This window comes from Miniopterus natalensis, chromosome 14 (genome assembly GCF_054644295.1).
Source record: "Miniopterus natalensis isolate mMinNat1 chromosome 14, mMinNat1.hap1, whole genome shotgun sequence".
Lineage (NCBI taxonomy): Eukaryota > Metazoa > Chordata > Mammalia > Chiroptera > Miniopteridae > Miniopterus > Miniopterus natalensis.
Genome location: NC_142094.1, coordinates 2,337,238 through 2,477,992, shown reverse-complemented (window position 1 = coordinate 2,477,992; position 140,755 = coordinate 2,337,238).

Here is a 140,755-nt window from a genome sequence, read left to right as displayed (position 1 = left end):
TAGGGTGAGAGATCCGGTTAGCGTTACTATTGCACCTAGGGTTAGGGTTATGTTGAGGGGTAGGGTTAGAGATACTTTTAGGGTTACGATTGGACCTAGGGTTAGGGTTATGTTGACGGCTAGGTTTAGAGATCCGGTTAGGGTTACGATTGGTCCTAGGGTTAGGGTTATGTTGAGGGCTAGGGTTAGAGATCCGTTTAGGGTTCCGATTGGACATAGGGGTAGGGTTATGTTGAGGGCTAGGATTAGAGATCCGTTTAGGGTTCCGATTGGACATAGGGGTAGGGTTATGTTGAGGGCTAGGGTTAGAGATCCGGTTAGGGTTCCGATTGGACATAGGGTTAGGATTATGTTGATGGCTAGGGTTAGAGATCCGGTTAGCGTTACTATTGCACCTAGAGTTAGGGTTATGTTGAGGGATATGGTTAGAGATACTTTTAGGGTTACGATTGGACCTAGGGTTAGGGTTAAGTTGACGGCTAGGGATAGAGATCCGGATAGGGTTCCAATTGGACCTAGGGTTAGTCTTATGTGTAGGGCTAGGGTTAGAGGTCCAGGTAGGGTTCCATTTGGACCTAGGGTTAGGGATATGTTGAGGGCTAGTGTTAGAGATCCGGTTAGGGTTCCGATTGGACCTAGGGTTAGGGTTATGTTGACGGCTAGGTTTAGAGATCCGGTTAGGGTTCCGATTGGACCTAGTCTTAGGGTTATGTTGAGGGATAGGGTTAGAGTTCCGGTTAGGTTTCCGATTGGACCTAGGGTTAGGGTAATGTTGAGGGCTAGGTTTAGAGATCCGGTTATGGTTACGATTGGACCTAGGGTTAGGGTTATGTTGAGGGCTAAGGTTAGAGATCCGGTTAGGGATCCGATTGGACCTAGGGTTAGGGTTATGTTGAGGGCTAGGGTTAGAGATCCGGTTAGGGATACGATTGGACCTAGGTTTAGGGTTATGTTGAGGGCTAGGGTTAGAGATCCGGTTTGGGTTACGATTGGAGCTAGGGTTAGGGTTATGTTGAGGGCTAGGGTTAGAGATCCGGTTAGGGATACGATTGGACCTAGGGTTAGGGTTATGTTGAGGGCTAGGGTTAGAGATCCGGTTAGAGTTCCCATTGGACCTAGGGTTAGGGTTATGTTGAGGGCTAGGGTTAGAGATCCGGTTAGGGTTCCGATTGGACGTAGGATTAGGGTTATGTTGAGGGCTAGGGTTAGAGATCCGGTTAGGGTTCCGATTGGACCTAAGGTTAGGGTAATGTTGAGGGCTAGGGTTAGAGATCCGGTTATGGTTACGATTGGACCTAGCGTTAGGGTTATTTTGAGGGCTAGGGTTAGAGATCCGGTTAGGGTTCCGATTGGACCTAGGGTTAGGGTTATGTTGAGGGCTAGGGTTAGAGATCCGGTTAGGGTTCCGATTGGACCTAGGGTTAGGGTTATGTTGAGGGCTAGGGTTCGAGATCCGGTTAGGGTTACGATTTGACCTAGGGTTACAGTTATGTTGAGGGCTAGGGTTAGAGATCCGGTTAGGGTTCCGATTGGACCTAGGGTTAGGGTTATGTTGAGGGCTAGGGTTAGAGATCCGGTTATGGTTACGATTGGACCTAGGGTTAGGGTTATGTTGAGGGCTAGGGTTAGAGATCCGGTTAGGGTTCCGATTGGACCTAGGGTTAGGGTTATGTTGAGGGCTAGGGTGAGAGATCCGGTTAGGGTTCCCATTGGACCTAGGGTTAGGGTTATGTTGAGGGCTAGGGTTAGAGATCCGGTTAGGGTTCCAATTGGACCTAGGGTTAGGCTTATGTCTAAGGCTAGGGTTAGAAATCCGGGTAGGGTTCCGATTGGACCTAGGGTTAGGGTTATGTTGACGGCTAGGTTTAGAGATCCGGTTAGGGTTACGATTGGTCCTAGGGTTAGGGTTATGTTGAGGGCTAGGGTTAGAGATCCGTTTAGGGTTCCGATTGGACATAGGGGTAGGGTTATGTTGAGGGCTAGGATTAGAGATCCGTTTAGGGTTCCGATTGGACATAGGGGTAGGGTTATGTTGAGGGCTAGGGTTAGAGATCCGGTTAGGGTTCCGATTGGACATAGGGTTAGGATTATGTTGATGGCTAGGGTTAGAGATCCGGTTAGCGTTACTATTGCACCTAGAGTTAGGGTTATGTTGAGGGATATGGTTAGAGATACTTTTAGGGTTACGATTGGACCTAGGGTTAGTCTTATGTGTAGGGCTAGGGTTAGAGGTCCAGGTAGGGTTCCATTTGGACCTAGGGTTAGGGATATGTTGAGGGCTAGTGTTAGAGATCCTGTTAGGGTTACGATTGGACCTAGGGTTAGGGATATGTTGAGGCATAGGGATACAGATCCGTTTAGGGTTACGATTGGACCTAGGGTTAGGGTTATGTTGAGGGCTAGGGTTAGAGATCCGGTTAGGGTTCCAATTGGACATAGGGGTAGGGTTATGTTGAGGGCTAGGGTAGAGATCCTGTTAGGGTTCCGATTGGACATAGGGGTAGGGTTATGTTGAGGGCTAGGGTTAGAGATCCGGTTAGGGTTCCGATTGGACCTAGGGTTAGGGTTATGTTGACGGCTAGGTTTAGAGATCCGGTTAGGGTTCCGATTGGACCTAGTCTTAGGGTTATGTTGAGGGATAGGGTTAGAGATACTTTTAGGGTTACGACTGGACCTAGGGTTAGGATTACGTTGAGGACTAGGGTTAGAGATCCTGTTAGGGTTCCGAGTGGACCTAGGGTTAGGGTTATGTTGAGAGCGAGGGTTAGAGTTCCGGTTAGGGTTCCGATTGGACCTAGGGTTAGGGTTATGTTAAGGGCTAGGGTTAGAGTTCCGGTTAGGTTTCCGATTGGACCTAGGGTTAGGGTAATGTTGAGGGCTAGGTTTAGAGATCCGGTTATGGTTACGATTGGACCTAGGGTTAGGGTTATGTTGAGGGCTAAGGTTAGAGATCCGGTTAGGGATCCGATTGGACCTAGGGTTAGGGTTATGTTGAGGGCTAGGGTTAGAGATCCGGTTAGGGATACGATTGGACCTAGGGTTAGGGTTATGTTGAGGGCGAGGGGTAGAGATCCCGTTAGGGTTCCTATTGGACCTAGGGTTAGGGTTATGTTGAGGGCTAGGTATACAGATCCGGTTAGGGTTCCGATTGGACCTAGGGTTAGGGTTATGTTAAGGGCTAGGGTTAGAGATCCGGTTAGGTTTCCGATTGGACCTAGGGTTAGGGTTATGTTGAGGGCTAGGTATACAGATCCGGTTAGGGTTCCGATTGGACCTAGGGTTATGGTTATGTTGAGGACTAGGGTTAGAGATCCTGTTAGGGTTCCGATTCGACCTAGGGTTAGGGTTATGTTGAGGGCTAGGGTTAGAGATCCGGTTAGGGTTCCGATTCGACCTAGGGTTAGGGTTATGTTGAGGGCTAGGGTTAGAGATCCGGTTAGGGTTCCGATTGGACCTAGGCTTAGGGTTATGTTGAGGGCGAGGGGTAGAGATCCCGTTAGGGTTCCGATTGGACCTAGGGTTACGGTTATGTTGAGGGCTAGGGTTAGATATCCGGTTAGGGTTCCGATTGCACCTAGGGTTAATGGTTACGTTGAGGGCTAGGGTTAGATATCCATTTAGGGTTCCGATTGGACCTAGGGTTAGGGTTATGTTGAGGGCTAGGGTTAGAGATCCTGTTAGGGTTCCGATTGGACCTAGGGTTAGGGTTATGTTGAGGGCTAGGGATAGATATCCGGTTAGGGTTCGGATTGGACCTAGGGTTAGGGTTATGTTGAGGGCTAGGGTTAGAGTTCCGGTTAGGGTTCCGATTGGACCTAGGGTTAGGGTTATTTTGAGGGCTAGGGTTAGAGTTCCGGTTAGGGTTCCGATTGGACCTAGGGTTAGGGTTATGTTGAGGGCTAGGGTTAGAGATCCGGTTAGGGTTCCGATTGGACCTAGGGTTAGGGTTATGTTGAGGGCGAGGGTTAGAGATCCGGTTAGGGTTCCGAGTGGACCTAGGGTTAGGGTTATGTTGAGGGCTAGGGTTAGAGATCCGGTTAGGGTTCCGATTGGACCTAGGGTTAGGGTTATGTTGAGGGCTAGGGTTAGAGATCCTGTTAGGGTTCCGATTGGACCTAGGGTTAGGGTTATGTTGAGGGCTAGGTATACAGATCGGGTTAGGGTTCCGATTGGACCTAGGGTTAGGGTTATGTTGAGGGCTACGTATACAGATCCGGTTAGGGTTCCGATTGGACCTAGGGTTAGGGTTATGTTGAGGGCTAGGGTTAGAGGTCCGGTTAGGGTTCCGATTGGACCTAGGGTTAGGGTTATGTTGAGGGCTAGGTTTAGAGATCCGGTTATGTTTCGGATTGGACCTAGGGTTAGGGTTATGTTGAGGGCTAGGGTTAGAGATCCGGTTAGGGTTCCGATTGGACCTAGTGTTAGGGTTATGTTGAGGGCTAGGGTTAGAGATCCGGTTAGGGTTCCGATTGGACCTAGGGTTAGGGTTATGTTGAGGGCTAGGGTTAGAGATCCGGTTAGGGTTCCGATTGCACCTAGGGTTAATGGTTACGTTGAGGGCTAGTTTTAGATATCCATTTAGGGTTCCGATTGGACCTAGGGTTAGGGTTATGTTGAGGGCTAGGGTTAGAGATCCGGTTAGGGTTCCGATTGGACTTAGGGTTAGGGTTATGTTGAGGGCTAGGGATAGATATCCGGTTAGGTTTCGGATTGGACCTAGGGTTAGGGTTATGTTGAGGGCTAGGGTTAGAGATCCGGTTAGGGTTCCGATTCGACCTAGGGTTAGGGTTATGTTGAGGGCTAGGGTTAGAGATCCGGTTAGGGTTCCGATTGGACCTAGGGTTAGGGTTATGTTGAGGGCGATGGGTAGAGATCCCATTAGGGTTCCGATTGGACCTAGGGTTAGGGTTATGTTGAGGGCTAGGGTTAGATATCCGGTTAGGGTTCCGATTGCACCTAGGGTTAGGGTTATGTTGAGGGCTAGGGATAGATATCCGGTTAGGGTTCGGATTGGACCTAGGGTTAGGGTTATGTTGAGGGCTAGGGTTAGAATTCCGGTTAGGGTTCCGATTGGACCTAGGGTTAGGGTTATTTTGAGGGCTAGGGTTAGAGTTCCGGTTAGGGTTCCGATTGGACCTAGGGTTAGGGTTATGTTGAGGGCTAGGGTTAGAGATCCGGTTAGGGTTCCGATTGGACCTAGGGTTAGGGTTATGTTGAGGGCGAGGGTTAGAGATCCGGTTAGGGTTCCGAGTGGACCTAGGGTTAGGGTTATGTTGAGGCCTAGGGTTAGAGATCCGGTTAGGGTTCCGATTGGACCTAGGGTTAGGGTTATGTTGAGGGCTAGGGTTAGAGATCCTGTTAAGGTTCCGATTGGACCTAGGGTTAGGGTTATGTTGAGGGCTAGGTATACAGATCGGGTTAGGGTTCCGATTGGACCTAGGGTTAGGGTTAAGTTGAGGGCTACGTATACAGATCCGGTTAGGGTTCCGATTGGACCTAGGTTTAGGGTTATGTTGAGGGCTAGGGTTAGAGGTCCGGTTAGGGTTCCGATTGGACCTAGGGTTAGGGTTATGTTGAGGGCTAGGTTTAGAGATCCGGTTATGTTTCGGATTGGACCTAGGGTTAGGGTTATGTTGAGGGCTAGGGTTAGATATCCGGTTAGGGTTCCGATTGGACCTAGTGTTAGGGTTATGTTGAGGGCTAGGGTTAGAGATCCGGTTAGGGTTCCGATTGGACCTAGGGTTAGGGTTATGTTGAGGGCTAGGGTTAGAGATCCGGTTAGGGTTCCGATTGGACCTACGGTTAGGGTTATGTTGAGGGCTAGGGTTAGAGATCCGGTTAGGGTTCAGATTGGACCTAGGGTTAGGGTTATGTTGAGGGCTAGGGTTAGAGATCCGGTTAGGATTCCGATTGGACCTACGGTTAGGGTTATGTTGAGGGCTAGGGTTAGAGATCCGGTTAGCGTTACTATTGCAAATAGGTTTAGGGTTATGTTGAGGGATAGGGTTAGAGATACTTTTAGGGTTACGATTGGACCTAGGGTTAGCGTTATGTTGACGGCTAGGGATAGAGATCCGGATAGGGTACTAATTGGACCTAGGGTTAGGCTTATGTGTAGAGCTAGGGTTAGAGATCCGGGTAGGGTTCCGATTGGACCTAGTGTTAGGGTTATGTTGAGGGCGAGGGGTAGAGTTCCTGTTAGGGTTCCGAGTGGACCTAGGGATAGGGTTATGTTGAGGGCTAGGTTTAGAGATCCGGTTAGGGTTCCGATTGGACCTAGGGTTAGGGTTATGTTGAGGGCTATGGTTAGAGATCCGGTTAGGGTTCCGATTGGACCTAGGGTTAGGGTTATGTTGAGGGCTAGTGTTAGAGATCCGGTTAGGTTTCCTATTGGACCTAGGGTTAGGGTTATGTTGAGGCCTAGGTATACAGATCCGGATAGGGTTCCGATTGGACCTAGGGTTAGGGTTATGTTGAGGGCTAGGGTTAGAGTTCCGTTTACGGTTCCGATTGGACCTAGGGTTAGGGTTATGTTGAGGGCTAGTGTTAGAGATCAGGTTAGGGTTCCGATTGGACCTAGGGTTAGGGTTATGTTGAGGGTTAGGGTTAGAGATCCGGTTAGGGTTCCGATTGGACCTAGGGTTAGGGTTATGTTGAGGGCGATGGGTAGAGATCCCGTTAGGGTTCCTATTGGACCTAGGGTTAGGGTTATGTTGAGGGCTAGGTATACAGATCCGGTTAGGGTTCCGATTGGACCTAGGGTTAGGGTTATGTTAAGGGCTAGGGTTAGAGATCCGGTTAGGTTTCCGATTGGACCTAGGGTTAGGGTTATGTTGAGGGCTAGGTATACAGATCCGGTTAGGGTTCCGATTGGACCTAGGGTTAGGGTTATGTTGAGGACTAGGGTTAGAGATCCTGTTAGGGTTCCGATTCGACCTAGGGTTAGGGTTATGTTGAGGGCTAGGGTTAGAGATCCGGTTAGGGTTCCGATTCGACCTAGGGTTAGGGTTATGTTGAGGGCTAGGGTTAGAGATCCGGTTAGGGTTCCGATTGGACCTAGGCTTAGGGTTATGTTGAGGGCGAGGGGTAGAGATCCCGTTAGGGTTCCGATTGGACCTAGGGTTACGGTTATGTTGAGGGCTAGGGTTAGATATCCGGTTAGGGTTCCGATTGCACCTAGGGTTAATGGTTACGTTGAGGGCTAGGGTTAGATATCCATTTAGGGTTCCGATTGGACCTAGGGTTAGGGTTATGTTGAGGGCTAGGGTTAGAGATCCTGTTAGGGTTCCGATTGGACCTAGGGTTAGGGTTATGTTGAGGGCTAGGGATAGATATCCGGTTAGGGTTCGGATTGGACCTAGGGTTAGGGTTATGTTGAGGGCTAGGGTTAGAGTTCCGGTTAGGGTTCCGATTGGACCTAGGGTTAGGGTTATTTTGAGGGCTAGGGTTAGAGTTCCGGTTAGGGTTCCGATTGGACCTAGGGTTAGGGTTATGTTGAGGGCTAGGGTTAGAGATCCGGTTAGGGTTCCGATTGGACCTAGGGTTAGGGTTATGTTGAGGGCGAGGGTTAGAGATCCGGTTAGGTTTCCGAGTGGACCTAGGGTTAGGGTTATGTTGAGGGCTAGGGTTAGAGATCCGGTTAGGGTTCCGATTGGACCTAGGGTTAGGGTTATGTTGAGGGCTAGGGTTAGAGATCCTGTTAGGGTTCCGATTGGACCTAGGGTTAGGGTTATGTTGAGGGCTAGGTATACAGATCGGGTTAGGGTTCCGATTGGACCTAGGGTTAGGGTTATGTTGAGGGCTACGTATACAGATCCGGTTAGGGTTCCGATTGGACCTAGGGTTAGGGTTATGTTGAGGGCTAGGGTTAGAGGTCCGGTTAGGGTTCCGATTGGACCTAGGGTTAGGGTTATGTTGAGGGCTAGGTTTAGAGATCCGGTTATGTTTCGGATTGGACCTAGGGTTAGGGTTATGTTGAGGGCTAGGGTTAGAGATCCGGTTAGGGTTCCGATTGGACCTAGTGTTAGGGTTATGTTGAGGGCTAGGGTTGGAGATCCGGTTAGGGTTCCGATTGGACCTAGGGTTAGGGTTATGTTGAGGGCTAGGGTTAGAGATCCGGTTAGGGTTCCGATTGCACCTAGGGTTAATGGTTACGTTGAGGACTAGTTTTAGATATCCATTTAGGGTTCCGATTGGACCTAGGGTTAGGGTTATGTTGAGGGCTAGGGTTAGAGATCCGGTTAGGGTTCCGATTGGACTTAGGGTTAGGGTTATGTTGAGGGCTAGGGATAGATATCCGGTTAGGTTTCGGATTGGACCTAGGGTTAGGGTTATGTTGAGGGCTAGGGTTAGAGATCCGGTTAGGGTTCCGATTCGACCTAGGGTTAGGGTTATGTTGAGGGCTAGGGTTAGAGATCCGGTTAGGGTTCCGATTGGACCTAGGGTTAGGGTTATGTTGAGGGCGATGGGTAGAGATCCCATTAGGGTTCCGATTGGACCTAGGGTTAGGGTTATGTTGAGGGCTAGGGTTAGATATCCGGTTAGGGTTCCGATTGCACCTAGGGTTAATGGTTACGTTGAGGGCTAGTTTTAGATATCCATTTAGGGTTCCGATTGGACCTAGGGTTAGGGTTATGTTGAGGGCTAGGGTTAGAGATCCGGTTAGGGTTCCGATTGGACTTAGGGTTAGGGTTATGTTGAGGGCTAGGGATAGATATCCGGTTAGGGTTCGGATTGGACCTAGGGTTAGGGTTATGTTGAGGGCTAGGGTTAGAGATCCGGTAGGGTTCCGATTCGACCTAGGGTTAGGGTTATGTTGAGGGCTAGGGTTAGAGATCCGGTTAGGTTTCCGATTGGACCTAGGGTTAGGGTTATGTTCGGTCGATGGGTAGAGATCCATTAGGGTTCCGATTGGACCTAGGGTTAGGGTTATGTTGAGGGCTAGGATTAGATATCCGGTTAGGGTTCCGATTGCACCTAGGGTTAATGGTTACGTTGAGGGCTAGTTTTAGATATCCATTTAGGGTTCCGATTGGACCTAGGGTTAGGGTTATGTTGAGGGCTAGGGTTAGAGATCCGGTTAGGGTTCCGATTGGACTTAGGGTTAGGGTTATGTTGAGGGCTAGGGATAGATATCCGGTTAGGGTTCGGATTGGACCTAGGGTTAGGGTTATGTTGAGGGCTAGGGTTAGAGATCCGGTTAGGGTTCCGATTCGACCTAGGGTTAGGGTTATGTTGAGGGCTAGGGTTAGAGATCCGGTTAGGGTTCCGATTGGACCTAGGGTTAGGGTTATGTTGAGGGCGATGGGTAGAGATCCCATTAGGGTTCCGATTGGACCTAGGGTTAGGGTTATGTTGAGGGCTAGGGTTAGATATCCGGTTACGGTTCCGATTGCACCTAGGGTTAATGGTTACGTTGAGGGCTAGTTTTAGATATCCATTTAGGGTTCCGATTGGACCTAGGGTTAGGGTTATGTTGAGGGCTAGGGTTAGAGATCCTGTTAGGGTTCCGATTGGACTTAGGGTTAGGGTTATGTTGAGGGCTAGGGATAGATATCCGGTTAGGGTTCGGATTGGACCTAGGGTTAGGGTTATGTTGAGGGCTAGGGTTAGAGTTCCGGTTAGGGTTCCGATTGGACCTACGGTTAGGGTTATTTTGAGGGCTAGGTTTAGAGTTCCGGTTAGGGTTCCGATTGGACCTAGGGTTAGGGTTATGTTGAGGGCTAGGGTTAGAGATCCGGTTAGGGTTCCGATTGGACCTAGGGTTAGGGTTATGTTGAGGGCGAGGGTTAGAGATCCGGTTAGGGTTCCGAGTGGACCTAGGGTTAGGGTTATGTTGAGGGCTAGGGTTAGAGATCCGGTTAGGGTTCCGATTGGACCTAGGGTTAGGGTTATGTTGAGGGCTTGGGATAGAGATCCGGTTAGGGTTCCGATTGGACCTAGGGTTAGGGTTACGTTGAGGGGAAGGGTTAGATATCCATTTAGGGTTCCGATTGGTCCTAGGGTTATGGTTATGTTGAGGGCTAGGGTTAGAGATCCGGTTAGGGTTCCGATTGGACCTAGGGTTAGGGTTATGTTGAGGGCTAGGGTTAGAGATCCGGTTAGGGTTCCGATTGGACCTAGGGTTAGGGTTATGTTGAGGGCTAGGGTTAGAGATCCGGTTAGGGTTCCGATTGGACCTAGGGTTAGGGTTACGTTGAGGGGAAGCGTTAGATATCCATTTAGGGTTCCGATTGGTCCTAGGGTTAGGGTTATGTTGAGGGCTAGGGTTAGAGATCCGGTTAGGGTTCCGATTGGACCTAGGGTTAGGGTTATTTTGAGGGCTAGGGTTAGAGTTCCGGTTAGGGTTCCGATTGGACCTAGGGTTAGGGTTATGTTGAGTGCGAGGGGTAGAGATCCGGTTAGGGTTCGGATTGGTCCTAGGGTTAGGGTTATGTTGAGGGCTAGGGATAGGGATCCGGTTAGGGTTCCGATTGGACCTAGGGTTAGGGTTATGTTGAGGGCTAGGGTTAGAGATCTGGTTAGTGTTCCGATTGGACCTAGGGTTAGGGTTATGTTGAGGGCGAGGGTTAGAGTTCCGGTTAGGGTTCCGATTGGACCTAGGGTTAGGGTTATGTTGAGGGCTAGGTATACAGATCCGGTTAGGGTTCCGATTGGACCTAGGGTTAGGGTTATGTTGAGGGCTAGGGTTAGAGATCCGGTTAGGGTTCCGATTGTACCTAGGGTTAGGGTTATGTTGAGGGATAGGGTTAGAGATACTTTTAGGGTTACGACTGGACCTAGGGTTAGGATTACGTTGAGGACTAGGGTTAGAGATCCTGTTAGGGTTCCGATTGGACCTAGGGTTAGGGTTATGTTGAGAGCGAGGGTTAGAGTTCCGGTTAGGGTTCCGATTGGACCTAGGGTTAGGGTTATGTTAAGGGCTAGGGTTAGAGATCCGGTTAGGGTTCCGATTGGACCTAGGGTTAGGGTTATGTTGACGGCTAGGTTTAGAGATCCGGTTAGGGTTCCGATTGGACCTAGTCTTAGGGTTATGTTGAGGGATAGGGTTAGAGATACTTTTAGGGTTACGACTGGACCTAGGGTTAGGATTACGTTGAGGAATAGGGTTAGAGATCCTGTTAGGGTTCCGATTGGACCTAGGGTTAGGGTTATGTGTAGGGCTAGGGTTAGATATCCGGGTAGGGTTCCGATTGGACCTAGGGTTAGGGTTATGTTGAGGGCTAGTGTTAGAGATCCCGGCAGGGTTACGATTGGACCTAGGGTGAGGGATATGTTGAGGGCTAGGATTAGAGATCCGTTTAATGTTCCGATTGGACATAGGGTTAGGATTATGTTGAGGGCTAGGGTTAGAGATCCGGTTAGGGTTCCGATTGGACCTAGGGTTAGGGTTATGGTGAGGGCTAGGGTTAGAGATCCGGTTAGGGTTCTGATTGGACCTAGGGTTAGGGTTATGTTGAGGGATAGGGTTAGAGATACTTTTAGGGTTACATTTGGACCTAGTGTTAGGGTTATGTTGATGGCTAGGGATAGAGTTCCGGATATGGTTCCAATTGGACCTAGGGTTAGGCTTATGTGTAGGGCTAGGGTTAGAGATCCGGGTAGGCTTCCGATTGGACCCAGGGTTAGGATAATGTTCTGGGCTAGGGTTAGATATCCGGTTAGGGTTCCGATTGGACCTAGGTTTAGGGTTATGTTGAGAGCGAGGGTTAGAGTTCCGGTTAGGGTTCCGATTGGACCTAGGGTTACGGTTATGTTAAGGGCTAGGTTTAGAGATCCGGTTAGGGTTACGATTGGACCTAGGGTTAGGGTTATGTTGAGGGCTAGGGTTAGAGATCCGGTTAGGGTTCCGATTGGACCTACGGTTAGGGTTATGTTGAGGGCTAGGGTTAGAGATCCGGTTAGCGTTACTATTGCAAATAGGTTTAGGGTTATGTTGAGGGATAGGGTTAAGAGATACTTTTAGGGTTACGATTGGACCTAGGGTTAGCGTTATGTTGACGGCTAGGGATAGAGATCCGGATAGGGTACCAATTGGACCTAGGGTTAGGCTTATGTGTAGAGCTAGGGTTAGAGATCCGGGTAGGGTTCCGATTGGACCTAGTGTTAGGGTTATGTTGAGGGCGAGGGGTAGAGTTCCTGTTAGGGTTCCGAGTGGACCTAGGGATAGGGTTATGTTGAGGGCTAGGTTTAGAGATCCGGTTAGGGTTCCGATTGGACCTAGGGTTAGGGTTATGTTGAGGGCTATGGTTAGAGATCCGGTTAGGGTTCCGATTGGACCTAGGGTTAGGGTTATGTTGAGGGCTAGTGTTAGAGATCCGGTTAGGTTTCCGATTGGACCTAGGGTTAGGGTTATGTTGAGGCCTAGGTATACAGATCCGGATAGGGTTCCGATTGGACCTAGGGTTAGGGTTATGTTGAGGGCTAGGGTTAGAGTTCCGTTTACGGTTCCGATTGGACCTAGGGTTAGGGTTATGTTGAGGGCTAGTGTTAGAGATCAGGTTAGGGTTCCGATTGGACCTAGGGTTAGGGTTATGTTGAGGGTTAGGGTTAGAGATCCGGTTAGGGTTCCGATTGGACCTAGGGTTAGGGTTATGTTGAGGGCGAGGGGTAGAGATCCCGTTAGGGTTCCTATTGGACCTAGGGTTAGGGTTATGTTGAGGGCTAGGTATACAGATCCGGTTAGGGTTCCGATTGGACCTAGGGTTAGGGTTATGTTAAGGGCTAGGGTTAGAGATCCGGTTAGGTTTCCGATTGGACCTAGGGTTAGGGTTATGTTGAGGGCTAGGTATACAGATCCGGTTAGGGTTCCGATTGGACCTAGGGTTAGGGTTATGTTGAGGACTAGGGTTAGAGATCCTGTTAGGGTTCCGATTCGACCTAGGGTTAGGGTTATGTTGAGGGCTAGGGTTAGAGAACCGGTTAGGGTTCCGATTCGACCTAGGTTTAAGGTTATGTTGAGGGCTAGGGTTAGAGATCCGGTTAGGGTTCCGATTGGACCTAGGCTTAGGGTTATGTTGAGGGCGAGGGGTAGAGATCCCTTTAGGGTTCCGATTGGACCTAGGGTTACGGTTATGTTGAGGGCTAGGGTTAGATATCCGGTTAGGGTTCCGATTGCACCTAGGGTTAATGGTTACGTTGAGGGCTAGGGTTAGATATCCATTTAGGGTTCCGATTGGACCTAGGGTTAGGGTTATGTTGAGGGCTAGGGTTAGAGATCCTGTTAGGGTTCCGAATGGACCTAGGGTTAGGGTTATGTTGAGGGCTAGGGATAGATATCCGGTTAGGGTTCGGATTGGACCTAGGGTTAGGGTTATGTTGAGGGCTAGGGTTAGAGTTCCGGTTAGGGTTCCGATTGGACCTAGGGTTAGGGTTATGTTGAGGGCTACGTATACAGATCCGGTTAGGGTTCCGATTGGACCTAGGGTTAGGGTTATGTTGAGGGCTAGGGTTAGAGGTCCGGTTAGGGTTCCGATTGGACCTAGGGTTAGGGTTATGTTGAGGGCTAGGTTTAGAGATCCGGTTATGTTTCGGATTGGACCTAGGGTTAGGGTTATGTTGAGGGCTAGGGTTAGAGATCCGGTTATGGTTCCGATTGGACCTAGTGTTAGGGTTATGTTGAGGGCTAGGGTTAGAGATCCGGTTAGGGTTCCGATTGGACCTAGGGTTAGGGTTATGTTGAGGGCTAGGGTTAGAGATCCGGTTAGGGTTCCGATTGCACCTAGGGTTAATGGTTACGTTGAGGGCTAGTTTTAGATATCCATTTAGGGTTCCGATTGGACCTAGGGTTAGGGTTATGTTGAGGGCTAGGGTTAGAGATCCGGTTAGGGTTCCGATTGGACTTAGGGTTAGGGTTATGTTGAGGGCTAGGGATAGATATCCGGTTAGGTTTCGGATTGGACCTAGGGTTAGGGTTATGTTGAGGGCTAGGGTTAGAGATCCGGTTAGGGTTCCGATTCGACCTAGGGTTAGGGTTATGTTGAGGGCTAGGGTTAGAGATCCGGTTAGGGTTCCGATTGGACCTAGGGTTAGGGTTATGTTGAGGGCGATGGGTAGAGATCCCATTAGGGTTCCTATTGGACCTAGGGTTAGGGTTATGTTGAGGGCTAGGGTTAGATATCCGGTTAGGGTTCCGATTGCACCTAGGGTTAATGGTTACGTTGAGGGCTAGTTTTAGATATCCATTTAGGGTTCCGATTGGACCTAGGGTTAGGGTTATGTTGAGGGCTAGGGTTAGAGATCCGGTTAGGGTTCCGATTGTACTTAGGGTTAGGGTTATGTTGAGGGCTAGGGATAGATATCCGGTTAGGGTTCGGATTGGACCTAGGGTTAGGGTTATGTTGAGGGCTAGGGTTAGAGATCCGGTTAGGGTTCCGATTCGACCTAGGGTTAGGGTTATGTTGAGGGCTAGGGTTAGAGATCCGGTTAGGGTTCCGATTGGACCTAGGGTTAGGGTTATGTTCGGGCGATGGGTAGAGATCCCATTAGGGTTCCGATTGGACCTAGGGTTAGGGTTATGTTGAGGGCTAGGGTTAGATATCCGGTTAGGGTTCCGATTGCACCTAGGGTTAATGGTTACGTTGAGGGCTAGTTTTAGATATCCATTTAGGGTTCCGATTGGACCTAGGGTTAGGGTTATGTTGAGGGCTAGGGTTAGAGATCCGGTTAGGGTTCCGATTGGACTTAGGGTTAGGGTTATGTTGAGGGCTAGGGATAGATATCCGGTTAGGGTTCGGATTGGACCTAGGGTTAGGGTTATGTTGAGGGCTAGGGTTAGAGATCCGGTTAGGGTTCCGATTCGACCTAGGGTTAGGGTTATGTTGAGGGCTAGGGTTAGAGATCCGGTTAGGGTTCCGATTGGACCTAGGGTTAGGGTTATGTTGAGGGCTAGGGTTAGAGATCCGGTTAGGGTTCCGATTGGACTTAGGGTTAGGGTTATGTTGAGGGCTAGGGATAGATATCCGGTTAGGGTTCGGATTGGACCTAGGGTTAGGGTTATGTTGAGGGCTAGGGTTAGAGATCCAGTTAGGGTTCCGATTCGACCTAGGGTTAGGGTTATGTTGAGGGCTAGGGTTAGAGATCCGGTTAGGGTTCCGATTGGACTTAGGGTTAGGGTTATGTTGAGGGCTAGGGATAGATATCCGGTTAGGGTTTGGATTGGACCTAGGGTTAGGGTTATGTTGAGGGCTAGGGTTAGAGATCCGGTTAGGGTTCCGATTCGACCTAGGGTTAGGGTTATGTTGAGGGCTAGGGTTAGAGATCCGGTTAGGGTTCCGATTGGACCTAGGGTTAGGGTTATGTTCGGGCGATGGGTAGAGATCCCATTAGGGTTCCGATTGGACCTAGGGTTAGGGTTATGTTGAGGGCTAGGGTTAGATATCTGGTTAGGGTTCCGATTGCACCTAGGGTTAATGGTTACGTTGAGGGCTAGTTTTAGATATCCATTTAGGGTTCCGATTGGACCTAGGGTTAGGGTTATGTTGAGGGCTAGGGTTAGAGATCCGGTTAGGGTTCCGATTGGACTTAGGGTTAGGGTTATGTTGAGGGCTAGGGATAGATATCCGGTTAGGGTTCGGATTGGACCTAGGGTTAGGGTTATGTTGAGGGCTAGGGTTAGAGATCCGGTTAGGGTTCCGATTCGACCTAGGGTTAGGGTTATGTTGAGGGCTAGGGTTAGAGATCCGGTTAGGGTTCCGATTGGACCTAGGGTTAGGGTTATGTTGAGGGCGATGGGTAGAGATCCCATTAGGGTTCCGATTGGACCTAGGGTTAGGGTTATGTTGAGGGCTAGGGTTAGATATCCGGTTAGGGTTCCGATTGCACTTAGGGTTAATGGTTACGTTGAGGGCTAGTTTTAGATATCCATTTAGGGTTCCGATTGGACCTAGGGTTAGGGTTATGTTGAGGGCTAGGGTTAGAGATCCTGTTAGGGTTCCGATTGGACTTAGGGTTAGGGTTATGTTGAGGGCTAGGGATAGATATCCGGTTAGGGTTCGGATTGGACCTAGGGTTAGGGTTATGTTGAGGGCTAGGGTTAGAGTTCCGGTTAGGGTTCCGATTGGACCTAGGGTTAGGGTTATTTTGAGGGCTAGGGTTAGAGTTCCGGTTAGGGTTCCGATTGGACCTAGGGTTAGGGTTATGTTGAGGGCTAGGGTTAGAGATCCGGTTAGGGTTCCGATTGGACCTAGGGTTAGGGTTATGTTGAGGGCGAGGGTTAGAGATCCGGTTAGGGTTCCGAGTGGACCTAGGGTTAGGGTTATGTTGAGGGCTAGGGTTAGAGATCCGGTTAGAGTTCCGATTGGACCTAGGGTTAGGGTTACGTTGAGGGGAAGGGTTAGATATCCATTTAGGTTTCCGATTGGTCCTAGGGTTATGGTTATGTTGAGGGCTAGGGTTAGAGATCCGGTTAGGGTTCCGATTGGACCTAGGGTTAGGGTTATGTTGAGGGCTAGGGTTAGAGATCCGGTTAGGGTTCCGATTGGACCTAGGGTTAGGGTTATGTTGAGGGCTAGGGTTAGAGATCCGGTTAGGGTTCGGATTGGACCTAGGGTTAGGGTTACGTTGAGGGGAAGGGTTAGATATCCATTTAGGGTTCCGATTGGTCCTAGGGTTAGGGTTATGTTGAGGGCTAGGGTTAGAGATCCGGTTAGGGTTCCGATTGGACCTAGGGTTAGGGTTATTTTGAGGGCTAGGGTTAGAGTTCCGGTTAGGGTTCCGATTGGACCTAGGGTTAGGGTTATGTTGAATGCGAGGGGTAGAGATCCGGTTAGGGTTCGGATTGGTCCTAGGGTTAGGGTTATGTTGAGGGCTAGGGATAGGGATCCGGTTAGGGTTCCGATTGGACCTAGGGTTAGGGTTATGTTGAGGGCTAGGGTTAGAGATCTGGTTAGTGTTCCGATTGGACCTAGGGTTAGGGTAATGTTGAGGGCGAGGGTTAGAGTTCCGGTTAGGGTTCCGATTGGACCTAGGGTTAGGGTTATGTTGAAGGCTAGGTATACAGATCCGGTTAGGGTTCCGATTGGACCTAGGGTTAGGGTTATGTTGAGGGCTAGGGTTAGAGATCCGGTTAGGGTTCCGATTGTACCTAGGGTTAGGGTTATGTTGAGGGATAGGGTTAGAGATACTTTTAGGGTTACGACTGGACCTAGGGTTAGGATTACGTTGAGGACTAGGGTTAGAGATCCTGTTAGGGTTCCGATTGGACCTAGGGTTAGGGTTATGTTGAGAGCGAGGGTTAGAGTTCCGGTTAGGGTTCCGATTGGACCTAGGGTTAGGGTTATGTTAAGGGCTAGGGTTAGAGATCCGGTTAGGGTTCCGATTGGACCTAGGGTTAGGGTTATGTTGACGGCTAGGTTTAGAGATCCGGTTAGGGTTCCGATTGGACCTAGCCTTAGGGTTATGTTGAGGGATAGGGTTAGAGATACTTTTAGGGTTACGACTGGACCTAGGGTTAGGATTACGTTGAGGAATAGGGTTAGAGATCCTGTTAGGGTTCCGATTGGACCTAGGGTTAGGGTTATGTGTAGGGCTAGGGTTAGATATCCGGGTAGGGTTCCGATTGGACCTAGGGTTAGGGTTATGTTGAGGGCTAGTGTTAGAGATCCCGGCAGGGTTACGATTGGACCTAGGGTGAGGGATATGTTGAGGGCTAGGATTAGAGATCCGTTTAGTGTTCCGATTGGACATAGGGTTAGGATTATGTTGAGGGCTAGGGTTAGATATCCGGTTAGGGTTCCGATTGGACCTAGGGTTAGGGTTATGTTGAGGGCTAGGGTTAGAGATCCGGTTAGGGTTCTGATTGGACCTAGGGTTAGGGTTATGTTGAGGGATAGGGTTAGAGATACTTTTAGGGTTACATTTGGACCTAGTGTTAGCGTTATGTTGATGGCTAGGGATAGAGTTCCGGATATGGTTCCAATTGGACCTAGGGTTAGGCTTATGTGTAGGGCTAGGGTTAGAGATCCGGGTAGGCTTCCGATTGGACCCAGGGTTAGGATAATGTTCTGGGCTAGGGTTAGATATCCGGTTAGGGTTCCGATTGGACCTAGGTTTAGGGTTATGTTGAGAACGAGGGTTAGAGTTCCGGTTAGGGTTCCGATTGGACCTAGGGTTAGGGTTATGTTAAGGGCTAGGTTTAGAGATCCGGTTAGGGTTACGATTGGACCTAGGGTTAGGGTTTTTTGAGGGCTAGGGTTAGAGATCCGGTTAGGGTTCCGATTGGACCTACGGTTAGGGTTATGTTGAGGGCTAGGGTTAGAGATCCGGTTAGCGTTACTATTGCAAATAGGTTTAGGGTTATGTTGAGGGATAGGGTTAGAGATACTTTTAGGGTTCCGATTGGACCTAGGGTTAGCGTTATGTTGACGGCTAGGGATAGAGATCCGGATAGGGTACCAATTGGACCTAGGGTTAGGCTTATGTGTAGAGCTAGGGTTAGAGATCCGGGTAGGGTTCCGATTGGACCTAGTGTTAGGGTTATGTTGAGGGCGAGGGGTAGAGTTCCTGTTAGGGTTCCGAGTCGACCTAGGGATAGGGTTATGTTGAGGGCTAGGTTTAGAGATCCGGTTAGGGTTCCGATTGGACCTAGGGTTAGGGTTATGTTGAGGGCTATGGTTAGAGATCCGGTTAGGGTTCCGATTGGACCTAGGGTTAGGGTTATGTTGAGGGCTAGTGTTAGAGATCCGGTTAGGTTTCCGATTGGACCTAGGGTTAGGGTTATGTTGAGGCCTAGGTATACAGATCCGGATAGGGTTTCGATTGGACCTAGGGTTAGGGTTATGTTGAGGGCTAGGGTTAGAGTTCCGTTTACGGTTCCGATTGGACCTAGGGTTAGGGTTATGTTGATGGCTAGTGTTAGAGATCAGGTTAGGGTTCCGATTGGACCTAGGGTTAGGGTTATGTTGAGGGTTAGGGTTAGAGATCCGGTTAGGGTTCCGATTGGACCTAGGGTTAGGGTTATGTTGAGGGCGAGGGGTAGAGATCCCGTTAGGGTTCCTATTGGACCTAGGGTTAGGGTTATGTTGAGGGCTAGGTATACAGATCCGGTTAGGGTTCCGATTGGACCTAGGGTTAGGGTTATGTTAAGGGCTAGGGTTAGAGATCCGGTTAGGTTTCCGATTGGACCTAGGGTTAGGGTTATGTTGAGGGCTAGGTATACAGATCCGGTTAGGGTTCCGATTCGACCTAGGGTTAGGGTTATGTTGAGGGCTAGGTATACAGATCCGGTTAGGGTTCCGATTCGACCTAGGGTTAGGGTTATGTTGAGGGCTAGGGTTAGAGAACCGGTTAGGGTTCCGATTCGACCTAGGGTTAGGGTTATGTTGAGGGCTAGGGTTAGATATCCGGTTAGGATTCCGATTGGACCTAGGCTTAGGGTTATGTTGAGGGCGAGGGGTAGAGATCCCGTTAGGGTTCCGATTGGACCTAGGGTTACGGTTATGTTGAGGGCTAGGGTTAGATATCCGGTTAGGGTTCCGATTGCACCTAGGGTTAATGGTTACGTTGAGGGCTAGGGTTAGATATCCATTTAGGGTTCCGATTGGACCTAGGGTTAGGGTTATGTTGAGGGCTAGGGTTAGATATCCATTTAGGGTTCCGATTGGACCTAGGGTTAGGGTTATGTTGAGGGCTAGGGTGAGAGATCCTGTTAGGGTTCCGATTGGACCTAGGGTTAGGGTTATGTTGAGGGCTAGGGATAGATATCCGGTTAGGGTTCGGATTGGACCTAGGGTTAGGGTTATGTTGAGGGCTAGGGTTAGAGTTCCGGTTAGGGTTCCGATTGGACCTAGGGTTAGGGTTATTTTGAGGGCTAGGGTTAGAGTTCCGGTTAGGGTTCCGATTGGACCCAGGGTTAGGGTTATGTTGAGGGCTAGGGTTAGAGATCCGGTTAGGGTTCCAATTGGACCTAGGGTTAGGGTTATGTTGAGGGCGAGGGTTAGAGATCCGGTTAGGGTTCCGAGTGGACCTAGGGTTAGGGTTATGTTGAGGGCTAGGGTTAGAGATCCGGTTAGGGTTCCGATTGGACCTAGGGTTAGGGTTATGTTGAGGGCTAGGGTTAGAGATCCTGTTAGGGTTCCGATTGGACCTAGGGTTAGGGTTATGTTGAGGGCTAGGTATACAGATCGGGTTAGGGTTCCGATTGGATCTAGGGTTAGGGTTATGTTGAGGGCTACGTATACAGATCCGGTTAGGGTTCCGATTGGACCTAGGGTTAGGGTTATGTTGAGGGCTAGGGTTAGAGGTCCGGTTAGGGTTCCGATTGGACCTAGGGTTAGGGTTATGTTGAGGGCTAGGTTTAGAGATCCGGTTATGTTTCGGATTGGACCTAGGGTTAGGGTTATGTTGAGGGCTAGGGTTAGAGGTCCGGTTAGGGTTCCGATTGGACCTAGTGTTAGGGTTATGTTGAGGGCTAGGGTTAGAGATCCGGTTAGGGTTCCGATTGGACCTAGGGTTAGGGTTATGTTGAGGGCTAGGGTTAGAGATCCGGTTAGGGTTCCGATTGCACCTAGGGTTAATGGTTACGTTGAGGGCTAGTTTTAGATATCCATTTAGGGTTCCGATTGGACCTAGGGTTAGGGTTATGTTGAGGGCTATGGTTAGAGATCCGGTTAGGGTTCCGATTGGACTTAGGGTTAGGGTTATGTTGAGGGCTAGGGATAGATATCCGGTTAGGTTTCGGATTGGACCTAGGGTTAGGGTTATGTTGAGGGCTAGGGTTAGAGATCCGGTTAGGGTTCCGATTCGACCTAGGGTTAGGGTTATGTTGAGGGCTAGGGTTAGAGATCCGGTTAGGGTTCCGATTGGACCTAGGGTTAGGGTTATGTTGAGGGCGATGGGTAGAGATCCCATTAGGGTTCCGATTGGACCTAGGGTTAGGGTTATGTTGAGGGCTAGGGTTAGATATCCGGTTAGGGTTCCGATTGCACCTAGGGTTAATGGTTACGTTGAGGGCTAGTTTTAGATATCCATTTAGGGTTCCGATTGGACCTAGGGTTAGGGTTATGTTGAGGGCTAGGGTTAGAGATCCGGTTAGGGTTCCGATTGGACTTAGGGTTAGGGTTATGTTGAAGGCTAGGGATAGATATCCGGTTAGGGTTCCGATTGGACCTAGGGTTAGGGTTATGTTGAGGGCTAGGGTTAGAGATCCGGTTAGGGTTCCGATTCGACCTCGGGTTAGGGTTATGTTGAGGGCTAGGGTTAGAGATCCGGTTAGGGTTCCGATTGGACCTAGGGTTAGGGTTATGTTCGGGCGATGGGTAGAGATCCCATTAGGGTTCCGATTGGACCTAGGGTTAGGGTTATGTTGAGGGCTAGGGTTAGATATCCGGTTAGGGTTCCGATTGCACCTAGGGTTAATGGTTACGTTGAGGGCTAGTTTTAGATATCCATTTAGGGTTCCGATTGGACCTAGGGTTAGGGTTATGTTGAGGGCTAGGGTTAGAGATCCGGTTAGGGTTCCGATTGGACTTAGGGTTAGGGTTATGTTGAGGTCTAGGGATAGATATCCGGTTAGGGTTCGGATTGGACCTAGGGTTAGGGTTATGTTGAGGGCTAGGGTTAGAGATCCGGTTAGGGTTCCGATTCGACCTAGGTTTAGGGTTATGTTGAGGGCTAGGGTTAGAGATCCGGTTAGGGTTCCGATTGGACCTAGGGTTAGGGTTATGTTGAGGGCGATGGGTAGAGATCCCATTAGGGTTCCGATTGGACCTAGGGTTAGGGTTATGTTGAGGGCTAGGGTTAGATATCCGGTTAGGGTTCCGATTGCACCTAGGGTTAATGGTTCCGTTGAGGGCTAGTTTTAGATATCCATTTAGGGTTCCGATTGGACCTAGGGTTAGGGTTATGTTGAGGGCTAGGGTTAGAGATCCTGTTAGGGTTCCGATTGGACTTAGGGTTAGGGTTATGTTGAGGGCTAGGGATAGATATCCGGTTAGGGTTCGGATTGGACCTAGGGTTAGGGTTATGTTGAGGGCTAGGGTTAGAGTTCCGGTTAGGGTTCCGATTGGACCTAGGGTTAGGGTTATTTTGAGGGCTAGGGTTAGAGTTCCGGTTAGGGTTCCGATTGGACCTAGGGTTAGGGTTATGTTGAGGGCTAGGGTTAGAGATCCGGTTAGGGTTCCGATTGGACCTAGGGTTAGGGTTATGTTGAGGGCGAGGGTTAGAGATCCGGTTAGGGTTCCGAGTGGACCTAGGGTTAGGGTTATGTTGAGGGCTAGGGTTAGAGATCCGGTTAGGGTTCCGATTGGACCTAGGGTTAGGATTATGTTGAGGGCTTGGGATAGAGATCCGGTTAGGGTTCCGATTGGACCTAGGGTTAGGGTTACGTTGAGGGGAAGGGTTAGATATCCATTTAGGGTTCCGATTGGTCCTAGGGTTATGGTTATGTTGAGGGCTAGGGTTAGAGATCCGGTTAGGGTTCCGATTGGACCTAGGGTTAGGGTTATGTTGAGGGCTAGGGTTAGAGATCCGGTTAGGGTTCCGATTGGACCTAGGGTTAGGGTTATGTTGAGGTCTAGGTTAGAGATCCGGTTAGGGTTACGATTGGACCTAGGGTTAGGGTTATGTTAGGGCTAGGGTTAGAGATCCGGTTAGGGTTCCGATTGGATCTAGGGTTAGGGTTATGTTGAGGGCTAGGGTTAGACATCCGGTTAGGGTTCCGATTGGACCTAGGGTTAGGGTAATGTTGAGGGCCAGGTTTAGAGATCCGGTTATGGTTACGATTGGACCTACGGTTAGGGTTATGTTGAGGGCTAAGGTTAGAGATCCGGTTAGGGATCCGATTGGACCTAGGGTTAGGGTTATGTTGAGGGCTAGGGTTAGAGATCCTGTTAGGGTTCCGATTGGACCTAGGGTTAGGGTTATGTTGAGGGCTAGGGTTAGAGATCCGGTTAGGGTTACGATTGGACCTAGGGTTAGGGTTATGTTGAGGGCTAGGGTTAGAGATCCGGTTAGGGTTCCCATTGGACCTAGGGTTAGGGTTATGTTGAGGGCCAGGGTTAGAGATCCTGTTAGGGTTCCGATTGGACATAGGGGTAGGGTTATGTTGAGGGCTAGGGTTAGAGATCCGGTTAGGGTTCCGATTGGACCTAGTGTTAGGGTTATGTTGAGGGATAGGGTTAGAGATACTTTTAGGGTTACGACTGGACCTAGGGTTAGGATTACGTTGAGGACTAGGGTTAGAGATCCTGTTAGGGTTCCGATTGGACCTAGGGTTAGGGTTATGTTGAGAGCGAGGGTTAGAGTTCCGGTTAGGGTTCCGATTGGTCCTAGGGTTAGGGTTATGTTAAGGGCTAGGGTTAGAGATCCGGTTAGGTTTCCGATTGGACCTAGGGTTAGGGTAATGTTGAGGGCTAGGGTTAGAGATCCGGTTATGGTTACGATTGGACCTAGGGTTAGGGTTATGTTGAGGGCTAAGGTTAGAGATCCGGTTAGGGATCCGATTGGACCTAGGGTTAGGGTTATGTTCAGGGCTAGGGTTAGAGATCTGGTTAGGGATACGATTGGACCTAGGTTTAGGGTTATGTTGAGGGCTAGGGTTAGAGATCCGGTTTGGGTTACGATTGGAGCTAGGGTTAGGGTTATGTTGAGGGCTAGGGTTAGAGATCCGGTTAGGGATACGATTGGAGCTAGGGTTAGGGTTATGTTGAGGGCTAGGGTTAGAGATCCGGTTAGAGTTCCCATTGGACCTAGGGTTAGGGTTATGTTGAGGGCTAGGGTTAGAGATCCGGTTAGGGTTCCGATTGGACCTAAGGTTAGGGTAATGTTGAGGGCTAGGGTTAGAGATCCGGTTATGGTTACGATTGGACCTAGCGTTAGGGTTATTTTGAGGGCTAGGGTTAGAGATCCGGTTAGGGTTCCGATTGGACCTAGGGTTAGGGTTATGTTGAGGGCTAGGGTTAGAGATCCGGTTAGGGTTCCGATTGGACCTAGGGTTAGGGTTATGTTGAGGGCTAGGGTTCGAGATCCGGTTAGGGTTACGATTGGACCTAGGGTTACAGTTATGTTGAGGGCTAGGGTTAGAGATCCGGTTAGGGTTCCGATTGGACCTAGGGTTAGGGTTATGTTGAGGGCTAGGGTTAGAGATCCGGTTAGGGTTCCAATTGGACCTAAGGGTAGGGTTATGTTGAGGGCTAGGGTTAGAGATCCGGTTAGGGTTCCGATTGGACCTAGGGTTAGGGTTATGTTGAGGACTAGGGTTAGAGATCCGGTTAGGGTTCCGATTGGACCTAGGGTTAGGGTTATGTTGAGCGATAGGGTTAGAGATACTTTTAGGGTTACGATTGGACCTAGGGTTAGGGTTACGTTGAGGACTTGGGTTAGAGATCCGGTTAGGTTTCCGATTGGACCTAGGGTTAGGGTTATGTTGAGGGCTAGGGTTAGAGATCCGGTCATGGTTACGATTGGACCTAGGGTTAGGGTTATGTTGAGCGCTAGGGTTAGAGATCCGGTTAGGGTTCTGATTGGACCTAGGGTTAGGGTTATGTTGAGGGCTAGGGTTAGAGATCCGGTTAGGGTTCCGATTGTACCTAGGGTTAGGGATATGTTGAGGGATAGGGTTAGAGATACTTTTAGGGTTACGACTGGACCTAGGGTTAGGATTACGTTGAGGACTAGGGTTAGAGATCCTGTTAGGGTTCCGATTGGACCTAGGGTTAGGGTTATGTTGAGAGCGAGGGTTAGAGTTCCGGTTAGGGTTCCGATTCGACCTAGGGTTAGGGTTATGTTAAGGGCTAGGGTTAGAGATCCGATTAGGTTTCCGATTGGACCTAGGATTAGGGTAATGTTGAGGTCTAGGGTTAGAGATCCGGTTATGGTTACGATTGGACCTAGGGTTAGGGTTATGTTGAGGGCTAAGGTTAGAGATCCGGTTAGGGATCCGATTGGACCTAGGGTTAGGGTTATGTTGAGGGCTAGGGTTAGAGATCCGGTTAGGGTTCCGATTGGACCTAGGGTTAGGGTTATGTTGAGGGCTAGGGTGAGAGATCCGGTTAGCGTTACTATTGCACCTAGGGTTAGTGTTATGTTGAGGGATAGGGTTAGAGATACTTTTAGGGTTACGATTGGACCTAGGGTTAGGGTTATGTTGACGGCTAGGGATAGAGATCCGGATAGGGTTCCAATTGGACCTAGGGTTAGGCTTATGTCTAAGGCTAGGGTTAGAAATCCGGGTAGGGTTCCAATTGGACCTAGGGTTAGGGTTATGTTGAGGGCTAGGTTTAGAGATCCGGTTAGGGTTCCGATTGGTCCTAGGGTTAGGGTTATGTTGAGGGCTAGGGTTAGAGATCCGTTTAGGGTTCCGATTGGACATAGGGGTAGGGTTATGTTGAGGGTTAGGGTTAGAGATCCGGTTAGGGTTCCGATTGGACATAGGGTTAGGATTATGTTGATGGCTAGGGTTAGAGATCCGGTTAGCGTTACTATTGCACCTAGAGTTAGGGTTATGTTGAGGGATAGGGTTAGAGATACTTTTAGGGTTACGATTGGACATAGGGTTAGGGTTAAGTTGACGGCTAGGGATAGAGATCCGGATAGGGTTCCAATTGGACCTAGGGTTAGTCTTATGTGTAGGGCTAGGTTTAGAGGTCCAGGTAGGGTTCCATTTGGACCTAGGGTTAGGGATATGTTGAGGGCTAGTGTTAGAGATCCGGTTAAGGTTACGATTGGACCTAGGGTTAGGGATATGTTGAGGCATAGGGTTACAGATCCGTTTAGGGTTACGATTGGACCTAGGGTTAGGGTTATGTTGAGGGCTAGGGTTAGAGATCCGGATAGGGTTCCGATTGGACCTAGGGTTAGTGGTATGTTAAGGGCTAGTGTTAGAGATCCGTTTAGGGTTACTATTGGACCTAGGGTTAGGATAATGTTCAGGGCTAGGCTTAGATATCCGGTTAGGGTTCCAATTGGACCTAGGTTTAGGGTTATGTTGAGAGCGAGGGTTAGAGTTCCGGTTAGGGTTCCGATTGGACCTAGGGTTAGGGTTATGTTGAGGGCTAGGATTAGAGATCCGTTTAGGGTTCCGATTGGACCTAGGGTTAGGGTTATTTTGAGGGTTAGGGTTAGAGAACCGGTTAGGGTTCCGATTGGACCTAGGTTTAGGGTTATGTTGAGAGCGAGGGTTAGAGTTCCGGTTAGGGTTCCGATTGGACCTAGGGTTAGGGTTATGTTGAGGGCTAGGATTAGAGATCCGTTTAGGGTTCCGATTGGACCTAGGGTTAGGGTTATGTTGAGGGCTAGGGTTAGAGATCCGGTTAGGGTTCCAATTGGACGTAGGGTTAGGGTTATGTTGAGGGCTAGGGTTAGAGATCCTGTTAGGGTTCCGATTGGACATAGGGGTAGGGTTATGTTGAGGGCTAGGGTTAGAGATCCGGTTAGGGTTCAGATTGGACCTAGGGTTAGGGTTATGTTGACGGCTAGGTTTAGAGATCCGGTTAGGGTTCCGATTGGACCTAGTGTTAGGGTTATGTTGAGGGATAGGGTTAGAGATACTTTTAGGGTTACGACTGGACCTAGGGTTAGCATTACGTTGAGGACTAGGGTTAGAGATCCTGTTAGGGTTCCGATTGGACCTAGGGTTAGGGTTATGTTGAGAGCGAGGGTTAGAGTTCCGGTTAGGGTTCCGATTGGACCTAGGGTTAGGGTTATGTTAAGGGCTAGAGTTAGAGATCCGGTTAGGTTTCCGATTGGACCTAGGGTTAGGGTAATGTTGAGGGCTAGGGTTAGAGATCCGGTTATGGTTACGATTGGACCTAGGGTTAGGGTTATGTTGAGGGCTAAGGTTAGAGATCCGGTTAGGGATCCGATTGGACCTAGGGTTAGGGTTATGTTGAGGGCTAGGGTTAGAGATCCGGTTAGGGATACGATTGGACCTAGGTTTAGGGTTATATTGAGGGCTAGGGTTAGAGATCCGGTTTGGGTTACGATTGGAGCTAGGGTTAGGGTTATGTTGAGGGCTAGGGTTAGAGATCCGGTTTGGGTTACGATTGGAGCTAGGGTTAGGGTTATATTGAGGGCTAGGGTTAGAGATCCGGTTTGGGTTACGATTGGAGCTAGGGTTAGGGTTATGTTGAGGGCTAGGGTTAGAGATCCGGTTAGGGATACGATTGGACCTAGGGTTAGGGTTATGTTGAGGGCTAGGGTTAGAGATCCGGTTAGAGTTCCCATTGGACCTAGGGTTAGGGTTATGTTGAGGGCTAGGGTTAGAGATCCGGTTAGGGTTCCGATTGGACCTAGGATTAGGGTTATGAGGAGGGCTAGGGTTAGAGATCCGGCTAGGGTTCCGATTGGACCTAAGGTTAGGGTAATGTTGAGGGCTAGGGTTAGAGATCCGGTTATGTTTACGATTGGACCTAGCGTTAGGGTTATTTTGAGGGCTAGGGTTAGAGATCCGGTTAGGGTTCCGATTGGACCTAGGGTTAGGGTTATGTTGAGGGCTAGGGTTAGAGATCCGGTTAGGGATACGATTGGACCTAGGGTTAGGGTTATGTTGAGGGCTAGGGTTAGAGATCCGGTTAGGGTTCCGATTGGACCTAGGTTTAGGGTTATGTTGAGAGCGAGGGTTAGAGTTCCGGTTAGGGTTCCGATTGGACCTAGGGTTAGGGTTATGTTGAGGGCTAGGATTAGAGATCCGTTTAGGGTTCCGATTGGTCCTAGGTTTAGGGTTATGTTGAGGGCTAGGGTTAGAGATCCGGTTAGGGTTCCGATTGTTCCTAGGGTTAGGGTTATGTTGAGGGCTAGGGTTAGAGATCCGGTTAGGGTTCCGATTGGACCTAGGGTTAGGGTTATGTTGAGGTCTCTGTTAGAGATCCGGTTAGGGTTACGATTGGACCTAGGGTTAGGGTTATGTTGAGGGCTAGGGTTAGAGATCCGGTTAGGGTTACGATTGGACCTAGGGTTAGGGTTATGTTGAGGTCTCGGTTAGAGATCCGGTTAGGGTTACGATTGGACCTAGGGTTAGGGTTATGTTGAGGGCTAGGGTTAGAGATCCGGTTAGGGTTCCGATTGGACCTAGGGTTAGGGTTATGTTGAGGTCTAGGTTAGAGATCCGGTTAGGGTTACGATTGGACCTAGGGTTAGGGTTATGTTGAGGGCTAGGGTTAGAGATCCGGTTAGGGTTCCGATTGGATCTAGGGTTAGGGTTATGTTGAGGGCTAGGGTTAGACATCCGGTTAGGGTTCCGATTGGACCTAGGGTTAGGGTAATGTTGAGGGCCAGGTTTAGAGATCCGGTTATGGTTACGATTGGACCTAGGGTTAGGGTTATGTTGAGGGCTAAGGTTAGAGATCCGGTTAGGGATCCGATTGGACCTAGGGTTAGGGTTATGTTGAGGGCTAGGGTTAGAGATCCGGTTAGGGTTCCGATTGGACCTAGGGTTAGGGTTATGTTGAGGGCTAGGGTTAGAGATCCGGTTAGGGTTACGATTGGACCTAGGGTTAGGGTTATGTTGAGGGCTAGGGTTAGAGATCCGGTTAGGGTTCCCATTGGACCTAGGGTTAGGGTTATGTTGAGGGCCAGGGTTAGAGATCCTGTTAGGGTTCCGATTGGACATAGGGGTAGGGTTATGTTGAGGGCTAGGGTTAGAGATCCGGTTAGGGTTCCGATTGGACCTAGGGTTAGGGTTATGTTGACGGCTAGGTTTAGAGATCCGGTTAGGGTTCCGATTGGACCTAGTGTTAGGGTTATGTTGAGGGATAGGGTTAGAGATACTTTTAGGGTTACGACTGGACCTAGGGTTAGGATTACGTTGAGGACTAGGGTTAGAGATCCTGGTAGGGTTCCGATTGGACCTAGGGTTAGGGTTATGTTGAGAGCGAGGGTTAGAGTTCCGGTTAGGGTTCCGATTGGACCTAGGGTTAGGGTTATGTTAAGGGCTAGGGTTAGAGATCCGGTTAGGTTTCCGATTAGACCTAGGATTAGGGTAATGTTGAGGGCTAGGGTTAGAGATCCGGTTATGGTTACGATTGGACCTAGGGTTAGGGTTATGTTGACGGCTAAGGTTAGAGATCCGGTTAGGGATCCGATTGGACCTAGGGTTAGGGTTATGTTGAGGGCTAGGGTTAGAGATCTGGTTAGGGATACGATTGGACCTAGGTTTAGGGTTATGTTGAGGGCTAGGGTTAGAGATCCGGTTTGGGTTACGATTGGAGCTAGGGTTAGGGTTATGTTGAGGGCTACGGTTAGAGATCCGGTTAGGGATACGATTGGACCTAGGGTTACGGTTATGTTGAGGGCTAGGGTTAGAGATCCGGTTAGAGTTCCCATTGGACCTAGGGTTAGGGTTATGTTGAGGGCTAGGGTTCGAGATCCGGTTAGGGTTCCGATTGGACCTAAGGTTAGGGTAATGTTGAGGGCTAGGGTTAGAGATCCGGTTATGGTTACGATTGGACCTAGCGTTAGGGTTATTTTGAGGGCTAGGGTTAGAGATCCGGTTAGGGTTCCGATTGGTCCTAGGGTTAGGGTTATGTTGAGGGCTAGGGTTAGAGATCCGGTTAGGGTTCCGATTGGACCTAGGGTTAGGGTTATGTTGAGGGCTAGGGTTCGAGATCCGGTTAGGGTTACGATTGGACCTAGGGTTACAGTTATGTTGAGGGCTAGGGTTAGAGATCCGGTTAGGGTTCCGATTGGACCTAGGGTTAGGGTTATGTTGAGGGCTAGGGTTAGAGATCCGGTTAGGGTTCCAATTGGACCTAAGGGTAGGGTTATGTTGAGGGCTAGGGTTAGAGATCCGGTTAGGGTTCCGATTGGACCTAGGGTTAGGGTTATGTTGAGGGATAGGGTTAGAGATACTTTTAGGGTTACGATTGGACCTAGGGTTAGGGTTACGTTGAGGACTTGGGTTAGAGATCCGGTTAGGGTTCCGATTGGACCTAGGGTTAGGGTTATGTTGAGGGCTAGGGTTAGAGATCCGGTCATGGTTACGATTGGACCTAGGGTTAGGGTTATGTTGAGCGCTAGGGTTAGAGATCCGGTTAGGGTTCCGATTGGACCTAGGGTTAGGGTTATGTTGAGGGCTAGGGTTAGAGATCCGGTTAGGGTTCCGATTGTACCTAGGGTTAGGGTTATGTTGAGGGATAGGGTTAGAGATACTTTTAGGGTTACGACTGGACCTAGGGTTAGGATTACGTTGAGGAATAGGGTTAGAGATCCGGTTAGGGTTCCGATTGGACCTAGGTTTAGGGTTATGTTGAGAGCGAGGGTTAGAGTTCCGGTTAGGGTTCCGATTGGACCTAGGGTTAGGGTTATGTTGAGGGCTAGGATTAGAGATCCGTTTAGGGTTCCGATTGGACCTAGGTTTAGGGTTATGTTGAGGGCTAGGGTTAGAGATCCGGTTAGGGTTCCGATTGTTCCTAGGGTTAGGGTTATGTTGAGGGCTACGGTTAGAGATCCGGTTAGGGTTCCGATTGGACCTAGGGTTAGGGTTATGTTGAGGTCTCTGTTAGAGATCCGGTTAGGGTTACGATTGGACCTAGGGTTAGGGTTATGTTGAGGGCTAGGGTTAGAGATCCGGTTAGGGTTACGATTGGACCTAGGGTTAGGGTTATGTTGAGGTCTCGGTTAGAGATCCGGTTAGGGTTACGATTGGACCTAGGGTTAGGGTTATGTTGAGGGCTAGGGTTAGAGATCCGGTTAGGGTTCCGATTGGACCTAGGGTTAGGGTTATGTTGAGGTCTAGGTTAGAGATCCGGTTAGGGTTACGATTGGACCTAGGGTTAGGGTTATGTTGAGGGCTAGGGTTAGAGATCCGGTTAGGGTTCCGATTGGATCTAGGGTTAGGGTTATGTTGAGGGCTAGGGTTAGACATCCGGTTAGGGTTCCGATTGGACCTAGGGTTAGGGTAATGTTGAGGGCCAGGTTTAGAGATCCGGTTATGGTTACGATTGGACCTAGGGTTAGGGTTATGTTGAGGGCTAAGGTTAGAGATCCGGTTAGGGATCCGATTGGACCTAGGGTTAGGGTTATGTTGAGGGCTAGGGTTAGAGATCCGGTTAGGGTTCCGATTGGACCTAGGGTTAGGGTTATGTTGAGGGCTAGGGTTAGAGATCCGGTTAGGGTTACGATTGGACCTAGGGTTAGGGTTATGTTGAGGGCTAGGGTTAGAGATCCGGTTAGGGTTCCCATTGGACCTAGGGTTAGGGTTATGTTGAGGGCCAGGGTTAGAGATCCTGTTAGGGTTCCGATTGGACATAGGGGTAGGGTTATGTTGAGGGCTAGGGTTAGAGATCCGGTTAGGGTTCCGATTGGACCTAGGGTTAGGGTTATGTTGACGGCTAGGTTTAGAGATCCGGTTAGGGTTCCGATTGGACCTAGTGTTAGGGTTATGTTGAGGGATAGGGTTAGAGATACTTTTAGGGTTACGACTGGACCTAGGGTTAGGATTACGTTGAGGACTAGGGTTAGAGATCCTGGTAGGGTTCCGATTGGACCTAGGGTTAGGGTTATGTTGAGAGCGAGGGTTAGAGTTCCGGTTAGGGTTCCGATTGGACCTAGGGTTAGGGTTATGTTAAGGGCTAGGGTTAGAGATCCGGTTAGGTTTCCGATTAGACCTAGGATTAGGGTAATGTTGAGGGCTAGGGTTAGAGATCCGGTTATGGTTACGATTGGACCTAGGGTTAGGGTTATGTTGACGGCTAAGGTTAGAGATCCGGTTAGGGATCCGATTGGACCTAGGGTTAGGGTTATGTTGAGGGCTAGGGTTAGAGATCTGGTTAGGGATACGATTGGACCTAGGTTTAGGGTTATGTTGAGGGCTAGGGTTAGAGATCCGGTTTGGGTTACGATTGGAGCTAGGGTTAGGGTTATGTTGAGGGCTACGGTTAGAGATCCGGTTAGGGATACGATTGGACCTAGGGTTAGGGTTATGTTGAGGGCTAGGGTTAGAGATCCGGTTAGAGTTCCCATTGGACCTAGGGTTAGGGTTATGTTGAGGGCTAGGGTTCGAGATCCGGTTAGGGTTCCGATTGGACCTAAGGTTAGGGTAATGTTGAGGGCTAGGGTTAGAGATCCGGTTATGGTTACGATTGGACCTAGCGTTAGGGTTATTTTGAGGGCTAGGGTTAGAGATCCGGTTAGGGTTCCGATTGGTCCTAGGGTTAGGGTTATGTTGAGGGCTAGGGTTAGAGATCCGGTTAGGGTTCCGATTGGACCTAGGGTTAGGGTTATGTTGAGGGCTAGGGTTCGAGATCCGGTTAGGGTTACGATTGGACCTAGGGTTACAGTTATGTTGAGGGCTAGGGTTAGAGATCCGGTTAGGGTTCCGATTGGACCTAGGGTTAGGGTTATGTTGAGGGCTAGGGTTAGAGATCCGGTTAGGGTTCCAATTGGACCTAAGGGTAGGGTTATGTTGAGGGCTAGGGTTAGAGATCCGGTTAGGGTTCCGATTGGACCTAGGGTTAGGGTTATGTTGAGGACTAGGGTTAGAGATCCGGTTAGGGTTCCGATTGGACCTAGGGTTAGGGTTATGTTGAGGGATAGGGTTAGAGATACTTTTAGGGTTACGATTGGACCTAGGGTTAGGGTTACGTTGAGGACTTGGGTTAGAGATCCGGTTAGGGTTCCGATTGGACCTAGGGTTAGGGTTATGTTGAGGGCTAGGGTTAGAGATCCGGTCATGGTTACGATTGGACCTAGGGTTAGGGTTATGTTGAGCGCTAGGGTTAGAGATCCGGTTAGGGTTCCGATTGGACCTAGGGTTAGGGTTATGTTGAGGGCTAGGGTTAGAGATCCGGTTAGGGTTCCGATTGTACCTAGGGTTAGGGTTATGTTGAGGGATAGGGTTAGAGATACTTTTAGGGTTACGACTGGACCTAGGGTTAGGATTACGTTGAGGAATAGGGTTAGAGATCCTGTTAGGGTTCCGATTGGACCTAGGGTTAGGGTTATGTTGAGGGCTAGGGTGAGAGATCCGGTTAGCGTTACTATTGCACCTAGGGTTAGTGTTATGTTGAGGGATAGGGTTAGAGATACTTTTAGGGTTACGATTGGACCTAGGGTTAGGGTTATGTTGACGGCTAGGGATAGAGATCCGGATAGGGTTCCAATTGGACCTAGGGTTAGGCTTATGTCTAAGGCTAGGGTTAGAAATCCGGGTAGGGTTCCAATTGGACCTAGGGTTAGGGTTATGTTGAGGGCTAGGTTTAGAGATCCGGTTAGGGTTCCGATTGGTCCTAGGGTTAGGGTTATGTTGAGGGCTAGGGTTAGAGATCCGTTTAGGGTTCCGATTGGACATAGGGGTAGGGTTATGTTGAGGGTTAGGGTTAGAGATCCGGTTAGGGTTCCGATTGGACATAGGGTTAGGATTATGTTGATGGCTAGGGTTAGAGATCCGGTTAGCGTTACTATTGCACCTAGAGTTAGGGTTATGTTGAGGGATAGGGTTAGAGATACTTTTAGGGTTACGATTGGACCTAGGGTTAGGGTTAAGTTGACGGCTAGGGATAGAGATCCGGATAGGGTTCCAATTGGACCTAGGGTTAGTCTTATGTGTAGGGCTAGGTTTAGAGGTCCAGGTAGGGTTCCATTTGGACCTAGGGTTAGGGATATGTTGAGGGCTAGTGTTAGAGATCCGGTTAGGGTTACGATTGGACCTAGGGTTAGGGATATGTTGAGGCATAGGGTTACAGATCCGTTTAGGGTTACGATTGGACCTAGGGTTAGGGTTATGTTGAGGGCTAGGGTTAGAGATCCGGATAGGGTTCCGATTGGACCTAGGGTTAGTGGTATGTTAAGGGCTAGTGTTAGAGATCCGGTTAGAGTTATTATTGGACCTAGGGTTAGGATAATGTTCAGGGCTAGGGTTAGATATCCGGTTAGGGTTCCAATTGGACCTAGGTTTAAGGTTATGTTGAGAGCGAGGGTTAGAGTTCCGGTTAGGGTTCCGATTGGACCTAGGGTTAGGGTTATGTTGAGGGCTAGGATTAGAGATCCGGTTAGGGTTCCGATTGGACCTAGGGTTAGGGTTATGTTAAGGGCTAGAGTTAGAGATCCGGTTAGGTTTCCGATTGGACCTAGGGTTAGGGTAATGTTGAGGGCTAGGGTTAGAGATCCGGTTATGGTTACGATTGGACCTAGGGTTAGGGTTATGTTGAGGGCTAAGGTTAGAGATCCGGTTAGGGATCCGATTGGACCTAGGGTTAGGGTTATGTTGAGGGCTAGGGTTAGAGATCCGGTTAGGGATACGATTGGACCTAGGTTTAGGGTTATATTGAGGGCTAGGGTTAGAGATCCGGTTTGGGTTACGATTGGAGCTAGGGTTAGGGTTATGTTGAGGGCTAGGGTTAGAGATCCGGTTAGGGATACGATTGGACCTAGGCTTAGGGTTATGTTGAGGGCTAGGGTTAGAGATCCGGTTAGAGTTCCCATTGGACCTAGGGTTAGGGTTATGTTGAGGGCTAGGGTTAGAGATCCGGTTAGGGTTCCGATTGGACCTAGGATTAGGGTTATGAGGAGGGCTAGGGTTAGAGATCCGGCTAGGGTTCCGATTGGACCTAAGGTTAGGGTAATGTTGAGGGCTAGGGTTAGAGATCCGGTTATGTTTACGATTGGACCTAGCGTTAGGGTTATTTTGAGGGCTAGGGTTAGAGATCCGGTTAGGGTTCCGATTGGACCTAGGGTTAGGGTTATGTTGAGGGCTAGGGTTAGAGATCCGGTTAGGGATACGATTGGACCTAGGGTTAGGGTTATGTTGAGGGCTAGGGTTAGAGATCCGGTTAGGGTTCCGATTGGACCTAGGTTTAGGGTTATGTTGAGAGCGAGGGTTAGAGTTCCGGTTAGGGTTCCGATTGGACCTAGGGTTAGGGTTATGTTGAGGGCTAGGATTAGAGATCCGTTTAGGGTTCCGATTGGTCCTAGGTTTAGGGTAATGTTGAGGTCTAGGGTTAGAGATCCGGTTAGGGTTCCGATTGTTCCTAGGGTTAGGGTTATGTTGAGGGCTAGGGTTAGAGATCCGGTTAGGGTTCCGATTGGACCTAGGGTTAGGGTTATGTTGAGGTCTCTGTTAGAGATCCGGTTAGGGTTACGATTGGACCTAGGGTTAGGGTTATGTTGAGGGCTAGGGTTAGAGATCCGGTTAGGGTTACGATTGGACCTAGGGTTAGGGTTATGTTGAGGTCTCGGTTAGAGATCCGGTTAGGGTTACGATTGGACCTAGGGTTAGGGTTATGTTGAGGGCTAGGGTTAGAGATCCGGTTAGGGTTCCGATTGGACCTAGGGTTAGGGTTATGTTGAGGTCTAGGTTAGAGATCCGGTTAGGGTTACGATTGGACCTAGGGTTAGGGTTATGTTGAGGGCTAGGGTTAGAGATCCGGTTAGGGTTCCGATTGGATCTAGGGTTAGGGTTATGTTGAGGGCTAGGGTTAGACATCCGGTTAGGGTTCCGATTGGACCTAGGGTTAGGGTAATGTTGAGGGCCAGGTTTAGAGATCCGGTTATGGTTACGATTGGACCTAGGGTTAGGGTTATGTTGAGGGCTAAGGTTAGAGATCCGGTTAGGGATCCGATTGGACCTAGGGTTAGGGTTATGTTGAGGGCTAGGGTTAGAGATCCGGTTAGGGTTCCGATTGGACCTAGGGTTAGGGTTATGTTGAGGGCTAGGGTTAGAGATCCGGTTAGGGTTACGATTGGACCTAGGGTTAGGGTTATGTTGAGGGCTAGGGTTAGAGATCCGGTTAGGGTTCCCATTGGACCTAGGGTTAGGGTTATGTTGAGGGCCAGGGTTAGAGATCCTGTTAGGGTTCCGATTGGACATAGGGGTAGGGTTATGTTGAGGGCTAGGGTTAGAGATCCGGTTAGGGTTCCGATTGGACCTAGGGTTAGGGTTATGTTGACGGCTAGGTTTAGAGATCCGGTTAGGGTTCCGATTGGACCTAGTGTTAGGGTTATGTTGAGGGATAGGGTTAGAGATACTTTTAGGGTTACGACTGGACCTAGGGTTAGGATTACGTTGAGGACTAGGGTTAGAGATCCTGGTAGGGTTCCGATTGGACCTAGGGTTAGGGTTATGTTGAGAGCGAGGGTTAGAGTTCCGGTTAGGGTTCCGATTGGACCTAGGGTTAGGGTTATGTTAAGGGCTAGGGTTAGAGATCCGGTTAGGTTTCCGATTAGACCTAGGATTAGGGTAATGTTGAGGGCTAGGGTTAGAGATCCGGTTATGGTTACGATTGGACCTAGGGTTAGGGTTATGTTGACGGCTAAGGTTAGAGATCCGGTTAGGGATCCGATTGGACCTAGGGTTAGGGTTATGTTGAGGGCTAGGGTTAGAGATCTGGTTAGGGATACGATTGGACCTAGGTTTAGGGTTATGTTGAGGGCTAGGGTTAGAGATCCGGTTTGGGTTACGATTGGAGCTAGGGTTAGGGTTATGTTGAGGGCTACGGTTAGAGATCCGGTTAGGGATACGATTGGACCTAGGGTTAGGGTTATGTTGAGGGCTAGGGTTAGAGATCCGGTTAGAGTTCCCATTGGACCTAGGGTTAGGGTTATGTTGAGGGCTAGGGTTCGAGATCCGGTTAGGGTTCCGATTGGACCTAAGGTTAGGGTAATGTTGAGGGCTAGGGTTAGAGATCCGGTTATGGTTACGATTGGACCTAGCGTTAGGGTTATTTTGAGGGCTAGGGTTAGAGATCCGGTTAGGGTTCCGATTGGTCCTAGGGTTAGGGTTATGTTGAGGGCTAGGGTTAGAGATCCGGTTAGGGTTCCGATTGGACCTAGGGTTAGGGTTATGTTGAGGGCTAGGGTTCGAGATCCGGTTAGGGTTACGATTGGACCTAGGGTTACAGTTATGTTGAGGGCTAGGGTTAGAGATCCGGTTAGGGTTCCGATTGGACCTAGGGTTAGGGTTATGTTGAGGGCTAGGGTTAGAGATCCGGTTAGGGTTCCAATTGGACCTAAGGGTAGGGTTATGTTGAGGGCTAGGGTTAGAGATCCGGTTAGGGTTCCGATTGGACCTAGGGTTAGGGTTATGTTGAGGACTAGGGTTAGAGATCCGGTTAGGGTTCCGATTGGACCTAGGGTTAGGGTTATGTTGAGGGATAGGGTTAGAGATACTTTTAGGGTTACGATTGGACCTAGGGTTAGGGTTACGTTGAGGACTTGGGTTAGAGATCCGGTTAGGGTTCCGATTGGACCTAGGGTTAGGGTTATGTTGAGGGCTAGGGTTAGAGATCCGGTCATGGTTACGATTGGACCTAGGGTTAGGGTTATGTTGAGCGCTAGGGTTAGAGATCCGGTTAGGGTTCCGATTGGACCTAGGGTTAGGGTTATGTTGAGGGCTAGGGTTAGAGATCCGGTTAGGGTTCCGATTGTACCTAGGGTTAGGGTTATGTTGAGGGATAGGGTTAGAGATACTTTTAGGGTTACGACTGGACCTAGGGTTAGGATTACGTTGAGGAATAGGGTTAGAGATCCTGTTAGGGTTCCGATTGGACCTAGGGTTAGGGTTATGTTGAGAGCGAGGGTTAGAGTTCCGGTTAGGGTTCCGATTGGACCTAGGGTTAGGGTTATGTTAAGGGCTAGGGTTAGAGATCCGATTAGGTTTTCGATTGGACCTAGGATTAGGGTAATGTTGAGGTCTAGGGTTAGAGATCCGGTTATGGTTACGATTGGACCTAGGGTTAGGGTTATGTTGAGGGCTAAGGTTAGAGATCCGGTTAGGGATCCGATTGGACCTAGGGTTAGGGTTATGTTGAGGGCTAGGGTTAGAGATCCGGTTAGGGTTCCGATTGGACCTAGGGTTAGGGTTATGTTGAGGGCTAGGGTGAGAGATCCGGTTAGCGTTACTATTGCACCTAGGGTTAGTGTTATGTTGAGGGATAGGGTTAGAGATACTTTTAGGGTTACGATTGGACCTAGGGTTAGGGTTATGTTGACGGCTAGGGATAGAGATCCGGATAGGGTTCCAATTGGACCTAGGGTTAGGCTTATGTCTAAGGCTAGGGTTAGAAATCCGGGTAGGGTTCCAATTGGACCTAGGGTTAGGGTTATGTTGAGGGCTAGGTTTAGAGATCCGGTTAGGGTTCCAATTGGTCCTAGGGTTAGGGTTATGTTGAGGGCTAGGGTTAGAGATCCGTTTAGGGTTCCGATTGGACAAAGGGGTAGGGTTATGTTGAGGGTTAGGGTTAGAGATCCGGTTAGGGTTCCGATTGGACATAGGGTTAGGATTATGTTGATGGCTAGGGTTAGAGATCCGGTTAGCGTTACTATTGCACCTAGAGTTAGGGTTATGTTGAGGGATAGGGTTAGAGATACTTTTAGGGTTACGATTGGACCTAGGGTTAGGGTTAAGTTGACGGCTAGGGATAGAGATCCGGATAGGGTTCCAATTGGACCTAGGGTTAGTCTTATGTGTAGGGCTAGGTTTAGAGGTCCAGGTAGGGTTCCATTTGGACCTAGGGTTAGGGATATGTTGAGGGCTAGTGTTAGAGATCCGGTTAGGGTTACGATTGGACCTAGGGTTAGGGATATGTTGAGGCATAGGGTTACAGATCCGTTTAGGGTTACGATTGGACCTAGGGTTAGGGTTATGTTGAGGGCTAGGGTTAGAGATCCGGATAGGGTTCCGATTGGACCTAGGGTTAGTGGTATGTTAAGGGCTAGTGTTAGAGATCCGGTTAGAGTTATTATTGGACCTAGGGTTAGGATAATGTTCAGGGCTAGGGTTAGATATCCGGTTAGGGTTCCAATTGGACCTAGGTTTAAGGTTATGTTGAGAGCGAGGGTTAGAGTTCCGGTTAGGGTTCCGATTGGACCTAGGGTTAGGGTTATGTTGAGGGCTAGGATTAGAGATCCGGTTAGGGTTCCGATTGGACCTAGGGTTAGGGTTATGTTAAGGGCTAGAGTTAGAGATCCGGTTAGGTTTCCGATTGGACCTAGGGTTAGGGTAATGTTGAGGGCTAGGGTTAGAGATCCGGTTATGGTTACGATTGGACCTAGGGTTAGGGTTATGTTGAGGGCTAAGGTTAGAGATCCGGTTAGGGATCCGATTGGACCTAGGGTTAGGGTTATGTTGAGGGCTAGGGTTAGAGATCCGGTTAGGGATACGATTGGACCTAGGTTTAGGGTTATATTGAGGGCTAGGGTTAGAGATCCGGTTTGGGTTACGATTGGAGCTAGGGTTAGGGTTATGTTGAGGGCTAGGGTTAGAGATCCGGTTAGGGATACGATTGGACCTAGGGTTAGGGTTATGTTGAGGGCTAGGGTTAGAGATCCGGTTAGAGTTCCCATTGGACCTAGGGTTAGGGTTATGTTGAGGGCTAGGGTTAGAGATCCGGTTAGGGTTCCGATTGGACCTAGGATTAGGGTTATGAGGAGGGCTAGGGTTAGAGATCCGGCTAGGGTTCCGATTGGACCTAAGGTTAGGGTAATGTTGAGGGCTAGGGTTAGAGATCCGGTTATGTTTACGATTGGACCTAGCGTTAGGGTTATTTTGAGGGCTAGGGTTAGAGATCCGGTTAGGGTTCCGATTGGACCTAGGGTTAGGGTTATGTTGAGGGCTAGGGTTAGAGATCCGGTTAGGGATACGATTGGACCTAGGGTTAGGGTTATGTTGAGGGCTAGGGTTAGAGATCCGGTTAGGGTTCCGATTGGACCTAGGTTTAGGGTTATGTTGAGAGCGAGGGTTAGAGTTCCGGTTAGGGTTCCGATTGGACCTAGGGTTAGGGTTATGTTGAGGGCTAGGATTAGAGATCCGTTTAGGGTTCCGATTGGTCCTAGGTTTAGGGTTATGTTGAGGGCTAGGGTTAGAGATCCGGTTAGGGTTCCGATTGTTCCTAGGGTTAGGGTTATGTTGAGGGCTAGGGTTAGAGATCCGGTTAGGGTTCCGATTGGACCTAGGGTTAGGGTTATGTTGAGGTCTCTGTTAGAGATCCGGTTAGGGTTACGATTGGACCTAGGGTTAGGGTTATGTTGAGGGCTAGGGTTAGAGATCCGGTTAGGGTTACGATTGGACCTAGGGTTAGGGTTATGTTGAGGTCTCGGTTAGAGATCCGGTTAGGGTTACGATTGGACCTAGGGTTAGGGTTATGTTGAGGGCTAGGGTTAGAGATCCGGTTAGGGTTCCGATTGGACCTAGGGTTAGGGTTATGTTGAGGTCTAGGTTAGAGATCCGGTTAGGGTTACGATTGGACCTAGGGTTAGGGTTATGTTGAGGGCTAGGGTTAGAGATCCGGTTAGGGTTCCGATTGGATCTAGGGTTAGGGTTATGTTGAGGGCTAGGGTTAGACATCCGGTTAGGGTTCCGATTGGACCTAGGGTTAGGGTAATGTTGAGGGCCAGGTTTAGAGATCCGGTTATGGTTACGATTGGACCTAGGGTTAGGGTTATGTTGAGGGCTAAGGTTAGAGATCCGGTTAGGGATCCGATTGGACCTAGGGTTAGGGTTATGTTGAGGGCTAGGGTTAGAGATCCGGTTAGGGTTCCGATTGGACCTAGGGTTAGGGTTATGTTGAGGGCTAGGGTTAGAGATCCGGTTAGGGTTACGATTGGACCTAGGGTTAGGGTTATGTTGAGGGCTAGGGTTAGAGATCCGGTTAGGGTTCCCATTGGACCTAGGGTTAGGGTTATGTTGAGGGCCAGGGTTAGAGATCCTGTTAGGGTTCCGATTGGACATAGGGGTAGGGTTATGTTGAGGGCTAGGGTTAGAGATCCGGTTAGGGTTCCGATTGGACCTAGGGTTAGGGTTATGTTGACGGCTAGGTTTAGAGATCCGGTTAGGGTTCCGATTGGACCTAGTGTTAGGGTTATGTTGAGGGATAGGGTTAGAGATACTTTTAGGGTTACGACTGGACCTAGGGTTAGGATTACGTTGAGGACTAGGGTTAGAGATCCTGGTAGGGTTCCGATTGGACCTTGGGTTAGGGTTATGTTGAGAGCGAGGGTTAGAGTTCCGGTTAGGGTTCCGATTGGACCTAGGGTTAGGGTTATGTTAAGGGCTAGGGTTAGAGATCCGGTTAGGTTTCCGATTAGACCTAGGATTAGGGTAATGTTGAGGGCTAGGGTTAGAGATCCGGTTATGGTTACGATTGGACCTAGGGTTAGGGTTATGTTGACGGCTAAGGTTAGAGATCCGGTTAGGGATCCGATTGGACCTAGGGTTAGGGTTATGTTGAGGGCTAGGGTTAGAGATCTGGTTAGGGATACGATTGGACCTAGGTTTAGGGTTATGTTGAGGGCTAGGGTTAGAGATCCGGTTTGGGTTACGATTGGAGCTAGGGTTAGGGTTATGTTGAGGGCTACGGTTAGAGATCCGGTTAGGGATACGATTGGACCTAGGGTTAGGGTTATGTTGAGGGCTAGGGTTAGAGATCCGGTTAGAGTTCCCATTGGACCTAGGGTTAGGGTTATGTTGAGGGCTAGGGTTCGAGATCCGGTTAGGGTTCCGATTGGACCTAAGGTTAGGGTAATGTTGAGGGCTAGGGTTAGAGATCCGGTTATGGTTACGATTGGACCTAGCGTTAGGGTTATTTTGAGGGCTAGGGTTAGAGATCCGGTTAGGGTTCCGATTGGTCCTAGGGTTAGGGTTATGTTGAGGGCTAGGGTTAGAGATCCGGTTAGGGTTCCGATTGGACCTAGGGTTAGGGTTATGTTGAGGGCTAGGGTTCGAGATCCGGTTAGGGTTCCGATTGGACCTAGGGTTAGGGTTATGTTGAGGGCTAGGGTTAGAGATCCGGTTAGGGTTCCGATTGTACCTAGGGTTAGGGTTATGTTGAGGGATAGGGTTAGAGATACTTTTAGGGTTACGACTGGACCTAGGGTTAGGATTACGTTGAGGAATAGGGTTAGAGATCCGGTTAGGGTTCCGATTGGACCTAGGTTTAGGGTTATGTTGAGAGCGAGGGTTAGAGTTCCGGTTAGGGTTCCGATTGGACCTAGGGTTAGGGTTATGTTGAGGGCTAGGATTAGAGATCCGTTTAGGGTTCCGATTGGACCTAGGTTTAGGGTTATGTTGAGGGCTAGGGTTAGAGATCCGGTTAGGGTTCCGATTGTTCCTAGGGTTAGGGTTATGTTGAGGGCTAGGGTTAGAGATCCGGTTAGGGTTCCGATTGGACCTAGGGTTAGGGTTATGTTGAGGTCTCTGTTAGAGATCCGGTTAGGGTTACGATTGGACCTAGGGTTAGGGTTATGTTGAGGGCTAGGGTTAGAGATCCGGTTAGGGTTACGATTGGACCTAGGGTTAGGGTTATGTTGAGGTCTCGGTTAGAGATCCGGTTAGGGTTACGATTGGACCTAGGGTTAGGGTTATGTTGAGGGCTAGGGTTAGAGATCCGGTTAGGGTTCCGATTGGACCTAGGGTTAGGGTTATGTTGAGGTCTAGGTTAGAGATCCGGTTAGGGTTACGATTGGACCTAGGGTTAGGGTTATGTTGAGGGCTAGGGTTAGAGATCCGGTTAGGGTTCCGATTGGATCTAGGGTTAGGGTTATGTTGAGGGCTAGGGTTAGACATCCGGTTAGGGTTCCGATTGGACCTAGGGTTAGGGTAATGTTGAGGGCCAGGTTTAGAGATCCGGTTATGGTTACGATTGGACCTAGGGTTAGGGTTATGTTGAGGGCTAAGGTTAGAGATCCGGTTAGGGATCCGATTGGACCTAGGGTTAGGGTTATGTTGAGGGCTAGGGTTAGAGATCCGGTTAGGGTTCCGATTGGACCTAGGGTTAGGGTTATGTTGAGGGCTAGGGTTAGAGATCCGGTTAGGGTTACGATTGGACCTAGGGTTAGGGTTATGTTGAGGGCTAGGGTTAGAGATCCGGTTAGGGTTCCCATTGGACCTAGGGTTAGGGTTATGTTGAGGGCCAGGGTTAGAGATCCTGTTAGGGTTCCGATTGGACATAGGGGTAGGGTTATGTTGAGGGCTAGGGTTAGAGATCCGGTTAGGGTTCCGATTGGACCTAGGGTTAGGGTTATGTTGACGGCTAGGTTTAGAGATCCGGTTAGGGTTCCGATTGGACCTAGTGTTAGGGTTATGTTGAGGGATAGGGTTAGAGATACTTTTAGGGTTACGACTGGACCTAGGGTTAGGATTACGTTGAGGACTAGGGTTAGAGATCCTGGTAGGGTTCCGATTGGACCTAGGGTTAGGGTTATGTTGAGAGCGAGGGTTAGAGTTCCGGTTAGGGTTCCGATTGGACCTAGGGTTAGGGTTATGTTAAGGGCTAGGGTTAGAGATCCGGTTAGGTTTCCGATTAGACCTAGGATTAGGGTAATGTTGAGGGCTAGGGTTAGAGATCCGGTTATGGTTACGATTGGACCTAGGGTTAGGGTTATGTTGACGGCTAAGGTTAGAGATCCGGTTAGGGATCCGATTGGACCTAGGGTTAGGGTTATGTTGAGGGCTAGGGTTAGAGATCTGGTTAGGGATACGATTGGACCTAGGTTTAGGGTTATGTTGAGGGCTAGGGTTAGAGATCCGGTTTGGGTTACGATTGGAGCTAGGGTTAGGGTTATGTTGAGGGCTACGGTTAGAGATCCGGTTAGGGATACGATTGGACTTAGGGTTAGGGTTATGTTGAGGGCTAGGGTTAGAGATCCGGTTAGAGTTCCCATTGGACCTAGGGTTAGGGTTATGTTGAGGGCTAGGGTTCGAGATCCGGTTAGGGTTCCGATTGGACCTAAGGTTAGGGTAATGTTGAGGGCTAGGGTTAGAGATCCGGTTATGGTTACGATTGGACCTAGCGTTAGGGTTATTTTGAGGGCTAGGGTTAGAGATCCGGTTAGGGTTCCGATTGGTCCTAGGGTTAGGGTTATGTTGAGGGCTAGGGTTAGAGATCCGGTTAGGGTTCCGATTGGACCTAGGGTTAGGGTTATGTTGAGGGCTAGGGTTCGAGATCCGGTTAGGGTTACGATTGAACCTAGGGTTACAGTTATGTTGAGGGCTAGGGTTAGAGATCCGGTTAGGGTTCCGATTGGACCTAGGGTTAGGGTTATGTTGAGGGCTAGGGTTAGAGATCCGGTTAGGGTTCCAATTGGACCTAAGGGTAGGGTTATGTTGAGGGCTAGGGTTAGAGATCCGGTTAGGGTTCCGATTGGACCTAGGGTTAGGGTTATGTTGAGGACTAGGGTTAGAGATCCGGTTAGGGTTCCGATTGGACCTAGGGTTAGGGTTATGTTGAGGGATAGGGTTAGAGATACTTTTAGGGTTACGATTGGACCTAGGGTTAGGGTTACGTTGAGGACTTGGGTTAGAGATCCGGTTAGGGTTCCGATTGGACCTAGGGTTAGGGTTATGTTGAGGGCTAGGGTTAGAGATCCGGTCATGGTTACGATTGGACCTAGGGTTAGGGTTATGTTGAGCGCTAGGGTTAGAGATCCGGTTAGGGTTCCGATTGGACCTAGGGTTAGGGTTATGTTGAGGGCTAGGGTTAGAGATCCGGTTAGGGTTCCGATTGTACCTAGGGTTAGGGTTATGTTGAGGGATAGGGTTAGAGATACTTTTAGGGTTACGACTGGACCTAGGGTTAGGATTACGTTGAGGAATAGGGTTAGAGATCCTGTTAGGGTTCCGATTGGACCTAGGGTTAGGGTTATGTTGAGAGCGAGGGTTAGAGTTCCGGTTAGGGTTCCGATTGGACCTAGGGTTAGGGTTATGTTAAGGGCTAGGGTTAGAGATCCGATTAGGTTTTCGATTGGACCTAGGATTAGGGTAATGTTGAGGTCTAGGGTTAGAGATCCGGTTATGGTTACGATTGGACCTAGGGTTAGGGTTATGTTGAGGGCTAAGGTTAGAGATCCGGTTAGGGATCCGATTGGACCTAGGGTTAGGGTTATGTTGAGGGCTAGGGTTAGAGATCCGGTTAGGGTTCCGATTGGACCTAGGGTTAGGGTTATGTTGAGGGCTAGGGTGAGAGATCCGGTTAGCGTTACTATTGCACCTAGGGTTAGTGTTATGTTGAGGGATAGGGTTAGAGATACTTTTAGGGTTACGATTGGACCTAGGGTTAGGGTTATGTTGACGGCTAGGGATAGAGATCCGGATAGGGTTCCAATTGGACCTAGGGTTAGGCTTATGTCTAAGGCTAGGGTTAGAAATCCGGGTAGGGTTCCAATTGGACCTAGGGTTAGGGTTATGTTGAGGGCTAGGTTTAGAGATCCGGTTAGGGTTCCGATTGGTCCTAGGGTTAGGGTTATGTTGAGGGCTAGGGTTAGAGATCCGTTTAGGGTTCCGATTGGACATAGGGGTAGGGTTATGTTGAGGGTTAGGGTTAGAGATCCGGTTAGGGTTCCGATTGGACATAGGGTTAGGATTATGTTGATGGCTAGGGTTAGAGATCCGGTTAGCGTTACTATTGCACCTAGAGTTAGGGTTATGTTGAGGGATAGGGTTAGAGATACTTTTAGGGTTACGATTGGACCTAGGGTTAGGGTTAAGTTGACGGCTAGGGATAGAGATCCGGATAGGGTTCCAATTGGACCTAGGGTTAGTCTTATGTGTAGGGCTAGGTTTAGAGGTCCAGGTAGGGTTCCATTTGGACCTAGGGTTAGGGATATGTTGAGGGCTAGTGTTAGAGATCCGGTTAGGGTTACGATTGGACCTAGGGTTAGGGATATGTTGAGGCATAGGGTTACAGATCCGTTTAGGGTTACGATTGGACCTAGGGTTAGGGTTATGTTGAGGGCTAGGGTTAGAGATCCGGATAGGGTTCCGATTGGACCTAGGGTTAGTGGTATGTTAAGGGCTAGTGTTAGAGATCCGGTTAGAGTTATTATTGGACCTAGGGTTAGGATAATGTTCAGGGCTAGGGTTAGATATCCGGTTAGGGTTCCAATTGGACCTAGGTTTAAGGTTATGTTGAGAGCGAGGGTTAGAGTTCCGGTTAGGGTTCCGATTGGACCTAGGGTTAGGGTTATGTTGAGGGCTAGGATTAGAGATCCGGTTAGGGTTCCGATTGGACCTAGGTTTAGGGTTATGTTGAGAGCGAGGGTTAGAGTTCCGGTTAGGGTTCCGATTGGACCTAGGGTTAGGGTTATGTTGAGGGCTAGGATTAGAGATCCGTTTAGGGTTCCGATTGGACCTAGGTTTAGGGTTATGTTGAGGGCTAGGGTTAGAGATCCGGTTAGGGTTCTGATTGGACCTAGGGTTAGGGTTATGTTGAGGGCGAGGGTTAGAGATCCGGTTAGGGTTCCGATTGGACCTAGGGTTAGGGTTATGTTGAGGTCTCGGTTAGAGATCCGGTTAGGGTTACGATTGGACCTAGGGTTAGGGTTATGTTGAGGGCTAGGGTTAGAGATCCGGTTAGGGTTACGATTGGACCTAGGGTTAGGGTTATGTTGAGGTCTCGGTTAGAGATCAGGTTAGGGTTACGATTGGACCTAGGGTTAGGGTTATGTTGAGGGCTAGGGTTAGAGATCCGGTTAGGGTTCCGATTGGACCTAGGGTTAGGGTTATGTTGAGGTCTCGGTTAGAGATCCGGTTAGGGTTCCGATTGGACCTAGGGTTAGGGTTATGTTGAGGGCTAGGATTAGAGATCCGTTTAGGGTTCCGATTGGACCTAGGTTTAGGGTTATGTTGAGGGCTAGGGTTAGAGATCCGGTTAGGGTTCCGATTGTTCCTAGGGTTAGGGTTATGTTGAGGGCTAGGGTTAGAGATCCGGTTAGGGTTCCGATTGGACCTAGGGTTAGGGTTATGTTGAGGTCTCGGTTAGAGATCCGATTAGGGTTACGATTGGACCTAGGGTTAGGGTTATGTTGAGGGCTAGGGTTAGAGATCCGGTTAGGGTTACGATTGGACCTAGGGTTAGGGTTATGTTGAGGTCTCGGTTAGAGATCCGGTTAGGGTTACGATTGGACCTAGGGTTAGGGTTATGTTGAGGGCTAGGGTTAGAGATCCGGTTAGGGTTCCGATTGGACCTAGGGTTAGGGTTATGTTGAGGTCTAGGTTAGAGTTCCGGTTAGGGTTACGATTGGACCTAGGGTTAGGGTTATGTTGAGGGCTAGGGTTAGAGATCCGGTTAGGGTTCCGATTGGATCTAGGGTTAGGGTTATGTTGAGGGCTAGGGTTAGACATCCGGTTAGGGTTCCGATTGGACCTAGGGTTAGGGTAATGTTGAGGGCCAGGTTTAGAGATCCGGTTATGGTTACGATTGGACCTAGGGTTAGGGTAATGTTGAGGGCTAAGGTTAGAGATCCGGTTAGGGATCCGATTGGACCTAGGGTTAGGGTTATGTTGAGGGCTAGGGTTAGAGATCCGGTTAGGGTTCCGATTGGACCTAGGGTTAGGGTTATGTTGAGGGCTAGGGTTAGAGATCCGGTTAGGGTTACGATTGGACCTAGGGTTAGGGTTATGTTGAGGGCTAGGGTTAGAGATCCGGTTAGGGTTCCCATTGGACCTAGGGTTAGGGTTATGTTGAGGGCCAGGGTTAGAGATCCTGTTAGGGTTCCGATTGGACATAGGGGTAGGGTTATGTTGAGGGCTAGGGTTAGAGATCCGGTTAGGGTTCCGATTGGACCTAGGGTTAGGGTTATGTTGACGGCTAGGTTTAGAGATCCGGTTAGGGTTCCGATTGGACATAGTGTTAGGGTTATGTTGAGGGATAGGGTTAGAGATACTTTTAGGGTTACGACTGGACCTAGGGTTAGGATTACGTTGAGGACTAGGGTTAGAGATCCTGTTAGGGTTCCGATTGGACCTAGGGTTAGGGTTATGTTGAGAGCGAGGGTTAGAGTTCCGGTTAGGGTTCCGATTGGACCTAGGGTTAGGGTTATGTTAAGGGCTAGGGTTAGAGATCCGGTTAGGTTTCCGATTGGACCTAGGATTAGGGTAATGTTGAGGGCTAGGGTTAGAGATCCGGTTATGGTTACGATTGGACCTAGGGTTAGGGTTATGTTGAGGGCTAAGGTTAGAGATCCGGTTAGGGATCCGATTGGACCTAGGGTTAGGGTTATGTTGAGGGCTAGGGTTAGAGATCTGGTTAGGGATACGATTGGACCTAGGTTTAGGGTTATGTTGAGGGCTAGGGTTAGAGATCCGGTTTGGGTTACGATTGGAGCTAGGGTTAGGGTTATGTTGAGGGCTACGGTTAGAGATCCGGTTAGGGATACGATTCGACCTAGGGTTAGGGTTATGTTGAGGGCTAGGGTTAGAGATCCGGTTAGAGTTCCCATTGGACCTAGGGTTAGGGTTATGTTGAGGGCTAGGGTTCGAGATCCGGTTAGGGTTCCGATTGGACCTAAGGTTAGGGTAATGTTGAGGGCTAGGGTTAGAGATCCGGTTATGGTTACGATTGGACCTAGCGTTAGGGTTATTTTGAGGGCTAGGGTTAGAGATCCGGTTAGGGTTCCGATTGGACCTAGGGTTAGGGTTATGTTGAGGGCTAGGGTTAGAGATCCGGTTAGGGTTCCGATTGGACCTAGGGTTAGGGTTATGTTGAGGGCTAGGGTTCGAGATCCGGTTAGGGTTACGATTGGACCTAGGGTTACAGTTATGTTGAGGGCTAGGGTTAGAGATCCGGTTAGGGTTCCGATTGGACCTAGGGTTAGGGTTATGTTGAGGGCTAGGGTTAGAGATCCGGTTAGGGTTCCAATTGGACCTAAGGGTAGGGTTATGTTGAGGGCTAGGGTTAGAGATCCGGTTAGGGTTCCGATTGGACCTAGGGTTAGGGTTATGTTGAGGACTAGGGTTAGAGATCCGGTTAGGGTTCCGATTGGACCTAGGGTTAGGGTTATGTTGAGGGATAGGGTTAGAGATACTTTTAGGGTTACGATTGGACCTAGGGTTAGGGTTACGTTGAGGACTTGGGTTAGAGATCCGGTTAGGGTTCCGATTGGACCTAGGGTTAGGGTTATGTTGAGGGCTAGGGTTAGAGATCCGGTCATGGTTACGATTGGACCTAGGGTTAGGGTTATGTTGAGCGCTAGGGTTAGAGATCCGGTTAGGGTTCCGATTGGACCTAGGGTTAGGGTTATGTTGAGGGCTAGGGTTAGAGATCCGGTTAGGGTTCCGATTGTACCTAGGGTTAGGGTTATGTTGAGGGATAGGGTTAGAGATACTTTTAGGGTTACGACTGGACCTAGGGTTAGGATTACGTTGAGGAATAGGGTTAGAGATCCTGTTAGGGTTCCGATTGGACCTAGGGTTAGGGTTATGTTGAGAGCGAGGGTTAGAGTTCCGGTTAGGGTTCCGATTGGACCTAGGGTTAGGGTTATGTTAAGGGCTAGGGTTAGAGATCCGATTAGGTTTCCGATTGGACCTAGGATTAGGGTAATGTTGAGGTCTAGGGTTAGAGATCCGGTTATGGTTACGATTGGACCTAGGGTTAGGGTTATGTTGAGGGCTAAGGTTAGAGATCCGGTTAGGGATCCGATTGGACCTAGGGTTAGGGTTATGTTGAGGGCTAGGGTTAGAGATCCGGTTAGGGTTCCGATTGGACCTAGGGTTAGGGTTATGTTGAGGGCTAGGGTGAGAGATCCGGTTAGCGTTACTATTGCACCTAGGGTTAGTGTTATGTTGAGGGATAGGGTTAGAGATACTTTTAGGGTTACGATTGGACCTAGGCTTAGGGTTATGTTGACGGCTAGGGATAGAGATCCGGATAGGGTTCCAATTGGACCTAGGGTTAGGCTTATGTCTAAGGCTAGGGTTAGAAATCCGGGTAGGGTTCCAATTGGACCTAGGGTTAGGGTTATGTTGAGGGCTAGGTTTAGAGATCCGGTTAGGGTTCCGATTGATCCTAGGGTTAGGGTTATTTTGAGGGCTAGGGTTAGAGATCCGTTTAGGGTTCCGATTGGACATAGGGGTAGGGTTATGTTGAGGGTTAGGGTTAGAGATCCGGTTAGGGTTCCGATTGGACATAGGGTTAGGATTATGTTGATGGCTAGGGTTAGAGATCCGGTTAGCGTTACTATTGCACCTAGAGTTAGGGTTATGTTGAGGGATAGGGTTAGAGATACTTTTAGGGTTACGATTGGACCTAGGGTTAGGGTTAAGTTGACGGCTAGGGATAGAGATCCGGATAGGGTTCCAATTGGACCTAGGGTTAGTCTTATGTGTAGGGCTAGGTTTAGAGGTCCAGGTAGGGTTCCATTTCGACCTAGGGTTAGGGATATGTTGAGGGCTAGTGTTAGAGATCCGGTTAGGGTTACGATTGGACCTAGGGTTAGGGATATGTTGAGGCATAGGGTTACAGATCCGTTTAGGGTTACGATTGGACCTAGGGTTAGGGTTATGTTGAGGGCTAGGGTTAGAGATCCGGATAGGATTCCGATTGGACCTAGGGTTAGTGGTATGTTAAGGGCTAGTGTTAGAGATCCGGTTAGGGTTACTATTGGACCTAGGGTTAGGATAATGTTCAGGGCTAGGGTTAGATATCCGGTTAGGGTTCCAATTGGACCTAGGTTTAGGGTTATGTTGAGAGCGAGGGTTAGAGTTCCGGTTAGGGTTCCGATTGGACCTAGGGTTAGGGTTATGTTGAGGGCTAGGATTAGAGATCCGTTTAGGGTTCCGATTGGACCTAGGGTTAGGGTTATGTTGAGGGCTAGGGTTAGAGATCCGGTTAGGGATACGATTGGACCTAGGGTTAGGGTTATGTTGAGGGCTAGGGTTAGAGATCCGGTTAGGGTTCCGATTGGACCTAGGTTTAGGGTTATGTTGAGAGCGAGGGTTAGAGTTCCGGTTAGGGTTCCGATTGGACCTAGGGTTAGGGTTATGTTGAGGGCTAGGATTAGAGATCCGTTTAGGGTTCCGATTGGACCTAGGTTTAGGGTTATGTTGAGGGCTAGGGTTAGAGATCCGGTTAGGGTTCTGATTGGACCTAGGGTTAGGGTTATGTTGAGGGCGAGGGTTAGAGATCCGGTTAGGGTTCCGATTGGACCTAGGGTTAGGGTTATGTTGAGGTCTCGGTTAGAGATCCGGTTAGGGTTACGATTGGACCTAGGGTTAGGGTTATGTTGAGGGCTAGGGTTAGAGATCCGGTTAGGGTTACGATTGGACCTAGGGTTAGGGTTATGTTGAGGTCTCGGTTAGAGATCAGGTTAGGGTTACGATTGGACCTAGGGTTAGGGTTATGTTGAGGGCTAGGGTTAGAGATCCGGTTAGGGTTCCGATTGGACCTAGGGTTAGGGTTATGTTGAGGTCTCGGTTAGAGATCCGGTTAGGGTTACGATTGGACCTAGGGTTAGGGTTATGTTGAGGGCTAGGGTTAGAGATCCGGTTAGGGTTCCGATTGGACCTAGGGTTAGGTTTATGTTGAGGGCTATGGTTAGACATCCGGTTAGGGTTCCGATTGGACCTAGGGTTAGGGTAATGTTGAGGGCCAGGGTTAGAGATCCGGTTATGGTTACGATTGGACCTAGGGTTAGGGTTATGTTGAGGGCTAAGGTTAGAGATCCGGTTAGGGATCCGATTGGACCTAGGGTTAGGGTTATGTTGAGGGCTAGGGTTAGTGATCCGGTTAGAGTTCCGATTGGACCTAGGGTTAGGGTTATGTTGAGGGCTAGGGTTAGAGATCCGGTTAGGGTTACGATTGGACCTAGGGTTAGGGTTATGTTGAGGGCTAGGGTTAGAGATCAGGTTAGGGTTCCAATTGGACCTAGGGTTAGGGTTATGTTGAGGGCTAGGGTTAGAGATCCTGTTAGGGTTCCGATTGGACATAGGGGTAGGGTTATGTTGAGGGCTAGGGTTAGAGATCCGGTTAGGGTTCAGATTGGACCTAGGGTTAGGGTTATGTTGACGGCTAGGTTTAGAGATCCGGTTAGGGTTCCGATTGGACCTAGTGTTAGGGTTATGTTGAGGGATAGGGTTAGAGATACTTTTAGGGTTACGACTGGACCTAGGGTTAGCATTACGTTGAGGACTAGGGTTAGAGATCCTGTTAGGGTTCCGATTGGACCTAGGGTTAGGGTTATGTTGAGAGGGAGGGATAGAGTTCCGGTTAGGGTTCCGATTCGACCTAGGGTTAGGGTTATGTTAAGGGCTAGGGTTAGAGATCCGGTTAGGTTTCCGATTGGACCTAGGGTTAGGGTAATGTTGAGGGCTAGGGTTAGAGATCCGGTTATGGTTACGATTGGACCTAGGGTTAGGGTTATGTTGAGGGCTAGGATTAGAGATCCGTTTAGGGTTCCGATTGGACCTAGGGTTAGGGTAATGTTGAGGGCTAGGGTTAGAGATCCGGTTATGGTTACGATTGGACCTAGGGTTAGGGTTATGTTGAGGGCTAGGATTAGAGATCCGTTTAGGGTTCCTATTGTTCCTAGGGTTAGGGTTATGTTGAGGGCTAGGGTTAGAGATCCGGTTAGGGTTCCGATTGGACCTAGGGTTAGGGTTATGTTGAGGTCTCGGTTAGAGATCCGGTTAGGGTTACGATTGGACCTAGGGTTAGGGTTATGTTGAGGGCTAGGGTTAGAGATCCGGTTAGGGTTACGATTGGACCTAGGGTTAGGGTTATGTTGAGGTCTCGGTTAGAGATCCGGTTAGGGTTACGATTGGACCTAGGGTTAGGGTTATGTTGAGGGCTAGGGTTAGAGATCCGGTTAGGGTTCCGATTGGACCTAGGGTTAGGGTTATGTTGAGGTCTAGGTTAGAGTTCCGGTTAGGGTTACGATTGGACCTAGGGTTAGGGTTATGTTGAGGGCTAGGGTTAGAGATCCGGTTAGGGTTCCGATTGGATCTAGGGTTAGGGTTATGTTGAGGGCTAGGGTTAGACATCCGGTTAGGGTTCCGATTGGACCTAGGGTTAGGGTAATGTTGAGGGCCAGGTTTAGAGATCCGGTTATGGTTACGATTGGACCTAGGGTTAGGGTTATGTTGAGGGCTAAGGTTAGAGATCCGGTTAGGGATCCGATTGGACCTAGGGTTAGGGTTATGTTGAGGGCTAGGGTTAGAGATCCGGTTAGGGTTCCGATTGGACCTAGCGTTAGGGTTATGTTGAGGGCTAGGGTTAGAGATCCGGTTAGGGTTACGATTGGACCTAGGGTTAGGGTTATGTTGAGGGCTAGGGTTAGAGATCCGGTTAGGGTTCCCATTGGACCTAGGGTTAGGGTTATGTTGAGGGCCAGGGTTAGAGATCCTGTTAGGGTTCCGATTGGACATAGGGGTAGGGTTATGTTGAGGGCTAGGGTTAGAGATCCGGTTAGGGTTCCGATTGGACCTAGGGTTAGGGTTATGTTGACGGCTAGGTTTAGAGATCCGGTTAGGGTTCCGATTGGACCTAGTGTTAGGGTTATGTTGAGGGATAGGGTTAGAGATACTTTTAGGGTTACGACTGGACCTAGGGTTAGGATTACGTTGAGGACTAGGGTTAGAGATCCTGTTAGGGTTCCGATTGGACCTAGGGTTAGGGTTATGTTGAGAGCGAGGGTTAGAGTTCCGGTTAGGGTTCCGATTGGACCTAGGGTTAGGGTTATGTTAAGGGCTAGGGTTAGAGATCCGGTTAGGTTTCCGATTGGACCTAGGATTAGGGTAATGTTGAGGGCTAGGGTTAGAGATCCGGTTATGGTTACGATTGGACCTAGGGTTAGGGTTATGTTGAGGGCTAAGGTTAGAGATCCGGTTAGGGATCCGATTGGACCTAGGGTTAGGGTTATGTTGAGGGCTAGGGTTAGAGATCTGGTTAGGGATACGATTGGACCTAGGTTTAGGGTTATGTTGAGGGCTAGGGTTAGAGATCCGGTTTGGGTTACGATTGGAGCTAGGGTTAGGGTTATGTTGAGGGCTACGGTTAGAGATCCGGTTAGGGATACGATTGGACCTAGGGTTAGGGTTATGTTGAGGGCTAGGGTTAGAGATCCGGTTAGAGTTCCCATTGGACCTAGGGTTAGGGTTATGTTGAGGGCTAGGGTTCGAGATCCGCTTAGGGTTCCGATTGGACCTAAGGTTAGGGTAATGTTGAGGGCTAGGGTTAGAGATCCGGTTATGGTTACGATTGGACCTAGCGTTAGGGTTATTTTGAGGGCTAGGGTTAGAGATCCGGTTATGGTTCCGATTGGACCTAGGGTTAGGGTTATGTTGAGGGCTAGGGTTAGAGATCCGGTTAGGGTTACGATTGGACCTAGGGTTACAGTTATGTTGAGGGCTAGGGTTAGAGATCCGGTTAGGGTTCCGATTGGACCTAGGGTTAGGGTTATGTTGAGGGCTAGGGTTAGAGATCCGGTTAGGGTTACGATTGGACCTAGGGTTACAGTTATGTTGAGGGCTAGGATTAGAGATCCGGTTAGGGTTCCGATTGGACCTAGGGTTAGGGTTATGTTGAGGGCTAGGGTTCGAGATCCGGTTAGGGTTACGATTGGACCTAGGGTTACAGTTATGTTGAGGGCTAGGGTTAGAGATCCGGTTAGGGTTCCGATTGGACCTAGGGTTAGGGTTATGTTGAGGGCTAGGGTTAGAGATCCGGTTAGGGTTCCAATTGGACCTAAGGGTAGGGTTATGTTGAGGGCTAGGGTTAGAGATCCGGTTAGGGTTCCGATTGGACCTAGGGTTAGGGTTATGTTGAGGACTAGGGTTAGAGATCCGGTTAGGGTTCCGATTGGACCTAGGGTTAGGGTTATGTTGAGGGATAGGGTTAGAGATACTTTTAGGGTTACGATTGGACCTAGGGTTAGGGTTACGTTGAGGACTTGGGTTAGAGATCCGGTTAGGGTTCCGATTGGACCTAGGGTTAGGGTTATGTTGAGGGCTAGGGTTAGAGATCCGGTCATGGTTACGATTGGACCTAGGGTTAGGGTTATGTTGAGCGCTAGGGTTAGAGATCCGGTTAGGGTTCCGATTGGACCTAGGGTTAGGGTTATGTTGAGGGCTAGGGTTAGAGATCCGGTTAGGGTTCCGATTGTACCTAGGGTTAGGGTTATGTTGAGGGATAGGGTTAGAGATACTTTTAGGGTTACGACTGGACCTAGGGTTAGGATTACGTTGAGGAATAGGGTTAGAGATCCTGTTAGGGTTCCGATTGGACCTAGGGTTAGGGTTATGTTGAGAGCGAGGGTTAGAGTTCCGGTTAGGGTTCCGATTGGACCTAGGGTTAGGGTTATGTTAAGGGCTAGGGTTAGAGATCCGATTAGGTTTCCGATTGGACCTAGGATTAGGGTAATGTTGAGGTCTAGGGTTAGAGATCCGGTTATGGTTACGATTGGACCTAGGGTTAGGGTTATGTTGAGGGCTAAGGTTAGAGATCCGGTTAGGGATCCGATTGGACCTAGGGTTAGGGTTATGTTGAGGGCTAGGGTTAGAGATCCGGTTAGGGTTCCGATTGGACCTAGGGTTAGGGTTATGTTGAGGGCTAGGGTGAGAGATCCGGTTAGCGTTACTATTGCACCTAGGGTTAGTGTTATGTTGAGGGATAGGGTTAGAGATACTTTTAGGGTTACGATTGGACCTAGGGTTAGGGTTATGTTGACGGCTAGGGATAGAGATCCGGATAGGGTTCCAATTGGACCTAGGGTTAGGCTTATGTCTAAGGCTAGGGTTAGAAATCCGGGTAGGGTTCCAATTGGACCTAGGGTTAGGGTTATGTTGAGGGCTAGGTTTAGAGATCCGGTTAGGGTTCCGATTGGTCCTAGGGTTAGGGTTATTTTGAGGGCTAGGGTTAGAGATCCGTTTAGGGTTCCGATTGGACATAGGGGTAGGGTTATGTTGAGGGTTAGGGTTAGAGATCCGGTTAGGGTTCCGATTGGACATAGGGTTAGGATTATGTTGATGGCTAGGGTTAGAGATCCGGTTAGCGTTACTATTGCACCTAGAGTTAGGGTTATGTTGAGGGATAGGGTTAGAGATACTTTTAGGGTTACGATTGGACCTAGGGTTAGGGTTAAGTTGACGGCTAGGGATAGAGATCCGGATAGGGTTCCAATTGGACCTAGGGTTAGTCTTATGTGTAGGGCTAGGTTTAGAGGTCCAGGTAGGGTTCCATTTCAACCTAGGGTTAGGGATATGTTGAGGGCTAGTGTTAGAGATCCGGTTAGGGTTACGATTGGACCTAGGGTTAGGGATATGTTGAGGCATAGGGTTACAGATCCGTTTAGGGTTACGATTGGACCTAGGGTTAGGGTTATGTTGAGGGCTAGGGTTAGAGATCCGGATAGGATTCCGATTGGACCTAGGGTTAGTGGTATGTTAAGGGCTAGTGTTAGAGATCCGGTTAGGGTTACTATTGGACCTAGGGTTAGGATAATGTTCAGGGCTAGGGTTAGATATCCGGTTAGGGTTCCAATTGGACCTAGGTTTAGGGTTATGTTGAGAGCGAGGGTTAGAGTTCCGGTTAGGGTTCCGATTGGACCTAGGGTTAGGGTTATGTTGAGGGCTAGGATTAGAGATCCGTTTAGGGTTCCGATTGGACCTAGGGTTAGGGTTATGTTGAGGGCTAGGGTTAGAGATCCGGTTAGGGATACGATTGGACCTAGGGTTAGGGTTATGTTGAGGGCTAGGGTTAGAGATCCGGTTAGGGTTCCGATTGGACCTAGGTTTAGGGTTATGTTGAGAGCGAGGGTTAGAGTTCCGGTTAGGGTTCCGATTGGACCTAGGGTTAGGGTTATGTTGAGGGCTAGGATTAGAGATCCGTTTAGGGTTCCGATTGGACCTAGGTTTAGGGTTATGTTGAGGGCTAGGGTTAGAGATCCGGTTAGGGTTCTGATTGGACCTAGGGTTAGGGTTATGTTGAGGGCGAGGGTTAGAGATCCGGTTAGGGTTCCGATTGGACCTAGGGTTAGGGTTATGTTGAGGTCTCGGTTAGAGATCCGGTTAGGGTTACGATTGGACCTAGGGTTAGGGTTATGTTGAGGGCTAGGGTTAGAGATCCGGTTAGGGTTACGATTGGACCTAGGGTTAGGGTTATGTTGAGGTCTCGGTTAGAGATCAGGTTAGGGTTACGATTGGACCTAGGGTTAGGGTTATGTTGAGGGCTAGGGTTAGAGATCCGGTTAGGGATACGATTGGACCTAGGGTTAGGGTTATGTTGAGGGCTAGGGTTAGAGATCCGGTTAGAGTTCCCATTGGACCTAGGGTTAGGGTTATGTTGAGGGCTAGGGTTAGAGATCCGGTTAGGGTTCCGATTGGACCTAGGATTAGGGTTATGAGGAGGGCTAGGGTTAGAGATCCGGCTAGGGTTCCGATTGGACCTAAGGTTAGGGTAATGTTGAGGGCTAGGGTTAGAGATCCGGTTATGTTTACGATTGGACCTAGCGTTAGGGTTATTTTGAGGGCTAGGGTTAGAGATCCGGTTAGGGTTCCGATTGGACCTAGGGTTAGGGTTATGTTGAGGGCTAGGGTTAGACATCCGGTTAGGGTTCCGATTGGACCTAGGGTTAGGGTTATGTTGAGGGCTAGGGTTGAGATCCGGTTAGGGTAAGGATTGGACCTAGGGTTACAGTTATGTTGAGGGCTAGGGTTAGAGATCCGGTTAGGGTTCCGATTGGACCTAGGGTTAGGGTTATGTTGAGGGCTAGGGTTAGAGATCCGGTTAGGGTTCCAATTGGACCTAAGGGTAGGGTTATGTTGAGGGCTAGGGTTAGAGATCCGGTTAGGGTTCCGATTGGACCTAGGGTTAGGGTTATGTTGAGGGCTAGGGATAGAGATCCGGTTAGGGTTCCGATTGGACCTAGGGTTAGGGTTATGTTGAGGGATAGGGTTAGAGATACTTTTAGGGTTACGATTGGACCTAGGGTTAGGGTTACGTTGAGGACTTCGGTTAGAGATCCGGTTAGGGTTCCGATTGTACCTAGGGTAGTGGTATGTTAAGTGTTAGTGTTAGAGATCCGGATAGGGTTACGATTGGACCTAGGGTTAGGATCATGTTCAGGGCTAGGGTTAGATATCCGGTTAGGATTCCGATTGGACCTAGGGTTAGGGTTATGTTGAGGGATACGGTTAGAGATACTTTTAGGGTTACGACTGGACCTAGGGTTAGGATTACGTTGAGGACTAGGGTTAGAGATCCTGTTAGGGTTCCGATTGGACCTAGGGTTAGGGTTATGTTAAGGGCTAGGGTTAGAGATCCGATTAGGTTTCCGATTGGACCTAGGATTAGGGTAATGTTGAGGTCTAGGGTTAGAGATCCGGTTATGGTTACGATTGGACCTAGGGTTAGGGTTATGTTGAGGGCTAAGGTTAGAGATCCGGTTTTGGATCCGATTGGACCTAGGGTTAGGGTTATGTTGAGGGCTAGGGTTAGAGATCCGGTTAGGGTTCCGATTGGACATAGGGTTAGGGTTATGTTGAGGGCTAGGGTGAGAGATCCGGTTAGCGTTATTATTGCACCTAGGGTTAGTGTTATGTTGAGGGATAGGGTTAGAGATAATTTTAGGGTTACGATTGGACCTAGGGTTAGGGTTATGTTGACGGCTAGGGATAGAGATCCGGATAGGGTTCCAATTGGACCTAGGGTTAGGCTTATGTCTAAGGCTAGGGTTAGAAATCCGGGTAGGGTTCCAATTGGACCTAGGGTTAGGGTTATGTTGAGGGCTAGGTTTAGAGATCCGGTTAGGGTTCCGATTGGTCCTAGGGTTAGGGTTATGTTGAGGGCTAGGGTTAGAGATCCGTTTCGGGTTCCGATTGGACATAGGGGTAGGGTTATGTTGAGGGCTAGGGTTAGAGATCCGGTTAGGGTTCCGATTGGACATAGGGTTAGGATTATGTTGATGGCTAGGGTTAGAGATCCGGTTAGCGTTACTATTGCACCTAGAGTTAGGGTTATGTTGAGGGACAGGGTTAGAGATACTTTTAGGGTGTACGATTGGACCTAGGGTTAGGGTTAAGTTGACGGCTAGGGATAGAGATCCGGATAGGGTTCCAATTGGACCTAGGGTTAGTCTTATGTGTAGGGCTAGGTTTAGAGGTCCAGGTAGGGTTCCATTTGGACCTAGGGTTAGGGATATGTTGAGGGCTAGTGTCAGAGATCCGGTTAGGGTTACGATTGGACCTAGGGTTAGGGATATGTTGAGGCATAGGGTTACAGATCCGTTTAGGGTTACGATTGGACCTAGGGTTAGGGTTATGTTGAGGGCTAGGGTTAGAGATCCGGATAGGGTTCCGATTGGACCTAGGGTTAGTGGTATGTTAAGGGCTAGTGTTAGAGATCCGGTTAGGGTTACTATTGGACCTAGGGTTAGGATAATGTTCAGGGCTAGGGTTAGATATCCGGTTAGGGTTCCAATTGGACCTAGGTTTAGGGTTATGTTGAGAGCGAGGTTTAGAGTTCCGGTTAGGGTTCCGATTGGACCTAGGGTTAGGGTTATGTTGAGGGCTAGGATTAGAGATCCGTTTACGGTTCCGATTGGACCTAGGGTTAGGGTTATGTTGAGGGCTAGGGTTAGAGATCCGGTTAGGGATACGATTGGACCTAGGGTTAGGGTTATGTTGAGGGCTAGGGTTAGAGATCCGGTTAGGGTTCCGATTGCACCTAGGTTTAGGGTTATGTTGAGAGCGAGGGTTAGAGTTCCGGTTAGGGTTCCGATTGGACCTAGGGTTAGGGTTATGTTGAGGGCTAGGATTAGAGATCCGTTTAGGGTTCCGTTTGGACCTAGGTTTAGGGTTATGTTGAGGGCTAGGGTTAGAGATCCGGTTAGGGTTCTGATTAGACCTAGGGTTAGGGTTATGTTGAGGGCGAGGGTTAGAGATCCGGTTAGGGTTCCGATTGGACCTAGGGTTAGGGTTATGTTGAGGTCTCGGTTAGAGATCCGGTTAGGGTTACGATTGGACCTAGGGTTAGGGTTATGTTGAGGGCTAGGGTTAGAGATCCGGTTAGGGTTCCGATTGGACCTAGGGTTAGGGTTATGTTGAGGTCTCGGTTAGAGATCCGGTTAGGGTTACGATTGGACCTAGGGTTAGGGTTATGTTGAGGGCTAGGGTTAGAGATCCGGTTAGGGTTCCGATTAGACCTAGGGTTAGGGTTATGTTGAGGGCTGGGGTTAGACATCCGGTTAGGGTTCCGATTGGACCTAGGGTTAGGGTAATGTTGAGGGCCAGGGTTAGAGATCCGGTTATGGTTACGATTGGACCTAGGGTTAGGGTTATGTTGAGGGCTAAGGTTAGAGATCCGGTTAGGGATCCGATTGGACCTAGGGTTAGTGTTATGTTGAGGGCTAGGGTTAGTGATCCGGTTAGAGTTCCGATTGGACCTAGGGTTAGGGTTATGTTGAGGGCTAGGGTTAGAGATCCGGTTAGGGTTACGATTGGACCTAGGGTTAGGGTTATGTTGAGGGCTAGGGTTAGAGATCCGGTTAGGGTTCCAATTGGACCTAGGGTTAGGGTTATGTTGAGGGCTAGGGTTAGAGATCCTGTTAGGGTTCCGATTGGACATAGGGGTAGGGTTATGTTGAGGGCTAGGGTTAGAGATCCGGTTAGGGTTCAGATTGGACCTAGGGTTAGGGTTATGTTGACGGCTAGGTTTAGAGATCCGGTTAGGGTTCCGATTGGACCTAGTGTTAGGGTTTTGTTGAGGGATAGGGTTAGAGATACTTTTAGGGTTACGACTGGACCTAGGGTTAGCATTACGTTGAGGACTAGGGTTAGAGATCCTGTTAGGGTTCCGATTGGACCTAGGGTTAGGGTTATGTTGAGAGCGAGGGTTAGAGTTCCGGTTAGGGTTCCGATTGGACCTAGGGTTAGGGTTATGTTAAGGGCTAGGGTTAGAGATCCGGTTAGGTTTCCGATTGGACCTAGGGTTAGGGTAATGTTGAGGGCTAGGGTTAGAGATCCGGTTATGGTTACGATTGGACCTAGGGTTAGGGTTATGTTGAGGGCTAAGGTTAGAGATCCGGTTAGGGATGCGATTGGACCTAGGGTTAGGGTTATGTTGAGGGCTAGGGTTAGAGATCCGGTTAGGGATACGATTGGACCTAGGTTTAGGGTTATGTTGAGGGCTAGGGTTAGAGATCCGGTTTGGGTTACGATTGGAGCTAGGGTTAGGGTTATGTTTAGGGCTAGGGTTAGAGATCCGGTTAGGGATACGATTGGACCTAGGGTTAGGGTTATGTTGAGGGCTAGGGTTAGAGATCCGGTTAGAGTTCCCATTGGACCTAGGGTTAGGGTTATGTTGAGGGCTAGGGTTATAGATCCGGTTAGGGTACCGATTGGACCTAGGATTAGGGTTATGAGGAGGGCTAGGGTTAGAGATCCGGTTAGGGTTCCGATTGGACCTAACGTTAGGGTAATGTTGAGGGCTAGGGTTAGAGATCCGGTTATGGTTACGATTGGACCTAGCGTTAGGGTTATTTTGAGGGCTAGGGTTAGAGATCCGGTTAGGGTTCCGATTGGACCTAGGGTTAGGGTTATGTTGAGGGCTAGGGTTAGAGATTCGGTTAGGGTTCCGATTGGACCTAGGGTTAGGGTTATGTTGAGGGCTAGGGTTGAGATCCGGTTAGGGTTACGATTGGACCTAGGGTTACAGTTATGTTGAGGGCTAGGGTTAGAGATCCGGTTAGGGTTCCGATTGGACCTAGGGTTAGGGTTATGTTGAGGGCTAGGTTTAGAGATCCGGTTAGCGTTCCAATTGGACCTAAGGGTAGGGTTATGTTGAGGGCTAGGGTTAGAGATCCGGTTAGGGTTCCGATTGGACCTAGGGTTAGGGTTATGTTGAGGGCTAGGGTTAGAGATCCGGTTAGGGTTCCGATTGGACCTAGGGTTAGGGTTATGTTGAGGGATAGGGTTAGAGATACTTTTAGGTTTACGATTGGACCTAGGGTTAGGGTTACGTTGAGGACTTGGGTTAGAGATCCGGTTAGGGTTCCGATTGTACCTAGGGTAGTGGTATGTTAAGGGTTAGTGTTAGAGATCCGGATAGGGTTACGATTGGACCTAGGGTTAGGATCATGTTCAGGGCTAGGGTTAGATATCCGGTTAGGATTCCGATTGGACCTAGGTTTAGGGTTATGCTGAAAGCGAGGGTTAGAGTTCCGGTTAGGGTTTTGATTGGACCTATGGTTAGGGTTATGTTGAGGGCTAGGGTTAGAGATCCGGTTAGAGTTCCCATTGGACCTAGGGTTAGGGTTATGTTGAGGGCTAGGGTTCGAGATCCGGTTAGGGTTCCGATTGGACCTAAGGTTAGGGTAATGTTGAGGGCTAGGGTTAGAGATCCGGTTATGGTTACGATTGGACCTAGCGTTAGGGTTATTTTGAGGGCTAGGGTTAGAGATCCGGTTAGGGTTCCGATTGGACCTAGGGTTAGGGTTATGTTGAGGGCTAGGGTTAGAGATCCGGTTAGGGTTCCGATTGGACCTAGGTTTAGGGTTATGTTGAGGGCTAGGGTTCGAGATCCGGTTAGGGTTACGATTGGACCTAGGGTTACAGTTATGTTGAGGGCTAGGGTTAGAGATCCGGTTAGGGTTCCGATTGGACCTAGGGTTAGGGTTATGTTGAGGGCTAGGGTTAGAGATCCGGTTAGGGTTCCAATTGGACCTAAGGGTAGGGTTATGTTGAGGGCTAGGGTTAGAGATCCGGTTAGGGTTCCGATTGGACCTAGGGTTAGGGTTATGTTGAGGACTAGGGTTAGAGATCCGGTTAGGGTTCCGATTGGACCTAGTGTTAGGGTTATGTTGAGGGATAGGGTTAGAGATACTTTTAGGGTTACGATTGGACCTAGGGTTAGGGTTACGTTGAGGACTTGGGTTAGAGATCCGGTTAGGGTTCCGATTGGACCTAGGGTTAGGGTTATGTTGAGGGCTAGGGTTAGAGATCCGGTCATGGTTACGATTGGACCTAGGGTTAGGGTTATGTTGAGCGCTAGGGTTAGAGATCCGGTTAGGGTTCCGATTGGACCTAGGGTTAGTGTTATGTTGAGGGCTAGGGTTAGAGATCCGGTTAGGGTTCCGATTGTACCTAGGGTTAGGGTTATATTGAGGGATAGGGTTAGAGATACTTTTAGGGTTACGACTGGACCTAGGGTTAGGATTACGTTGAGGAATAGGGTTAGAGATCCTGTTAGGGTTCCGATTGGACCTAGGGTTAGGGTTATGTTGAGAGCGAGGGTTAGAGTTCCGGTTAGGGTTCCGATTGGACCTAGGGTTAGGGTTATGTTAAGGGCTAGGGTTAGAGATCCGATTAGGTTTCCGATTGGACCTAGGATTAGGGTAATGTTGAGGTCTAGGGTTAGAGATCCGGTTATGGTTACGATTGGACCTAGGGTTAGGGTTATGTTGAGGGCTAAGGTTAGAGATCCGGTTAGGGATCCGATTGGACCTAGGGTTAGGGTTATGTTGAGGGCTAGGGTTAGAGATCCGGTTAGGGTTCCGATTGGACCTAGGGTTAGGGTTATGTTGAGGGCTAGGGTGAGAGATCCGGTTAGCGTTACTATTGCACCTAGGGTTAGTGTTATGTTGAGGGATAGGGTTAGAGATACTTTTAGGGTTACGATTGGACCTAGGGTTAGGGTTATGTTGACGGCTAGGGATAGAGATCCGGATAGGGTTCCAATTGGACCTAGGGTTAGGCTTATGTCTAAGGCTAGGGTTAGAAATCCGGGTAGGGTTCCAATTGGACCTAGGGTTAGGGTTATGTTGAGGGCTAGGTTTAGAGATCCGGTTAGGGTTCCGATTGGTCCTAGGGTTAGGGTTATGTTGAGGGCTAGGGTTAGAGATCCGTTTAGGGTTCCGATTGGACATAGGGGTAGGGTTATGTTGAGGGTTAGGGTTAGAGATCCGGTTAGGGTTCCGATTGGACATAGGGTTAGGATTATGTTGATGGCTAGGGTTAGAGATCCGGTTAGCGTTACTATTGCACCTAAAGTTAGGGTTATGTTGAGGGATAGGGTTAGAGATACTTTTAGGGTTACGATTGGACCTAGGGTTAGGGTTAAGTTGACGGCTAGGGATAGAGATACGGATAGGGTTCCAATTGGACCTAGGGTTAGTCTTATGTGTAGGGCTAGGTTTAGAGGTCCAGGTAGGGTTCCATTTGGACCTAGGGTTAGGGATATGTTGAGGGCTAGTGTCAGAGATCCGGTTAGGGTTACTATTGGACCTAGGGTTAGGATAATGTTCAGGGCTAGGGTTAGATATCCGGTTAGGGTTCCAATTGGACCTAGGGTTAGTGGTATGTTAAGGGCTAGTGTTAGAGATCCGGTTAGGGTTACTATTGGACCTAGGGTTAGGATAATGTTCAGGGCTAGGGTTAGATATCCGGTTAGGGTTCCAATTGGACCTAGGTTTAGGGTTATGTTGAGAGCGAGGGTTAGAGTTCCGGTTAGGGTTCCGATTGGACCTAGGGTTAGGGTTATGTTGAGGGCTAGGATTAGAGATCCGTTTAGGGTTCCGATTGGACCTAGGGTTAGGGTTATGTTGAGGGCTAGGGTTAGAGATCCGGTTAGGGATACGATTGGACCTAGGGTTAGGGTTATGTTGAGGGCTAGGGTTAGAGATCCGGTTAGGGTTCCGATTGGACCTAGGTTTAGGGTTATGTTGAGAGCGAGGGTTAGAGTTCCGGTTAGGGTTCCGATTGGACCTAGGGTTAGGGTTATGTTGAGGGCTAGGATTAGAGATCCGTTTAGGGTTCCGATTGGACCTAGGTTTAGGGTTATGTTGAGGGCTAGGGTTAGAGATCCGGTTAGGGTTCTGATTGGACCTAGGGTTAGGGTTATGTTGAGGGCGAGGGTTAGAGATCCGGTTAGGGTTCCGATTGGACCTAGGGTTAGGGTTATGTTGAGGTCTCGGTTAGAGATCCGGTTAGGGTTACGATTGGACCTAGGGTTAGGGTTATGTTGAGGGCTAGGGTTAGAGATCCGGTTAGGGTTACGATTGGACCTAGGGTTAGGGTTATGTTGAGGTCTCGGTTAGAGATCAGGTTAGGGTTACGATTGGACCTAGGGTTAGGGTTATGTTGAGGGCTAGGGTTAGAGATCCGGTTAGGGTTCCGATTGGACCTAGGGTTAGGGTTATGTTGAGGTCTCGGTTAGAGATCCGGTTAGGGTTCCGATTGGACCTAGGGTTAGGGTTATGTTGAGGGCTAGGATTAGAGATCCGTTTAGGGTTCCGATTGGACCTAGGTTTAGGGTTATGTTGAGGGCTAGGGTTAGAGATCCGGTTAGGGTTCCGATTGTTCCTAGGGTTAGGGTTATGTTGAGGGCTAGGGTTAGAGATCCGGTTAGGGTTCCGATTGGACCTAGGGTTAGGGTTATGTTGAGGTCTCGGTTAGAGATCCGGTTAGGGTTACGATTGGACCTAGGGTTAGGGTTATGTTGAGGGCTAGGGTTAGAGATCCGGTTAGGGTTACGATTGGACCTAGGGTTAGGGTTATGTTGAGGTCTCGGTTAGAGATCCGGTTAGGGTTACGATTGGACCTAGGGTTAGGGTTATGTTGAGGGCTAGGGTTAGAGATCCGGTTAGGGTTCCGATTGGACCTAGGGTTAGGGTTATGTTGAGGGATAGGGTTAGAGATACTTTTAGGGTTACGATTGGACCTAGGGTTAGGGTTACGTTGAGGACTTGGGTTAGAGATCGGGTTAGGGTTCCGATTGTACCTAGGGTAGTGGTATGTTAAGTGTTAGTGTTAGAGATCCGGATAGGGTTACGATTGGACCTAGGGTTAGGATCATGTTCAGGGCTAGGGTTAGATATCCGGTTAGGATTCCGATTGGACCTTGGGTTAGGGTTATGTTGAGGGATAGGGTTAGAGATACTTTTAGGGTTACGACTGGACCTAGGGTTAGGATTACGTTGAGGACTAGGGTTAGAGATCCTGTTAGGGTTCCGATTGGACCTAGGGTTAGGGTTACGTTGAGGACTAGGGTTAGAGATCCTGTTAGGGTTCCGATTGGACCTAGGGTTAGGGTTATGTTGAGAGCGAGGGTTAGAGTTCCGGTTAGGGTTCCGATTGGACCTAGGGTTAGGGTTATGTTAAGGGCTAGGGTTAGAGATCCGGTTAGGTTTCCGATTGGACCTAGGGTTAGGGTAATGTTCAGGGCTAGGGTTAGAGATCCGGTTATGGTTACGATTGGACCTAGGGTTAGGGTTATGTTGAGGGCTAAGGTTAGAGATGCGGTTAGGGATGCGATTGGACCTAGGGTTAGGGTTATGTTGAGGGCTAGGGTTAGAGATCCGGTTAGGGATACGATTGGACCTAGGTTTAGGGTTATGTTGAGGGCTAGGGTTAGAGATCCGGTTTGGGTTACGATTGGAGCTAGGGTTAGGGTTATGTTTAGGGCTAGGGTTAGAGATCCGGTTAGGGATACGATTGGACCTAGGGTTAGGGTTATGTTGAGGGCTAGGGTTAGAGATCTGGTTAGAGTTCCCATTGGACCTAGGGTTAGGGTTATGTTGAGGGCTAGGGTTAGAGATTCGGTTAGGGTTCCGATTGGACCTAGGATTAGGGTTATGAGGAGGGCTAGGGTTAGAGATCCGGTTAGGGTTCCGATTGGACCTAACGTTAGGGTAATGTTGAGGGCTAGGGTTAGAGATCCGGTTATGGTTACGATTGGACCTAGCGTTAGGGTTATTTTGAGGGCTAGGGTTAGAGATCCGGTTAGGGTTCCGATTGGACCTAGGGTTAGGGTTATGTTGAGGGCTAGGGTTAGAGATTCGGTTAGGGTTCCGATTGGACCTAGGGTTAGGGTTATGTTGAGGGCTAGGGTTGAGATCCGGTTAGGGTTACGATTGGACCTAGGGTTACAGTTATGTTGAGGGCTAGGGTTAGAGATCCGGTTAGGGTTCCGATTGGACCTAGGGTTAGGGTTATGTTGAGGGCTAGGTTTAGAGATCCGGTTAGCGTTCCAATTGGACCTAAGGGTAGGGTTATGTTGAGGGCTAGGGTTAGAGATCCGGTTAGGGTTCCGATTGGACCTAGGGTTAGGGTTATGTTGAGGGCTAGAGTTAGAGATCCGGTTAGGGTTCCGATTGGACCTAGGGTTAGGGTTATGTTGAGGGATAGGGTTAGAGATACTTTTAGGGTTACGATTGGACCTAGGGTTAGGGTTACGTTGAGGACTTGGGTTAGAGATCCGGTTAGGGTTCCGATTGGACCTAGGGTTAGGGTTATGTTGAGGGCTAGAGTTAGAGATCCGGTTAGGGTTCCGATTGGACCTAGGGTTAGGGTTATGTTGAGGGATAGGGTTAGAGATACTTTTAGGGTTACGATTGGACCTAGGGTTAGGGTTACGTTGAGGACTTGGGTTAGAGATCCGGTTAGGGTTCCGATTGTACCTAGGGTAGTGGTATGTTAAGGGTTAGTGTTAGAGATCCGGATAGGGTTACGATTGGACCTAGGGTTAGGATCATGTTCAGGGCTAGGGTTAGATATCCGGTTAGGATTCCGATTGGACCTAGGTTTAGGGTTATGCTGAGAGCGAGGGTTAGAGTTCCGGTTAGGGTTTTGATTGGACCTATGGTTAGGGTTATGTTGAGGGCTAGGGTTAGAGATCCGGTTAGGGATACGATTGGACCTAGGTTTAGGGTTATGATGAGGGCTAGGGTTAGAGATCCGGTTTGGGTTACGATTGGACCTAGGGTTAGGGTTATGTTGAGGGCTAGGGTTAGAGATCCGGTTAGGGATACGAATGGACCTAGGGTTAGGGTTATGTTGAGGGCTAGGGTTAGAGATCCGGTTAGAGTTCCCATTGGACCTAGGGTAGGGTTATGTTGAGGGCTAGGGTTAGAGAGAAGGTTAGGGTTACTTTTGGACCTAGGGTTAGGGTTATGTTGAGGGCTAGGGTTAGAGATATGGTTAGGGTTACGATTGGACCTAGGGTTAGGGTTATGTTGAGGGCTAGGGTTAGAGAGAAGGTTAGGGTTACTTTTGGACCTAGGGTTAGGGTTATGTTGAGGGCTAGGGTTAGAGATATGGTTAGGGTTACGATTGGACCTAGGGTTAGGTTTATGTTGAGGGCTAGGGTTCAGATCCGGTTAGGGTTACTATTGGACCTAGGGTTAGGGTTATGTTGAGGGCTAGGGTTAGAGATATGGTTAGGGTTATGATTGGACCTAGGGTTAGGGTTATGTATAGGGCTAGGGTTAGAGATCAGGTTAGGGTTACGATTGGACCTAGGGTTAGGCTTATGTTGAGGGCTAGGGTTAGAGAGAAGGTTAGGGTTTCAATTGGACCTAGGGTTAGGGTTATGTTGAGGGCTAGGGTTACAGATCCGGTTAGGGTTACGATTGGACCTAGGGTTAGGGTTATGTTTAGGGCTAGGGTTAGAGATCCGGTTAGGGTTACTATTGGACGTAGGGTTAGGGTTATGTTGAGGGCTAGGGTTAGAGATCCGGTTACTATTACGATTGGACCTAGGGTTAGGGTTATGTTGAGGGCTAGGGTTAGATATCCGGTTAGGGTTACTATTGGACGTAGGGTTAGGGTTATGTTGAGGGCTAGGGTTAGAGATCCGGTTAGGGTTACGGTTGGACCTAGGGTTAGGGTTATGTTGAGGGCTAGGGTTAGAGAGAAGGTTAGGGTTACTTTTGGACCTAGGGTTAGGGTTATGTTGAGGGCTAGGGTTAGAGATCAGGTTAGGGTTAAGATTGGACCTAGGGTTATAGTGATGTTGAGGGCTAGGGTATTCCAGCATTGAAAACACACATTTCTATAAAGACTTTGAAGCAGCAAGCTAAAGCCTTGTGGCTGAGTGTTCTTTCATAGAGAAACATGCATTTCATCCTTCTGGAGTGAATTTTCATGCTGGAGTTCATATGCATTTTATACTGTGCAGAATGTAGCTACCTGCTGGGGGTTGTGTCATAGAAGCACCTTTTCTGCAGGAGCTTATTGGAACATTCATTGTTTGGCTAAGTTATTTAGGGTTGGTTTTGGAAGGTCTTTCAACCTTGGCCAAATCCCGCTTGGTACGCAAGTTTTTAATACCGCTGTTTCCAAGTGTCCACAAAGAGCTGCTGCTTGAAACTGTCCACATGCACATCTCATATACTGGTGTGCTCGTTTCACTACCTGGATTTTGGTTTCCTCTTCTTTCTTTGAAATGACAAGTCTTCATTCAGCATTCTACACACACCTTGTACCAGCTTCAGTTTGAAGCATGTTGGTGCTCTCAAAACGCTGTGTAACCTATGTAGAGTGTGTTACTCTCCAGCACTGAATACACAACTTAGAGCTCCTTTCACCACAGACACGCAAACACATCTTTTTGTGAAAGTCCTACTTCAGGTCCCTTGGAAATGTAAGGGTTTCATGGAGAACATGAAGTCAATCATGCTTTTGCACTCTACTACCAATAGAAATGACCTCTTGTACATGCCTGACTGAGTTTCACTGCAAAATGCCCTTGTTTTCTGGTTTCTTGAATGTTCTCAACACATTAGGAGAAAGAGCATGTTTGAGCAAGATCGATGCAGTGTGCGTTTCCCTAGATTTCAAGTGATTTGGGAAATATAATCCTTATTTTTCCACATTGTGAAAGAAACATGAGGCTTGCAAGAGATTGAAAAAATGCATCCCAAAACGTACTCCAGCGGTGAAAGCACACGTTTCTACAAAGACTTTGAAGTAGCAAGTAAAAGCCAATGGCTGAGTGTTCTTTCAGAGAGAAACATACACATTTCATCCTTCTGGAGTGAATATTCAGCCTGGAATTCATATGCATTTGTACCGTGCAGAATGTAACTACCTGCTCGGGGGTTGTGTCATAGAAGCAACTTTCCTGCAGGAGCTTATTGGAACATTCATTGTTTGGCTAACTTCTTTGGGTTGGTTTTGGAAGGTCTTTCAACTTTAGCCAAATCCGCTTTCTTACGAAATTTTTTCACAGCCCTGTTTCCAAGAGCCCACAAAGAACTGCTGCTTAAAACTCTCCACATGCACATCTCCCATACTGGTGTGCTCGTTTCACTACCTGGATTTTGGTTTCCTCTTCTTTCTTTGAAATTACAAGCCCTCTTTCTGCATGCTACACACACCTTGTAGCAGTTTCAGTTTGCAGCATATTGGTGCTCTTAAAACGCTGAGTAACCTGTGTAGAGTGTGTCAATCTCCAGCACTGAATACACAACTTAGAGCTCCTTTCACCACAGACACGCAAACACATCTTTTTGTAAAAGTCCTACTTCTTTACTCTTGGAAATGTAAGGGTTTCATCGAGAACTTGAAGTCAATCATGCTTTTGCACTCTGCAACCAATAGGAATGAACTCTTGTACATACCCGTCTGAATTTCAGTGCAAAATGCCCTTCTTTTCTGGTTTGTTGAAAGTTCACAACACATTAGGAGATAGAGCGTGTTTGAAGAAGACTGATGCAGTGTGCGTTTTCCTTTATTTCTTGTGATTTGGGAAACATAATCCGTGATTTTCCACATTGTCTAAGAAACAACATGAGGCTTGCAAGAGATTGAAACAATGCATCCTAAAACTTATTCAGGCAGTGAAAACACACGGTTCTACAAAGACTTGGAAGGAGCAAGCAAAAGAATAGTGGCTGAGTGTCCTTTCAGAGAGAAACACATGCATTTCATCCTTCTGGAGTGAGTTTTCTTGCTGGAATTCATATGCATTTTGTACTGTGCAGAATGTAGCTACCTGCTCGGGGGTTGTGTCATAGATGCACCTTTCCTGTAGGAGCTTATTGGAACTTTCATTGTTTGGCTAAGTTATTTAGGGTTGGTTTTGGAAGGTCTTTCAACTTTGGCGAAATCCGCTTTGTACGAAAGTTTTTCACAGCCCTGTTTCCAAGTGTCCACAAAGAGCTGCTGCTTGAAAGTGTCCACGTGCACATCTCCCATACTGGTGTGACCGTTTCACTACCTGGATTTTGGTTTCCTCTTCTTTCTTTGAAATGACAGGTCTTCATTCAGCATGCTACACACAGCTTGTAGCAGTTTCAGTTTGAAGCATGTTGGTGCTCTCAAAACGCTGTGTATCCTGTGTAGAGTGTGTCACTCTACAGCACTGAATACACAACTTAGAGCTCCTTTCAACACAGACACGCAAACACGTCTTTTTGGGAAAGTCCTAACTCAGGTAAATTGGAAATGTAAGAGTTTCATCGAAAACATGAAGACAATCATGCTTTTGAACTCTGCAACCAAAAGAAATGGCTTTTTGTACATGCCATTCTGAATTTCACTGCAAAATGCCCTTCTTTTCTGGTTTGTTGAAAGTTCAAAACACTTTAGGAAATAGAACGTGTTTGAAGAAGACTGATGCAGTGTGCGTTTTCCTGGATTTCAAGTGATTCGGGATACATACTCCTTGTTTTTCCACATTGTCTAAGAAACAACATGAGGCTTGCAAGAGATTGAAAAAATGCATCCTAAAACTTATGCCTGCAGTGAAAACACACGTTTCTACAAAGACTTGGGAAGAGCAAGCAAAAGAATAGTGGCTGAGAGTTCTTTCAGAGAGAAACACACGTATTTCATCCTTCTGTAGAGACGGTTAGGGTTACGATTGGACCTAGGGTAGGGTTATGTTGAGGGCTAGGGTTAGAGAGACGGTTAGGGTTACGATTGGACCTAGGGTTAGGGTTATGTTGAGGGCTAGGGTTAGAGAGAAGGTTAGGGTTACTTTTGGACCTAGGGTTAGGGTTATGTTGAGGGCTAGGGTTAGAGATATGGTTAGGGTTACGATTGGACCTAGGGTTAGGGTTATGTTGAGGGCTAGGGTTAGAGAGAAGGTTCGGGTTACTTTTGGACCTAGGGTTAGGGTTATGTTGAGGACTAGGGTTAGAGATATGGTTAGGGTTACGATTGGACCTAGGGTTAGGGTTATGTTGAGGGCTAGGGTTAGAGTCCCGGTTAGGGTTACACTTGAACCTAGGGTTAGCGTAACGTTGAGGGCTAGGCTTAGAGAGAAGGTTAGGGTTACAATTGGACCTAGGGTTAGGGTTATGTTGAGGGCTAGGGTTAGAGAGAAGGTTAGGGTTACTTTTGGACCTAGGGTTAGGGATATGTTGAGAGCTAGGGTTAGAGATATTGTTAGGGTTACCATTGGACCTAGGGTTAGGGTTATGTTGAGGGCTAGGGTTAGAGATCCGGTTAGGGTTTCGATTGGACCTAGGGTTAGGGTTATGTTGAGGGCTAGGGTTAGAGATCCGGTTAGGGTTACGATTGGACCTAGGGTTAGGGTTATGTTGAGGCCCAGGGTTTGAGATCTGGTTAGGGTTAGATTGGACCTAGGGTTAGGGTTATGTTGAGGGCTAGGTTTAGAGATCAGGTTAGGGTTAATATTGGACCTAGGGTTAGGGTTATGTTTAGGGCTAGGGATACAGATCCGGTTATGTTTACGATTGGACCTAGGGTTAGGGTTATGTTGAGGGATAAGTTTAGTCATCAGGTTAGTATTACGATTGGACCTAAGGTTAAGGTTATGTTGAGGGCTAGGGTTCAGATCCGGTTAGGGTTACTATTGGACCTAGGGTTAGCGTAACGTTGAGGGCTAGGGTTAGAGAGACTGTTAGGGTTACGATTGGACCTAGGGTTAGGGTTAATTTGAGGGCTAGGGTTAGAGATATGGTTAGGGTTATGATTGGACCTAGGGTTAGGGTTATGTATAGGGCTAGGGTTAGAGATCAGGTTAGGGTTACGATTGGACCTAGGGTTAGGGTTATGTTGAAGGCTAGGGTTAGAGAGAAGGTTAGGGTTTCAATTGGACCTAGGGTTAGGGTTATGTTGAGGGCTAGGGTTAGAGATCCGGTTAGGGTTCCGATTGGACCTAGGGTTAGGGTTACGTTGAGGGGAAGGGTTAGATATCCATTTAGGGTTCCGATTGGTCCTAGGCTTAGGGTTATGTTGAGGGCTAGGGTTAGAGATCCGGTTAGGGTTCCGATTGGACCTAGGGTTAGGGTTATTTTGAGGGCTAGGGTTAGAGTTCCGGTTAGGGTTCCGATTGGACCTAGGGTTAGGGTTATGTTGAGGGCTAGGGTTAGAGATCTGGTTAGTGTTCCGATTGGACCTAGGGTTAGGGTTATGTTGAGGGCGAGGGTTAGAGTTCCGGTTAGGGATCCGATTGGACTTAGGGTTAGGGTTATGTTGAGGGCTAGGTATACAGATCCGGTTAGGTTTCCGATTGGACCTAGGGTTTGGTTTATGTTGAGGGCTAGGTATACATATCCGGTTAGGGTTCCGATTGGACCTCGGGTTAGGGTTATGTTGAGGGCTAGGTTTAGAGATCCGGTTAGGGTTCCGATTGGACCTAGGGTTAGGGTTATGTTGAGGGCTAGGGTTAGAGATCCGGTTAGAGTTCCAATTGGACCTAGGGTTATGGTTATGTTGAGGGCTAGGGTTAGAGTTCCGTTTAAGGTTCCGATTGGACCTAGGGTTAGGGTTATGTTGAGGGCTAGGGTCAGATATCCGTTTAGGGTTCCGATTGGACCTAGGGTTAGGGTTATGTTGAGGGCTAGGGTTAAAGATCCGGTTAGGGTTCCGATTGGACCTAGGGTTAGGGTTATGTTGAGGGTTAGGGTTAGAGACCCGGTTAGGTTTCCGATTGGACCTAGGGTTAGGGTTATGTTGAGGGCTAGGTATACAGATCCGGTTAGGGGTCCGATTGGACCTAGGGTTAGGGTTATGTTGAGGGATAGTGTTAGAGATTCGGTTAGGGTTCCGATTGGACCTAGGGTTAGGGTTATGTTGAGGGCTAGTGTTAGAGATCCGGTTAGGTTTCCGATTGGACCTAGGGTTAGGGTTATGTTGAGGCCTAGGTATACAGATCCGGTTAGCGTTCCGATTGGACCTAGGGTTAGGGTTATGTTGAGGGCTAGGGTTAGAGTTCCGTTTACGGTTCCGATTGGACCTAGGGTTAGGGTTATGTTGAGGGCTAGGGTTCGATATCAGGTTAGGGTTCCGATTGTACCTAGAGTTAGGGTTATGTTGAGGGTTAGGGTTAGAGATCCGGTTAGGGTTCCGATTGGACCTAGGGTTAGCGTTATGTTGAGGGCTAGGGTTAGATATCCTGTTAGGGTCCCGATTGCACCTAGGGTTAATGGTTTCGTTGAGGGCTAGGGTTAGATATCCATTTAGGGTTCCGATTGGACCTAGGGTTAGGGTTATGTTGAGGGCTAGGATTAGAGATCGTGTTAGGGTTCCGATTGGACTTAGGGTTAGGGTTATGTTGAGGGCTAGGGATAGATATCCGGTTAGGGTTCGGATTGGACCTAGGGTTAGGGTTATGTTGAGGGCTAGGGTTTGATATCCGTTTAGGTTTCCGATTGGACCTAGGGTTAGGGTTATGTTGAGGGCTAGGGTTAGAGATCCGGTTTGGGTTCCGATTGGACCTAGGGTTAGGGTTATGTTGAGGGCGAGGGTTAGAGATCCGTTTAGGTTTCCGAGTGGACCTAGGGATAGGGTTATGTTGAGGGCTAGGGTTAGAGATCCGGTTAGGGTTCCGATTGGACCTAGGGTTAGGGTTATGTTGAGGGCTAGGGTTAGAGATCCGGTTAGGGTTCCGATTGGACCTAGGGTTAGGGTTATGTTGAGAGCTAGTGTTAGAGATCCGGTTAGGTTTCCGATTGGACCTAGGGTTAGGGTTATGTTGAGGCCTAGGTATACAGATCCGGTTAGGGTTCCAATTGGACCTAGGGTTAGGGTTATGTTAAGGGATAGGGTTAGAGATCCGGTTAGGTTTCCGATTGGACCTAGGGTTAGGGTTATGTTGAGGGCTAGGTATACAGATCCGGTTAGGATTCCGATTGGACCTAGGGTTAGGGTTATGTTGAGGACTAGGGTTAGAGATCCTGTTAGGGTTCCGATTCGACCTAGGGTTAGGGTTATGTTGAGGGCTAGGGTTAGAGATCCGGTTAGGGTTCCGATTCGACCTAGGGTTAGGGTTATGTTGAGGGCTAGGGTTAGAGATCCGGTTAGGGTTCCGATTGGACCTAGGGTTAGGGTTATGTTGAGGGCGAGGGGTAGAGATCCCGTTAGGGTTCCGATTGGACCTAGGTTTACGGTTATGTGGAGGGCTAGGGTTAGATATCCGGTTAGGGTTCCGATTGCACCTAGGGTTAATGGTTACGTTGAGGGCTAGGGTTAGATATCCATTTAGGGTTCCGATTGGACCTAGGGTTAGGGTTATGTTGAGAGCTAGGGTTAGAGATCCTGTTAGGGTTCCGATTGGACCTAGGGTTAGGGTTATGTTGAGGGCTAGGGATAGATATCCGGTTAGGGTTCGGATTGGACCTAGGGTTAGGGTTATGTTGAGGGCTAGGGTTAGTTCCGGTTAGGGTTCCGATTGGACCTAGGGTTAGGGTTATTTTGAGGGCTAGGGTTAGAGTTCCGGTTAGGATTCCGATTGGACCTAGGGTTAGGGTTATGTTGAGGGCTAGGGTTAGAGATCCGGTTAGGGTTCCGATTGGACCTAGGGTTAGGGTTATGTTGAGGGCGAGGGTTAGAGATCAGGTTAGGATTCCGAGTGGACCTAGGGTTAGGGTTATGTTGAGGGCTAGGGTTAGAGATCCGGTTAGGGTTCCGATTGGACCTAGGGTTAGGGTTATGTTGAGGGCTAGGGTTAGAGATCCTGTTAAGGTTCCGATTGGACCTAGGGTTAGGGTTATGTTGAGGGCTAGGCATACAGATCGGGTTAGGGTTCCGATTGGACCTAGGGTTAGGGTTATGTTGAGGGCTAGGTATACAGATCCGGTTAGCGTTCCGATTGGACCTAGGGTTAGGGTTATGTTGAGGGCTAGGGTTAGAGTACCGTTTACGGTTCCGATTGGACCTAGGGTTAGGGTTATGTTGAGGGCTAGGGTTCGATATCAGGTTAGGGTTCCGATTGGACCTAGGGTTAGGGTTATGTTGAGGGTTAGGGTTAGAGATCCGGTTAGGGTTCCGATTGGACCTAGGGTTAGCGTTATGTTGAGGGCTAGGGTTAGATATCCTGTTAGGGTCCCGATTGCACCTAGGGTTAATGGTTTCGTTGAGGGCTAGGGTTAGATATCCATTTAGGGTTCCGATTGGACCTAGGGTTAGGGTTATGTTGAGGGCTAGGATTAGAGATCGTGTTAGGGTTCCGATTGGACTTAGGGTTAGTGTTATGTTGAGGGCTAGGGATAGATATCCGGTTAGGGTTCGGATTGGACCTAGGGTTAGGGTTATGTTGAGGGCTAGGGTTTGATATCCGTTTAGGTTTCCGATTGGACCTAGGGTTAGGGTTATGTTGAGGGCTAGGGTTAGAGATCCGGTTAGGGTTCCGATTGGACCTAGGGTTAGGGTTATGTTGAGGGCGAGGGTTAGAGATCCGGTTAGGTTTCCGAGTGGACCTAGGGATAGGGTTATGTTGAGGGCTAGGGTTAGAGATCCGGTTAGGGTTCCGATTGGACCTAGGGTTAGGGTTATGTTGAGGGCTAGGGTTAGAGATCCGGTTAGGGTTCCAAATGGACCTAGGGTTAGGGTTATGTTGAGAGCTAGTGTTAGAGATCCGGTTAGGTTTCCGATTGGACCTAGGGTTAGGGTTATGTTGAGGCCTAGGTATACAGATCCGGTTAGGGTTCCGATTGGACCTAGGGTTAGGGTTATGTTAAGGGATAGGGTTAGAGATCCGGTTAGGTTTCCGATTGGACCTAGGGTTAGGGTTATGTTGAGGGCTAGGTATACAGATCCGGTTAGGGTTCCGATTGGACCTAGGGTTAGGGTTATGTTGAGGACTAGGGTTAGAGATCCTGTTAGGGTTCCGATTCGACCTAGGGTTAGGGTTATGTTGAGGGCTAGGGTTAGAGATCCGGTTAGGGTTCCGATTCGACCTAGGGTTAGGGTTATGTTGAGGGCTAGGGTTAGAGATCCGGTTAGGGTTCCGATTGGACCTAGGGTTAGGGTTATGTTGAGGGCGAGGGGTAGAGATCCCGTTAGGGTTCCGATTGGACCTAGGTTTACGGTTATGTTGAGGGCTAGGGTTAGATATCCGGTTAGGGTTCCGATTGCACCTAGGGTTAATGGTTACGTTGAGGGCTAGGGTTAGATATCCATTTAGGGTTCCGATTGGACCTAGGGTTAGGGTTATGTTGAGGGCTAGGGTTAGAGATCCTGTTAGGGTTCCGATTGGACCTAGGGTTAGGGTTATGTTGAGGGCTAGGGATAGATATCCGGTTAGGGTTCGGATTGGACCTAGGGTTAGGGTTATGTTGAGGGCTAGGGTTAGTTCCGGTTAGGGTTCCGATTGGACCTAGGGTTAGGGTTATTTTGAGGGCTAGGGTTAGAGTTCCGGTTAGGGTTCCGATTGGACCTAGGGTTAGGGTTATGTTGAGGGCTAGGGTTAGAGATCCGGTTAGGGTTCCGATTGGACCTAGGGTTAGGGTTATGTTGAGGGCGAGGGTTAGAGATCAGGTTAGGATTCCGAGTGGACCTAGGGTTAGGGTTATGTTGAGAGCTAGGGTTAGAGATCCGGTTAGGGTTCCGATTGGACCTAGGGTTAGGGTTATGTTGAGGGCTAGGGTTAGAGATCCTGTTAGGGTTCCGATTGGACCTAGGGTTAGGGTTATGTTGAGGGCTAGGCATACAGATCGGGTTAGGGTTCCGATTGGACCTAGGGTTAGGGTTATGTTGAGGGCTAGGTATACAGATCCGGTTAGGGTTCCGATTGGACCTAGGGTTAGGGTTATGTTGAGGGCTAGGGTTAGAGGTCCGGTTACGGTTCCGATTGGACCTAGGGTTAGGGTTATGTTGAGGGCTAGGTTTAGAGATCCGGTTATGTTTCGGATTGGACCTAGGGTTAGGGTTATGTTGAGGGCTAGGGTTAGAGATCCGGTTAGGGTTCCGATTGGACCTAGGGTTAGGGTTATGTTGAGGGCTAGGGTTAGAGATCCGGTTAGGGTTTCGATTGGACCTAGGGTTAGGGTTATGTTGAGGGCTAGGGTTAGAGATCCGGTTAGGGTTCCGATTGGACCTAGGGTTAGGGTTATGTTGAGGGCTAGGGTTAGAGATCCGGTTAGGGTTCCGATTCGACCTAGGGTTAGGGTTATGTTGAGGGCTAGGGTTAGAGATCCGGTTGGGGTTCCGATTGGACCTAGGGTTAGGGTTATGTTGAGGGCGAGGGGTAGAGATCCCGTTAGGGTTCCGATTGGACCTAGGGTTAGGGTTATGTTGAGGGCTAGGTATACAGATCCGGTTAGGGTCCGAATGGACCTAGGGTTAGGGTTATGTTAAGGGATAGGGTTAGAGATCCGGTTAGGTTTCCGATTGGACCTAGGGTTAGGGTTATGTTGAGGGCCAGGTATACAGATCCGGTTAGGGTTCCGATTGGACCTAGGGTTAGGGTTATGTTGAGGACTAGGGTTAGAGATCCTGTTAGGGTTCCGATTCGACCTAGGGTTAGGGTTATGTTGAGGGCTAGGGTTAGAGATCCGGTTAGGGTTCCGATTCGACCTAGGGTTAGGGTTATGTTGAGGGCTAGGTTTAGAGATCCGGTTAGGGTTCTGATTGGACCTAGGGTTAGGGTTATGTTGAGGGCGAGGGGTAGAGATCCCGTTAGGGTTCCGATTGGACCTAGGTTTACGGTTATGTTGAGGGCTAGGGTTAGATATCCGGTTAGGGTTCCGATTGCACCTAGGGTTAATGGTTACGTTGAGGGCTAGGGTTAGATATCCATTTAGGGTTCCGATTGGACCTAGGGTTAGGGTTATGTTGAGGGCTAGGGTTAGAGATCCTGTTATGGTTCCGATTGGACCTAGGTTTGGGTTATGTTGAGGGCTAGGGATAGATATCCGGTTAGGGTTCGGATTGGACCTAGGGTTAGGGTTATGTTGAGGGCTAGGGTTAGTTCCGGTTAGGGTTCCGATTGGACCTAGGGTTAGGGTTATGTTGAGGGCTAGGGTTAGTTCCGGTTAGGGTTCCGATTGGACCTAGGGTTAGGGTTATTTTGAGGGCTAGGGTTAGAGTTCCGGTTAGGGTTCCGATTGGACCTAGGGTTAGGGTTATGTTGAGGGCTAGGGGTAGAGATCCGGTTAGGGTTCCGATTGGACCTAGGGTTAGGGTTATGTTGAGGGCGAGGGTTAGAGATCAGGTTAGGATTCCGAGTGGACCTAGGGTTAGGGTTATGTTGAGGGCTAGGGTTAGAGATCCGGTTAGGGTTCCGATTGGACCTAGGGTTAGGGTTATGTTGAGGGCTAGGGTTAGAGATCCTGTTAGGGTTCCGATTGGACCTAGGGTTAGGGTTATGTTGAGGGCTAGGTATACAGATCGGGTTAGGGTTCCGATTGGACCTAGGGTTAGGATTATGTTGAGGGCTAGGTATACAGATCCGGTTAGGGTTCCGATTGGACCTAGGGTTAGGGTTATGTTGAGGGCTAGGGTTAGAGGTCCGGTTAGGGTTCCGATTGGACCTAGGGTTAGGGTTATGTTGAGGGCTAGGTTTAGAGATCCGGTTATGTTTCGGATTGGACCTAGGGTTAGGGTTATGTTGAGGGCTAGGGTTAGAGATCCGGTTAGGGTTCCGATTGGACCTAGGGTTAGGGTTATGTTGAGGGCTAGGGTTAGAGATCCGGTTAGGGTTCCGATTGGACCTAGGGTTAGGGTTATGTTGAGGGCTAGGGTTAGAGATCCGGTTAGGGTTCCGATTGGACCTAGGGTTAGGGTTATGTTGAGGGCTAGGGTTAGAGATCCGGTTAGGGTTCCGATTCGACCTAGGGTTAGGGTTATGTTGAGGGCTAGGGTTAGAGATCCGGTTAGGGTTCCGATTGGACCTAGGGTTAGGGTTATGTTGTGGGCGAGGGGTAGAGATCCCGTTAGGGTTCCGATTGGACCTAGGGTTAGGGTTATGTTGAGGGCTAGGGTTAGATATCCGGTTAGGGTTCCGATTGCACCTAGGGTTAATGGTTACGTTGAGGGCTAGTTTTAGATATCCATTTAGGGTTCCGATTGGACCTAGGGTTAGGGTTATGTTGAGGGCTAGGGTTAGAGATCCGGTTAGGGTTCCGATTGGACTTAGGGTTTGGGTTATGTTGAGGGCTAGAAATAGATATCCGGTTAGGGTTCGGATTGGACCTAGGGTTAGGGTTATGTTGAGGGCTAGGGTTAGAGATCCGGTTAGGGTTCCGATTCGACCTAGGGTTAGGGTTATGTTGAGGGCTAGGGTTAGAGATCCGGTTAGGGTTCCGATTGGACCTAGGGTTAGGGTTATGTTGAGGGCGATGGGTAGAGATCCCGTTAGGGTTCCGATTGGACCTAGGGTTAGGGTTATGTTGAGGGCTAGGGTTAGATATCCGGTTAGGGTTCCGATTGCACCTAGGGTTAATGGTTACCTTGAGGGCTAGTTTTAGATATCCATTTAGGGTTCCGATTGGACCTAGGGTTAGGGTTATGTTGAGGGCTAGGGTTAGAGATCCTGTTAAGGTTCCGATTGGACTTAGGGTTAGGGTTATGTTGAGGGCTAGGGATAGATATCCGGTTAGGGTTCGGATTAGACCTAGGGTTAGGGTTATGTTGAGGGCTAGGGTTAGAGTTCCGGTTAGGGTTCCGATTGGACCTAGGGTTAGGGTTATTTTGAGGGCTAGGGTTAGAGTTCCGGTTAGGGTTCCGATTGGACCTAGGGTTAGGGTTATGTTGAGGGCTAGGGTTAGAGATCCGGTTAGGGTTCCGATTGGACCTAGGGTTAGGGTTATGTTGAGGGCGAGGGTTAGAGATCCCGTTAGGGTTCCGAGTGGACCTAGGGTTAGGGTTATGTTGAGGGCTAGGGTTAGAGATCCGGTTAGGGTTCCGATTGGACCTAGGGTTAGGGTTATGTTGAGGGCTTGGGATAGAGATCCGGTTAGGGCTCCGATTGGACCTAGGGTTAGGGTTACGTTGAGGGGAAGGGTTAGATATCCATTTAGGGTTCCGATTGGTCCTAGGGTTATGGTTATGTTGAGGGCTAGGGTTAGAGATCCGGTTAGGGTTCCGATTGGACCTAGGGTTAGGGTTATGTTGAGGGCTAGGGTTAGAGATCCGGTTAGGGTTCCGATTGGACCTAGGGTTAGGGTTATGTTGAGGGCTAGGGTTAGAGATCCGGTTAGGGTTCCGATTGGACCTAGGGTTAGGGTTACGTTGAGGGGAAGGGTTAGATATCCATTTAGGGTTCCGATTTGTCCTAGGGTTAGGGTTATGTTGAGGGCTAGGGTTAGGGATCCGGTTAGGGTTCCGATTGGACCTAGGGTTAGGGTTATGTTGAGGGCTAGGGTTAGAGATCAGGTTAGTGTTCCGATTGGACCTAGGGTTAGGGTTATGTTGAGGGCGAGGGTTAGAGTTCCGGTTAGGGTTCCGATTGGACCTAGGGTTAGGGTTATGTTGAGGGCTAGGTATACAGATCCGGTTAGGGTTCCGATTGGACCTAGGGTTAGGTTTATGTTGAGGGCTAGGTATACATATCCGGTTAGGGTTCCGATTGGACCTCGGGTTAGGGTTATGTTGAGGGCTAGGGTTAGAGATCCGGTTAGGGTTCCGATTGGACCTAGGGTTAGGGTTATGTTGAGGGCTAGGGTTAGAGATCCGGTTAGGGTTCCAATTGGACCTAGGGTTATGGTTATGTTGAGGGCTAGGGTTAGAGTTCCGTTTAGGGTTCCGATTGGACCTAGGGTTAGGGTTATGTTGAGGGCTAGGGTTAGAGACCCGGTTAGGTTTCCGATTGGACCTAGGGTTAGGGTTATGTTGAGGGCTAGGTATACAGATCCGGTTAGGGGTCCGATTGGACCTAGGGTTAGGGTTATGTTGAGGGATAGGGTTAGAGATTCGGTTAGGGTTCCGATTGGACCTAGGGTTATGGTTATGTTGAGGGCTAGTGTTAGAGATCCGGTTAGGTTTCCGATTGGACCTAGGGTTAGGGTTATGTTGAGGGCGAGGGTTAGAGATCCCGTTAGGGTTCCGAGTGGACCTAGGGTTAGGGTTATGTTGAGGGCTAGGGTTAGAGATCCGGTTAGGGTTCCGATTGGACCTAGGGTTAGGGTTATGTTGAGGGCTTGGGATAGAGATCCGGTTAGGGCTCCGATTGGACCTAGGGTTAGGGTTACGTTGAGGGGAAGGGTTAGATATCCATTTAGGGTTCCGATTGGTCCTAGGGTTATGGTTATGTTGAGGGCTAGGGTTAGAGATCCGGTTAGGGTTCCGATTGGACCTAGGGTTAGGGTTATGTTGAGGGCTAGGGTTAGAGATCCGGTTAGGGTTCCAATTGGACCTAGGGTTAGGGTTATGTTGAGGGCTAGGGTTAGAGATCCGGTTAGGGTTCCGATTGGACCTAGGGTTAGGGTTACGTTGAGGGGAAGGGTTAGATATCCATTTAGGGTTCCGATTTGTCCTAGGGTTAGGGTTATGTTGAGGGCTAGGGTTAGGGATCCGGTTAGGGTTCCGATTGGACCTAGGGTTAGGGTTATGTTGAGGGCTAGGGTTAGAGATCAGGTTAGTGTTCCGATTGGACCTAGGGTTAGGGTTATGTTGAGGGCGAGGGTTAGAGTTCCGGTTAGGGTTCCGATTGGACCTAGGGTTAGGGTTATGTTGAGGGCTAGGTATACAGATCCGGTTAGGGTTCCGATTGGACCTAGGGTTAGGTTTATGTTGAGGGCTAGGTATACATATCCGGTTAGGGTTCCGATTGGACCTCGGGTTAGGGTTATGTTGAGGGCTAGGGTTAGAGATCCGGTTAGGGTTCCGATTGGACCTAGGGTTAGGGTTATGTTGAGGGCTAGGGTTAGAGATCCGGTTAGGGTTCCAATTGGACCTAGGGTTATGGTTATGTTGAGGGCTAGGGTTAGAGTTCCGTTTAGGGTTCCGATTGGACCTAGGGTTAGGGTTATGTTGAGGGCTAGGGTTAGATATCCGTTTAGGGTTCCGATTGGACCTAGGGTTAGGGTTATGTTGTGGGCTAGGGTTAAAGATCCGGTTAGGGTTCCGATTGGACCTAGGGTTAGGGTTATGTTGAGGGCTAGGGTTAGAGACCCGGTTAGGTTTCCGATTGGACCTAGGGTTAGGGTTATGTTGAGGGCTAGGTATACAGATCCGGTTAGGGGTCCGATTGGACCTAGGGTTAGGGTTATGTTGAGGGATAGGGTTAGAGATTCGGTTAGGGTTCCGATTGGACCTAGGGTTATGGTTATGTTGAGGGCTAGTGTTAGAGATCCGGTTAGGTTTCCGATTGGACCTAGGGTTAGGGTTATGTTGAGGCCTAGGTATACAGATCCGGTTAGCGTTCCGATTGGACCTAGGGTTAGGGTTATGTTGAGGGCTAGGGTTCGATATCAGGTTAGGGTTCCGATTGGACCTAGGGTTAGGGTTATGTTAAGGGGTAGGGTTAGAGATCCGGTTAGTTTTCCGATTGGACCTAGGGTTAGGGTTATGTTGAGGGCTAGGTATACAGATCCGGTTAGGGTTCTGATTGGACCTAGGGTTAGGGTTATGTTGAGGACTAGGGTTAGAGATCCGGTTTTGGTTCCGATTCGACCTAGGGTTAGGGTTATGTTGAGGGCTAGGGTTAGAGATCCGGTTAGGGTTCCTATTCGACCTAGGGTTAGGGTTATGTTGAGGGCTAGGGTTAGAGATCCGGTTAGGGTTCCGATTGGACCTAGGGTTAGGGTTATGTTGAGAGCGAGGGGTAGAGATCCCGTTAGGGTTCCGATTGGACCTAGGGTTAGGGTTATGTTGAGGGCTAGGGTTAGATATCCTGTTAGGGTTCCGATTGGACCTAGGGTTAATGGTTTCTTTGAGGGCTAGGGTTAGATATCCATTTAGGGTTCCGATTGGAACTAGGGTTAGGGTTATGTTGAGGGCTAGGATTAGAGATCCTGTTAGGGTTCCGATTGGACTTAGGGTTAGGGTTATGTTGAGGGCTAGGGATAGATATCCGGTTAGGGTTCGGATTGGACCTAGGCTTAGGGTTATGTTGAGGGCTAGGGTTTGATATCCGTTTAGGTTTCCGATTGGACATAGGGTTAGGGTTATGTTGAGGGGTAGGGTTAGAGTTCCGGTTAGGGTTCCGATTGGACCTAGGGTTAGGGTTATGTTGAGGGCGAGGGTTAGAGATCCGGTTAGGGTTCCGAGTGTCCCTAGGGATAGGGTTATGTTGAGGGCTAGGTTTAGAGATCCGGTTAGGGTTCCGATTGGACCTAGGGTTAGGGTTATGTTGAGGGCTAGGGTTAGAGATCCGGTTAGGGTTCCGATTGGACCTAGGGTTAGGGTTATGTTGAGGGCTAGTGTTAGAGATCCGGTTAGGTTTCCGATTGGACCTAGGGTTAGGGTTATGTTGAGGCCTAGGTATACAGATCCGGTTAGGGCTCCGATTGGACCTAGGGTTAGGGTTATGTTGAGGGCTAGGGTTAGAGTTCCGTTTACGGTTCCGATTGGACCTAGGGTTAGGGTTATGTTGAGGGCTAGTGTTAGAGATCAGGTTAGGGTTCCGATTGGACCTAGGGTTAGGGTTATGTTGAGGGTTAGGGTTAGAGATCCGGTTAGGGTTCCGATTGGACCTAGGGTTAGGGTTATGTTGAGGGCGAGGGGTAGAGATCCCGTTAGGGTTCCGATTGGACCTAGGGTTAGGGTTATGTTGAGGGCTAGGTATACAGATCCGGTTAGGGTTCCGATTGGACCTAGGGTTAGGGTTATGTTAAGGGCTAGGGTTAGAGATCCGGTTAGGTTTCCGATTGGACCTAGGGTTAGGGTTATGTTGAGGGCTAGGTATACAGATCCGGTTAGGGTTCTGATTGGACCTAGGGTTAGGGTTATGTTGAGGACTAGGGTTAGAGATCCTGTTAGGGTTCCGATTCGACCTAGGGTTAGGGTTATGTTGAGGGCTAGGGTTAGAGATCCGGTTAGGGTTCCGATTCGACCTAGGGTTAGGGTTATGTTGAGGGCTAGGGTTAGAGATCCGGTTAGGGTTCCGATTGGACCTAGGGTTAGGGTTATGTTGAGGGCGAGGGGTAGAGATCCCGTTAGGGTTCCGATTGGACCTAGGGTTACGGTTATGTTGAGGGCTAGGGTTAGATATCCGGTTAGGGTTCCGATTGCACCTAGGGTTAATGGTTACGTTGAGGGCTAGGGTTAGATATCCATTTAGGGTTCCGATTGGACCTAGGGTTAGGGTTATGTTGAGGGCTAGGGTTAGAGATCCTGTTAGGGTTCCGATTGGACCTAGGGTTAGGGTTATGTTGAGGGCTAGGGATAGATATCCGGTTAGGGTTCCGATTGGACCTAGGGTTAGGGTTATGTTGAGGGCTAGGGTTAGAGTTCCGGTTAGGGTTCCGATTGGACCTAGGGTTAGGGTTATTTTGAGGGCTAGGTTTAGAGTTCCGGTTAGGGTTCCGATTGGACCTAGGGTTAGGGTTATGTTGAGGGCTAGGGTTAGAGATCCGGTTAGGGTTCCGATTGGACCTAGGGTTAGGGTTATGTTGAGGGCGAGGGTTAGAGATCCGGTTAGGGTTCCGAGTGGACCTAGGGTTAGGGTTATGTTGAGGGCTAGGGTTAGAGATCCGGTTAGGGTTCCGATTGGACCTAGGGTTAGGGTTATGTTGAGGGCTAGGGTTAGAGATCCTGTTAGGGTTCCGATTGGACCTAGGGTTAGGGTTATGTTGAGGGCTAGGTATACAGATCGGGTTAGGGTTCCGATTGGACCTAGGGTTAGGGTTATGTTGAGGGCTACGGTTAGAGGTCCGGTTAGGGTTCCGATTGGACCTAGGGTTAGGGTTATGTTGAGGGCTAGGTTTCGAGATCCGGTTATGTTTCGGATTGGACCTAGGGTTAGGGTTATGTTGAGGGCTAGGGTTAGAGATCCGGTTAGGGTTCCGATTGGACCTAGGGTTAGGGTTATGTTGAGGGCTAGGGTTAGAGATCCGGTTAGGGTTCCGATTGGACCTAGGGTTAGGGTTATGTTGAGGGCTAGGGTTAGAGATCCGGTTAGGGTTCCGATTGGACCTAGGGTTAGGGTTATGTTGAGGGCTAGGGTTAGAGATCCGGTTAGGGTTCCGATTCGACCTAGGGTTAGGGTTATGTTGAGGGCTAGGGTTAGAGATCCGGTTAGGGTTCCGATTGGACTTAGGGTTAGGGTTATGTTGAGGGCTAGGGATAGATATCCGGTTAGGGTTCGGATTGGACCTAGGGTTAGGGTTATGTTGAGGGCTAGGGTTAGAGATCCGGTTAGGGTTCCGATTCGACCTAGGGTTAGGGTTATGTTGAGGGCTAGGGTTAGAGATCCGGTTAGGGTTCCGATTGGACCTAGGGTTAGGGTTATGTTGAGGGCGATGGGTAGATATCCCGTTAGGGTTCCGATTGGACCTAGGGTTAGGGTTATGTTGAGGGCTAGGGTTAGATATCCGGTTAGGGTTCCGATTGCACCTAGGGTTAATGGTTACGTTGAGGGCTAGTTTTAGATATCCATTTAGGGTTCCGATTGGACCTAGGGTTAGGGTTATGCTGAGGGCTAGGGTTAGAGATCCTGTTAGGGTTCCGATTGGACTTAGGGTTAGGGTTATGTTGAGGGCTAGGGATAGATATCCGGTTAGGGTTCGGATTGGACCTAGGGTTAGGGTTATGTTGAGGGCTAGGGTTAGAGTTCCGGATAGGGTTCCGATTGGACCTAGGGTTAGGGTTATGTTGAGGGCTTGGGTTAGAGATCCGGTTAGGGTTCCGATTGGACCTAGGGTTAGGGTTATGTTGAGGGCGAGGGTTAGAGATCCGGTTAGGGTTCCGAGTGGACCTAGGGTTAGGGTTATGTTGAGGGCTAGGGTTAGAGATCCGGTTAGGGTTCCGATTGGACCTAGGGTTAGGGTTATGTTGAGGGCTTGGGATAGAGATCCGGTTAGGGCTCCGATTGGACCTAGGGTTAGGGTTACGTTGAGGGGAAGGGTTAGATATCCATTTAGGGTTCCGATTGGTCCTAGGGTTATGGTTATGTTGAGGGCTAGGGTTAGAGATCCGGTTAGGGTTCCGATTGGACCTAGGGTTAGGGTTATGTTGAGGGCTAGGGTTAGAGATCCGGTTAGGGTTCCAATTGGACCTAGGGTTAGGGTTATGTTGAGGGCTAGGGTTAGAGATCCGGTTAGGGTTCCGATTGGACCTAGGGTTAGGGTTACGTTGAGGGGAAGGGTTAGATATCCATTTAGGGTTCCGATTTGTCCTAGGGTTAGGGTTATGTTGAGGGCTAGGGTTAGGGATCCGGTTAGGGTTCCGATTGGACCTAGGGTTAGGGTTATGTTGAGGGCTAGGGTTAGAGATCAGGTTAGTGTTCCGATTGGACCTAGGGTTAGGGTTATGTTGAGGGCGAGGGTTAGAGTTCCGGTTAGGGTTCCGATTGGACCTAGGGTTAGGGTTATGTTGAGGGCTAGGTATACAGATCCGGTTAGGGTTCCGATTGGACCTAGGGTTAGGTTTATGTTGAGGGCTAGGTATACATATCCGGTTAGGGTTCCGATTGGACCTCGGGTTAGGGTTATGTTGAGGGCTAGGGTTAGAGATCCGGTTAGGGTTCCGATTGGACCTAGGGTTAGGGTTATGTTGAGGGCTAGGGTTAGAGATCCGGTTAGGGTTCCAATTGGACCTAGGGTTATGGTTATGTTGAGGGCTAGGGTTAGAGTTCCGTTTAGGGTTCCGATTGGACCTAGGGTTAGGGTTATGTTGAGGGCTAGGGTTAGATATCCGTTTAGGGTTCCGATTGGACCTAGGGTTAGGGTTATGTTGTGGGCTAGGGTTAAAGATCCGGTTAGGGTTCCGATTGGACCTAGGGTTAGGGTTATGTTGAGGGCTAGGGTTAGAGACCCGGTTAGGTTTCCGATTGGACCTAGGGTTAGGGTTATGTTGAGGGCTAGGTATACAGATCCGGTTAGGGGTCCGATTGGACCTAGGGTTAGGGTTATGTTGAGGGATAGGGTTAGAGATTCGGTTAGGGTTCCGATTGGACCTAGGGTTATGGTTATGTTGAGGGCTAGTGTTAGAGATCCGGTTAGGTTTCCGATTGGACCTAGGGTTAGGGTTATGTTGAGGCCTAGGTATACAGATCCGGTTAGCGTTCCGATTGGACCTAGGGTTAGGGTTATGTTGAGGGCTAGGGTTCGATATCAGGTTAGGGTTCCGATTGGACCTAGGGTTAGGGTTATGTTAAGGGGTAGGGTTAGAGATCCGGTTAGTTTTCCGATTGGACCTAGGGTTAGGGTTATGTTGAGGGCTAGGTATACAGATCCGGTTAGGGTTCTGATTGGACCTAGGGTTAGGGTTATGTTGAGGACTAGGGTTAGAGATCCGGTTTTGGTTCCGATTCGACCTAGGGTTAGGGTTATGTTGAGGGCTAGGGTTAGAGATCCGGTTAGGGTTCCTATTCGACCTAGGGTTAGGGTTATGTTGAGGGCTAGGGTTAGAGATCCGGTTAGGGTTCCGATTGGACCTAGGGTTAGGGTTATGTTGAGAGCGAGGGGTAGAGATCCCGTTAGGGTTCCGATTGGACCTAGGGTTAGGGTTATGTTGAGGGCTAGGGTTAGATATCCTGTTAGGGTTCCGATTGGACCTAGGGTTAATGGTTTCTTTGAGGGCTAGGGTTAGATATCCATTTAGGGTTCCGATTGGAACTAGGGTTAGGGTTATGTTGAGGGCTAGGATTAGAGATCCTGTTAGGGTTCCGATTGGACTTAGGGTTAGGGTTATGTTGAGGGCTAGGGATAGATATCCGGTTAGGGTTCGGATTGGACCTAGGCTTAGGGTTATGTTGAGGGCTAGGGTTTGATATCCGTTTAGGTTTCCGATTGGACATAGGGTTAGGGTTATGTTGAGGGGTAGGGTTAGAGTTCCGGTTAGGGTTCCGATTGGACCTAGGGTTAGGGTTATGTTGAGGGCGAGGGTTAGAGATCCGGTTAGGGTTCCGAGTGTCCCTAGGGATAGGGTTATGTTGAGGGCTAGGTTTAGAGATCCGGTTAGGGTTCCGATTGGACCTAGGGTTAGGGTTATGTTGAGGGCTAGGGTTAGAGATCCGGTTAGGGTTCCGATTGGACCTAGGGTTAGGGTTATGTTGAGGGCTAGTGTTAGAGATCCGGTTAGGTTTCCGATTGGACCTAGGGTTAGGGTTATGTTGAGGCCTAGGTATACAGATCCGGTTAGGGCTCCGATTGGACCTAGGGTTAGGGTTATGTTGAGGGCTAGGGTTAGAGTTCCGTTTACGGTTCCGATTGGACCTAGGGTTAGGGTTATGTTGAGGGCTAGTGTTAGAGATCAGGTTAGGGTTCCGATTGGACCTAGGGTTAGGGTTATGTTGAGGGTTAGGGTTAGAGATCCGGTTAGGGTTCCGATTGGACCTAGGGTTAGGGTTATGTTGAGGGCGAGGGGTAGAGATCCCGTTAGGGTTCCGATTGGACCTAGGGTTAGGGTTATGTTGAGGGCTAGGTATACAGATCCGGTTAGGGTTCCGATTGGACCTAGGGTTAGGGTTATGTTAAGGGCTAGGGTTAGAGATCCGGTTAGGTTTCCGATTGGACCTAGGGTTAGGGTTATGTTGAGGGCTAGGTATACAGATCCGGTTAGGGTTCTGATTGGACCTAGGGTTAGGGTTATGTTGAGGACTAGGGTTAGAGATCCTGTTAGGGTTCCGATTCGACCTAGGGTTAGGGTTATGTTGAGGGCTAGGGTTAGAGATCCGGTTAGGGTTCCGATTCGACCTAGGGTTAGGGTTATGTTGAGGGCTAGGGTTAGAGATCCGGTTAGGGTTCCGATTGGACCTAGGGTTAGGGTTATGTTGAGGGCGAGGGGTAGAGATCCCGTTAGGGTTCCGATTGGACCTAGGGTTACGGTTATGTTGAGGGCTAGGGTTAGATATCCGGTTAGGGTTCCGATTGCACCTAGGGTTAATGGTTACGTTGAGGGCTAGGGTTAGATATCCTTTTAGGGTTCCGATTGGACCTAGGGTTAGGGTTATGTTGAGGGCTAGGGTTAGAGATCCTGTTAGGGTTCCGATTGGACCTAGGGTTAGGGTTATGTTGAGGGCTAGGGATAGATATCCGGTTAGGGTTCCGATTGGACCTAGGGTTAGGGTTATGTTGAGGGCTAGGGTTAGAGTTCCGGTTAGGGTTCCGATTGGACCTAGGGTTAGGGTTATTTTGAGGGCTAGGTTTAGAGTTCCGGTTAGGGTTCCGATTGGACCTAGGGTTAGGGTTATGTTGAGGGCTAGGGTTAGAGATCCGGTTAGGGTTCCGATTGGACCTAGGGTTAGGGTTATGTTGAGGGCGAGGGTTAGAGATCCGGTTAGGGTTCCGAGTGGACCTAGGGTTAGGGTTATGTTGAGGGCTAGGGTTAGAGATCCGGTTAGGGTTCCGATTGGACCTAGGGTTAGGGTTATGTTGAGGGCTAGGGTTAGAGATCCTGTTAGGGTTCCGATTGGACCTAGGGTTAGGGTTATGTTGAGGGCTAGGTATACAGATCGGGTTAGGGTTCCGATTGGACCTAGGGTTAGGGTTATGTTGAGGGCTACGGTTAGAGGTCCGGTTAGGGTTCCGATTGGACCTAGGGTTAGGGTTATGTTGAGGGCTAGGTTTCGAGATCCGGTTATGTTTCGGATTGGACCTAGGGTTAGGGTTATGTTGAGGGCTAGGGTTAGAGATCCGGTTAGGGTTCCGATTGGACCTAGGGTTAGGGTTATGTTGAGGGCTAGGGTTAGAGATCCGGTTAGGGTTCCGATTGGACCTAGGGTTAGGGTTATGTTGAGGGCTAGGGTTAGAGATCCGGTTAGGGTTCCGATTGGACCTAGGGTTAGGGTTATGTTGAGGGCTAGGGTTAGAGATCCGGTTAGGGTTCCGATTCGACCTAGGGTTAGGGTTATGTTGAGGGCTAGGGTTAGAGATCCGGTTAGGGTTCCGATTGGACTTAGGTTTAGGGTTATGTTGAGGGCTAGGGATAGATATCCGGTTAGGGTTCGGATTGGACCTAGGGTTAGGGTTATGTTGAGGGCTAGGGTTAGAGATCCGGTTAGGGTTCCGATTCGACCTAGGGTTAGGGTTATGTTGAGGGCTAGGGTTAGAGATCCGGTTAGGGTTCCGATTGGACCTAGGGTTAGGGTTATGTTGAGGGCGATGGGTAGATATCCCGTTAGGGTTCCGATTGGACCTAGGGTTAGGGTTATGTTGAGGGCTAGGGTTAGATATCCGGTTAGGGTTCCGATTGCACCTAGGGTTAATGGTTACGTTGAGGGCTAGTTTTAGATATCCATTTAGGGTTCCGATTGGACCTAGGGTTAGGGTTATGCTGAGGGCTAGGGTTAGAGATCCTGTTAGGGTTCCGATTGGACTTAGGGTTAGGGTTATGTTGAGGGCTAGGGATAGATATCCGGTTAGGGTTCGGATTGGACCTAGGGTTAGGGTTATGTTGAGGGCTAGGGTTAGAGTTCCGGATAGGGTTCCGATTGGACCTAGGGTTAGGGTTATGTTGAGGGCTTGGGTTAGAGATCCGGTTAGGGTTCCGATTGGACCTAGGGTTAGGGTTATGTTGAGGGCGAGGGTTAGAGATCCGGTTAGGGTTCCGAGTGGACCTAGGGTTAGGGTTATGTTGAGGGCTAGGGTTAGAGATCCGGTTAGGGTTCCGATTGGACCTAGGGTTAGGGTTATGTTGAGGGCTTGGGATAGAGATCCGGTTAGGGTTCCGATTGGATCTAGGGTTAGGGTTACGTTGAGGGGAAGGGTTAGATATCCATTTAGGGTTCCGATTGGTCCTAGGGTTAGGGTTATGTTGAGGGCTAGGGTTAGAGATCCGGTTAGGGTTCCGATTGGACCTAGGGTTAGGGTTATGTTGAGTGCGAGGGGTAGAGATCCGGTTAGGGTTCGGATTGGTCCTAGGGTTAGTGTTATGTTGAGGGCTAGGGTTAGGGATCCGGTTAGGGTTACGATTGGACCTAGGGTTAGGGTTATGTTGAGGGCTAGGGTTAGAGATCTGGTTAGTGTTCCGATTGGACCTAGGGTTAGGGTTATGTTGAGGGCGAGGGTTAGAGTTCCGGTTAGGGTTCCGATTGGACCTAGGGTTAGTGTTATGTTGAGGGCTAGGTATACAGATCCGGTTAGGGTTCCGATTGGACCTAGGGTTAGGTTTATGTTGAGGGCTAGGTGTACATATCCGGTTAGGGTTCCGATTGGACCTCGGGTTAGGGTTATGTTGAGGGCAAGGGGTAGAGATCCGGTTAGGGTTCCGATTGGACCTAGGGTTAGGGTTATGTTGAGGGCTAGGGTTAGAGATCCGGTTAGGGTTCCAATTGGACCTAGGGTTATGGTTATGTTGAGGGCTAGGGTTAGAGTTCCGTTTAGGGTTCCGATTGGACCTAGGGTTAGGGTTATGTTGAGGGCTAGGGTTAAAGATCCGGTTAGGGTTCCGATTGGACCTAGGGTTAGGGTTATGTTGAGGGCTAGGGTTAGAGACCCGGTTAGGTTTCCGATTGGACCTAGGGTTAGGGTTATGTTGAGGGATAGGGTTAGAGATTCGGTTAGGGTTCCGATTGGACCTCGGGTTAGGGTTATGTTGAGGGCTAGGTTTAGAGATCCGGTTAGGGTTCCGATTGGACCTAGGGTTAGGGTTAGGTTGAGGGCTAGGTTTAGAGATCCGGTTATGTTTCGGATTAGACCTAGGGTTAGGGTTATGTTGAGGGCTAGGGTTAGAGTTCCGTTTACGGTTCCGATTGGACCTAGGGTTAGGGTTATGTTGAGGGCTACGGTTCGATATCAGGTTAGGGTTCCGATTGGACCTAGAGTTAGGGTTATGTTGAGGGCTAGGGTTAGAGATCCGGTTAGGGTTCCGATTCGACCTAGGGTTATGGTTATGTTGAGGGCTAGGGTTAGAGATCCGGTTAGGGTTGCGATTGGACCTAGGGTTAGGGTTATGTTGAGGGCGATGGGTAGATATCCCGTTAGGGTTCCGATTGGACCTAGGGTTAGGGTTATGTTGAGGGCTAGGGTTAGATATCCGGTTAGGGTTCCGATTGCACCTAGGGTTAATGGTTACGTTGAGGGCTAGTTTTAGATATCCATTTAGGGTTCCGATTGGACCTAGGGTTAGGGTTATGTTGAGGGCTAGGGTTAGAGATCCTGTTAGGGTTCCGATTGGACTTAGGGTTAGGGTTATGTTGAGGGCTAGGGATAGATATCCGGTTAGGGTTCGGATTGACCTAGGGTTAGGGTTATGTTGAGGGCTAGGGTTAGAGTTCCGGTTAGGGTTCCGATTGGACCTAGGGTTAGGGTTATGTTGAGGGCTTGGGTTAGAGATCCGGTTAGGGTTCCGATTGGACCTAGGGTTAGGGTTATGTTGAGGGCGAGGGTTAGAGATCCGGTTAGGGTTCCGAGTGGACCTAGGGTTAGGGTTATGTTGAGGGCTAGGGTTAGAGATCCGGTTAGGGTTCCGATTGGACCTAGGTTTAGGGTTATGTTGAGGGCTTGGGATAGAGATCCGGTTAGGGTTCCGATTGGACCTAGGGTTAGGGTTACGTTGAGAGGAAGGGTTAGATATCCATTTAGGGTTCCGATTGGTCCTAGGGTTAGGGTTATGTTGAGGGCTAGGGTTAGAGATCCGGTTAGGGTTCCGATTGGACCTAGGGTTAGGGTTATTTTGAGGGCTAGGGTTAGAGTTCCGGTTAGGGTTCCGATTGGACCTAGGGTTAGGGTTATGTTGAGTGCGAGGGGTAGAGATCCGGTTAGGGTTCGGATTGGTCCTAGGGTTAGGGTTATGTTGAGGGCTAGGGTTAGGGATCCGGTTAGGGTTCCGATTGGACCTAGGATTAGGGTTATGTTGAGGGCTAGGGTTAGAGATCCGGTTAGTGTTCCGATTGGACCTAGGGTTAGGGTTATGTTGAGGGCGAGGGTTAGAGTTCCGGTTAGGGTTCCGATTGGACCTAGGGTTAGGGTTATGTTGAGGGCTAGGTATACAGATCCGGTTAGGGTTCCGATTGGACCTAGGGTTAGGTTTATGTTGAGGGCTAGGTGTACATATCCGGTTAGGGTTCCGATTGGACCTCGGGTTAGGGTTATGTTGAGGGCTAGGGTTAGAGATCCGGTTAGGGTTCCGATTGGACCTAGGGTTAGGGTTAAGTTGAGGGCTAGGGTTAGAGATCCGGTTAGGGTTCCAATTGGACCTAGGGTTATGGTTATGTTGAGCGCTAGGGTTAGAGTTCCGTTTAGGGTTCCGATTGGACCTAGGGTTAGGGTTATGTTGAGGGCTAGGGTTAAAGATCCGGTTAGGGTTCCGATTGGACCTCGGGTTAGGGTTATGTTGAGGGCTAGGGTTAGAGACACGGTTAGGTTTCCGATTGGACCTAGGGTTAGGGTTATGTTGAGGGATAGGGTTAGAGATTCAGTTAGGGTTCCGATTGGACCTAGGGTTAGGGTTATGTTGAGGGCTAGTGTTAGAGATCCGGTTAGGTTTCCGATTGGACCTAGGGTTAGGGTTATGTTGAGGGCTAGGTTTAGAGATCCGCTTATGTTTCGGATTGGACCTAGGGTTAGGGTTATGTTGAGGGCTAGGGTTAGAGTTCCGTTTACGGTTCCGATTGTACCCTGGGTTAGGGTTATGTTGAGGGCTACGGTTCGATATCAGGTTAGGGTTCCGATTGGACCTAGAGTTAGGGTTATGTTGAGGGTTAGGGTTAGAGATCCGGTTAGGGTTCCAATTGGACCTAAGGTTAGGGTTATGTTGAGGGCTAGTGTTAGAGATCCGGTTAGGTTTCCTATTGGACCTAGGGTTAGGGTTATGTTGAGGGCTAGGTATACAGATCCGGTTAGGGTTCCGATTGGACCTAGGGTTAGGGTTATGTTAAGGGGTAGGGTTAGAGATCCGTTTAGGTTTCCGATTGGACCTAGGGTTAGGGTTATGTTGAGGGCTAGGTATACAGATCCGGTTAGGGTTCTGATTGGACCTAGCGGTAGGGTTATGTTGAGGACTAGGGTTAGAGATCCGGTTTGGGTTCCGATTCGACCTAGGGTTAGGGTTATGTTGAGGGCTAGGGTTAGAGATCCGGTTTGGGTTCCGATTCGACCTAGGGTTAGGGTTATGTTGAGGGCTAGGGTTAGAGATCCGGTTAGGGTTCCGATTGGACCTAGGGTTAGGGTTATGTTGAGAGCGAGGGGTAGAGATCCCGTTAGGGTTCCGATTGGACCTAGGGTTATGGTTATGTTGAGGGCTAGGGTTAGATATCCTGTTAGGGTTCCGATTGCACCTAGGGTTAATGGTTTCGTTGAGGGCTAGGGTTAGATATCCATTTAGGGTTCCGATTGGACCTAGGGTTAGGGTTATGTTGAGGGCTAGGATTAGAGATCCTGTTAGGGTTCTGATTGGACTTATGGTTAGGGTTATGTTGAGGACTAGGGATAGATATCCTGTTAGGGTTCGGATTGGACCTAGGGTTAGGGTTATGTTGAGGGCTAGGGTTTGATATCCGTTTAGGTTTCCGATTGGACCTAGGGTTAGGGTTATGTTGAGGGGTAGGGTTAGAGTTCCGGTTAGGGTTCCGATTGGACCTAGGGTTAGGGTTATGTTGAGGGCGAGGGTTAGAGATCCGGTTAGGGTTCCGAGTGGACCTAGGGATAGGGTTATGTTGAGGGCTAAGTTTAGAGATCCGGTTAGGGTTCCGATTGGACCTAGGGTTAGGGTTATGTTGAGGGCTAGGGTTAGAGATCCGGTGAGGGTTCCGATTGGACCTAGGGTTAGGGTTATGTTGAGGGCTAGTGTTAGAGATCCGGTTAGGTTTCCGATTGGACCTAGGGTTAGGGTTATGTTGAGGCCTAGGTATACAGATCCGGTTAGGGTTCCGATTGGACCTAGGGTTAGGGTTATGTTGAGGGCTAGGGTTAGAGTTCCGTTTACGGTTCCGATTGGACCTAGGGTTAGGGTTATGTTGAGGGCTAGTGTTAGAGATCAGGTTAGGGTTCCGATTTGACCTAGGGTTAGGGTTATGTTGAGGGTTAGGGTTAGAGATCCGGTTAGGGTTCCGATTGGACCAGGGGTTAGGGTTATGTTGAGGGCGAGGGGTAGAGATCCCGTTAGGGTTCCGATTGGACCTAGGGTTAGGGTTATGTTGAGGGCTAGGTATACAGATCCGGTTAGGGTTCCGATTGGACCTAGGGTTAGGGTTATGTTAAGGGCTAGGGTTAGAGATCCGGTTAGGTTTCCGATTGGACCTAGGGTTATGGTTATGTTGAGGGCTAGGTATACAGATCCGGTTAGGGTTCCGAATGGACCTAGGGTTAGGGTTATGTTGAGGACTAGGGTTAGAGATCCTGTTAGGGTTCCGATTCGACCTAGGGTTAGGGTTATGTTGAGGGCTAGGGTTAGAGATCCGGTTAGGGTTCCGATTGGACCTAGGGTTAGGGTTATGTTGAGGGCTAGGGTTAGATATCCGGTTAGGGTTCCGATTGCACCTAGGGTTAATGGTTACGTTGAGGGCTAGGGTTAGATATCCATTTAGGGTTCCGATTGGACCTAGGGTTAGGGTTATGTTGAGGGCTAGGGTTAGAGATCCTGTTAGGGTTCCGATTGGACCTAGGGTTAGGGTTATGTTGAGGGCTAGGGATAGATATCCGGTTAGGGTTCGGATTGGACCTAGGGTTAGGGTTATGTTGAGGGCTAGGGTTAGAGTTCCGGTTAGGGTTCCGATTGGACCTAGGGTTAGGGTTATTTTGAGGGCTAGGGTTAGAGTTCCGGTTAGGGTTCCGATTGGACCTAGGGTTAGGGTTATGTTGAGGGCTAGGGTTAGAGATCCGGTTAGGGTTCCGATTGGACCTAGGGTTAGGGTTATGTTGAGGGCGAGGGTTAGAGATCCGGTTAGGGTTCCGAGTGGACCTAGGGTTAGGGTTATGTTGAGGGCTAGGGTTAGAGATCAGGTTAGGGTTCCGATTGGACCTAGGGTTAGGGTTATGTTGAGGGCGAGGGGTAGAGTTCCCTTTAGGGTTCCGATTGGACCTAGGGTTAGGGTTATGTTGAGGGCTAGGGTTAGATATCCGGTTAGGGTTCCGATTGGACATAGGTTTAGGGTTATGGTGAGGGCTAGGGTTAGAGATCCATTTATGGTTCCGATTGGACCTAGGGTTAGGGTTATGTTGAGGGCGAGGTGTATAGATCCCGTTAGGGTTCCGATTGGACCTAGGGTTAGGGTTATGTTGAGGGCTAGGGTTAGATATCCGGTTAGGGTTCCGATTGCACCTAGGGTTAATGGTTACGTTGAGTTCTAGGGTTAGATATCCATTTAGGGTTCCGATTGGACCTAGGGTTAGGGTTATGTTGAGGGCTAGGGTTAGAGTTCCTGTTAGGGTTCCGATTGGACTTAGGGTTAGGGTTATGTTGAGGACTAGGTATAGATATCCGGTTAGGGTTCGGATTGGACCTAGGGTTAAGGTTATGTTGAGGGCTAGGGTTAGAGTTCCGGTTAGGGTTCCGATTGGACCTAGGGTTAGGGTTATTTTGAGGGCTAGGGTTAGAGATCCGGTTAGGGTTCCGATTGGACCTAGGGTTAGGGATATGTTGAGGGCGAGGGTTAGAGATCCGGTTAGGGTTCCGAGTGGACCTAGGGTTAGGGTTATGTTGAGGGCTAGGGTTAGAGATCCGGTTAGGGTTCCGATTGGACTTAGGGTTAGGGTTATGTTGTGGGCTAGGGTTAGAGATCCGGTTAGGGTTCCGATTGTACCTAGGGTTAGGGTTATGTTGAGGGCTAGGGTTAGAGATCCGATTAGGGTTCCGATTGGACCTAGGGTTAGGGTTATGTTGAGGGCAAGGTATACAGGTCCGGTTCGGGTTCCGATTGGACCTAGGGTTAGGGTTATGTTGAGGGCTAGGGTTAGAGATCCGGTTAGTGTTCCGATTGGACCTAGGTTTAGGGTTATGGTGTGGGCTAGGGTTAGAGATCCGGTTATGGTTCCGATTGGACCTAGGGTTAGGGTTATGTTGAGGGCGAGGGGTAGAGTTCCTGTTAGGGTTCCGAGTGGACCTAGGGATAGGGTTATGTTGAGGGCTAGGTTTAGAGATCCGGTTAGGGTTCCGATTGGACATAGGGTTAGGGTTATGTTGAGGGCTATGGTTAGAGATCCGGTTAGGGTTCCGATTGGACCTAGGGTTAGGGTTATGTTGAGGGCTAGTGTTAGAGATCCGGTTAGGTTTCCGATTGGACCTAGGGTTAGGGTTATGTTGAGGCCTAGGTATACAGATCCGGATAGGGTTCCGATGGACCTAGGGTTAGGGTTATGTTGAGGGCTAGGGTTAGAGTTCCGTTTACGGTTCCGATTGGACCTAGGGTTACAATTATGTTGAGGGCTAGGGTTAGAGATCCGGTTAGGGTTCCGATTGGACCTAGGGTTAAGGTTATGTTGAGGGCTAGGGTTAGAGATCCGGTTAGGGTTCCAATTGGACCTAAGGGCAGGGTTATGTTGAGGGCTAGGGTTAGAGATCCGGTTAGGGTTCCGATTGGACCTAGGGTTAGGGTTATGTTGAGGGCTAGGGTTAGAGATCGGGTTAGGGTTCCGATTGGACCTAGGGTTAGGGTTATGTTGAGGGATAGGTTTAGAGATACTTTTAGGGTTACGATTGGACCTAGGGTTAGGGTTACGTTGAGGACTTGGGTTAGAGATCCGGTTAGGGTTCCGATTGGACCTAGGGTTAGGGTTATGTTGAGGGCTAGGGTTAGAGATCCGGTTATGGTTACGATTGGACCTAGGGTTAGGGTTATGTTGAGCGCTAGGGTTAGAGATCCGGTCAGGGTTCCGATTGGACCTAGGGTTAGGGTTATGTTGAGGGCTAGGGTTAGAGATCCGGTTAGGGTTCCGATTGTACCTAGGGTTAGGGTTATGTTGAGGGATAGGGTTAGAGAAAGTTTTAGGGTTACGACTGGACCTAGGGTTAGGATTACGTTGAGGACTAGGGTTAGAGATCCAGTTAGGGTTCCGATTGGACCTAGGGTTAGGGTTATGTTGAGAGCGAGGGTTAGAGTTCCGGTTAGGGTTCCGATTGGACCTAGGGTTAGGGTTATGTTAAGGGCTAGGGTTAGAGATCCGGTTAGGTTTCCGATTGGACCTAGGGTTAGGGTAATGTTGAGGTCTAGGGTTAGAGATCCGGTTATGGTTACGATTGGACCTAGGGTTAGGGTTATGTTGAGGGCTAAGGTTAGAGATCCGGTTAGGGATCGGATTGGACCTAGGGTTAGGGTTATGTTGAGGGCTTGGGTTAGAGATCCGGTTAGGGTTCCGATTGGACCTAGGGTTAGGTTTATGTTGAGGGCTAGGGTGAGAGATCCAGTTAGCGTTACTATTGCACCTAGGGTTAGGGTTATGTTGAGGGATAGGGTTAGAGATACTTTTAGGGTTACGATTGGACCTAGGGTTAGGGTTATGTTGACGGCTAGGGATAGAGATCCGGATAGGGTTCCGATTGGACCTAGGGTTAGGGTTATGTTGAGGTCTCGGTTAGAGATCCGGTTAGGGTTACGATTTGACCTAGGGTTAGGGTTATGTTGAGGGCTAGGGTTAGAGATCCGGTTAGGGTTACGAATGGACCTAGGGTTAGGGTTATGTTGAGGTCTCGGTTAGAGATCCGGTTAGGGTTACGATTGGAGTAGGGTAAGGGTTATGTTGAGGGCTAGGGTTAGAGATCCGGTTAGGGTTCCGATTGGACCTAGGGTTAGGGTTATGTTGAGGTCTAGGTGAGAGATCCGGTTAGGGTTACGATTGGACCTAGGGTTAGGGTTATGTTGAGGGCTAGGGTTAGAGATCCGGTTAGGGTTCCGATTGGACCTAGGGTTAGGGTTATGTTGAGGGCTAGGGTTAGACATCCGGTTAGCGTTCCGATTGGACCTAGGGTTAGGGTAATGTTGAGGGCCAGGTTTAGAGATCCGGTTATGGTTACGATTGGACCTAGGGTTAGGGTTATGTTGAGGGCTAAGGTTAGAGATCCGGTTAGGGATCCGATTGGACCTAGGGTTAGGGTTATGTTGAGGGCTAGGGTTAGAGATCCGGTTAGGGTTCCGATTGGACCTAGGGTTAGGGTTATGTTGAGGGCTAGGGTTAGAGATCCGGTTAGGGTTACGATTGGACCTAGGGTTAGGGTTATGTTGAGGGCTAGGTTTAGAGATCCGGTTAGGGTTCCAATTGGACCTAGGGTTAGGGTTATGTTGAGGGCCAGGGTTAGAGATCCTGTTAGGGTTCCGATTGGACATAGGGGTAGGGTTATGTTGAGGGCTAGGGTTAGAGATCCGGTTAGGGTTCCGATTGGACCTAGGGTTAGGGTTATGTTGACGGCTAGGTTTAGAGATCCGGTTAGGGTTCCGATTGGACCTAGTGTTAGGGTTATGTTGAGGGATAGGTTTAGAGATACTTTTAGGGTTACGACTGGACCTAGGGTTAGGATTACGTTGAGGACTAGGGTTAGAGATCCTGTTAGGGTTCCGATTGGACCTAGGGTTAGGGTTATGTTGAGAGCGAGGGTTAGAGTTCCGGTTAGGGTTCCGATTGGACCTAGGGTTAGGGTTATGTTAAGGGCTAGGGTTAGAGATGCGGTTAGGTTTCCGATTGGACCTAGGGTTAGGGTAATGTTGAGGGCTAGGGTTAGAGATCCGGTTATGGTTACGATTGGACCTAGGGTTAACGTTATGTTGAGGGCTAAGGTTAGAGATCCGGTTAGGGATCCGATTGGACCTAGGGTTAGGGTTATGTTGAGGGCTAGGGTTAGAGATCCGGTTAGGGATACGATTGGACCTAGGTTTAGGGTTATGTTGAGGGCTAGGGTTAGAGATCCGGTTAGGGTTCCGATTGTACCTAGGGTTAGGGTTATGTTGAGGGATAGGGTTAGAGATACTTTTAGGGTTACGACTGGACCTAGGGTTAGGATTACGTTCAGGACTAGGGTTAGAGATCCTGTTAGGGTTCCGATTGGACCTAGGGTTAGGGGTATGTTAAGGGCTAGGGTTAGAGATCCGATTAGGTTTCCGATTGGACCTAGGATTAGGGTAATGTTGAGGTCTAGGGTTAGAGATCCGGTTATGGTTACAATTGAACCTAGGGTTAGGGTTATGTTGAGGGCTAGGGTTTGAGATCCGGTTAGGGTTACGATTGGACCTAGGGTTACAGTTATGTTGAGGGCTAGGGTTAGAGATCCGGTTAGGGTTCCGATTGGACCTAGGGTTAGGGTTATGTTGAGGGCTAGGGTTAGAGATCCGGTTAGGGTTCCAATTGGACCTAAGGGTAGGGTTATGTTGAGGGCTAGGGTTAGAGATCCGGTTAGGGTTCCGATTGGACCTAGGGTTAGGGTTACGTTGAGGACTTGGGTTAGAGATCTGGTTAGGGTTCCGATTGGACCTAGGGTTAGGGTTATGTTGAGGGCTAGGGTTAGAGATCCGGTTATGGTTACGATTGGACCTAGGGTTAGGGTTATGTTGAGCGCTAGGGTTAGAGATCCGGTTAGGCTTCCGATTGGACCTAGGGTTAGGGTTATGTTGAGGGCTAGGGTTAGAGATCCGGTTAGGGTTCCGATTGTACCTAGGGTTAGGGTTATGTTGAGGGATAGGGTTAGAGATACTTTTAGGGTTACGACTGGACCTAGGGTTAGCATTACGTTGAGGACTAGTGTTAGAGATCCTGTTAGGGTTCCGATTGGACCTAGGGTTAGGGTAATGTTGAGAGCGAGGGTTAGAGTTCCGGTTAGGGTTCCGATTGGACCTAGGGTTAGGGTTATGTTAAGGGCTAGGGTTAGAGATCCGATTAGGTTTCCGATTGGACCTAGGATTAGGGTAATGTTGAGGTCTAGGGTTAGAGATCCGGTTATGGTTACAATTGGACCTAGGGTTAGGGTTATGTTGAGGGCTAAGGTTAGAGATCCGGTTAGGGATCCGATTGGACCTAGGGTTAGGGTTATGTTGAGGGCTAGGGTTAGAGATCCGGTTAGGGTTCCGATTGGACCTAGGGTTAGGGTTATGTTGAGGGCTAGGGTTAGAAATCCGGGTAGGGTTCCGATTTGACCTAGGGTTAGGGTTATGTTGAGGGCTAGGTGTAGAGATCTGGTTAGGGTTCCGATTGGTCCTAGGGTTAGGGTTATGTTGAGGGCTAGGGTTAGAGATCCGTTTAGGGTTCCGTTTGGACATAGGGGTAGGGTTATGTTGAGGGCTAGGGTTAGAGATCCGGTTAGGGTTCCGATTGGACATAGGGTTAGGATTATGTTGATGGCTAGGGTTAGAGATCCGGGTAGCGTTACTATTGCACCTAGAGTTAGGGTTATGTTGAGGGATAGGGTTAGAGATACTTTTAGGGTTACGATTGGACCTAGGGTTAGGGTTAAGTTGACGGCTAGGGATAGAGATCCGGATACGGTTCCAATTGGACCTAGGGTTAGTCTTATGTGTAGGGCTAGGTTTAGAGGTCCAGGTAGGGTTCCATTTGGACCTAGGGTTAGGGATATGTTGAGGGCTAGTGTTAGAGATCCGGTTAGGGTTACGATTGGACCTAGGGTTAGGGATATGTTGAGGCATAGGGTTACAGATCCGTTTAGGGTTACGATTGGACCTAGGGTTAGGGTTATGTTGAGGGCTAGGGTTAGAGATCCGGAAAGGGTTCCGATTGGACCTAGGGTTAGTGGTATGTTAAGGGCTAGTGTTGGAGATCCGGTTAGGGTTACTATTGGACCTAGGTTTAGGGTTATGTTGAGGGCTAGGGTTAGAGATCCGGTTAGGGTTCCGATTGTACCTAGGGTTAGGGTTATGTTGAGGGATAGGGTTAGAGATACTTTTAGGGTTACGACTGGACCTAGGGTTAGGATTACGTTGAGGACTAGGGTTAGAGATCCTGTTAGGGTTCCGATTGGACCTAGGGTTAGGGTTATGTTAAGGGCTAGGGTTAGAGATCCGATTAGGTTTCCGATTGGACCTAGGATTAGGGTAATGTTGAGGTCTAGGGTTAGAGATCCGGTTATGGTTACAATTGAACCTAGGGTTAGGGTTATGTTGAGGGCTAGGGTTCGAGATCCGGTTAGGGTTACGATTGGACCTAGGGTTACAGTTATGTTGAGGGCTAGGGTTAGAGATCCGGTTAGGGTTCCGATTGGACGTAGGGTTAGGGTTATGTTGAGGGCTAGGGTTAGAGATCCGGTTAGGGTTCCAATTGGACCTAAGGGTAGGGTTATGTTGAGGGCTAGGGTTAGAGATCCGGTTAGGGTTCCGATTGGACCTAGGGTTAGGGTTATGTTGAGGACTAGGGTTAGAGATCCGGTTAGGGTTCCGATTGGACCTAGGTTTAGGGTTACGTTGAGAGCGAGGGTTAGAGTTCCGGTTAGGGTTCCGATTGGACCTAGGGTTAGGGTTATGTTGAGGGCTAGGATTAGAGATCCGTTTAGGGTTCCGATTGGACCTAGGTTTAGGGTTATGTTGAGGTCTCGGTTAGAGATCCGGTTAGGGTTACGATTGGACCTAGGGTTAGGGTTATGTTGAGGGCTAGGGTTAGAGATCCGGTTAGGGTTCCGATTGGACCTAGGGTTAGGGTTATGTTGAGGTCTCCGTTAGAGATCCGGTTAGGGTTACGATTGGACCTAGGGTTAGGTTTATGTTGAGGGCTAGGGTTAGAGATCCGGTTAGGGTTCCGATTGGACCTAGGGTTAGGATTATGTTGAGGGCTAGAGTTAGACATCCGGTTAGGGTTCCGATTGGACCTAGGGTTAGGGTAATGTTGAGGGCCAGGGTTAGAGATCCGGTTATGGTTACGATTGGACCTAGGGTTAGGGTTATGTTGAGGGCTAAGGTTAGAGATCCGGTTAGGGATCCGATTGGACCTAGGGTTAGGGTTATGTTGAGGGCTAGGGTTAGTGATCCGTTTAGAGTTCCGATTGGACCTAGGGTTAGGGTTATGTTGAGGGCTAGGGTTAGAAATCCGGGTAGGGTTCCGATTTGACCTAGGGTTAGGGTTATGTTGAGGGCTAGGTTTAGAGATCTGGTTAGGGTTCCGATTGGTCCTAGGGTTAGGGTTATATTGAGGGCTAGGTTTAGAAATCCGGGTAGGGTTCCGATTTGACCTAGGGTTAGGGTTATGTTGAGGGCTAGGTTTAGAGATCTGGTTAGGGTTCCGATTGGTCCTAGGGTTAGGGTTATGTTGAGGGCTAGGGTTAGAGATCCGTTTAGGGTTCCGATTGGACCTAGGGTTAGGGTTATGTTGAGGGCTAGGGTTAGAGATCCGGTTAGGGTTCCGATTGTACCTAGGGTTAGGGTTATGTTGAGGGATAGGGTTAGAGATACTTTTAGGGTTACGACTGGACCTAGGGTTAGGATTACGTTCAGGACTAGGGTTAGAGATCCTGTTAGGGTTCCGATTGGACCTAGGGTTAGGGGTATGTTAAGGGCTAGGGTTAGAGATCCGATTAGGTTTCCGATTGGACCTAGGATTAGGGTAATGTTGAGGTCTAGGGTTAGAGATCCGGTTATGGTTACAATTGAACCTAGGGTTAGGGTTATGTTGAGGGCTAGGGTTTGAGATCCGGTTAGGGTTACGATTGGACCTAGGGTTACAGTTATGTTGAGGGCTAGGGTTAGAGATCCGGTTAGGGTTCCGATTGGACCTAGGGTTAGGGTTATGTTGAGGGCTAGGGTTAGAGATCCGGTTAGGGTTCCAATTGGACCTAAGGGTAGGGTTATGTTGAGGGCTAGGGTTAGAGATCCGGTTAGGGTTCCGATTGGACCTAGGGTTAGGGTTACGTTGAGGACTTGGGTTAGAGATCTGGTTAGGGTTCCGATTGGACCTAGGGTTAGGGTTATGTTGAGGGCTAGGGTTAGAGATCCGGTTATGGTTACGATTGGACCTAGGGTTAGGGTTATGTTGAGCGCTAGGGTTAGAGATCCGGTTAGGCTTCCGATTGGACCTAGGGTTAGGGTTATGTTGAGGGCTAGGGTTAGAGATCCGGTTAGGGTTCCGATTGTACCTAGGGTTAGGGTTATGTTGAGGGATAGGGTTAGAGATACTTTTAGGGTTACGACTGGACCTAGGGTTAGCATTACGTTGAGGACTAGTGTTAGAGATCCTGTTAGGGTTCCGATTGGACCTAGGGTTAGGGTAATGTTGAGAGCGAGGGTTAGAGTTCCGGTTAGGGTTCCGATTGGACCTAGGGTTAGGGTTATGTTAAGGGCTAGGGTTAGAGATCCGATTAGGTTTCCGATTGGACCTAGGATTAGGGTAATGTTGAGGTCTAGGGTTAGAGATCCGGTTATGGTTACAATTGGACCTAGGGTTAGGGTTATGTTGAGGGCTAAGGTTAGAGATCCGGTTAGGGATCCGATTGGACCTAGGGTTAGGGTTATGTTGAGGGCTAGGGTTAGAGATCCGGTTAGGGTTCCGATTGGACCTAGGGTTAGGGTTATGTTGAGGGCTAGGGTTAGAAATCCGGGTAGGGTTCCGATTTGACCTAGGGTTAGGGTTATGTTGAGGGCTAGGTGTAGAGATCTGGTTAGGGTTCCGATTGGTCCTAGGGTTAGGGTTATGTTGAGGGCTAGGGTTAGAGATCCGTTTAGGGTTCCGTTTGGACATAGGGGTAGGGTTATGTTGAGGGCTAGGGTTAGAGATCCGGTTAGGGTTCCGATTGGACATAGGGTTAGGATTATGTTGATGGCTAGGGTTAGAGATCCGGGTAGCGTTACTATTGCACCTAGAGTTAGGGTTATGTTGAGGGATAGGGTTAGAGATACTTTTAGGGTTACGATTGGACCTAGGGTTAGGGTTAAGTTGACGGCTAGGGATAGAGATCCGGATACGGTTCCAATTGGACCTAGGGTTAGTCTTATGTGTAGGGCTAGGTTTAGAGGTCCAGGTAGGGTTCCATTTGGACCTAGGGTTAGGGATATGTTGAGGGCTAGTGTTAGAGATCCGGTTAGGGTTACGATTGGACCTAGGGTTAGGGATATGTTGAGGCATAGGGTTACAGATCCGTTTAGGGTTACGATTGGACCTAGGGTTAGGGTTATGTTGAGGGCTAGGGTTAGAGATCCGGAAAGGGTTCCGATTGGACCTAGGGTTAGTGGTATGTTAAGGGCTAGTGTTGGAGATCCGGTTAGGGTTACTATTGGACCTAGGTTTAGGGTTATGTTGAGGGCTAGGGTTAGAGATCCGGTTAGGGTTCCGATTGTACCTAGGGTTAGGGTTATGTTGAGGGATAGGGTTAGAGATACTTTTAGGGTTACGACTGGACCTAGGGTTAGGATTACGTTGAGGACTAGGGTTAGAGATCCTGTTAGGGTTCCGATTGGACCTAGGGTTAGGGTTATGTTAAGGGCTAGGGTTAGAGATCCGATTAGGTTTCCGATTGGACCTAGGATTAGGGTAATGTTGAGGTCTAGGGTTAGAGATCCGGTTATGGTTACAATTGAACCTAGGGTTAGGGTTATGTTGAGGGCTAGGGTTCGAGATCCGGTTAGGGTTACGATTGGACCTAGGGTTACAGTTATGTTGAGGGCTAGGGTTAGAGATCCGGTTAGGGTTCCGATTGGACGTAGGGTTAGGGTTATGTTGAGGGCTAGGGTTAGAGATCCGGTTAGGGTTCCAATTGGACCTAAGGGTAGGGTTATGTTGAGGGCTAGGGTTAGAGATCCGGTTAGGGTTCCGATTGGACCTAGGGTTAGGGTTATGTTGAGGACTAGGGTTAGAGATCCGGTTAGGGTTCCGATTGGACCTAGGTTTAGGGTTACGTTGAGAGCGAGGGTTAGAGTTCCGGTTAGGGTTCCGATTGGACCTAGGGTTAGGGTTATGTTGAGGGCTAGGATTAGAGATCCGTTTAGGGTTCCGATTGGACCTAGGTTTAGGGTTATGTTGAGGTCTCGGTTAGAGATCCGGTTAGGGTTACGATTGGACCTAGGGTTAGGGTTATGTTGAGGGCTAGGGTTAGAGATCCGGTTAGGGTTCCGATTGGACCTAGGGTTAGGGTTATGTTGAGGTCTCCGTTAGAGATCCGGTTAGGGTTACGATTGGACCTAGGGTTAGGTTTATGTTGAGGGCTAGGGTTAGAGATCCGGTTAGGGTTCCGATTGGACCTAGGGTTAGGATTATGTTGAGGGCTAGAGTTAGACATCCGGTTAGGGTTCCGATTGGACCTAGGGTTAGGGTAATGTTGAGGGCCAGGGTTAGAGATCCGGTTATGGTTCCGATTGGACCTAGGTTTAGGGTTATGTTGAGGGCTAAGGTTAGAGATCCGGTTAGGGATCCGATTGGACCTAGGGTTAGGGTTATGTTGAGGGCTAGGGTTAGTGATCCGTTTAGAGTTCCGATTGGACCTAGGGTTAGGGTTATGTTTAGGGCTAGGGTTAGAAATCCGGGTAGGGTTCCGATTTGACCTAGGGTTAGGGTTATGTTGAGGGCTAGGTTTAGAGATCTGGTTAGGGTTCCGATTGGTCCTAGGGTTAGGGTTATATTGAGGGCTAGGGTTAGAAATCCGGGTAGGGTTCCGATTTGACCTAGGGTTAGGGTTATGTTGAGGGCTAGGTTTAGAGATCTGGTTAGGGTTCCGATTGGTCCTAGGGTTAGGGTTATGTTGAGGGCTAGGGTTAGAGATCCGTTTAGGGTTCCGATTGGACCTAGGGTTAGGGTTATGTTGAGGGCTAGGGTTAGAGATCCGGTTAGTGATACGATTGGACCTAGGTTTAGGGTTATGTTGAGGGCTAGGGTTAGAGATCCGGTTAGGGTTCCGATTGTACCTAGGGTTAGGGTTATGTTGAGGGATAGGGTTAGAGATACTTTTAGGCTTACGACTGGACCTAGGGTTAGGATTACGTTCAGGACTAGGGTTAGAGATCCTGTTAGGGTTCCGATTGGACCTAGGGTTAGGGGTATGTTAAGGGCTAGGGTTAGAGATCCGATTAGGTTTCCGATTGGACCTAGGATTAGGGTAATGTTGAGGTCTAGGGTTAGAGATCCGGTTATGGTTACAATTGAACCTAGGGTTAGGGTTATGTTGAGGGCTAGGGTTTGAGATCCGGTTAGGGTTACGATTGGACCTAGGGTTACAGTTATGTTGAGGGCTAGGGTTAGAGATCCGGTTAGGGTTCCGATTGGACCTAGGGTTAGGGTTATGTTGAGGGCTAGGGTTAGAGATCCGGTTAGGGTTCCAATTGGACCTAAGGGTAGGGTTATGTTGAGGGCTAGGGTTAGAGATCCGGTTAGGGTTCCGATTGGACCTAGGGTTAGGGTTACGTTGAGGACTTGGGTTAGAGATCTGGTTAGGGTTCCGATTGGACCTAGGGTTAGGGTTATGTTGAGGGCTAGGGTTAGAGATCCGGTTATGGTTACGATTGGACCTAGGGTTAGGGTTATGTTGAGCGCTAGGGTTAGAGATCCGGTTAGGCTTCCGATTGGACCTAGGGTTAGGGTTATGTTGAGGGCTAGGGTTAGAGATCCGGTTAGGGTTCCGATTGTACCTAGGGTTAGGGTTATGTTGAGGGATAGGGTTAGAGATACTTTTAGGGTTACGACTGGACCTAGGGTTAGCATTACGTTGAGGACTAGGGTTAGAGATCCTGTTAGGGTTCCGATTGGACCTAGGGTTAGGGTAATGTTGAGAGCGAGGGTTAGAGTTCCGGTTAGGGTTCCGATTGGACCTAGGGTTAGGGTTATGTTAAGGGCTAGGGTTAGAGATCCGATTAGGTTTCCGATTGGACCTAGGATTAGGGTAATGTTGAGGTCTAGGGTTAGAGATCCGGTTATGGTTACAATTGGACCTAGGGTTAGGGTTATGTTGAGGGCTAAGGTTAGAGATCCGGTTAGGGATCCGATTGGACCTAGGGTTAGGGTTATGTTGAGGGCTAGGGTTAGAGATCCGGTTAGGGTTCCGATTGGACCTAGGGTTAGGGTTATGTTGAGGGCTAGGGTTAGAAATCCGGGTAGGGTTCCGATTTGACCTAGGGTTAGGGTTATGTTGAGGGCTAGGTGTAGAGATCTGGTTAGGGTTCCGATTGGTCCTAGGGTTAGGGTTATGTTGAGGGCTAGGGTTAGAGATCCGTTTAGGGTTCCGATTGGACATAGGGGTAGGGTTATGTTGAGGGCTAGGGTTAGAGATCCGGTTAGGGTTCCGATTGGACATAGGGTTAGGATTATGTTGATGGCTAGGGTTAGAGATCCGGGTAGCGTTACTATTGCACCTAGAGTTAGGGTTATGTTGAGGGATAGGGTTAGAGATACTTTTAGGGTTACGATTGGACCTAGGGTTAGGGTTAAGTTGACGGCTAGGGATAGAGATCCGGATAGGGTTCCAATTGGACCTAGGGTTAGTCTTATGTGTAGGGCTAGGTTTAGAGGTCCAGGTAGGGTTCCATTTGGACCTAGGGTTAGGGATATGTTGAGGGCTAGTGTTAGAGATCCGGTTAGGGTTACGATTGGACCTAGGGTTAGGAATATGTTGAGGCATAGGGTTACAGATCCGTTTAGGGTTACGATTGGACCTAGGGTTAGGGTTATGTTGAGGGCTAGGGTTAGAGATCCGGATAGGGTTCCGATTGGACCTAGGGTTAGTGGTATGTTAAGGGCTAGTGTTGGAGATCCGGTTAGGGTTACTATTGGACCTAGGTTTAGGGTTATGTTGAGGGCTAGGGTTAGAGATCCGGTTAGGGTTCCGATTGTACCTAGGGTTAGGGTTATGTTGAGGGATAGGGTTAGAGATACTTTTAGGGTTACGACTGGACCTAGGGTTAGGATTACGTTGAGGACTAGGGTTAGAGATCCTGTTAGGGTTCCGATTGGACCTAGGGTTAGGGTTATGTTAAGGGCTAGGGTTAGAGATCCGATTAGGTTTCCGATTGGACCTAGGATTAGGGTAATGTTGAGGTCTAGGGTTAGAGATCCGGTTATGGTTACAATTGAACCTAGGGTTAGGGTTATGTTGAGGGCTAGGGTTCGAGATCCGGTTAGGGTTACGATTGGACCTAGGGTTACAGTTATGTTGAGGGCTAGGGTTAGAGATCCGGTTAGGGTTCCGATTGGACGTAGGGTTAGGGTTATGTTGAGGGCTAGGGTTAGAGATCCGGTTAGGGTTCCAATTGGACCTAAGGGTAGGGTTATGTTGAGGGCTAGGGTTAGAGATCCGGTTAGGGTTCCGATTGGACCTAGGGTTAGGGTTATGTTGAGGACTAGGGTTAGAGATCCGGTTAGGGTTCCGATTGGACCTAGGTTTAGGGTTACGTTGAGAGCGAGGGTTAGAGTTCCGGTTAGGGTTCCGATTGGACCTAGGGTTAGGGTTATGTTGAGGGCTAGGATTAGAGATCCGTTTAGGGTTCCGATTGGACCTAGGTTTAGGGTTATGTTGAGGTCTCGGTTAGAGATCCGGTTAGGGTTACGATTGGACCTAGGGTTAGGGTTATGTTGAGGGCTAGGGTTAGAGATCCGGTTAGGGTTCCGATTGGACCTAGGGTTAGGGTTATGTTGAGGTCTCCGTTAGAGATCCGGTTAGGGTTACGATTGGACCTAGGGTTAGGTTTATGTTGAGGGCTAGGGTTAGAGATCCGGTTAGGGTTCCGATTGGACCTAGGGTTAGGGTTTTGTTGAGGGCTAGGGTTAGACATCCGGTTAGGGTTCCGATTGGACCTAGGGTTAGGGTAATGTTGAGGGCCAGGGTTAGAGATCCGGTTATGGTTACGATTGGACCTAGGGTTAGGGTTATGTTGAGGGCTAAGGTTAGAGATCCGGTTAGGGATCCGATTGGACCTAGGGTTAGGGTTATGTTGAGGGCTAGGGTTAGTGATCCGTTTAGAGTTCCGATTGGACCTAGGGTTAGGGTTATGTTGAGGGCTAGGGTTAGAAATCCGGGTAGGGTTCTGATTTGACCTAGGGTTAGGGTTATGTTGAGGGCTAGGTTTAGAGATCTGGTTAGGGTTCCGATTGGTCCTAGGGTTAGGGTTATGTTGAGGGCTAGGGTTAGAAATCCGGGTAGGGTTCCGATTTGACCTAGGGTTAGGGTTATGTTGAGGGCTAGGTTTAGAGATCTGGTTAGGGTTCCGATTGGTCCTAGGGTTAGGGTTATGTTGAGGGCTAGGGTTAGAGATCCGTTTAGGGTTCCGATTGGATATAGTGGTAGGGTTATGTTGAGGGCTAGGGTTAGAGATCCGGTTAGGGTTCCGATTGGACATAGGGTTAGGATTATGTTGATGGCTAGGGTTAGAGATCCGGTTAGCGTTACTATTGCACCTAGAGTTAGGGTTATGTTGAGGGATAGGGTTAGAGATACTTTTAGGGTTACGATTGGACCTAGGGTTAGGGTTAAGTTGACGGCTAGGGATAGAGATCCGGATAGGGTTCCAATTGGACCTAGGGTTAGTCTTATGTGTAGGGGTAGGTTTAGAGGTCCAGGTAGGGTTCCATTTGGACCTAGGGTTAGGGATATGTTGAGGGCTAGTGTTAGAGATCCGGTTAGGGTTACGATTGGACCTAGGGTTAGGGATATGTTGAGGCATAGGGTTACAGATCCGTTTAGGGTTACGATTGGACCTAGGGCTAGGGTTATGTTGAGGGCTAGGGTTAGAGATCCGGAAAGGGTTCCGATTGGACCTAGGGTTAGTGGTATGTTAAGGGCTAGTGTTGGAGATCCGGTTAGGGTTACTATTGGACCTAGGGTTAGGATAATGTTCAGGGCTAGGGTTAGATATCCGGTTAGGGTTCCAATTGGACCTAGGTTTAGGGTTATGTTGAGAGCGAGGGTTAGAGTTCCGGTTAGGGTTCCGATTGGACCTAGGGTTATGGTTATGTTGAGGGCTAGGATTAGAGATCCGTTTAGGGTTCCGATTGGACCTAGGGTTAGGGTTATGTTGAGGGCCAGGGTTAGAGATCCGGTTAGGGATACGATTGGACCTAGGGTTAGGGTTATGTTGAGGGCTAGGGTTAGAGATCCGGTTAGGGTTCCGATTGGACCTAGGTTTAGGGTTACGTTGAGAGCGAGGGTTAGAGTTCCGGTTAGGGTTCCGATTGGACCTAGGTTTAGGGTTATGTTGAGGTCTCGGTTAGAGATCCGGTTAGGGTTACGATTGGACCTAGGGTTAGGGTTATGTTGAGGGCTAGGGTTAGAGATCCGGTTAGGGTTCCGATTGGACCTAGGGTTAGGGTTATGTTGAGGTCTCCGTTAGAGATCCGGTTAGGGTTACGATTGGACCTAGGGTTAGGTTTATGTTGAGGGCTAGGGTTAGAGATCCGGTTAGGGTTCCGATTGGACCTAGGGTTAGGGTTATGTTGAGGGCTAGGGTTAGACATCCGGTTAGGGTTCCGATTGGACCTAGGGTTAGGGTAATGTTGAGGGCCAGGGTTAGAGATCCGGTTATGGTTACGATTGGACCTAGGGTTAGGGTTATGTTGAGGGCTAAGGTTAGAGATCCGGTTAGGGATCCGATTGGACCTAGGGTTAGGGTTATGTTGAGGGCTAGGGTTAGTGATCCGTTTAGAGTTCCGATTGGACCTAGGGTTAGGGTTATGTTGAGGGCTATGGTTAGAGATCCGGTTAGGGTTACGATTGGACCTAGGGTTAGGGTTATGTTGAGGGCTAGGGTTAGAGATCCGGTTAGGGTTCCAATTGGACCTAGGGTTAGGGTTATGTTGAGGGCTAGGGTTAGAGATCCTGTTAGGGTTCCGATTGGACATAGGGGTAGGGTTATGTTGAGGGCGAGGTTTAGAGATCCGGTTAGGGTTCCGATTGGACCTAGGGTTAGGGTTATGTTGACGGCTATGTTTAGAGATCCGGTTAGGGTTCCGATTGGACCTAGTGTTAGGGTTATGTTGAGGGATAGGGTTAGAGATACTTTTAGGGTTACGACTGGACCTAGGGTTAGCATTACGTTGAGGACTAGGGTTAGAGATCCTGTTAGGGTTCCGATTGGACCTAGGGTTAGGGTTATGTTGAGAGCGAGGGTTAGAGTTCCGGTTAGGGTTCCGATTGGACCTAGGGATAGGGTTATGTTAAGGGCTAGGGTTAGAGATCCGGTTAGGTTTCCGATTGGACCTAGGGTTAGGGTAATGTTGAGGGCTAGGGTTAGAGATCCGGTTATGGTTACGATTGGACCTAGGATTAGGGTTATGTTGAGGGCTAGGGTTAGAGATCCCGTTAGGGTTCCGATTGGACCTAGGGTTAGGGTTATGTTGAGAGCGAGGGTTAGAGTCCCGGTTAGGGTTCCGATTGGACCTAGGGTTAGGGTTATGTTAAGGGCTAGGTTTAGAGATCCGGTTAGGGTTACGATTGGACCTAGGGTTAGGGTTATGTTGAGGGCTAGGGTTAGAGATCCGGTTAGGGTTCCGATTGGACCTACGGTTAGGGTTATGTTGAGGGCTAGGGTTAGAGATCCGGTTAGCGTTACTATTGCAAATAGGTTTAGGGTTATGTTGAGGGATAGGGTTAGAGATACTTTTAGGGTTACGATTGGACCTAGGGTTAGAGTTATGTTGACGGATAGGGATACAGATCCGGATAGGGTACCAATTGGACCTAGGGTTAGGCTTATGTGTAGAGCTAGGGTTAGAGATCCGGGTAGGGTTCCGATTGGACCTAGTGTTAGGGTTATGTTGAGGGCGAGGGGTAGAGTTCCTGTTAGGGTTCCGAGTGGACCTAGGGATAGGGTTATGTTGAGGGCTAGGTTTAGAGATCCGGTTAGGGTTCCGATTGGACCTAGGGTTAGGGTTATGTTGAGGGCTATGGTTAGAGATCCGGTTAGGGTTCCGATTGGACCTAGGGTTAAGGTTATGTTGAGGGCTAGTGTTAGAGATCCGGTTAGGTTTCCTATTGGACCTAGGGTTAGGGTTATGTTGAGGCCTAGGTATACAGATCCGGATAGGGTTCCGATTGGACCTAGGGTTAGGGTTATGTTGAGGGCTAGGGTTAGAGTTCCGTTTACGGTTCCGATTGGACCTAGGGTTAGGGTTATGTTGAGGGCTAGTGTTAGAGATCAGGTTAGGGTTCCGATTGGACCTAGGGTTAGGGTTATGTTGAGGGTTAGGGTTAGAGATCCGGTTAGGGTTCCGATTGGACCTAGGGTTAGGGTTATGTTGAGGGCGAGGGGTAGAGATCCCGTTAGGGTTCCTATTGGACCTAGGGTTAGGGTTATGTTGAGGGCTAGGTATACAGATCCGGTTAGGGTTCCGATTGGACCTAGGGTTAGGGTTATGTTAAGGGCTAGGGTTAGAGATCCGGTTAGGTTTCCGATTGGACCTAGGGTTAGGGTTATGTTGAGGGCTAGGTATACAGATCCGGTTAGGGTTCCGATTGGACCTAGGGTTAGGGTTATGTTGAGGACTAGGGTTAGAGATCCTGTTAGGGTTCCGATTCGACCTAGGGTTAGGGTTATGTTGAGGGCTAGGGTTAGAGATCCGGTTAGGGTTCCGATTCGACCTAGGGTTAGGGTTATGTTGAGGGCTAGGGTTAGAGATCCGGTTAGGGTTCCGATTGGACCTAGGCTTAGGGTTATGTTGAGGGCGAGGGGTAGAGATCCCGTTAGGGTTCCGATTGGACCTAGGGTTACGGTTATGTTGAGGGCTAGGGTTAGATATCCGGTTAGGGTTCCGATTGCACCTAGGGTTAATGGTTACATTGAGGGCTAGGGTTAGATATCCATTTAGGGTTCCGATTGGACCTAGGGTTAGGGTTATGTTGAGGGCTAGGGTTAGAGATCCTGTTAGGGTTCCGATTGGACCTAGGGTTAGGGTTATGTTGAGGGCTAGGGATAGATATCCGGTTAGGGTTCGGATTGGACCTAGGGTTAGGGTTATGTTGAGGGCTAGGGTTAGAATTCCGGTTAGGGTTCCGATTGGACCTAGGGTTAGGGTTATTTTGAGGGCTAGGGTTAGAGTTCCGGTTAGGGTTCCGATTGGACCTAGGGTTAGGGTTATGTTGAGGGCTAGGGTTAGAGATCCGGTTAGGGTTCCGATTGGACCTAGGGTTAGGGTTATGTTGAGGGCGAGGGTTAGAGATCCGGTTAGGGTTCCGAGTGGACCTAGGGTTAGGGTTATGTTGAGGCCTAGGGTTAGAGATCCGGTTAGGGTTCCGATTGGACCTAGGGTTAGGGTTATGTTGAGGGCTAGGGTTAGAGATCCTGTTAAGGTTCCGATTGGACCTAGGGTTAGGGTTATGTTGAGGGCTAGGTATACAGATCGGGTTAGGGTTCCGATTGGACCTAGGGTTAGGGTTAAGATGAGGGCTACGTATACAGATCCGGTTAGGGTTCCGATTGGACCTAGGGTTAGGGTTATGTTGAGGGCTAGGGTTAGAGGTCCGGTTAGGGTTCCGATTGGACCTAGGGTTAGGGTTATGTTGAGGGCTAGGTTTAGAGATCCGGTTATGTTTCGGATTGGACCTAGGGTTAGGGTTATGTTGAGGGCTAGGGTTAGATATCCGGTTAGGGTTCCGATTGGACCTAGTGTTAGGGTTATGTTGAGGGCTAGGGTTAGAGATCCGGTTAGGGTTCCGATTGGACCTAGGGTTAGGGTTATGTTGAGGGCTAGGGTTAGAGATCCGGTTAGGGTTCCGATTGGACCTACGGTTAGGGTTATGTTGAGGGCTAGGGTTAGAGATCCGGTTAGGGTTCAGATTGGACCTAGGGTTAGGGTTATGTTGAGGGCTAGGGTTAGAGATCCGGTTAGGATTCCGATTGGACCTACGGTTAGGGTTATGTTGAGGGCTAGGGTTAGAGATCCGGTTAGCGTTACTATTGCAAATAGGTTTAGGGTTATGTTGAGGGATAGGGTTAGAGATACTTTTAGGGTTACGATTGGACCTAGGGTTAGCGTTATGTTGACGGCTAGGGATAGAGATCCGGATAGGGTACTAATTGGACCTAGGGTTAGGCTTATGTGTAGAGCTAGGGTTAGAGATCCGGGTAGGGTTCCGATTGGACCTAGTGTTAGGGTTATGTTGAGGGCGAGGGGTAGAGTTCCTGTTAGGGTTCCGAGTGGACCTAGGGATAGGGTTATGTTGAGGGCTAGGTTTAGAGATCCGGTTAGGGTTCCGATTGGACCTAGGGTTAGGGTTATGTTGAGGGCTATGGTTAGAGATCCGGTTAGGGTTCCGATTGGACCTAGGGTTAGGGTTATGTTGAGGGCTAGTGTTAGAGATCCGGTTAGGTTTCCTATTGGACCTAGGGTTAGGGTTATGTTGAGGCCTAGGTATACAGATCCGGATAGGGTTCCGATTGGACCTAGGGTTAGGGTTATGTTGAGGGCTAGGGTTAGAGTTCCGTTTACGGTTCCAATTGGACCTAAGGGTAGGGTTATGTTGAGGGCTAGGGTTAGAGATCCGGTTAGGGTTCCGATTGGACCTAGGGTTAGGGTTACGTTGAGGACTTGGGTTAGAGATCTGGTTAGGGTTCCGATTGGACCTAGGGTTAGGGTTATGTTGAGGGCTAGGGTTAGAGATCCGGTTATGGTTACGATTGGACCTAGGGTTAGGGTTATGTTGAGCGCTAGGGTTAGAGATCCGGTTAGGCTTCCGATTGGACCTAGGGTTAGGGTTATGTTGAGGGCTAGGGTTAGAGATCCGGTTAGGGTTCCGATTGTACCTAGGGTTAGGGTTATGTTGAGGGATAGGGTTAGAGATACTTTTAGGGTTACGACTGGACCTAGGGTTAGCATTACGTTGAGGACTAGGGTTAGAGATCCTGTTAGGGTTCCGATTGGACCTAGGGTTAGGGTAATGTTGAGAGCGAGGGTTAGAGTTCCGGTTAGGGTTCCGATTGGACCTAGGGTTAGGGTTATGTTAAGGGCTAGGGTTAGAGATCCGATTAGGTTTCCGATTGGACCTAGGATTAGGGTAATGTTGAGGTCTAGGGTTAGAGATCCGGTTATGGTTACAATTGGACCTAGGGTTAGGGTTATGTTGAGGGCTAAGGTTAGAGATCCGGTTAGGGATCCGATTGGACCTAGGGTTAGGGTTATGTTGAGGGCTAGGGTTAGAGATCCGGTTAGGGTTCCGATTGGACCTAGGGTTAGGGTTATGTTGAGGGCTAGGGTTAGAAATCCGGGTAGGGTTCCGATTTGACCTAGGGTTAGGGTTATGTTGAGGGCTAGGTGTAGAGATCTGGTTAGGGTTCCGATTGGTCCTAGGGTTAGGGTTATGTTGAGGGCTAGGGTTAGAGATCCGTTTAGGGTTCCGATTGGACATAGGGGTAGGGTTATGTTGAGGGCTAGGGTTAGAGATCCGGTTAGGGTTCCGATTGGACATAGGGTTAGGATTATGTTGATGGCTAGGGTTAGAGATCCGGGTAGCGTTACTATTGCACCTAGAGTTAGGGTTATGTTGAGGGATAGGGTTAGAGATACTTTTAGGGTTACGATTGGACCTAGGGTTAGGGTTAAGTTGACGGCTAGGGATAGAGATCCGGATAGGGTTCCAATTGGACCTAGGGTTAGTCTTATGTGTAGGGCTAGGTTTAGAGGTCCAGGTAGGGTTCCATTTGGACCTAGGGTTAGGGATATGTTGAGGGCTAGTGTTAGAGATCCGGTTAGGGTTACGATTGGACCTAGGGTTAGGAATATGTTGAGGCATAGGGTTACAGATCCGTTTAGGGTTACGATTGGACCTAGGGTTAGGGTTATGTTGAGGGCTAGGGTTAGAGATCCGGATAGGGTTCCGATTGGACCTAGGGTTAGTGGTATGTTAAGGGCTAGTGTTGGAGATCCGGTTAGGGTTACTATTGGACCTAGGTTTAGGGTTATGTTGAGGGCTAGGGTTAGAGATCCGGTTAGGGTTCCGATTGTACCTAGGGTTAGGGTTATGTTGAGGGATAGGGTTAGAGATACTTTTAGGGTTACGACTGGACCTAGGGTTAGGATTACGTTGAGGACTAGGGTTAGAGATCCTGTTAGGGTTCCGATTGGACCTAGGGTTAGGGTTATGTTAAGGGCTAGGGTTAGAGATCCGATTAGGTTTCCGATTGGACCTAGGATTAGGGTAATGTTGAGGTCTAGGGTTAGAGATCCGGTTATGGTTACAATTGAACCTAGGGTTAGGGTTATGTTGAGGGCTAGGGTTCGAGATCCGGTTAGGGTTACGATTGGACCTAGGGTTACAGTTATGTTGAGGGCTAGGGTTAGAGATCCGGTTAGGGTTCCGATTGGACGTAGGGTTAGGGTTATGTTGAGGGCTAGGGTTAGAGATCCGGTTAGGGTTCCAATTGGACCTAAGGGTAAGGTTATGTTGAGGGCTAGGGTTAGAGATCCGGTTAGGGTTCCGATTGGACCTAGGGTTAGGGTTATGTTGAGGACTAGGGTTAGAGATCCGGTTAGGGTTCCGATTGGACCTAGGTTTAGGGTTACGTTGAGAGCGAGGGTTAGAGTTCCGGTTAGGGTTCCGATTGGACCTAGGGTTAGGGTTATGTTGAGGGCTAGGATTAGAGATCCGTTTAGGGTTCCGATTGGACCTAGGTTTAGGGTTATGTTGAGGTCTCGGTTAGAGATCCGGTTAGGGTTACGATTGGACCTAGGGTTAGGGTTATGTTGAGGGCTAGGGTTAGAGATCCGGTTAGGGTTCCGATTGGACCTAGGGTTAGGGTTATGTTGAGGTCTCCGTTAGAGATCCGGTTAGGGTTACGATTGGACCTAGGGTTAGGTTTATGTTGAGGGCTAGGGTTAGAGATCCGGTTAGGGTTCCGATTGGACCTAGGGTTAGGGTTTTGTTGAGGGCTAGGGTTAGACATCCGGTTAGGGTTCCGATTGGACCTAGGGTTAGGGTAATGTTGAGGGCCAGGGTTAGAGATCCGGTTATGGTTACGATTGGACCTAGGGTTAGGGTTATGTTGAGGGCTAAGGTTAGAGATCCGGTTAGGGATCCGATTGGACCTAGGGTTAGGGTTATGTTGAGGGCTAGGGTTAGTGATCCGTTTAGAGTTCCGATTGGACCTAGGGTTAGGGTTATGTTGAGGGCTAGGGTTAGAAATCCGGGTAGGGTTCTGATTTGACCTAGGGTTAGGGTTATGTTGAGGGCTAGGTTTAGAGATCTGGTTAGGGTTCCGATTGGTCCTAGGGTTAGGGTTATGTTGAGGGCTAGGGTTAGAAATCCGGGTAGGGTTCCGATTTGACCTAGGGTTAGGGTTATGTTGAGGGCTAGGTTTAGAGATCTGGTTAGGGTTCCGATTGGTCCTAGGGTTAGGGTTATGTTGAGGGCTAGGGTTAGAGATCCGTTTAGGGTTCCGATTGGACATAGTGGTAGGGTTATGTTGAGGGCTAGGGTTAGAGATCCGGTTAGGGTTCCGATTGGACATAGGGTTAGGATTATGTTGATGGCTAGGGTTAGAGATCCGGTTAGCGTTACTATTGCACCTAGAGTTAGGGTTATGTTGAGGGATAGGGTTAGAGATACTTTTAGGGTTACGATTGGACCTAGGGTTAGGGTTATGTTGAGGTCTCCGTTAGAGATCCGGTTAGGGTTACGATTGGACCTAGGGTTAGGTTTATGTTGAGGGCTAGGGTTAGAGATCCGGTTAGGGTTCCGATTGGACCTAGGGTTAGGGTTATGTTGAGGGCTAGGGTTAGACATCCGGTTAGGGTTCCGATTGGACCTAGGGTTAGGGTAATGTTGAGGGCCAGGGTTAGAGATCCGGTTATGGTTACGATTGGACCTAGGGTTAGGGTTATGTTGAGGGCTAAGGTTAGAGATCCGGTTAGGGATCCGATTGGACCTAGGGTTAGGGTTATGTTGAGGGCTAGGGTTAGTGATCCGTTTAGAGTTCCGATTGGACCTAGGGTTAGGGTTATGTTGAGGGCTAGGGTTAGAGATCCGGTTAGGGTTACGATTGGACCTAGGGTTAGGGTTATGTTGAGGGCTAGGGTTAGAGATCCGGTTAGGGTTCCAATTGGACCTAGGGTTAGGGTTATGTTGAGGGCTAGGGTTAGAGATCCTGTTAGGGTTCCGATTGGACATAGGGGTAGGGTTATGTTGAGGGCGAGGTTTAGAGATCCGGTTAGGGTTCCGATTGGACCTAGGGTTAGGGTTATGTTGACGGCTAGGTTTAGAGATCCGGTTAGGGTTCCGATTGGACCTAGTGTTAGGGTTATGTTGAGGGATAGGGTTAGAGATACTTTTAGGGTTACGACTGGACCTAGGGTTAGCATTACGTTGAGGACTAGGGTTAGAGATCCTGTTAGGGTTCCGATTGGACCTAGGGTTAGGGTTATGTTGAGAGCGAGGGTTAGAGTTCCGGTTAGGGTTCCGATTGGACCTAGGGATAGGGTTATGTTAAGGGCTAGGGTTAGAGATCCGGTTAGGTTTCCGATTGGACCTAGGGTTAGGGTAATGTTGAGGGCTAGGGTTAGAGATCCGGTTATGGTTACGATTGGACCTAGGATTAGGGTTATGTTGAGGGCTAGGGTTAGAGATCCCGTTAGGGTTCCGATTGGACCTAGGGTTAGGGTTATGTTGAGAGCGAGGGTTAGAGTTCCGGTTAGGGTTCCGATTGGACCTAGGGTTAGGGTTATGTTAAGGGCTAGGTTTAGAGATCCGGTTAGGGTTACGATTGGACCTAGGGTTAGGGTTATGTTGAGGGCTAGGGTTAGAGATCCGGTTAGGGTTCCGATTGGACCTACGGTTAGGGTTATGTTGAGGGCTAGGGTTAGAGATCCGGTTAGCGTTACTATTGCAAATAGGTTTAGGGTTATGTTGAGGGATAGGGTTAGAGATACTTTTAGGGTTACGATTGGACCTAGGGTTAGAGTTATGTTGACGGATAGGGATAGAGATCCGGATAGGGTACCAATTGGACCTAGGGTTAGGCTTATGTGTAGAGCTAGGGTTAGAGATCCGGGTAGGGTTCCGATTGGACCTAGTGTTAGGGTTATGTTGAGGGCGAGGGGTAGAGTTCCTGTTAGGGTTCCGAGTGGACCTAGGGATAGGGTTATGTTGAGGGCTAGGTTTAGAGATCCGGTTAGGGTTCCGATTGGACCTAGGGTTAGGGTTATGTTGAGGGCTATGGTTAGAGATCCGGTTAGGGTTCCGATTGGACCTAGGGTTAAGGTTATGTTGAGGGCTAGTGTTAGAGATCCGGTTAGGTTTCCTATTGGACCTAGGGTTAGGGTTATGTTGAGGCCTAGGTATACAGATCCGGATAGGGTTCCGATTGGACCTAGGGTTAGGGTTATGTTGAGGGCTAGGGTTAGAGTTCCGTTTACGGTTCCGATTGGACCTAGGGTTAGGGTTATGTTGAGGGCTAGTGTTAGAGATCAGGTTAGGGTTCCGATTGGACCTAGGGTTAGGGTTATGTTGAGGGTTAGGGTTAGAGATCCGGTTAGGGTTCCGATTGGACCTAGGGTTAGGGTTATGTTGAGGGCGAGGGGTAGAGATCCCGTTAGGGTTCCTATTGGACCTAGGGTTAGGGTTATGTTGAGGGCTAGGTATACAGATCCGGTTAGGGTTCCGATTGGACCTAGGGTTAGGGTTATGTTAAGGGCTAGGGTTAGAGATCCGGTTAGGTTTCCGATTGGACCTAGGGTTAGGGTTATGTTGAGGGCTAGGTATACAGATCCGGTTAGGGTTCCGATTGGACCTAGGGTTAGGGTTATGTTGAGGACTAGGGTTAGAGATCCTGTTAGGGTTCCGATTCGACCTAGGGTTAGGGTTATGTTGAGGGCTAGGGTTAGAGATCCGGTTAGGGTTCCGATTCGACCTAGGGTTAGGGTTATGTTGAGGGCTAGGGTTAGAGATCCGGTTAGGGTTCCGATTGGACCTAGGCTTAGGGTTATGTTGAGGGCGAGGGGTAGAGATCCCGTTAGGGTTCCGATTGGACCTAGGGTTACGGTTATGTTGAGGGCTAGGGTTAGATATCCGGTTAGGGTTCCGATTGCACCTAGGGTTAATGGTTACATTGAGGGCTAGGGTTAGATATCCATTTAGGGTTCCGATTGGACCTAGGGTTAGGGTTATGTTGAGGGCTAGGGTTAGAGATCCTGTTAGGGTTCCGATTGGACCTAGGGTTAGGGTTATGTTGAGGGCTAGGGATAGATATCCGGTTAGGGTTCGGATTGGACCTAGGGTTAGGGTTATGTTGAGGGCTAGGGTTAGAATTCCGGTTAGGGTTCCGATTGGACCTAGGGTTAGGGTTATTTTGAGGGCTAGGGTTAGAGTTCCGGTTAGGGTTCCGATTGGACCTAGGGTTAGGGTTATGTTGAGGGCTAGGGTTAGAGATCCGGTTAGGGTTCCGATTGGACCTAGGGTTAGGGTTATGTTGAGGGCGAGGGTTAGAGATCCGGTTAGGGTTCCGAGTGGACCTAGGGTTAGGGTTATGTTGAGGCCTAGGGTTAGAGATCCGGTTAGGGTTCCGATTGGACCTAGGGTTAGGGTTATGTTGAGGGCTAGGGTTAGAGATCCTGTTAAGGTTCCGATTGGACCTAGGGTTAGGGTTATGTTGAGGGCTAGGTATACAGATCGGGTTAGGGTTCCGATTGGACCTAGGGTTAGGGTTAAGATGAGGGCTACGTATACAGATCCGGTTAGGGTTCCGATTGGACCTAGGGTTAGGGTTATGTTGAGGGCTAGGGTTAGAGGTCCGGTTAGGGTTCCGATTGGACCTAGGGTTAGGGTTATGTTGAGGGCTAGGTTTAGAGATCCGGTTATGTTTCGGATTGGACCTAGGGTTAGGGTTATGTTGAGGGCTAGGGTTAGATATCCGGTTAGGGTTCCGATTGGACCTAGTGTTAGGGTTATGTTGAGGGCTAGGGTTAGAGATCCGGTTAGGGTTCCGATTGGACCTAGGGTTAGGGTTATGTTGAGGGCTAGGGTTAGAGATCCGGTTAGGGTTCCGATTGGACCTACGGTTAGGGTTATGTTGAGGGCTAGGGTTAGAGATCCGGTTAGGGTTCAGATTGGACCTAGGGTTAGGGTTATGTTGAGGGCTAGGGTTAGAGATCCGGTTAGGATTCCGATTGGACCTACGGTTAGGGTTATGTTGAGGGCTAGGGTTAGAGATCCGGTTAGCGTTACTATTGCAAATAGGTTTAGGGTTATGTTGAGGGATAGGGTTAGAGATACTTTTAGGGTTACGATTGGACCTAGGGTTAGCGTTATGTTGACGGCTAGGGATAGAGATCCGGATAGGGTACTAATTGGACCTAGGGTTAGGCTTATGTGTAGAGCTAGGGTTAGAGATCCGGGTAGGGTTCCGATTGGACCTAGTGTTAGGGTTATGTTGAGGGCGAGGGGTAGAGTTCCTGTTAGGGTTCCGAGTGGACCTAGGGATAGGGTTATGTTGAGGGCTAGGTTTAGAGATCCGGTTAGGGTTCCGATTGGACCTAGGGTTAGGGTTATGTTGAGGGCTATGGTTAGAGATCCGGTTAGGGTTCCGATTGGACCTAGGGTTAGGGTTATGTTGAGGGCTAGTGTTAGAGATCCGGTTAGGTTTCCTATTGGACCTAGGGTTAGGGTTATGTTGAGGCCTAGGTATACAGATCCGGATAGGGTTCCGATTGGACCTAGGGTTAGGGTTATGTTGAGGGCTAGGGTTAGAGTTCCGTTTACGGTTCCGATTGGACCTAGGGTTAGGGTTATGTTGAGGACTAGTGTTAGAGATCAGGTTAGGGTTCCGATTGGACCTAGGGTTAGGGTTATGTTGAGGGTTAGGGTTAGAGATCCGGTTAGGGTTCCGATTGGACCTAGGGTTAGGGTTATGTTGAGGGCGAGGGGTAGAGATCCCGTTAGGGTTCCTATTGGACCTAGGGTTAGGGTTATGTTGAGGGCTAGGTATACAGATCCGGTTAGGGTTCCGATTGGACCTAGGGTTAGGGTTATGTTAAGGGCTAGGGTTAGAGATCCGGTTAGGTTTCCGATTGGACCTAGGGTTAGGGTTATGTTGAGGGCTAGGTATACAGATCCGGTTAGGGTTCCGATTGGACCTAGGGTTAGGGTTATGTTGAGGGCGAGGGTTAGAGATCCGGTTAGGGTTCCGAGTGGACCTAGGGTTAGGGTTATGTTGAGGCCTAGGGTTAGAGATCCGGTTAGGGTTCCGATTGGACCTAGGGTTAGGGTTATGTTGAGGGCTAGGGTTAGAGATCCTGTTAAGGTTCCGATTGGACCTAGGGTTAGGGTTATGTTGAGGGCTAGGTATACAGATCGGGTTAGGGTTCCGATTGGACCTAGGGTTAGGGTTAAGATGAGGGCTACGTATACAGATCCGGTTAGGGTTCCGATTGGACCTAGGGTTAGGGTTATGTTGAGGGCTAGGGTTAGAGGTCCGGTTAGGGTTCCGATTGGACCTAGGGTTAGGGTTATGTTGAGGGCTAGGTTTAGAGATCCGGTTATGTTTCGGATTGGACCTAGGGTTAGGGTTATGTTGAGGGCTAGGGTTAGATATCCGGTTAGGGTTCCGATTGGACCTAGTGTTAGGGTTATGTTGAGGGCTAGGGTTTGAGATCCGGTTAGGGTTCCGATTGGACCTAGGGTTAGGGTTATGTTGAGGGCTAGGGTTAGAGATCCGGTTAGGGTTCCGATTGGACCTACGGTTAGGGTTATGTTGAGGGCTAGGGTTAGAGATCCGGTTAGGGTTCAGATTGGACCTAGGGTTAGGGTTATGTTGAGGGCTAGGGTTAGAGATCCGGTTAGGATTCCGATTGGACCTACGGTTAGGGTTATGTTGAGGGCTAGGGTTAGAGATCCGGTTAGCGTTACTATTGCAAATAGGTTTAGGGTTATGTTGAGGGATAGGGTTAGAGATACTTTTAGGGTTACGATTGGACCTAGGGTTAGCGTTATGTTGACGGCTAGGGATAGAGATCCGGATAGGGTACTAATTGGACCTAGGGTTAGGCTTATGTGTAGAGCTAGGGTTAGAGATCCGGGTAGGGTTCCGATTGGACCTAGTGTTAGGGTTATGTTGAGGGCGAGGGGTAGAGTTCCTGTTAGGGTTCCGAGTGGACCTAGGGATAGGGTTATGTTGAGGGCTAGGTTTAGAGATCCGGTTAGGGTTCCGATTGGACCTAGGGTTAGGGTTATGTTGAGGGCTATGGTTAGAGATCCGGTTAGGGTTCCGATTGGACCTAGGGTTAGGGTTATGTTGAGGGCTAGTGTTAGAGATCCGGTTAGGTTTCCTATTGGACCTAGGGTTAGGGTTATGTTGAGGCCTAGGTATACAGATCCGGATAGGGTTCCGATTGGACCTAGGGTTAGGGTTATGTTGAGGGCTAGGGTTAGAGTTCCGTTTACGGTTCCGATTGGACCTAGGGTTAGGGTTATGTTGAGGACTAGTGTTAGAGATCAGGTTAGGGTTCCGATTGGACCTAGGGTTAGGGTTATGTTGAGGGTTAGGGTTAGAGATCCGGTTAGGGTTCCGATTGGACCTAGGGTTAGGGTTATGTTGAGGGCGAGGGGTAGAGATCCCGTTAGGGTTCCTATTGGACCTAGGGTTAGGGTTATGTTGAGGGCTAGGTATACAGATCCGGTTAGGGTTCCGATTGGACCTAGGGTTAGGGTTATGTTAAGGGCTAGGGTTAGAGATCCGGTTAGGTTTCCGATTGGACCTAGGGTTAGGGTTATGTTGAGGGCTAGGTATACAGATCCGGTTAGGGTTCCGATTGGACCTAGGGTTAGGGTTATGTTGAGGACTAGGGTTAGAGATCCTGTTAGGGTTCCGATTCGACCTAGGGTTAGGGTTATGTTGAGGGCTAGGGTTAGAGATCCGGTTAGGGTTCCGATTCGACCTAGGGTTAGGGTTATGTTGAGGGCTAGGGTTAGAGATCCGGTTAGGGTTCCGATTGGACCTAGGCTTAGGGTTATGTTGAGGGCGAGGGGTAGAGATCCCGTTAGGGTTCCGATTGGACCTAGGGTTACGGTTATGTTGAGGGCTAGGGTTAGATATCCGGTTAGGGTTCCGATTGCACCTAGGGTTAATGGTTACGTTGAGGGCTAGGGTTAGATATCCATTTAGGGTTCCGATTGGACCTAGCGTTAGGGTTATGTTGAGGGCTAGGGTTAGAGATCCTGTTAGGGTTCCGATTGGACCTAGGGTTAGGGTTATGTTGAGGGCTAGGGATAGATATCCGGTTAGGGTTCGGATTGGACCTAGGGTTAGGGTTATGTTGAGGGCTAGGGTTAGAGTTCCGGTTAGGGTTCCGATTGGACCTAGGGTTAGGGTTATTTTGAGGGCTAGGGTTAGAGTTCCGGTTAGGGTTCCGATTGGACCTAGGGTTAGGGTTATGTTGAGGGCTAGGGTTAGAGATCCGGTTAGGGTTCCGATTGGACCTAGGGTTAGGGTTATGTTGAGGGCGAGGGTTAGAGATCCGGTTAGGGTTCCGAGTGGACCTAGGGTTAGGGTTATGTTGAGGGCTAGGGTTAGAGATCCGGTTAGGGTTCCGATTGGACCTAGGGTTAGGGTTATGTTGAGGGCTAGGGTTAGAGATCCTGTTAGGGTTCCGATTGGACCTAGGGTTAGGGTTATGTTGAGGGCTAGGTATACAGATCGGGTTAGGGTCCCGATTGGACCTAGGGTTAGGGTTATGTTGAGGGCTACGTATACAGATCCGGTTAGGGTTCCGATTGGACCTAGGGTTAGGGTTATGTTGAGGGCTAGGGTTAGAGGTCCGGTTAGGGTTCCGATTGGACCTAGGGTTAGGGTTATGTTGAGGGCTAGGTTTAGAGATCCGGTTATGTTTCGGATTGGACCTAGGGTTAGGGTTATGTTGAGGGCTAGGGTTAGAGATCCGGTTAGGGTTCCGATTGGACCTAGTGTTAGGGTTATGTTGAGGGCTAGGGTTAGAGATTCGGTTAGGGTTCCGATTGGACCTAGGGTTAGGGTTATGTTGAGGGCTAGGGTTAGAGATCCGGTTAGGGTTCCGATTGCACCTAGGGTTAATGGTTACGTTGAGGGCTAGTTTTAGATATTCATTTAGGGTTCCGATTGGACCTAGGGTTAGGGTTATGTTGAGGGCTAGGGTTAGAGATCCGGTTAGGGTTCCGATTGGACTTAGGGTTAGGGTTATGTTGAGGGCTAGGGATAGATATCCGGTTAGGTTTCGGATTGGACCTAGGGTTAGGGTTATGTTGAGGGCTAGGGTTAGAGATCCGGTTAGGGTTCCGATTCGACCTAGGGTTAGGGTTATGTTGAGGGCTAGGGTTAGAGATCCGGTTAGGGTTCCGATTGGACCTAGGGTTAGGGTTATGTTGAGGGCGATGGGTAGAGATCCCATTAGGGTTCCGATTGGACCTAGGGTTAGGGTTATGTTGAGGGCTAGGGTTAGATATCCGGTTAGGGTTCCGATTGCACCTAGGGTTAGGGTTATGTTGAGGGCTAGGGATAGATATCCGGTTAGGGTTCGGATTGGACCTAGGGTTAGGGTTATGTTGAGGGCTAGGGTTAGAATTCCGGTTAGGGTTCCGAATGGACCTAGGGTTAGGGTTATTTTGAGGGCTAGGGTTAGAGTTCCGGTTAGGGTTCCGATTGGACCTAGGGTTAGGGTTATGTTGAGGGCTACGGTTAGAGATCCGGTTAGGGTTCCGATTGGACCTAGGGTTAGGGTTATGTTGAGGGCGAGGGTTAGAGATCCGGTTAGGGTTCCGAGTGGACCTAGGGTTAGGGTTATGTTGAGGCCTAGGGTTAGAGATCCGGTTAGGGTTCCGATTGGACCTAGGGTTAGGGTTATGTTGAGGGCTAGGGTTAGAGATCCTGTTAAGGTTCCGATTGGACCTAGGGTTAGGGTTATGTTGAGGGCTAGGTATACAGATCGGGTTAGGGTTCCGATTGGACCTAGGGTTAGGGTTAAGTTGAGGGCTACGTATACAGATCCGGTTAGGGTTCCGATTGGACCTAGGGTTAGGGTTATGTTGAGGGCTAGGGTTAGAGGTCCGGTTAGGGTTCCGATTGGACCTAGGGTTAGGGTTATGTTGAGGGCTAGGGTTAGAGATCCGGTTAGGGTTCCGATTGCACCTAGGGTTAATGGTTACGTTGAGGGCTAGTTTTAGATATCCATTTAGGGTTCCGATTGGACCTAGGGTTAGGGTTATGTTGAGGGCTAGGGTTAGAGATCCGGTTAGGGTTCCGATTGGACCTAGGGTTAGGGTTATGTTGAGGGCTAGGGTTAGAGATCCGGTTAGGGTTCCGATTGGACCTACGGTTAGGGTTATGTTGAGGGCTAGGGTTAGAGATCCGGTTAGGGTTCCGATTGGACCTAGGGTTAGGGTTATGTTGAGGGCTAGGGTTAGAGATCCGGTTAGGATTCCGATTGGACCTACGGTTAGGGTTATGTTGAGGGCTAGGGTTAGAGATCCGGTTAGCGTTACTATTGCAAATAGGTTTAGGGTTATGTTGAGGGATAGGGTTAGAGATACTTTTAGGGTTACGATTGGACCTAGGGTTAGCGTTATGTTGACGGCTAGGGATAGAGATCCGGATAGGGTACTAATTGGACCTAGGGTTAGGCTTATGTGTAGAGCTAGGGTTAGAGATCCGGTTAGGGTTCCGATTGGACCTAGTGTTAGGGTTATGTTGAGGGCGAGGGGTAGAGTTCCTGTTAGGGTTCCGAGTGGACCTAGGGATAGGGTTATGTTGAGGGCTAGGTTTAGAGATCCGGTTAGGGTTCCGATTGGACCTAGGGTTAGGGTTATGTTGAGGGCTATGGTTAGAGATCCGGTTAGGGTTCCGATTGGACCTAGGGTTAGGGTTATGTTGAGGGCTAGTGTTAGAGATCCGGTTAGGTTTCCTATTGGACCTAGGGTTAGGGTTATGTTGAGGCCTAGGTATACAGATCCGGATAGGGTTCCGATTGGACCTAGGGTTAGGGTTATGTTGAGGGCTAGGGTTAGAGTTCCGTTTACGGTTCCGATTGGACCTAGGGTTAGGGTTATGTTGAGGGCTAGTGTTAGAGATCAGGTTAGGGTTCCGATTGGACCTAGGGTTAGGGTTATGTTGAGGGCTAGGGTTAGAGATCCGGTTAGGGTTCCGATTGGACCTAGGGTTAGGGTTATGTTGAGGGCGAGGGTTAGAGATCCGGTTAGGGTTCCGAGTGGACCTAGGGTTAGGGTTATGTTGAGGGCTAGGGTTAGAGATCCGGTTAGGGTTCCGATTGGACCTAGGGTTAGGGTTATGTTGAGGGCTAGGGTTAGAGATCCTGTTAGGGTTCCGATTGGACCTAGGGTTAGGGTTATGTTGAGGGCTAGGTATACAGATCGGGTTAGGGTCCCGATTGGACCTAGGGTTAGGGTTATGTTGAGGGCTACGTATACAGATCCGGTTAGGGTTCCGATTGGACCTAGGGTTAGGGTTATGTTGAGGGCTAGGGTTAGAGGTCCGGTTAGGGTTCCGATTGGACCTAGGGTTAGGGTTATGTTGAGGGCTAGGTTTAGAGATCCGGTTATGTTTCGGATTGGACCTAGGGTTAGGGTTATGTTGAGGGCTAGGGTTAGAGATCCGGTTAGGGTTCCGATTGGACCTAGTGTTAGGGTTATGTTGAGGGCTAGGGTTAGAGATTCGGTTAGGGTTCCGATTGGACCTAGGGTTAGGGTTATGTTGAGGGCTAGGGTTAGAGATCCGGTTAGGGTTCCGATTGCACCTAGGGTTAATGGTTACGTTGAGGGCTAGTTTTAGATATCCATTTAGGGTTCCGATTGGACCTAGGGTTAGGGTTATGTTGAGGGCTAGGGTTAGAGATCCGGTTAGGGTTCCGATTAGACTTAGGGTTAGGGTTATGTTGAGGGCTTGGGATAGATATCCGGTTAGGTTTCGGATTGGACCTAGGGTTAGGGTTATGTTGAGGGCTAGGGTTAGAGATCCGGTTAGGGTTCCGATTCGACCTAGGGTTAGGGTTATGTTGAGGGCTAGGGTTAGAGATCCGGTTAGGGTTCCGATTGGACCTAGGGTTAGGGTTATGTTGAGGGCGATGGGTAGAGATCCCATTAGGGTTCCGATTGGACCTAGGGTTAGGGTTATGTTGAGGGCTAGGGTTAGATATCCGGTTAGGGTTCCGATTGCACCTAGGGTTAGGGTTATGTTGAGGGCTAGGGATAGATATCCGGTTAGGGTTCGGATTGGACCTAGGGTTAGGGTTATGTTGAGGGCTAGGGTTAGAATTCCGGTTAGGGTTCCGATTGGACCTAGGGTTAGGGTTATTTTGAGGGCTAGGGTTAGAGTTCCGGTTAGGGTTCCGATTGGACCTAGGGTTAGGGTTATGTTGAGGGCTAGGGTTAGAGATCCGGTTAGGGTTCCGATTGGACCTAGGGTTAGGGTTATGTTGAGGGCGAGGGTTAGAGATCCGGTTAGGGTTCCGAGTGGACCTAGGGTTAGGGTTATGTTGAGGCCTAGGGTTAGAGATCCGGTTAGGGTTCCGATTGGACCTAGGGTTAGGGTTATGTTGAGGGCTAGGGTTAGAGATCCTGTTAAGGTTCCGATTGGACCTAGGGTTAGGGTTATGTTGAGGGCTAGGTATACAGATCGGGTTAGGGTTCCGATTGGACCTAGGGTTAGGGTTAAGTTGAGGGCTACGTATACAGATCCGGTTAGGGTTCCGATTGGACCTAGGGTTAGGGTTATGTTGAGGGCTAGGGTTAGAGGTCCAGTTAGGGTTCCGATTGGACCTAGGGTTAGGGTTATGTTGAGGGCTAGGTTTAGAGATCCGGTTATGTTTCGGATTGGACCTAGGGTTAGGGTTATGTTGAGGGCTAGGGTTAGATATCCGGTTAGGGTTCCGATTGGACCTAGTGTTAGGGTTATGTTGAGGGCTAGGGTTAGAGATCCGGTTAGGGTTCCGATTGGACCTAGGGTTAGGGTTATGTTGAGGGCTAGGGTTAGAGATCCGGTTAGGGTTCCGATTGGACCTACGGTTAGGGTTATGTTGAGGGCTAGGGTTAGAGATCCGGTTAGGGTTCAGATTGGACCTAGGGTTAGGGTTATGTTGAGGGCTAGGGTTAGAGATCCGGTTAGGATTCCGATTGGACCTACGGTTAGGGTTATGTTGAGGGCTAGGGTTAGAGATCCGGTTAGCGTTACTATTGCAAATAGGTTTAGGGTTATGTTGAGGGATAGGGTTAGAGATACTTTTAGGGTTACGATTGGACCTAGGGTTAGCGTTATGTTGACGGCTAGGGATAGAGATCCGGATAGGGTACTAATTGGACCTAGGGTTAGGCTTATGTGTAGAGCTAGGGTTAGAGATCCGGGTAGGGTTCCGATTGGACCTAGTGTTAGGGTTATGTTGAGGGCGAGGGGTAGAGTTCCTGTTAGGGTTCCGAGTGGACCTAGGGATAGGGTTATGTTGAGGGCTAGGTTTAGAGATCCGGTTAGGGTTCCGATTGGACCTAGGGTTAGGGTTATGTTGAGGGCTATGGTTAGAGATCCGGTTAGGGTTCCGATTGGACCTAGGGTTAGGGTTATGTTGAGGGCTAGTGTTAGAGATCCGGTTAGGTTTCCTATTGGACCTAGGGTTAGGGTTATGTTGAGGCCTAGGTATACAGATCCGGATAGGGTTCCGATTGGACCTAGGGTTAGGGTTATGTTGAGGGCTAGGGTTAGAGTTCCGTTTACGGTTCCGATTGGACCTAGGGTTAGGGTTATGTTGAGGGCTAGTGTTAGAGATCAGGTTAGGGTTCCGATTGGACCTAGGGTTAGGGTTATGTTGAGGGTTAGGGTTAGAGATCCGGTTAGGGTTCCGATTGGACCTAGGGTTAGGGTTATGTTGAGGGCGAGGGGTAGAGATCCCGTTAGGGTTCCTATTGGACCTAGGGTTAGGGTTATGTTGAGGGCTAGGTATACAGATCCGGTTAGGGTTCCGATTGGACCTAGGGTTAGGGTTATGTTAAGGGCTAGGGTTAGAGATCCGGTTAGGTTTCCGATTGGACCTAGGGTTAGGGTTATGTTGAGGGCTAGGTATACAGATCCGGTTAGGGTTCCGATTGGACCTAGGGTTAGGGTTATGTTGAGGACTAGGGTTAGAGATCCTGTTAGGGTTCCGATTCGACCTAGGGTTAGGGTTATGTTGAGGGCTAGGGTTAGAGATCCGGTTAGGGTTCCGATTCGACCTAGGGTTAGGGTTATGTTGAGGGCTAGGGTTAGAGATCCGGTTAGGGTTCCGATTGGACCTAGGCTTAGGGTTATGTTGAGGGCGAGGGGTAGAGATCCCGTTAGGGTTCCGATTGCACCTAGGGTTAATGGTTACGTTGAGGGCTAGGGTTAGATATCCATTTAGGGTTCCGATTGGACCTAGGGTTAGGGTTATGTTGAGGGCTAGGGTTAGAGATCCTGTTAGGGTTCCGATTGGACCTAGGGTTAGGGTTATGTTGAGGGCTAGGGATAGATATCCGGTTAGGGTTCGGATTGGACCTAGGGTTAGGGTTATGTTGAGGGCTAGGGTTAGAGTTCCGGTTAGGGTTCCGATTGGACCTAGGGTTAGGGTTATTTTGAGGGCTAGGGTTAGAGTTCCGGTTAGGGTTCCGATTGGACCTAGGGTTAGGGTTATGTTGAGGGCTAGGGTTAGAGATCCGGTTAGGGTTCCGATTGGACCTAGGGTTAGGGTTATGTTGAGGGCGAGGGTTAGAGATCCGGTTAGGGTTCCGAGTGGACCTAGGGTTAGGGTTATGTTGAGGGCTAGGGTTAGAGATCCGGTTAGGGTTCCGATTGGACCTAGGGTTAGGGTTATGTTGAGGGCTAGGGTTAGAGATCCTGTTAGGGTTCCGATTGGACCTAGGGTTAGGGTTATGTTGAGGGCTAGGTATACAGATCGGGTTAGGGTTCCGATTGGACCTAGGGTTAGGGTTATGTTGAGGGCTACGTATACAGATCCGGTTAGGGTTCCGATTGGACCTAGGGTTAGGGTTATGTTGAGGGCTAGGGTTAGAGGTCCGGTTAGGGTTCCGATTGGACCTAGGGTTAGGGTTATGTTGAGGGCTAGGTTTAGAGATCCGGTTATGTTTCGGATTGGACCTAGGGTTAGGGTTATGTTGAGGGCTAGGGTTAGATATCCGGTTAGGGTTCCGATTGGACCTAGTGTTAGGGTTATGTTGAGGGCTAGGGTTAGAGATCCGGTTAGGGTTCCGATTGGACCTAGGGTTAGGGTTATGTTGAGGGCTAGGGTTAGAGATCCGGTTAGGGTTCCGATTGGACCTACGGTTAGGGTTATGTTGAGGGCTAGGGTTAGAGATCCGGTTAGGGTTCAGATTGGACCTAGGGTTAGGGTTATGTTGAGGGCTAGGGTTAGAGATCCGGTTAGGATTCCGATTGGACCTACGGTTAGGGTTATGTTGAGGGCTAGGGCTAGAGATCCGGTTAGCGTTACTATTGCAAATAGGTTTAGGGTTATGTTGAGGGATAGGGTTAGAGATACTTTTAGGGTTACGATTGGACCTAGGGTTAGCGTTATGTTGACGGCTAGGGATAGAGATCCGGATAGGGTACTAATTGGACCTAGGGTTAGGCTTATGTGTAGAGCTAGGGTTAGAGATCCGGGTAGGGTTCCGATTGGACCTAGTGTTAGGGTTATGTTGAGGGCGAGGGGTAGAGTTCCTGTTAGGGTTCCGAGTGGACCTAGGGATAGGGTTATGTTGAGTGCTAGGTTTAGAGATCCGGTTAGGGTTCCGATTGGACCTAGGGTTAGGGTTATGTTGAGGGCTATGGTTAGAGATCCGGTTAGGGTTCCGATTGGACCTAGGGTTAGGGTTATGTTGAGGGCTAGTGTTAGAGATCCGGTTAGGTTTCCTATTGGACCTAGGGTTAGGGTTATGTTGAGGCCTAGGTATACAGATCCGGATAGGGTTCCGATTGGACCTAGGGTTAGGGTTATGTTGAGGGCTAGGGTTAGAGTTCCGTTTACGGTTCCGATTGGACCTAGGGTTAGGGTTATGTTGAGGGCTAGTGTTAGAGATCAGGTTAGGGTTCCGATTGGACCTAGGGTTAGGGTTATGTTGAGGGTTAGGGTTAGAGATCCGGTTAGGGTTCCGATTGGACCTAGGGTTAGGGTTATGTTGAGGGTTAGGGTTAGAGATCCGGTTAGGGTTCCGATTGGACCTAGGGTTAGGGTTATGTTGAGGGCGAGGGGTAGAGATCCCGTTAGGGTTCCTATTGGACCTAGGGTTAGGGTTATGTTGAGGGCTAGGTATACAGATCCGGTTAGGGTTCCGATTGGACCTAGGGTTAGGGTTATGTTAAGGGCTAGGGTTAGAGATCCGGTTAGGTTTCCGATTGGACCTAGGGTTAGGGTTATGTTGAGGACTAGGGTTAGAGATCCTGTTAGGGTTCCGATTCGACCTAGGGTTAGGGTTATGTTGAGGGCTAGGGTTAGAGATCCGGTTAGGGTTCCGATTCGACCTAGGGTTAGGGTTATGTTGAGGGCTAGGGTTAGAGATCCGGTTAGGGTTCCGATTGGACCTAGGCTTAGGGTTATGTTGAGGGCGAGGGGTAGAGATCCCGTTAGGGTTCCGATTGCACCTAGGGTTAATGGTTACGTTGAGGGCTAGGGTTAGATATCCATTTAGGGTTCCGATTGGACCTAGGGTTAGGGTTATGTTGAGGGCTAGGGTTAGAGATCCTGTTAGGGTTCCGATTGGACCTAGGGTTAGGGTTATGTTGAGGGCTAGGGATAGATATCCGGTTAGGGTTCGGATTGGACCTAGGGTTAGGGTTATGTTGAGGGCTAGGGTTAGAGTTCCGGTTAGGGTTCCGATTGGACCTAGGGTTAGGGTTATTTTGAGGGCTAGGGTTAGAGTTCCGGTTAGGGTTCCGATTGGACCTAGGGTTAGGGTTATGTTGAGGGCTAGGGTTAGAGATCCGGTTAGGGTTCCGATTGGACCTAGGGTTAGGGTTATGTTGAGGGCGAGGGTTAGAGATCCGGTTAGGGTTCCGAGTGGACCTAGGGTTAGGGTTATGTTGAGGGCTAGGGTTAGAGATCCGGTTAGGGTTCCGATTGGACCTAGGGTTAGGGTTATGTTGAGGGCTAGGGTTAGAGATCCTGTTAGGGTTCCGATTGGACCTAGGGTTAGGGTTATGTTGAGGGCTAGGTATACAGATCGGGTTAGGGTTCCGATTGGACCTAGGGTTAGGGTTATGTTGAGGGCTAGGGTTAGAGATCCGGTTAGGGTTCCGATTCGACCTAGGGTTAGGGTTATGTTGAGGGCTAGGGTTAGAGATCCGGTTAGGGTTCCGATTGGACCTAGGGTTAGGGTTATGTTGAGGGCGATGGGTAGAGATCCCATTAGGGTTCCGATTGGACCTAGGGTTAGGGTTATGTTGAGGGCTAGGGTTAGATATCCGGTTAGGGTTCCGATTGCACCTAGGGTTAATGGTTACGTTGAGGGCTAGTTTTAGATATCCATTTAGGGTTCCGATTGGACCTAGGGTTAGGGTTATGTTGAGGGCTAGGGTTAGAGATCCTGTTAGGGTTCCGATTGGACTTAGGGTTAGGGTTATGTTGAGGGCTAGGGATAGATATCCGGTTAGGGTTCGGATTGGACCTAGGGTTAGGGTTATGTTGAGGGCTAGGGTTAGAGTTCCGGTTAGGGTTCCGATTGGACCTAGGGTTAGGGTTATTTTGAGGGCTAGGTTTAGAGTTCCGGTTAGGGTTCCGATTGGACCTAGGGTTAGGGTTATGTTGAGGGCTAGGGTTAGAGATCCGGTTAGGGTTCCGATTGGACCTAGGGTTAGGGTTATGTTGAGGGCGAGGGTTAGAGATCCGGTTAGGGTTCCGAGTGGACCTAGGGTTAGGGTTATGTTGAGGGCTAGGGTTAGAGATCCGGTTAGGGTTCCGATTGGACCTAGGGTTAGGGTTATGTTGAGGGCTTGGGATAGAGATCCGGTTAGGGTTCCGATTGGACCTAGGGTTAGGGTTACGTTGAGGGGAAGGGTTAGATATCCATTTAGGGTTCCGATTGGTCCTAGGGTTATGGTTATGTTGAGGGCTAGGGTTAGAGATCCGGTTAGGGTTCCGATTGGACCTAGGGTTAGGGTTATGTTGAGGGCTAGGGTTAGAGATCCGGTTAGGGTTCCGATTGGACCTAGGGTTAGGGTTATGTTGAGGGCTAGGGTTAGAGATCCGGTTAGGGTTCCGATTGGACCTAGGGTTAGGGTTACGTTGAGGGGAAGCGTTAGATATCCATTTAGGGTTCCGATTGGTCCTAGGGTTAGGGTTATGTTGAGGGCTAGGGTTAGAGATCCGGTTAGGGTTCCGATTGGACCTAGGGTTAGGGTTATTTTGAGGGCTAGGGTTAGAGTTCCGGTTAGGGTTCCGATTGGACCTAGGGTTAGGGTTATGTTGAGTGCGAGGGGTAGAGATCCGGTTAGGGTTCGGATTGGTCCTAGGGTTAGGGTTATGTTGAGGGCTAGGGATAGGGATCCGGTTAGGGTTCCGATTGGACCTAGGGTTAGGGTTATGTTGAGGGCTAGGGTTAGAGATCTGGTTAGTGTTCCGATTGGACCTAGGGTTAGGGTTATGTTGAAGGCGAGGGTTAGAGTTCCGGTTAGGGTTCCGATTGGACCTAGGGTTAGGGTTATGTTGAGGGCTAGGTATACAGATCCGGTTAGGGTTCCGATTGGACCTAGGGTTAGGGTTATGTTGAGGGCTAGGGTTAGAGATCCGGTTAGGGTTCTGATTGTACCTAGGGTTAGGGTTATGTTGAGGGATAGGGTTAGAGATACTTTTAGGGTTACGACTGGACCTAGGGTTAGGATTACGTTGAGGACTAGGGTTAGAGATCCTGTTAGGGTTCCGATTGGACCTAGGGTTAGGGTTATGTTGAGAGCGAGGGTTAGAGTTCCGGTTAGGGTTCCGATTGGACCTAGGGTTAGGGTTATGTTAAGGGCTAGGGTTAGAGATCCGGTTAGGGTTCCGATTGGACCTAGGGTTAGGGTTATGTTGACGGCTAGGTTTAGAGATCCGGTTAGGGTTCCGATTGGACCTAGTCTTAGGGTTATGTTGAGGGATAGGGTTAGAGATACTTTTAGGGTTACGACTGGACCTAGGGTTAGGATTACGTTGAGGAATAGGGTTAGAGATCCTGTTAGGGTTCCGATTGGACCTAGGGTTAGGGTTATGTGTAGGGCTAAGGTTAGATATCCGGGTAGGGTTCCGATTGGACCTAGGGTTAGGGTTATGTTGAGGGCTAGTGTTAGAGATCCCGGCAGGGTTACGATTGGACCTAGGGTGAGGGATATGTTGAGGGCTAGGATTAGAGATCCGTTTAATGTTCCGATTGGACATAGGGTTAGGATTATGTTGAGGGCTAGGGTTAGAGATCCGGTTAGGGTTCCGATTGGACCTAGGGTTAGGGTTATGGTGAGGGCTAGGGTTAGAGATCCGGTTAGGGTTCTGATTGGACCTAGGGTTAGGGTTATGTTGAGGGATAGGGTTAGAGATACTTTTAGGGTTACATTTGGACCTAGTGTTAGGGTTATGTTGATGGCTAGGGATAGAGTTCCGGATATGGTTCCAATTGGACCTAGGGTTAGGCTTATGTGTAGGGCTAGGGTTAGAGATCCGGGTAGGCTTCCGATTGGACCCAGGGTTAGGATAATGTTCTGGGCTAGGGTTAGATATCCGGTTAGGGTTCCGATTGGACCTAGGTTTAGGGTTATGTTGAGAGCGAGGGTTAGAGTTCCGGTTAGGGTTCCGATTGGACCTAGGGTTACGGTTATGTTAAGGGCTAGGTTTAGAGATCCGGTTAGGGTTACGATTGGACCTAGGGTTAGGGTTATGTTGAGGGCTAGGGTTAGAGATCCGGTTAGGGTTCCGATTGGACCTACGGTTAGGGTTATGTTGAGGGCTAGGGTTAGAGATCCGGTTAGCGTTACTATTGCAAATAGGTTTAGGGTTATGTTGAGGGATAGGGTTAGAGATACTTTTAGGGTTACGATTGGACCTAGGGTTAGCGTTATGTTGACGGCTAGGGATAGAGATCCGGATAGGGTACCAATTGGACCTAGGGTTAGGCTTATGTGTAGAGCTAGGGTTAGAGATCCGGGTAGGGTTCCGATTGGACCTAGTGTTAGGGTTATGTTGAGGGCGAGGGGTAGAGTTCCTGTTAGGGTTCCGAGTGGACCTAGGGATAGGGTTATGTTGAGGGCTAGGTTTAGAGATCCGGTTAGGGTTCCGATTGGACCTAGGGTTAGGGTTATGTTGAGGGCTATGGTTAGAGATCCGGTTAGGGTTCCGATTGGACCTAGGGTTAGGGTTATGTTGAGGGCTAGTGTTAGAGATCCGGTTAGGTTTCCGATTGGACCTAGGGTTAGGGTTATGTTGAGGCCTAGGTATACAGATCCGGATAGGGTTCCGATTGGACCTAGGGTTAGGGTTATGTTGAGGGCTAGGGTTAGAGTTCCGTTTACGGTTCCGATTGGACCTAGGGATAGGGTTATGTTGAGGGCTAGTGTTAGAGATCAGGTTAGGGTTCCGATTGGACCTAGGGTTAGGGTTATGTTGAGGGTTAGGGTTAGAGATCCGGTTAGGGTTCCGATTGGACCTAGGGTTAGGGTTATGTTGAGGGCGAGGGGTAGAGATCCCGTTAGGGTTCCTATTGGACCTAGGGTTAGGGTTATGTTGAGGGCTAGGTATACAGATCCGGTTAGGGTTCCGATTGGACCTAGGGTTAGGGTTATGTTAAGGGCTAGGGTTAGAGATCCGGTTAGGTTTCCGATTGGACCTAGGGTTAGGGTTATGTTGAGGGCTAGGTATACAGATCCGGTTAGGGTTCCGATTCGACCTAGGGTTAAGGTTATGTTGAGGGCTAGGGTTAGAGAACCGGTTAGGGTTCCGATTCGACCTAGGGTTAAGGTTATGTTGAGGGCTAGGGTTAGAGATCCTGTTAGGGTTCCGATTCGACCTAGGGTTAGGGTTATGTTGAGGGCTAGGGTTAGAGAACCGGTTAGGGTTCCGATTCGACCTAGGGTTAAGGTTATGTTGAGGGCTAGGGTTAGAGATCCGGTTAGGGTTCCGATTGGACCTAGGCTTAGGGTTATGTTGAGGGCGAGGGGTAGAGATCCCTTTAGGGTTCCGATTGGACCTAGGGTTACGGTTATGTTGAGGGCTAGGGTTAGATATCCGGTTAGGGTTCCGATTGCACCTAGGGTTAATGGTTACGTTGAGGGCTAGGGTTAGATATCCATTTAGGGTTCCGATTGGACCTAGGGTTAGGGTTATGTTGAGGGCTAGGGTTAGAGATCCTGTTAGGGTTCCGAATGGACCTAGGGTTAGGGTTATGTTGAGGGCTAGGGATAGATATCCGGTTAGGGTTCGGATTGGACCTAGGGTTAGGGTTATGTTGAGGGCTAGGGTTAGAGTTCCGGTTAGGGTTCCGATTGGACCTAGGGTTAGGGTTATGTTGAGGGCTACGTATACAGATCCGGTTAGGGTTCCGATTGGACCTAGGGTTAGGGTTATGTTGAGGGCTAGGGTTAGAGGTCCGGTTAGGGTTCCGATTGGACCTAGGGTTAGGGTTATGTTGAGGGCTAGGTTTAGAGATCCGGTTATGTTTCGGATTGGACCTAGGGTTAGGGTTATGTTGAGGGCTAGGGTTAGAGATCCGGTTAGGGTTCCGATTGGACCTAGTGTTAGGGTTATGTTGAGGGCTAGGGTTAGAGATCCGGTTAGGGTTCCGATTGGACCTAGGGTTAGGGTTATGTTGAGGGCTAGGGTTAGAGATCCGGTTAGGGTTCCGATTGCACCTAGGGTTAATGGTTACGTTGAGGGCTAGTTTTAGATATCCATTTAGGGTTCCGATTGGACCTAGGGTTAGGGTTATGTTGAGGGCTAGGGTTAGAGATCCGGTTAGGGTTCCGATTGGACTTAGGGTTAGGGTTATGTTGAGGGCTAGGGATAGATATCCGGTTAGGTTTCGGATTGGACCTAGGGTTAGGGTTATGTTGAGGGCTAGGGTTAGAGATCCGGTTAGGGTTCCGATTCGACCTAGGGTTAGGGTTATGTTGAGGGCTAGGGTTAGAGATCCGGTTAGGGTTCCGATTGGACCTAGGGTTAGGGTTATGTTGAGGGCGATGGGTAGAGATCCCATTAGGGTTCCGATTGGACCTAGGGTTAGGGTTATGTTGAGGGCTAGGGTTAGATATCCGGTTAGGGTTCCGATTGCACCTAGGGTTAATGGTTACGTTGAGGGCTAGTTTTAGATATCCATTTAGGGTTCCGATTGGACCTAGGGTTAGGGTTATGTTGAGGGCTAGGGTTAGAGATCCGGTTAGGGTTCCGATTGGACTTAGGGTTAGGGTTATGTTGAGGGCTAGGGATAGATATCCGGTTAGGGTTCGGATTGGACCTAGGGTTAGGGTTATGTTGAGGGCTAGGGTTAGAGATCCGGTTAGGGTTCCGATTCGACCTAGGGTTAGGGTTATGTTGAGGGCTAGGGTTAGAGATCCGGTTAGGGTTCCGATTGGACCTAGGGTTAGGGTTATGTTCGGGCGATGGGTAGAGATCCCATTAGGGTTCCGATTGGACCTAGGGTTAGGGTTATGTTGAGGGCTAGGGTTAGATATCCGGTTAGGGTTCCGATTGCACCTAGGGTTAATGGTTACGTTGAGGGCTAGTTTTAGATATCCATTTAGGGTTCCGATTGGACCTAGGGTTAGGGTTATGTTGAGGGCTAGGGTTAGAGATCCGGTTAGGGTTCCGATTGGACTTAGGGTTAGGGTTATGTTGAGGGCTAGGGATAGATATCCGGTTAGGGTTCGGATTGGACCTAGGGTTAGGGTTATGTTGAGGGCTAGGGTTAGAGATCCGGTTAGGGTTCCGATTCGACCTAGGGTTAGGGTTATGTTGAGGGCTAGGGTTAGAGATCCGGTTAGGGTTCCGATTGGACCTAGGGTTAGGGTTATGTTGAGGGCTAGGGTTAGAGATCCGGTTAGGGTTCCGATTGGACTTAGGGTTAGGGTTATGTTGAGGGCTAGGGATAGATATCCGGTTAGGGTTCGGATTGGACCTAGGGTTAGGGTTATGTTGAGGGCTAGGGTTAGAGATCCGGTTAGGGTTCCGATTCGACCTAGGGTTAGGGTTATGTTGAGGGCTAGGGTTAGAGATCCGGTTAGGGTTCCGATTGGACTTAGGGTTAGGGTTATGTTGAGGGCTAGGGATAGATATCCGGTTAGGGTTCGGATTGGACCTAGGGTTAGGGTTATGTTGAGGGCTAGGGTTAGAGATCCGGTTAGGGTTCCGATTCGACCTAGGGTTAGGGTTATGTTGAGGGCTAGGGTTAGAGATCCGGTTAGGGTTCCGATTGGAC